Below are 116,071 nucleotides of genomic sequence, written 5' to 3'. Positions count from 1 at the left end.
TTGGTGGTCAAAAAGGGTTCATTGAGGACTAAATACATGTAGGAATACATATACTAGTGGTATAAACGTAATAATTCCAATTATCTAAGAAACACGGTTATTTTAACCAGGTGGCCGTCTTGCCCCATACGAGTGGCACTCTTGCCCCATAGCCCAAAAAACAACGTCTTTTTGGACCCTTTTTAAAACGCTTCAAAAACTGTTTTGTTTGCACTTTTTTCAAGCGAAACTCATTTATAAGTGAGGAAATAGATGTAAAATGGTTATGAGATTTAAATCGGCTTTTGAAAAACACGTTTTAGTGAGTTATAACTTGAATTGCTTAAGGTGGCACACTTGCCCCAAGTTCCGCTACTGTCCAGCCTATCAGGTGCCTGAAAACTTTTGTCCTTGTTGATTTTTTTTAAATAGAAAAATAACCTTTAAGTAGGTATGACATATTTTCAATGACGTTCGTAGTTGTTATTTTATTAATTTAATTAATCAAATAATACGTTTCATCCATTTTTTGTATTTCTAACACGTGAGCTCAGTATCACTCGAACCATCGTCAAATGTGCGCCGTGTATGTGCTGCTTAACATCTGCAGATCCAAATCGTGTGCCGTACACGGCGCTGTCAAACGGAGATGTGTGTGTATGTGTGGCACGATACCACCACTACACACGCACATTACCAAAAACACATGTTATTCGCGCATACTCGATACCGCGAAATCGCGTCAGCCCCGTCGCAGCCAACCAGCCAGTTCTGAGGGTCAAAGGCAAGCGAGAGGGTTAGTCGTCTACTGCACTAGACGTGACCGTGTCCGGGACCAACGGGAGCAAACAAGGCCGAGGTTCAAAACAGAAAACAGTGCGTCGCGGGCAGTGCACAACATTAGCCCAGACCCGGCAGTGTGTATCTTATCAATCAGCCTTCCAACACGGTAAGGATGGGTATGGTATGGCCTCCGTTGGAAAAAAAAACAATGTGCAAATGTGCCTCAGGTGTAATCTTATCATACCTCGCGAAAGGGGGTGGGATTAAAATGTCCCAGATTACGTCCCTTCGTGGGCTGTGTTGTCTTGCTGAGTTCAATTGTGCTCGTTCTAGCGAAATATCTTTGCCCAGGTTGACCCGGAGCTGTCGCCACAGCCTATTGTGATTTGGTGCTTTTTTTACCTTTTTGCTGAAATCTTACCCATTTTTCCGTTCATTGTCACAGTTGCACCCTCGCTCCGTCACGAAGTGTCTCCACGACGCCCCCCGATAAGTTCGTCTTCGTCCGAAGCAGAAGGCTGTAATAATTATCCTTCCATCCGCACTTCCAACCCCACGGAGGAAGGCTTCCACCAAAGTGGCAACAACAATAGAGCACCCCCACAGCCTCACAAAAGCATCATCGAGAGGGTGATATTCTCCCCTCACTCTTTCCTGCTGGGGCGAAGGCGGAAAGAAAGCGCAGAACGCAAAACAATCATCTTGAGCGCGTTATCGATTGGGCGATGATGTGAGACGGGTCGAGCGAAGGACCCCGGGCGTTTGATGAAATCCCCTCGTTCGCCTGTGTAGTGTAGTGTGCTTGACGCTGGTGGCTGGACGAACGATTGCCTGCGCCCCTCGTAAGGTGGCACACTTTTGCACGCGAGCGAACCCTCATCCGGAGGCTGCGGAACAAAAGGATTTCCAGATACACACACACCCTGGACGGCAAGGATGAACCCGCGCATCGTCATCATCGGGGCCGGTGCGGCCGGTGTGGCCGCTGCGACGCGGCTCATCGAGCGGGGCTACAAGAATCTGAAGATACTCGAGGCGGAAAATCGCATCGGGGGCCGCATCCACACCGTACCGTTCGGGGCGAACGTTGTTGACCTGGGCGCACAATGGTGAGTGTGTGTGTGGGGGGAGGTTTTTTTTGTTGTTGTTATTGCTGTTGTTGTGCCACCCCGTTCCGTTTCCCGAGATGAAGGTCACTAAATAATCGATTCCCCGTCGGTATAATTTATTTATTATCCACGGTACGGCGGGGTGGTTCTGTTCACCTTTTCTTTTCCTTATTAGTAATGGATGTTTTTCTCCCGCTTTTTTTGCCCTCCCAGGTGCCACGGTGAGAAGGGAAACGTGTGCTACGAGCTCGGCTCGAAGTACAACGTGTTCGACTCGAACAGTGCCCGGTACGAGCGGTTCGTGCTGACGCGCTCGAACGGCGAACAGATACCGAAGGAGCGGAGCGAAAAGCTGCTCGGCCTGATCTGGTCCATCCTGGAGACGCACAAGCACGAGCTGACCGGGTACCGCGGCTCGCTCGGATCGTTCATCATGGGCAAGTTCCGCGCGCTGCTCGAGACGCCCGAGTACGCGGACGTGAACGACGAGACGGCGTACCAGGTGCTGGAGTTTTTCCACAAGTTCGAAAACTCGATCGAAGCGTCGGACAGCTGGTTCGACACGTCCGGGCCGGGCTACCTGCACTACTGGGAGTGCGATGGGGATTTGCTGCTGAACTGGCGCGACAAGGGCTACCGGACGGTGCTGGAAATTTTGATGGTAGGAGGGCAAGCTTGATCGATTCTTCGAGGCATTTAATACAAGATTTGCTTGTTTTTGTTGTAGAAACGCCATCCACTCCCGACTGCAGCGGAGGCAATCAATCTGGAGGACTACACGCACTTCAACAAAACGGTCGCCAACATTAACTGGACCGCCGGGCCGGACAGCTTGGTGTCGGTGCGCTGTACCGACAACAGCGTGTACGATGCGGACCACGTGATCTGCACGATTTCGCTGGGCGTGCTGAAGGAACGCTACCAGTCGCTGTTCACGCCCGACCTGCCCCCGATCAAGCGGAACGCCATCCAGGGGCTGACGATCGGCACGGTGAACAAGCTGTTCCTGGAGTTCGAGAAGCCGTTCTGGGCGGCCGGGTGGCAGGGCCTGAGCCTGATCTGGAACCAGGCCGACCTGGAGGAGGTGCGCAAAATGCCGGACAGCTGGATGGAGGACGTGTTCGGGTTTTACATCGTGGACTATCAGCCGAACGTGCTGTGCGGTTGGATTTCGGGCAAGAATGCGCGCCGCATGGAGCGGGCGAGCGATGAGGAGGTCCGCCGCGCGTGTATGTTTCTGCTGCGCAAGTTTATGAAGGGCTGTACCGTGCCGGAACCGGTCCGGTTTCAGCGTACCAGCTGGTACTCGAATCCGAACTTCCGCGGCTCGTACACGTTCCGGTCGATGACGACGGATCTGCTGAACACGTCCGCATCGCATCTGGCCATCCCGCTGACCAACTCGTGCGGCATGCCGGTGGTACAGTTTGCCGGCGAGGCGACGCACGATCACTACTACTCGACCGTGCACGGTGCGGTGGAGACGGGATGGCGCGAGGCCAGCCGTTTGATCGATCTTTACGATAGGTAAGTTGGAGGGTGGATGTTTTTGGTTGGTCACTGTTTTTTTTTCTTACTTCGAATGCTATTGGAAAAGTCTCGAAAGAAACAGATGGGTCTTTTGAACGGTTTTGGGCTTAGTAACGGAAGGAAAACGGTTTTTTTCTCCCTTTGAAACAGTTCCTTAACAAAAAAACTTTTTTTTTGTTTTATTTGGATTGAGCAAATTCTTACATAACTACAAAATTAGGCTCGTAGAATCTAGAAAAAAAAAAAATTTATTTTAAAATGTGCATGTTTTACTACTAAATCGTTAAAATTGTATTATTAACTAATGCAGTACAACTTTGTTGATTGTTGTGTGTTTAACCTTTCGAAACACTTCATTGTTTACAGATTACAAAACCAAATAACAGTTAACAACACCCTTTCAAACAAACACACAAGCAATCGCATGTGGTTTTTACTCGGTTTTCCTTAAATCTCCTTTTTGATTTGTTTTGTTTATTTCTTTTCTCCGTTTCGTTTCGTTTCTTTTCTTCCCATTCTGCAGGAAGGCTCATCTGTAAGCACGATGATGCAGCCGGAATTGCCCTCCCCATACACCACGAACGAACAGTTAACCAAACCACACACCCACCCACACACAGATAAGACACAATACACCGTTTTTTCTCTCGCCTAGATATAGATTTTTTATTTTCCACTTTAATATTTCGCTTTGCGTTTTGCAAATATGCTCAATTAGCGTTTACGTTTACTGCTTCAAAAGTAAGTTTGCATGCTGACCTGATTACATTGACACATCTTATCGTAATCGGTTTCTTTCTCGCCTCTTCCTCCGCCGACAGGCTGATACCACCGTTCAACCACGGGCCGAAGGCGTACGTGGACGTGCTGATCCTTGGCGCCGGCATTGCCGGGCTGGGTGCCGCCAGGCAGCTGCGCAACTCGGGCAAAAGCTTCGCCATCCTCGAGGCACAGTCCGTGCCGGGCGGGCGCATCAGCACGAAGGCGCTGAAAAAGCATCACACCAGCGGCAAGGGCGGCCACTGTCAGCTGGTGGAAGCGGGCGCCCAGTGGCTGCACGGCCGGCAGAACGAGCTGCACGAGATGGCGAAGCGCAACGGGCTGCTGCGCGAGGAAACGTCCGAGGAGGGGTTGGGCGAGTTTCTGCGCGACGACGGCTTCCGGATAGACGACCAGCTGGTGAAGCGGGTCGACTTCATCGTGGGCCAGATACTGGAGCAGTGCGAAGAGTTTGCGGCCCGGGCGGCGGGCCCCGAGCGGGACGGCACGGCGGCGTATCCGGCCTCGCTGGAGGCTTTTCTGCGCGACCAGTTCCGCAAGCGGACGGAGAAGGACTTTAGCGCGGAGCAGAGGGTGCTGGCGCAGCAGCTGCTCGACTGGCACTGCCGGTTTCAGATCATCGACAACTCGTGCCTGCACGTGTCGGACATTTCGGCCAAGCTGTGGGGCAGCTACTCGTTCAATGGGGAAAGCTGCCAGGCGCACATCAACATGCGGTACGGCTTTCAGGCCCTGGTGAGCTGCCTGATCGAGGAGATCGGCGCGGAGAAGATCGTGTACAACAAGGCGATCTGCGAGATACGCTGGCTGGACGGGCGGGGCAAGGTGATCGTCAAGTGTACGGATGGGACGATCTACTGCTGCCAGCACCTGATCGTGACGTTCTCGCTGGGCGTGCTGAAGGACACGATGGACCAACTGTTTCAGCCGAACCTGCCGGCCAGCTACAGCCGATCGATACGGAGCATCGGGTACGGGACGATCGACAAAATCTTCCTCCAGTTCGAGGAACCGTGGTGGGGCAAAGCGGAAGGCATTCAGCTGGTGTGGCGGGACGAGCTGCGCAAGGATTCGCACTGGACGCGGTTCATCTCGGGGTTCGATGTGCTCAGCCCGGGCCCGCCCAATACGCTGCTGGGCTGGATCGGCAGCTACGGCGCGCTCGAGATGGAGGCACTGAACGACGAGCAGATCGTGAGCGATTGTGTGTTCATTTTGGAGAAGTTTACCAAGAAGAAAGTACCTAAACCTGTCAATTATTACTGGTAAGTAATAACTCAATGAATTTTCTTATAGCGAATTGTTTATAAGCGAACGTTTCCGCTCTTTTCGCAGCACTAGATGGAATTCCAACCGCTACATCCGTGGGTCGTACAGCTACACCTCGGTCAACTGTGACCACGAGCAGAACTTTATGTCTAACCTGACGGAAACGCTCGTATGCAATCAGTACGACAAGTTGGGAGAGGAATCGCGCAAAAAGACCCAGTGCCAGCCACAGTCCACGCCAACACGCGCTGGAAGCACGGGCACGTCGACGAGCACCACAAGTGGCCACAGCACGAGCAGCAGCAACAGCAGCAACACACTGACCAACGTCCAGCCAAGCTCAACGCAACGGGGCAGCAACACACCGACCAAGGTAACGACGGTTCAGATGGCAGCCGATTCTCTAGCAACCACTGCGTCGAACAGCTCGCCTTCGGCCCCGGCCGGTACGCCAGCGAAAACGAAACCGCCGGTCGCGGGAAGCGCCAACGTGAGTGTAAAGCCGAGTGCAACCATACATTTCGCCGGGGAAGCTTGCCACGAACGCTACTTCTCGACCGTTCACGGCGCGTACCTGTCGGGGATGGAGCAGGCCAAGAAGATACTGTTGCTTGACCAGCAACAGTAGTGTAGCCAGTTAGCACTTCCTAATAATGCGACGCAATCATATACAATCGGTGAAACGGAATCAAAAACCAATCGAGATGGGGTCGATCAAAACAGTAGAGAAGAGGAGAGCAATGTAGCAAAACTAAGCAGACAAAAAACAACTCTATTTAGGTTTTAGGTTTCGTGTCAGACACAAACCGGGATGATAATTTAGTCAGTAAGCGGAGGTAGCAAAGCAATGCCATTTATGCATCCAACTCCCAAACAAAACTGGGAACTGCAATGGGAAGCAGTTGTAGCAATTCTTAAGTAGGAAGAAACAATGTTTAAGAAAAAAAGGAACACGCAAAATGCGTTGATCTATTTAGCTTCTATCGTAGAGCGAGTAGGACGAAAGTATATTAAAGGGCAGGTAGGACAAGCTAGGCAAATTGTGAGTAGGGTCATCATATCGTTCAGTGCCGTGTATCTTCCATAGAGCAATAGTTCTAATGTACGTTCTTCCATTTTTTTTTAGTTTGTTTTTAATTACAAGATTCTCCTTTCATGTACTGTTCAAACACATATACATTGATTTATCTTCCTAACATAATTAAATTCATCAGAAGAATGAAGCAAACTATTGTGGAGCTCGGCTTCACTACAGGTGTGCATCGTAAACAATTCTAATACTTTGTTTTCTGTTTTTTTAGAGCTAGAAACTAGAAAGAGATAAACAATTCGCATCCTGAAAATGTGGCGTATTTCTATCGGTACAACGGAAAGAAATGATGGACTGTAAATTGCAGCAATTACTTTACATTTGTTGAACCAGATAAACAAACACGAAGCAGACTGCACGCTGTGTGGTGGAATTAACATTTGCCAATCATACATCAGAAAAGTCGATCTCAGGTACGTACTTGGATTAATTTTATTTCTTTTTTAATACTTAGCGTCACTAATGCTAATAATTTTATTTTGTAGTTTGATTTTTTAAATTTTTTATTCCCATGCCCACTTAAATTATTTATTTTAATTGTGTACAGTCTGTTCCCGAGTTACGCGGTTTCTGGGTTCCGACGAATCCGTGTAACTCAAATAACTGCGTAAGTCGAATATCACGTTTTTTGACTAAAATAATATTGATTGCTCGGAGTTTTTGATCTAAATTAGTGCTTTTATACACTTTATCATATGCATTTTTCATAATTCGTGCAGAAAATTCTAATATTTCTGGCTTTTAAGCGATTTCAATTTGTTAGCAAAAATGCAATTTATTCCGAACTTGAAGCAAATTGTACTGATTTGACATTGAATCTGTCAAATTTAGAAATCCGCGTTTCACCGAATCCGCGTAAGTCGAGAACCGTGTAACTCTTGTAAATCTTGTAAAATCGTGTAAATGCTGTATTAATTAGGCAAGCATGTTTTAAGCACAATTTTCTGTTTACCTAACATTGTGACACTAATAAACATATATTTTAATAATTTTGCTGCTCTCGTGATACAGTCGTTAACTCGTGCCACTTAACAACATGCCCGTTATGGGTTCAAGCCCCGAATGAACCGTGCCTCTCCCATACGTAGGACTGACTATCCTGCTATGAGCAATCAATAAGTCACTGAAAGCCAAGCCCACTACTAGTACAGGCAGGCCTTGACCGACAACGGTTATTGCGTCAAAGAAGAAGAATAATAAGAAGAAAATTATACAATTTTTGTAATTTATTAAAATATTGCAAAGTCACCTTTCGAATGTAGTTGATCACCCCTGTAGCTGTCAGAAACAATCATATTTGGGTAGCAGTTTCTGCTGAGGAAACAATAAAAAATACAATACGCATTTTTACAAAGCAATTAATAAAAATAACACAATTTTTTAAAAGAACTTAGTTGTCGATAGATCGACATGTCGTCGCATAAAGTACATTTTGTAAAATGTATTTTTCATGTAAACGTTCACGGTCATGACCACCGATGCGCACACCGTGCCTAACACACGGTGCATCGCATATAAGCCAGGTTCGTCGTTTGAAAACAAGTCATTTTTTTGAATCGAGCCGAGCTGAACGGTCACGGACAACACGTGCAGTGTGTAAGGTGCGTAGAACGGATGTGTGTGTGGATAAAAAAAAGCTGGGAAAAGAACAGAAACCGTGAATGAGTGGACAACAACAACAACAGATGCAGTGAATTAAATTCTGATTCTGTTCCGCTTGTGATGCAAGCTGTTAAGATGGTTAAAACATATTCGTGGTATTGTTGGTGCAAAGTGAAACGTGTCTGTTGAATTGATGCTGATCTCTTGATAGTGTAAATGTGATCATGGATATATAAAGAACAACGTGATTTATGTACGACATGACAACACATTGAATTCACGTGTGACTGTTATTACAAATCAAAACGATGGATCGTGTGTAGTAGAATCACTGTTAATTAATTTATTCTTTATTCAATGTTTAATTTTTAAAAGAAAACAAGTGACGATGTGGTAGAACAATTGCTGCCAACAAAACAATAGTGACATTGATGATGAAAAATGATGAAAAGTGTGGTGACAATTGTTTGAAATCGTGCTTTCATTAGTTTCAATCAAGTGTGATACATAACGACGCGTATTGTAGGGACGATGATTCTGTAGCAGTAATCATCGAAGTAATTTGCATGTTTGTTTCTTTCTTTGCTTAACAAGCCTTGATTGATTGGTGGAAAAATCCGGTGAAATTAGCGTGCAGCTTGAAGATTCGAAGAAGATGCAAATCAAAGATTCATAGCGTGATAATCAGTCTCGCAAGCTCAGGACAGGTTCGTTGGGAATCGGTAGCCAAATGAGCTGCTTCAACCGAGCGAGGCAAACCTGTTTAAGATAACGGGAAGGGAAACAGGGACAAACCACACGATCGTCAAGTTAACCATTATCTTTTTTTGTGTGTGTATGTGCATGAGTGTGTGTGTGCGTGTGTGTGCTTGTGCCCTTCCTATCACCTGTCGAATCAAGCGACTCAATTCGGAGTACCATTTGACCACACAAGTTGATGATCCAGCTTCCTCCCGTCCCGTGTGATGTTTGCCTCTTTCTCAACAAAAATCATGCTAATAGTACTTGAAACAGTTTTTTCACGTATGACAACTGTACAAATAGCTTTTTTGTCTTATCAGTGGTTGACTTTCTTAAAAAAAAGCAAATGATAAACGGCTCCCACCCCAGCAGGTGTAGCGTTACTGTCCTTCTTCAGCATTGAAGTCTCTCTCTCTCTCTCGCTTTTGCGCTCGATCCGCAGCGGCTGGTGTCGCCTTAGGCGAAAAAAGTTGCTGCAGGCACTTGTAAGTGAGAGCGAATTTCGTTAAAGAATAATGGAACCCATCTCACCTCATGTTAAATACAAAAAGCCCACACAATCTCACCAAAAAAGCGGCCGAACCAAAGGATTGCCCAGGCGATCGAGCAATCCCGAAACATCAGCCCAGTATCGTCTTGAGGTACGGGGGAGGGTTCGAAGGAGTCGCAGAGGCTCACACACACACACTCACACACACACACAGCATCACGCGAATGGTCATGGGAAAAGGAAAGTAATCGATACATTCCTTCTCTTCGTTTGCTTCGCGCGTCGCTTTCTAAACGAAGAGAAAGATAGTACGGAAAAGATCTGCTATAGAGCCAGATGGCCAGAGAGAGAGAGAGAGAGAAAGAGACAAGCACTGTCGAAAGTGGCTGTGGAATTCTATACGAAGGAAAGGGGCAAAATTTAACCTGTAGATGGTCAAGCCTTGGTCCTGCGGCACTGCGATTCCATTTCGGTTGCGGTTGCTTTTTCCATTTCGCCAAGCGCACGTGTCGTCTTGTCCGTGCGCCAGCGACACCTCCGTGCGGGCTTCCGCGTTCGTGGGCATAGTGATGCTTTTGTTTGAGTGTCATTTTTATTGAGAGATTCCAAAAGTAAGCTTAGAATGAATTAATTTAGAGCATGATTATTTCAACACAAGCACGAACTCTTTCGAAATTACTTTTCTTAAACTACTGCAGCAGCATCAATTTTTGGTCCCTCGTATTCAGCTGCGAAAGTGTGAGAGAGCAAACGGCTTAATTTGTTATGCCCGTTTAACAGCCGGAAATATAACTATTCAAAATTCTATCGATTAGGAAAGTGGATCGATGCACCACGAGGCTGCTCCGTCCATAACTTAGCATTCCGATCGATCGTCCGGCAATTAAAAGGTGGAGCTGCTTGTTGTGTGTTTGCTGCACGTCTTTTATGGCACACGATTAGTGTAATATTATGCATCGAGTGGGGGGGGGGAGCCTGGCGAGGGGATGGGATCCATCATCGCCCAGCGCAGGAGAAAGTGTTTTTGCTGAAGGGCTGAAGGGATGGCAATAAATCGATCGTCCAAAAAAGATACAGATCGATACAGAATTCATTAGCATTAGGTTTAGCGCTCCCCCACTGCTCTCGGGGTTGCAGCAGTATGATGGTCCGTTTTGTTTTAATTTCTTTCAATTTCACTCGGGGTGCTACAGTGCAAAGAAACTTTAATCAAAACGTACTCTACTGTAGTCTTTTTGCTTTAATCCTCTCACTTTTTTTCTCCTTTTGTGCCTGTTCCCGTCCAGTGCAAACGATAATTCCGCAGTGACAAACAGTGAAGAACACATACAGTAGAAGCAGAGGCGAAAAAAAGCTATACCCTGCGGGACAATCACGGCCCCAACCATCGTCCGATCATCATCATCATCAGCATCCAAGCAGGCAATAATAATCGCAGATAATGGTTGCATAATTTTAGCATTAAATTCGTAACCGCAACCATAACAATAAAACAAAAAATCACTGAACGCCAAACAAAGCTTCGCGCGAAGAACGTTGAAGAAGAACGGAAAAGCCAGCTTGAAAAAAAGAACAAATACTTGAAGCAATAATACAAAAATTTGCAACACCGCATGTGAAACTACAGCGGTGTGTGCCGGATTCAATGGATTTGTGCCCGGGCCGGCCAACACCAGTGGGGCTGGAGCGTCACGGCGCAGCAAAGCGGGGCGAACCGATCGCCCAACGCGTCCAGTGATCTTGTGACTGTGCTGTGTGATTTTCTCCGGTGTCACCGTAATTTCCCGTCGGTTTTCCACTGCGCAAGGATGATGTCATTGCGTGCCGTTTGCGTGATACTATAATCGGATCATAGTTTGTGTGCTGTGTGCGTGTGTGTGTTTAAGTGTTTTGCGTTGAGTTCGATAACATTTCGGTGCATCGAAAAGGTGCTAAAAATTCACAAAAAAAAGAAAGCCAAACAAATTGATATTCCCGTGTGTACGTGTGGTTTTCTTTGGAGTGACTTTTTAAAGGCAACGGGATGGAAAACGAGTCCTGCTACGGTGGCGGCGACATTGCGGGGGCCATTTTCGGCACACTGCTCGCCGTGATCCTGGTCGGGGTGCTGCTATGGTGGCTCTACAAGAAAAACTACATCCTGAAGCGATTAGGTAAGTGGTTTAATTGATAATTGTATCAATTCTGGGACAAATCAATCAAACCATTAAGCAGTGTTTCTTGATTTTTGAAAGTTTTTAACAATATTTTATGGCATCATGTGATAACACAAATCAAAGCCATAACTTCGAAATATAGTAAAAATTCTCAAAAAAAAATTAAACTAAACGTCATAACTTTCCTTAAGTTGATGTTGATGAAAATCTATCAGAAAAAGGTATTGCGTGACGCTAGAATGCACCCGCCGCTGTCTGCAATTCCTCTGAGGCAAATATTGCCATTCATCAAACCTCACACACACACAACCGGGTTGCATCAGTGCTTCCGGGCGCGTCATTATCACGCGGAGACTTCGAGCGGGAAATTATGAAACTAATTTTCCAATCATTCCCGCGCACGCAACGCCACCGACTGAGGGGAGGTGCGTATGTCACTTCAGCGCCCGACGGAGAGGGAGCTTTATTATTTTAGTGTCAATCTGTTTCACTTTCCAGCCCCAATCCAGCGCGCCCGGCAGCGGAAGTGCATCGGGGGCTCTTTGCATAGCTGGCCTGGGCGATAGAAAAGAGGGAGAAGAAACTTCAGAGCACGCCGGGTGATTAGGTCAATCAAGCGTGGAAAAGGTTACCTCGCTCCACGCTGCCTCCCCTCGCCACCACTCCTGGCCCATTGCACGGTACGGCAGGATGTTACATGCGTCGCATGCAAATGACACAAGTGCACATAGTCCGATCGGGTCCCGTCGGTGCTTGCCACGCGGTAATCGCACCGGATTGTGCAACGGTTGGGGTTTGGCTCGCACCGTGTCCCCGATGCTCCCGTTGCCGAAGCGGAGAAGCGCTTTGCTTTCTCTCCTAGCTGGGCTGGCTGGCGGCGATTACCCGGGTTTGGTTTCCATTTCTGGCCAGGTGAACTATGTACGCCCACCGGCTTCCTGGCTCGTGTAGTGGAATGCGATTGATCGGGCCCTCATTCCGTATCATCATTTGCATACGAATCATAATGTTTATCCGATGGCTGCTCAGCGCTGCAACGGACCAACAGAGCGTGGTTTCATCGAGGAAGGGAGTCCGTTTGAATGGGGGATCGTTTTTGTGGTGCCCCCCTTTTGTTTACCATATTTATTTATGGTCGAATGTTTTGGGATGTCCATCAGAATAGGAAACAGCGGCAGATTGGCGCGGGCGTACGATGGGCTAAATATTGAACGTGGTTTGATTTCGTATTTCAAGCGCTGACCAAGCATTGGCGTCTTAATAGGAACACACAAACGTTGATGTTCCTGATATTTAAATATTAAGCCGATTAAAAGTTTGTAAAAGTAGTTAGTATTGATTCGATTAAAAGTAAAAGTAGAAACTTCGAGATTGAAAAACAAAAAATTAAAACCTTTAGCTGTATTTGCGAGTGGTTTATATTAGCTGAATCTGCAATACGGCCGGGCCGTCCCATACTGAGCAATAACTATATTAGCTAATTCAAACATTGTTTAGGATTTCTGAGGTTTTTTATTGAAACATTGGTTGCATTAAATCATCGTGGAGGATTAGAACTAAATCTACTTTGGAAGAAGAGTAAAATGTCAGTAATAAACAGTTATAGTAAGGAAAGTTACCAATTTAACCCTTAACGTCGTTATTCGATGTAGATATTGCGGCCCGCGAATTGATGTTTGGCTTAACAAGCAGGCCACTGAACAAAAAAGTTTGACACGTCTGGTTTAAACCAACATTAGGTAGGTTCATGTATAGCATATATTAGTGAAGTACAGAATAACAAGTATTGGGACCCTTTCCCTTTGAAGCTCGTAGGCTGAAATTGCAGCCTGTCAGCTGTTTGCATTGTATAGCAGTTTTCGAGCAGCTATCTAAGTGGGTATAATATACAGGTGGGCTTATCCCAAGGTGTATGAATTTAGAAGGCTGATTTTTATCGCTTCTGCTTCTGAATGAAGATTGTAAGAGTGTTTTGAGTATTCGTCAAACCTCAAGGAAGCTTGTTTGAACAAAAGTTTTCACCCATCCTGTCAAAAAGTGATGTTCAAAATTGGTTATAAAAAAATGCTATGAGACCACCTGGACTACATACACTTTGATTCCAGATTCGATCACCTGATTTCTTTAATGCCCCTTGGGATAAATATAAACAAAACCGTGTTTTCGAGCAGGTACTCGAATCTAATTCTAGCTTTTAGGCTAAAATTTTCTAGACTGAAAATCGCAGGCTAGTTTTTGTGTGGTTTTGTATGGATTGTTTACATGATTTCAGCCTCCAACTGTCAAACTCCATACAAAAAACTAACTAGAATCGTGAAGGCCCCCATTGTTGGACATATAATAAAAATAAAATTTAATTTTCGATCAGCATACACTGTGAGAAGTTCAGGTTATTAGCAGACATTGAACATATGTTTTCAAAGAGCCCAGTATTTTCAAAGACATGGAAACAAAGCCGGGTTTCATTGAATATTGCAAAAATGGAAAGTGAGAGATGTAAAAAATATTGAATTTAATAAATATGTTGAGTGCTTCAAAACGTAATAAGCCAAATAAAATATCTCAAATAATGATAATTTTGAAAAAGAAGATCCAAAAATGTAAATATTGATCATTTCTAAAGCCTTTATCGTCTTTTTAAACTCAAGGCGTATAATCTAGATGCATTTTCATAAGGATTCTAGTGTTTGCTAGTATCAAAACAACACATTTTAGCCGTTATCCGCAAGCCCCAACATTATACAACTCTAATGCATTGCCGCTTCCGTCCGTAATAAAAACGATCAACAGGAACAACAAAACTAAAAACAAATCAATCGTATGTTTGATTTCCCACTGATTATGTTGCACCCTTCCGAAATCGGTACCGGTAGCGTACGGCATCGGCTTGAATAAAGCGCCCAGTGTGTCTGGGAGGGAGCTCGCTCCAAAAGAGGAAAGGAAGCAAAATCACTTTCCACCGGAGCCCGCGTGTAACACGGCTGCGCGCTGTGTCTGTAACATGGCGTAGGCGCGCACCCAACAAACCATGTCCGGTGTGTGTGTGTGTGTGTGTGTGTGTGCAAGTATGAGGGGGCACGGAAAGCAGTACGCGCAATTTTTAATTCCAATGTTTTTGAGAAAGAGAGATTGGCACGCACTCCGGAACTGAGGCTATTAGGCGAGACGCGCGTAGTGTACCGCAGTTTTTTAAATGACATCCACGACACGGTAAACAGAGGGTCAGGTGGGCAAGCTAAGTACATCCCTCCAGTTGTAGGAAGTGTTGTCGGCGGCAGCAGCGACTCCCATCGATCATCAGCCAGCTTGTCGTGCGTGACGACACCGGTCGCCTCGGTGATTGCTACAGCAAATGCATACGCGCATCTCCCACGGAGCAGCGCTGAAAGTGTGTGGTCGCGACGAGCAGTTGATGATTGGACTAATCGTCGGATGTGTATTGGTTCAGGTTGGGATTTGGTTTGAAAATGTGGTGCAATTTGTGGGCTTTATATAATCGACCCTATCACTCACAAAATACAGCCACCACGGTTTGCATCTTGATGGTGGTGCGCTTGAAATTTCCGCTTGCATCTTGACACGTGTTTGGCAGGTGAGATGAGAAGGGTTTTTTTCTTCATCTCGATAAGCGGGTCCTACGAAGACCACCAGCATTTATTAACAAAAAAAAAAAACCGGACACAAAACAAGATAATAGAGAAGAATGAAACGACCAAAAGCGGGATGTTGTATCGATGAAGAAGCCTCCAATGCACGGCATTACCCAATCGAGCGCTTTCCCTTCCCAATGCTGTGTGCACTATTCCCGTACGGAACGGGTTGATTGTGCGTCCAACCAAAAACACAAAAAAAAAAACAGCTGAAGGATGGACAACAGTTCTCTCAGCAGCTCTACGCACCCACCCGTCACCTGTTGAAGGGCAACGGGCCTAGGAGCGGTCGGAGATCTCGCCCACCGATATCGATCGCGAGCTGTCGATAACCTTCCGGTTTCGATCCAGTTTGGAACGGCATCGAACAGGAGGGGCCAGGGTTTGGGAATAAATACTTCACGCCTCATTTCTATCAAGCGGTACGCATCTACGCGTGACCCGCTGCTTGAACCTGTGTGTTTCGTGGCCAATCAACGCAACGCAACGCCAAGTGCACGCTCCAGATAGGCATCAGGGGGAAGGTAAATATCACGGTGGGTACCACTTCCTGCTTGTTGGTACACAAAAACCATACAGCGCCAGGCGAGCGACATGACCTGATCACGCCAGATCCGTCGAGAAAGTTTTGATAATTGGGAATTGGGAGGAGGGAGCTCCAGAAAGTTTACAGTTTTGGGGATATCTCTGAGGGAGATGTAGACTTTAGCCGGGAACTGCTTGAAGGAAATGTCTTTGACAGACGCTTTTAGAGATATATTGGATGTTTCTGACACTTCGTCAAGCTTAACTTGATATTGGACAAAAGATATACATCTACTTCAGACATACTTCAGGATACCAGTTTCACACACGGGAAGGTTCGCAACGATGCCTAAAACTGCCTAAAACGGATTTCTTCCTTTCACGACATCAGGTCCCAATCCACTCAACAAACAATCTCCCGATGCTTATCATATGCTACGATAGAAAAGTGCAAAAAAAAGATATCTAGTGACGCCCTCGAGCCTCACTGGATATGGCTGGAACTTGTCTACTCCAAACTCTGCCAACATTAGGGCATCGATCGTGGTGTGCGAGCGCGGGTGCGCTTGTGCTTGCGCTATTTTCTCAATCTAAGATCTCTTATCGGCCCATCCGCGGTCTGCGTCTGTTGATGTTGTTGTTGTGCCAGGCTGCAACCTGAAAAACAAGTTTCCTGTTCTTCAGTGACAGGAAACTTGCCAAACGGCACTCACACACATGGATGCATACATTCACACAGGTGCCTCACCACGGGTAACTTGTTTTCTTCCAAACTCTGGAAGCGATCCAGAGTTCGTGGGGCAAACTCCAGCGTTTGGTATCAGGATTTGGTTTCCTTTTTTTAATATTCGGCTCCGTCTCGAGAAGACACGGTGGAATCTATTGCTGGCGAATATGCAAATTTTACTCCCCGAAAAATTTACCAGCGGACAAGAATCGGTAGAACTGATACGAGGTTTTCTCATCATTATTTACATTGTAGTCAGGTTTGCAAACTCGCGAGAGAAAACATACTTCTTACGCAATCAGTGTACGCAACCTGTCTGCGCTTTGGAAGTTGTTTTGCTCTGTTTTTTTTTGCACTACTTCCGGTGACGTGATCTCCCTCCCCGTGTTTGTGTGTGTGTGTGTGTGTGTGTTGATCTATCGATCATCTTGTGCCTAACCCTGTCTGAAGGGAAACACCCGCGAGGCATGCACTCGAGCAAAACACGATTGGGTAACTTCAAAGTTTGCAACTTTCTCGAAATGAATGTTGAGATGCAGATTGATTACTTTCGAGCGACAGCAACTAGTTGGTTTAGGATTAGTTCGGTAAATTGAGCCATTATCAAAACCGCTGAATTTGGTTTTGTAACAGATGAAGGCAAAGATGAGGGCAACGATTTTTTGTTGTTGTAAGAGATGAAGGCAAAAGTAATTATTATTTTAGAACATTTTTGGGTCGTTAGCAGAGCGATAATGTCTCAGAATAATAGCAAAGAGCTCTTCTAAACTAAATTTCTACAAGAACTTTGTGAAATTCTTAGAAAATCAAATAAAATGGCCGTCAAATAGCGAGTTTTGTACTCATTCCTATACTTTAAACAAACTCCATTAAATGAGTAAAGTTTATTACAACTGCAATAAAACTTATTCACTGATTTACCATCCGGTTGTCGTTGCTAAAAGCTTCAACCTCATGCCACTCGACAACTTCCGTTGCCGGAGTGTGAACCGCGAGGGTGCGGTTGACGATCGTCGACCGTGCTTTCGTCGCAGATCGGTCAGCGACCGCAGGCCACAGGCCGAAACCCGAAGACACCAACCACACATTGTTTTGGAGGTGACCATTTCTTCCCCGGGCACGGCGGATCAAGTGTAAAGAGATAAACATTCCAACGATCCTCTCGGACCCCGTCGCGTTGCTTGCGTGCCGCAGGCCGCGCGGACAACTATGCGATGCCGCTTCAAAGTTGGCTATTTTCTATTGGCCCATTCGACCCAGCGGCACGAGACGGCAAGTCCCTGATCTGCCATGCAGATCGCTCTCTCTCTCTCCCTCTCTCTCTCTCTAGCCTCAAAACATCAACCGGTGATGGGAGTGCGCGCGCGAGCGCACGCCCGTTGCCAAAGCGACAAAGTGGATGATTTTTATATCACTTTTCACAAACGAAACGGCGCTTCGTGTGCCACCCTCCGGACCAACCATGGTGTTGGTGGTGGTGAGCTTTCCGAAAACAAACTGGTTTTGTGGCATTTTGCGTTCTTGCGTCCGCCGATCACCCCCCCGGGGTCGTCGAAGCATTGGAGTAAGCGCTAAAGAAAAGAGGTTGGAAAAGAATTTTTATCATTATACACACCTTCGCCATTTGCCAGTCTTTCAGCGTCAGCGCGCACCGTTTTAGGGCGAGCGGGCAGGGCAGCACGAATAGCTTGGTCCGCTCGTACGACACGTATGCTGTTAGAAAGCGTCCGGTGGCTCTGGGTACACCTCTGACATTCGCTCAGAATATCAACGGCCGGCCAGCCAGGTTCATAGTTGGATCTATCTCCGTTGCCGAACTGTTTCATTTGCATCTTTGATATATATTTTACAGATTCAGACCTAGGAAAGATGATGCCTAGAACCGGCACACGATCGAGTTAGATCTTGGGCGAACTATAATAATAATTATTTTTAAGCCTATTTTGAGGCATTCACACCATCATTATGTTAGAATTTATTGGCATCTAGCCAGGCCTTGGTCAGAGCTGAGAAGCGAAAAGAGCATAAAAATATTCTTGATACTAAAGCGTATGGTCTCGTCTAATTGGCATAGAATCTTGATTAGATATTGACAGATTGGATAAGGTGCTTCAGATTTGATCGTAAAGATCTGTGAAGCATCAAGCACTGCATTAGTTCGAAGAGTTTATATTCCTTAGGATTACATCAGCAGGAGATCCGCAAATGTTTAAACTTCAATATTGGATCTCTGATATTGGAGCTATACAAAACTAATTACAAAAGCTCCTTCAGAACAGAGTTAGTTATCCAAAAAAGAATAACCATAAGATCATCCTGTTCTAAAACATTTCTCTCAGTTTAGTCTTAATGTCACATTCGACACGCTGTAAAATCTATAAACTAGACTGGAGATACATGATGATGTCCAAGAAAAGAAGTAACAAATTGAAGCTACACTGACTAACCAAATGTATTATACTTTAAACTTAAGATTTGAGGTTCTCCAGTATTTGAAACCAAAACCTATTGGATGATTGGAATTGAAAGGAGATATAGGTAAGAAGACGTTTCATAGTTATTGACATCGTCTTGAGAATGCCATTGTCAAAATTAATGCCCATGGACTCTAAATAGTATTGTAAGCTTCTGCCTATAATCTGGCTGCCTTTTTTTCATAATTACTGACTCTTCTTGCGCAGCCTGCTCCAAGTGGCATGTCTGACGAAAGCGCTAAACGCTGACGCGTAACAAACCAATCGTCTGGACGTAGGTGAAAGCCTCAATCACGCTTCACGTTATGATTGAATGATTCTGTAACGGGTCGTGTGCCTTCCCGATGCTGTAACGGGGATTACACTGCACAAGCATAAGAATGTATTTTCGGTTTATCATATTTCCTATTGGGCAGAATTCATTACACATCGATTGCACACTACACCGGAACCAGTTTTTGCTTTGTAGCGTTCTTTGCTAGCGAGTGAGCGTGGGTTGAAAGTGCACCACTGGGTTGCCGTAGTGCATTTGGCATAGTTATGTAACCCAGTTTGTTTTGTGTCGTTGTTGCTCCGGTGCTGGGCTACAACAAACCCTTTCCATTCATGTTTTCCATTTCAACGGAGCACTACGATTGTGCAAACGGCACATCATACAGAACGGCAGCACATATGTGTGCAATGCTGCAAGCTAGTCCGTGGATACAGCAGTGTGTATGTTCTGGCTGTTGCGATGTTGCGATCTCCGCGTATTTGTTTTTGTTTTGTGCTCGTACGATGATCATTAAGACGGCATACTTCGAGCGGAGCGCTGGTGATTTAGCGGAGCAAAACTGGGAGACCTTGTTGGTGTAGTGGGCCTTCCCCAGATTGCCAACTGTTCGCATGATGGTTGTACCATACATTTCGCTCCAAGACCCCTTCGACACACACACACACACAGATGGAAGTTTGACGCCAGAGCTATCGCGATCTCTTCCGATCGCGTTCTTCCACGTATCCGATTAGTTCGCCGGGCCACAACCGCGCGCACCACCAGCGTAATGTGAGCGCTCACGCAAGCTTCGGCACAATGCAACGGACTGTTTTGCAACGGCCGCGATGACGACGACGACGACACGGACGACAACGATTATAGATGGTCATGGATCGCCTCTGCTACATCCACTACCACCCCCCGCGTATCGACAAACGCCGCAGTCAAATGGCGCGCGCGAGCACGCGTTTGAGTGTTGCGCTAATAAGTCAGCGTGGTAGGTAAGACTACCCCGGCCGTACATGGGCCTGAGACATTCCTTTTTTTATACCTAAGCTTCTACTACCGTGTGGCATGTGTGCGGAAATATCATCTGGTGAGGGAATGATGATGGTGTTCCAGTGCACGCTGCTCGTTCGATTTTTCCCCCAGCACGTGTAAGCGATTTATTCCCAATGTTCAATGCGCTCTCAATACGGTCGGTTGCAGGGGAGGGTTTTAAATCGACTCTCCTCCCATCCACACTCCGCAGTACGCTCGATCTAATCTCTCGAACTGCATCTATCTAAGTGGGAATTTTATTTCGAACAGATTTCTCAGCTCAGGATGGAAGAAGGCTTTTGCCGAAAGAGGTTGGCCCACACAATTATCTCCAATTTCCGTTCCTCTTACTTTTTCTGTGTGTTAAATTGACTTGTGTGTGTGGCAACGTGTGTTGGTTGATCTATTTTTGTATATTTATTTCGGAGGAAAAAAAGGGAAAATTCTTCTCCAGCCCCACACGCGCACAATGCACACGGAGGTACTAACGGTGCATTGCTGGGAACGCATTCCATCGGTCAGCTAGTTGTAATTGTTTGTAATTATACGCGCCTAGAACGGTGTACGGCAGTATCTATACAAAAATGAAGTCTAACAGTATCGAGGAGTTCGTGTGGGCTTGCCAAATGTTTCCCTGTACAACTCGGACCCGATAGTCTGAGGCAAAGTTTGAGCCTAGTCGAATCGATATGTGTATACGGGCTGTCTTAATTAGGAGCTGCGGTAATGGGTACCCGATACCATTTTTAGCACGACCAAACTGGGGTTGTACTTGATTTCTCTCCATGACGCACTTGCAACCACAGCACAGAATAATCGAAACTGTTACACACATTTTGGCACACCTTCCTTCTAGGTCTTCACACCACCATTAGCAAACGATGCGTCTTTAATTATGTAAAATATGTTGTGATACAAGTACTATACTAACTGAGACTTTAAGGACTGGAGTGCGTACTGATCTTTGAGTTTAACCTACTACACATGTTATGTGGAACAGTGTCAATGTATATGTATTTATTATTAATTATTCGCACCTCAATTGTATCCAAATGGACTCAGACGAAGAACGTCAAATGATGCTGAGGTGAAATGTAGAACAGAAGGATATAGCACAGGAAATATTAATCCTCAACGATACAAGCGCTAAGTTATAGGTGAGAGTCTTTAATCCTTAAAGTTGTGTCGAGAGCTATTCATAATTTGACAGTTAAGAACTATGTCTCGTATCTCAAGATCGAGGTGAAGTACGAGCAAGTCCCCAGTTACATAAATCTATGTCATCAAGTGGTGTAATTTTAATAAATTCTTTTTTTCCTTGTGGTGATAGCTGCAATCAACATCTTACTAGTATATCCAGATAGACACTTTAATACATTTGCTGCCAATTTCGATGCAAAATTAGGTCAATCGAAAGTCGTTGAGAAAAATTACCCCTAAACTCGACAACTCTTGCTGTCTAGCAAACGAAAAGTGCTACACTTGTAAGTACTTCAAACCATTGACCCTTTCCCTGCAAGATCGCGCGTGTGTGCAGCTTCTCCTTTAAAAATTGGGCTAGCTTTCTCTCCGGAAATCGCGCAAGATCCAGAAGACGTGCGCGCGAAGTGTCCGGATTTAATTGACCGTAGCCGACGGTACCGGTTCTAGCTTAGGGTACCGTACTTTCTCTCTTCCCTCGTGCTACCACTTCTCGGGCAGGGCGCGTGAGTACTAATATCGATTGCCCTTGTGTAATGGGGCGATCGATCGAATGCCGATTCGTAATTGAGCCCAACGGGTTGCCTTAGGTGTGAGTGCGCCAAACAGAGCCGTCCCGGTTACGTGTCAGAAATTATCGAAATTAAACGCACAGTTCTACAGCGATCGAGGTGAAGAAAATCGCTTGAATAATTGCGTTCGAATTAAACGTTCTGCTCAGTTCTGATGTTCCACGATGTGCCTCTAACTTTTATTTGGGTGGCGAATTTAGCGACCAGCACAAACTTGCACTTCAAATCGCGAACGCCCGAACAAGGGCCACCCAAACGTGGCGGCCGTTTTTGTTGCCTTCCACGATAAGAGGAAGCTACACACTTGTGCTTGTTTGTGGGTTAGTTTATTGTTTGCCCCATTCCATAACGCACCCAGACACCCAGAAAGGTCTGTCTTATGTCATTGTTTAGATTCCAACCACCCACTCACCCTCGCAAACACAAAAAAAAACATGGCCAATGAATATTTGGGACGGCTGTGCGAAGTATTTCCACCGCGCTCGTAGGTAGGTAAGCGTAAAAAAAAGAAATTCCTGCCTAACGTTGTGCTTCGCCCGGATGTGCAAACCAACCAGTGACGATGATGGTTCATTCTTTCGATGGTTATGCTTTTGTTACATTCCTTCGTGCCGTGGTGTAACGCCACAATGCCAACCATATCCTTATTTGGCAGCTGAATAGCTTGGCAGCAGACCGGACGGTAAGCAGGCACGACGACGGGCCCGTAACGGTACAAGGTATTGTGTGAATTTTTAAGGTTAAATAACCTTTCCTTAAATCAAACCAATCCTATAAGGAGGACCTCAAACAGGTGCTGAAAGAAAGTACGGCTCATCGTGCTGTTCTAACCAACTTGTCCTGCACAGGTTTCGAATATATGCAAATGTGCGCCGCATGCCCGGTCGCGAAAACCGATCGTCTGGTGAGAAAATCAAACAACATTAGACAAACAGTGACGGAGGCTTCGAAATTCGAAACCAGTTTGCTAAAAATAACAACAGCTCTACTAAATTCTCAGCTTTTCAGGCTGGGTGGCTGGAGTCGTGCGGCTCGCTCGGGTCAGATTTTTTTATGACGCGGACGCGGGTTTTGACGATCGTGAAGTGAGGGCAACAAAAAAAAAACACACATACACTAAAGGTTAGCATCATAACAGTGCAGCATTCAGGAGATTCACGCCGTTCGATTGACCTTCGCCCAACTAAGGACAAGTGATCGTCATTCGTGAGCGGAGCATGATCAGGCTTCTTTACAAATGGAGATAGGTTGCGGAGTTGTTATTTGGTTTGGGATAGGTATTGATCGCTACATTTATAGTGTAACTGGTGCAGGTGTTTTAGCAGTCGATGCGAAGGTTAGCTTAATACTTAATGGTGGTGTAGTGTTTCTCTTACTAGGCTCATTTGGAGCGGACTAAATGTTGCGAATGGTTGACATGACAAGGTTTGTCGTTGCTAAAAAATGAAAGACTTCAACAAACGAATCGAAGCAGGAATTTGCTTTTTTTACATTGAAAATTGAAATTTTACACTTATTTTAAACGAATAAAACTTTCTAAAAAAAAAACGATGAAAAACTCGACGACAATTATTTCTGAATCATAAACTAAACAAAGCACTTAATAATCCAAACAATCAATTAACCTCCACCACTGTTCGCAGTAAGCAACAAAAAAGGCCACTGAACGAAGGAAAGCAGTCGAAGCGTAATTGTTGTTTGTTGTGCTTTGGGATTTTGGCTCCCGAAAAAAAACCAAAACAAAAAAAAGCCAATGCTCACTCATCTCACCGAAACCTCTTTGGAGGCACTTGTTGTTTCGCGCCCACAACCATTCAGGTCATTCGTTCGTGTGCGTTTTTTTCTTTACTCTATTTTCTCGTCCCACTCGGAACGAAGTCTAGAGAATCGGGAAGTGTGGCCTGTACAATACAATCGGCATGTGCGACCGGCTGACCAAGATAGAAGAAGAAAAAATACAGTACCCAGACGGTGTATCTGGAGCAGCGCAATAAATTACGGTGATATTGAAATTCCACGTGAAAAGCCGCACCAACCCGAGCCTGCCACTGATAATATGCCGGGAGACGGTGGTGAAGTACGTTTGTAAAAGGTGCATTAGGTCGTCGCCTGGCACCTGGGATGTGGTTTCGGCTTCTAGCACACACCGCCGCCGCCGCCGTCGGTGACCTCGATAGTAAATAATAAAAATTGTAATAGTGGTAGAAACGGGAATCGATCTCAATTGGATAGCAGCAAGAGGATGGAAAAACAGGGATCAAAAATACGAACCACAACCTGACGAGTGACGTGTGGAGCACCTTCATTCGTGCATTCATACGAGGAGTGATGTTGGATTATTTTTCTTTGAAATGTGGCTCTTTTTAAACGAATTTTTATTTCGTTTTTATTTTATTGCTAGCTTTCATATAATTTTCTTTTCAAAATTAACAATATATAGCACCTTTTGACAGCTATTAGGGTTGGCTTTAAATGAGCGTTCAAAGAGAATGATTATTATTATGAATATCACTGCCTTTTTCTCATTACTTAACTCTCACTGTTTCCTTTTTTAAATGTGATTTCACAATCTCATCTTAGAATCGTCCTGTGTAGCCGGTCTAGCCAAGAAGACAATAGCCAATCGTCTCGGGATTGTTTCCCCCCTCACCAATCATGCATCTTATCGGCCTCTTTTTTATGCCCACTAAGCACTATTTAATTGCGCAGAGCGATCGAGCCCGCGCGCCTTTATATGTTTTCCCATTACGAGCCCATCCTCAACTGGGTCCGGGCTCGGTGTGTGCTGTGTGTTGCCAACCCGTGGTGTGTACAATTGTGTACAATGTTACCGATGTTCCTCCCAATGTTACAATGTTACAGTGAGCAAGATACGGCTGGAAGATGTCAGTGCATGATCATTAACGCAGCTCGTGCCTGTGCTCCAGTCCTTCTTCCACACGATTCCACACCCACCGAACGCAAGCGCATTTTGTTTCCTCTGCTTTCCACCCCCCCCCCCCCCCCGTTCCACAACCAGTACCGCATTCCACAGCATTTCGGTGTCTCCAGGAACCGTCAGACGGACCTGACCTCTCGTTTCGCTAATGTGACGAAAGAAAGCTGAGGCTCCTCGAGGAGTTTGGCCCCGCGATTGGCATCGGCTCTCGTCTCGCTGTGTGATATATTTTAACAGCCCGATTTGCATAAACAGGCACAAGGGAAGGGAAAGGGTAGCTCACGGCGCTCGGTGAGCCATTTGGAGATTGATTTAGTGAAAATGTGACAGGCGTTGGTGGGGATCGTTTCTCACTCGCTCTCGCTCTCCCTCTATTCCTGGGGCAACGTGTTTCCAGACAAATCAAATAAATAAAGGAGAGGAGAAATTACGCAGCAGCAATCTGAAGATGAACTCCTATCTGCGAGATGACGACGGGATTAGTGAGTCGCATTTCACTTTCAACGGGTGTGAGCGTGTGTACTGGATGCTACTCGATTGCTCAATCAACGCCCTCTCGCGTTCCTGGCTTGTGATCGTTTATCTTCGAACGAAAGCAAAAGCTCTCCAGCCGAAGGGCGGACGGGGCGATTCCGGTCGGTCTCGGGCCGCTGCCGTGGGAAAGGAAACAAATGAAGCAAATTTGTTATGAATGAAGGTATATAAAAAATCCACCACCACCAGCGCCAAGATGTCATCGGAATGGAATGTAACCATAACGAAACTCCCCCCACAGGGCAAACGTTTCGGCCACAGACAGGCTTGAGGCCTATTGCCAGCATGCGCATATCTAAGTATCAATAAAACTCCCTCCTCAAAAAAAAAACCGGAAACCGGTGTTCCCGTGGCCGTGCGTAGCTGTTGCGGTAAAAATTTACATCTTTCCCATATCTTGAGGCGATTCGATTGTATGATGTGGAATGCTCTTCATATCTATCTGTGTGTCCCGGTTTTTTTTCTTTCGATCGTGTGCCCGCGGCCGTTACCAAACCCTCCACGAATCGGTCGCTTCGGACCTGTCGGACTGAAGGGCTGGTTATGACGTGCGAGCAAAAGTGTGAAACGGTTTGCTTTTCTTTGCCAACCGAAAACAAACCATTCCTGACCACTTTTTCCTCCGCCGGGTGGAGGACGAGGGCCAGGGCCGTACGATAGTAAACAACTTCCATTGACAGACCGGGAAGGACCCGTTGATGGTAGGGAAATGGTTCACTTTCGTTTCAACCTTGTTTTTTTTTACAGCATCACCCAGAAAGGGATATTTTATTTGTGTTTATTTAAAAACGCGGAGGAACGGTCCCTTAAAAAGCAGGGATGGGCTGCTTGTCCGACAGTAAAAAGAATTGTGTGTGCATTGTTGATACTTTTCTTTTTCACTTCTTGGTGCTGCTGATGCTGCTGCTGCTGCTGGTTCAACACAAGTAGCACCGTTTGCCTCACTTAACACTCAGCGCGTTTGAAGCAAAACCCTTCTGCCACGGTGCGCGCGCGCAAACTTTTCCTTTCACTTGCGGGAATCAACCCGATCTCGCTTTGCATAACTCGCTCCATCCCTGTTTCCCCGGTGCCCAGGACGTCCAAGCATCGAAGTGCCGGTCATCGGTGGCGGTGCCAACCTTTCGTCATAGACAAATTATTGGGCACACAGTGCGAAAGCGTGCGTGGTCCGGGCCCGGGCGCGCAATAATTCAGCGTGCACGACGCAATCGATCATACGCGCCCGGCAATCGATGACGATTTTGGAGGGCATAATATATCGCTCTTGCTCTCTCTAACACACACACACACATCCCATCTTGCACACGGTTTAATGCGGGGCACGCTTTTGTGGCACGAGCATACACTCCCGCCCGACAAATTGGGCCAAATCGAAGCGAGCAGGCTTATGCGTCTCTCTGGGCAATTGCGCGGGAGGCGGCTGTTTCATCGGGGACGCACATGCTGATTAAGTAATTGTAAATCCACCCCGGGGGCTCACCCAGAAAAGAGAAGAAAAAAAAACAGAATGAAACTGTACGCGGAGGTTTTCATTTGCCATGCAATTCCCGGCCCCACACACATGTGCCGGGTTAGCGTGGTGCGGTCGGAACCATACATGGTCATAGGCTCGAGAACACGACCCGAGACACACGTAGGCCCACAAGAATGGAGGAAAAGAACACTCACCTTCATCCCGCCTCTCTCTGTCCCTTCTTTTGTTGCACCGATCGGATGAGACGCTGATGATGGGCCCCGATTGACGCTTTGACAATCAGTGCGCGCGAGAACACTCCTTTCCTGCCAGCACTCGAAACGAAAACGTGGGTTCGTGGCTTCACGCGCGCTCAAATCGTCGGTACATTAGCTCTGCGCGCTTCATCTGCTGCCCGCCGACCACAGAACACGGCAAGCGGCGAGCGGGACAGATAAATTCGTTAATAATCGATTAAGGGTCCTTCTTCTTTCATTTCCTTCATTTCCACCTGACCTGGAGCGTGTGTGTGTGTGTGTGTTTGAATGTGTGCTTGTATGTACCACACAGAGCGACCGGTGTGGCTAATCAAAGTAAATGATTTCAATTTGCTATGCTTCTCCTCGCGTGCACACACACACACCGAAAGCCCTTTTGGTTGTTGAAAGAGACGCTGCGATTAATCGAAGGTAGAGAACCATTAGCAGAGGTAGAATCATCTTCACTCTGTCTCGATTACATCAATAAGTGCGGGCGTAAGGGCGTAAGTAGTGTGCGCATGTGTTTGTGTGTATGTGTTGAAACGATAGTTTTAAAGTTCCTGTAACCACGCACAATTAGATTCTGTGTAGGACTGCACCCAGCACGAAGGTGGTGTGTGGCATCAGCATACGAAGTCTGGTGTGTTTTGTGTTTCCTCCCCGTGGTTGTTGGCTGCGATTGTGAGCGGTTTCGATGACAAATCACGATCGAGACGAATGTCATTTGATGATCCCCGCCGGGGGGGATGCTGTTGATGAAATGTGGTGGCTTCAACAGCCGAACGGAACCTAGAGGGCTGCAGAATAGTAATAGGCAAACATGTTAATTAAGGCTCCACACCTTTACGAATTGATGACTAAATGGTGACGCGGTTAATGTAGTTCCTTTTAAAAACAACGCATCTTGGGAAAGAACAGTTGTGACCTAGAAAACTGTTGCTGGTGTTTTTTTATTTGTGTAGGGTTAACGGAAAGACAGGAAAGACAAGGTTCTAGAATGATCGACGACTTCCCTCACAGATATTAGAACGGAACCTAGGCCTAGAATTGGTTCTTAGAATCGCTAATGGACAGTATCTAGAGTTATTTACAATTGAGTGTCATCCAGTAGAAGATCTCAAGATATTTACTTCGTATTTGAGCCTTCTGTTATTATCATAATATTCGCTGAACATAACTAATGGTTCACAAGTAAATTAGTCTCTTGCTTGTCAATGCAATCCAAGAAGTGGCGTTTTCAACTAGACTTTTGATCATAATACTAGTCAGTGCAGCTGATTCCCTTACTCTGGAAGTCTTGGGGCTCATTTCAATATTCTGGACGACTTGTGGATACTTATGAGAGATTCAAGTTTGGTAAATCTTTTTATGATTCGTTGCTCTCTTCTGATAGACAAGTATATTTTTTGCAATCAGGGACCAGAAGGACCTTGAGGATATTTTGGACGTTATTGAGAACCTGTTGGGCCTTATGGAATTCAGAAATTATAAGACCAATTCTTAAGATTGTCTGAGTGCTAGACTGTAGTCAAAGTTGTTCACAATTGAGCCTAAGATAGCCTTGGGCTCTATTTCAATATTTTGGATTACCTATATTCAATATGAGAGCTCCCGAGACTGGGACTATTATCTGGATATGTCTATTCAATTATCTGGGACAAGTATGTTGATCTGTCATTGTCTGATGACTTGTAGTGATCCTAGAAATTTAAGGTCTACTTGTTTTTACTTGATCTACTAATGATACCAATGTCTTACCAAGTATTGCTTCTTTCACAATTCTACTAACATAATGAAACTGCCCTGTTATTCCTCTGTTATTACACAAATAAGATTCTTTTGAATTTCCTAGTACCTCGAAATGTCTAACATTATTCTCTGTCTATCTCTCTCTTCCAGGTAAGATTTGAAACACTTCTTCAACTAAGCGACCGCTGTGCATCAGTTTGGTGGGAACCGAACCAGAAAAATTCCTACAATTTCAAGTGAGAACACAATCGACATCCTAAATGTATACTCTACCCCCTTGGCAGCGCATCTGTGCACCATTCGAGAGTATGAAAAATGACACTAACTACACGCCGACTGCACGCGCATCACACACGACATTCCAAACGACGAATCCCACATTCCCACCGCTTGCGATCGATTAATCAACACTCGGTGCCGGGCAGTGTCGACGACCGTTGTATCGCAACATAAGTTATCGCTACACGGGGCTGGCGCTGATGGTGGAATTTTCGTTTGTCAATCGTGCCCGAGCCCGAGAGATCGCTTCGTGCACTTTTGTGTAGCTCGGCTGGGGCGTGCAAACATTTCACGGTCTGCGGGAAAGCGAGCGACAAGAAAGAATAATTTCTTCATTAGCACATACCGATGACCTTGTACGGGATGGTCGCGTAGAAGCCGGCTGCAAGCCCAGCTGAAAAGAACACTAAGCGGCAGAGCACGGTTGGTCTCGAACTTTGCCTCGAACTCAAACCTCAAAGATAATAGGAAGCCTGAGAGTGGAGTAGGGGACTGTAGGGAACTTCTACGATCGACACTGTAAAAGAAAGATCATTATTCGCTGCGAAGCCCGAGATGCTGCGCGGCTGAAACATCAAACACCGAGCTTGATTGATCGCTCCCCGATGACGGAGCGCACCATTCTTCCCATCGGGCGAAGTCGGGAGCAAAACCAACACTAGCGGGGGCTATCTGCGTAAAGGTCACACACCTGAATTCTTGCGGCTTGCGCTGCGTAGAACAAAAACGCTGCCCCGTTTTTCTCGCCATTGCGATGGTGGTAGTGCTGGTGATGATCTTATCCTTTGCAGCGTAAGAAAGGGAGCTGCCATGTCATCTGTCAGACACTGCTGGCCCGTCACACGCATGACCCTCACCCCACCCGGGTAACGAACGTTTGCCCCTTGGCAGGTTGAGTGAGTGTGCCCCAAGACGTGTAGCGCAGGCGCGTGTTGATTACAAGACGCGAGTAGAAGGAACGTACCGCGAGCGGGGGCCAATGCATTACATTCAGTTTACACTCCACCCTTTCTTGCGCGCGCGTCTGTGTGTGTTTGTGTACAAGCACGCTTTTGTTTTCGTTCGCCAAGAAAATCCATCTCCAGTGCTGGGGCACTCCCTCAGCGTCCAGACATTACTCAAGCACGGGGAGGAGTTCCATCGCCCTCTCTCGGGCACGGTCTGAAGATGATAAACACTTTCTATTTGTCTATCGACTGTTAGACATTGGTACAACAATTGGCTCTCTTTGTGGGTGTTGGTTTTCTTCCCATTTAATGCTTGTCTGCTTGTTTCCTTCTGTTTGTCGCTTTCGGTCGTTGAGCTGTTGCATCGATTGAGTTTGATTGATCGAATAGTTGGCTGCCAACTTTTTGCAACTAAAGACAATTTCATCTTGAATGTGATCGAAAAAAAAAACCTGCAAAAGCTTGATCATAGAGCATCAGTATAACAGTTATAGTAATAACGCATACGTCATACGCCATGGTCATATTAAGAGTCCTCTGTACATCGCACAACAATATCCATTAATTAAAAGCTCTTAAAAGAACATCTTGTAGTGATCAATGTGGACATTAACCCCTCACGAAAACGTTTTGAAATTGCCCGCTGGCCAGAATTGACCCCGTGGCAAGAGGCGTGAACCGTGCAAGGACATTACACGGGTGTACTACATCAAGGTGAGAACGGAGAGCATTACACGTGCGCATTATTGATCGTCAGTTGAAGTGTTTTGCTACATCTTCAAGCTCCCGTCGAAGATTCACGCGTGCGCGCACTGGCAGCAGACCATAAAAACCTCCAGCAGCTGCCACTGCTGGGTACCTTTCGGATAACCTACAACGGACCGTGTACCGTGTAAGTGACGCAACGTGTGCTAAATGCATACGTACCACCAATGCCCGCGGGAATCGTGATCGTTGGTCGGCTGCAGTGCAGTGCTTTACAGTGCTCGGCTCATCTTCATCGCTTCCATCGGTGCCCGGCCGGCGAGTGAGGCGAACGATTACACACTTGACAGAAGTACAGCGTGTGGTGATCATCGCGCTCCGTTCGTCGGAGATCTTGGGCTCTTGATATCGTACGCCGCGTACCAAATGGACGACTCGAATAGGACCCAGCGATGCCGAGCGCTTGTGTGTGACAAAAAGGGAATGGTTATTGGTATTTTATTCAAAACAAATCTCGTTCTCTCGCGTGTAGATGTCACGGGCGCAAAGGCAAGGCAAGATTGGTTTTCCCTCCGTTCCCGAGTTAGTGCGCTTGGAAGGTTTTTGGAATATTATTAATTTTGATCTTTACGAAAACACGACACAGCGCATCATTCTAAGCGTCAGTTCGGGCGTTATATAAGTAAAAACATTTGACACACACACACACACACACATGTACAAGCGACAAACGAATTGTGCCGTAATTTATGGTATTTATCGTGGTGATCCGCACTGCTTAGCACCAGCCTCCCGGTAGGCCGACACACAGAAAGGGCAACCGTTCTGGCGTTCCGTCACAGCCGAGCCGAGCCTTTCTGCTGTTACTGCTGCTCATGAAAAGGGCACGGGGTATTCCCCGGGATAGCTGACAAAAAAAAACACAACAAGAAGTAGAGATAGAAAACACACACACTATCATAGGAGGATGACGGACTTTCCGATTCCGAATTACCCCCCAAATTCCCAACGCCACAGGTCAACGGCAGGTACACTTGAGCGCGGTTCGACACGACTGACTGAGCGGTTCGTGGGATGTGTGGGAATTTCTGCGCTGTAAATCGCTTCGTTTTACTGCACCGTCTGTTTGAATTCATGCTCGTGGTGCACAAGGACCTGGGGCAGGGAGGTTAAGCGCTCCGTGCCGTACCCAGGATGGCTTTCGCTTTCTTCAAAATGCTAATTTTTGTTATTGGGTTCACCGGCACAGTGCGGCAAACACGTGCAGGTACACACGCAACACCCGGGTACGCCAGGTATTAGCAAAATGACCACCGCAACCGCTCCAACAAGGGAAGGTGCGATCGTCCTGCAGGAGGAGATTAGCTCTCCCGGCCTCCCGTCGTCAGGGTAAATATCCGTCGCCAACCTCCTAATTGGTGGCTAGACGATCACGACAATAGACACTGGCAATAGAGATGAGAAACGGCAGGGATAAAAAAGGCACCACCGGTAGCTGCTGCGCGGTGGAGAAAAAATATGGTGGGCGAAAAAGTGGCGTACATAATTTTGCCGACATTTCGTGGCCGTGGCTTGACAGACAGCTGACGACTCGGGCCGTCGATCAATCTGTTTTTTTTTTTGCCGTGCGGGAGAAGGTTGTTACGTAAAAAAACAAAATCTATCGGTGAGCTCTGCCCCTGGGACAGGAATGAGTATTTGGCAATTTTGTTCCGACAGCTCAAGCATGCGCGTAAAAGCGGCTGAGGGTAATAGCGTGGAAAGGAAAATGATGCGCCTTACTAATTGAATGTGATTGATTGGCAGCAAATGTTAACGCGCAAACCACTTTGCAGCTTTTGTAAGGCATAAAAAAGGCATTTCGTTCTAAAGATTGTGGAATGAGCCAATAGTTTCGGTAGGCTTTTTACACTGTAAGCCAAAAACAACATAAAAGATAGAGCGATTTTTTCAAACGATCTCTCAACCCATGTCCACTAAACAGCGATCAATATTACGTGGATAGTCAAGGAGAAGATATAGGCAAAAACAGCATCATCAAACTGTCTCCGATCATCTTTCGCCATTTGTCCCGGCTACGGCGACACAGCAGCTCGCTTTCCTTTCGTTGCATCAGCCGAGCGTGCCCCTTTTACGTCGCAATTGCGCCATCACAACCACTATCGGATAGTGCATCTTCCCGTTGAGGCATAGAATGTGAGCGCAATAGTTTGCGCTACTGCGATCTTGTTTTTTTTTTGCTTCGCTCTCCTCCTTCAAGACACTGCTAGCGCCGTCCGCTTCTTTTGCATTTCTTCTCCATTCCTTTCCCTAAAAGTGCACGCGAAGGCAAAGGTTTGCGGTGGTTCGACAAGACACGAAGCTTACCCACCACAGTTGCTTGAACGAATGACATAAATAGTGTAACCTTCACGATGGGACGGTGCAAAAAGACGGCTTCTTGCAGATTGACCGCAACAGTGCGAGTGCACAACAAAAAAAAAACACAAATGTGGAACAGAAGAACAGTCTCCCCGCCTCTGACGCTGCACTGAAACGGGATGAGTTTAAGATGCTTCAACAGCTCGGAAACATGCGTTGCGGAAAAAGCAAAAGACGAACGATATCAAAGCAAAAAGGCACGTGAAATGAGTGCAAAACCAAACCGCACTCGGACTCGCACTGCCTTAATACGGAAAAAATAATTTACCCGATTGTAGAAGGGAGCAGAAGCGAAAGAAGGAGCCCCCTCGCGAGACAAGTGCAATCGAGCGCACTGAGGCAATTAAAACATTAGCTAATTGATGACGGAGCCCGGGATGTCCGGGACGCTGGCGGGAAGCAGTGCGTTCGATGAGAAGCGATTGGGGCCCCGCACGATCGCATTGATCAAGTTACAGGCGGGATGATGCTTCGACGCTTCTTCGAGAGCGGCAAACGGTGCTGAAAGTGCGACAAATCACACCACAAGCGCGGGACAGGGTGTGTAGTGTAGCACTCGTCACCGGAATGTGTCGGCAGAGGAGCAGTTTGAGCTGCCACCGTTTCAGCCGGGACCGCTGGGAAAGGGATTTCGTAATAAACCAGCTTCCCTCGGGGCCGGATGAGCTTATTGATTTCTAACGCAGTGTTTGCGAACAGGTGTGAGAAAAAAAAGCCAGCACCACGCTGCCGCCAGGGGAAAGAGGCAAAGAGATCGAATTACCGGCGTGTGTTAGTTGCACGCGTTATCGCCTTCACCGCGCAACGACGACATCATTCCGTTCGTCCGTCGTTTTCACTCAAACTTCATTCATAAAACCTTTCGCTCGGAGATTGCAATCGATTTCATCACGATCTTGCGCCTCTGCTTTATCTCTTTCTCTTCAATTAGTGTTTAATTGTTGTTTTTTTTTGCTTTTAATTTCTTTCGCTGTTGCTACCACGGCTAGCGCACTTCCAGGCAGAGTGCATCGGTCGATTGATGAACTGTTAGAGGCATTTTGTTTTCGCTCTCTTTTACGACGCTGTTTTACCATTGCTTTCCCAATCGCATCAAACTAGTGTTTCCTAATTGCTTACACGCTAATTGTTTGTGCTTGTGCAGAAGGTTCGCCTGACGTGTGAACGTCGTCGGGCACAATCGTGTGAACTTGATGCGGGATCTTTTTTCCAGTGTCGGGGTGAAAAATGCGATGCGATAAAGAGCAGTGCAGATGTCATGTAAACATTGCCGCTGAAATGGATATCAAGACACTGTAACGTGTTTGTAAAATGGTTTTAGAGTAGACGGAAATAGAAATATCAAAATGGTTATTTTTGATCAATAATATCAAAATTTCATATTGCAACGAAAGACTTGCATTCAAGCGACGAACCTCCGGTTTACACTTTTAATTGAAAAAAATGTCTTTTTGTTAACATTTACTGTTGCTTTCGTTTGCCTTGCGCTATGAGTCATGCGAATGGGTTTAAAAACCAACACCAAACAACCCCAAATGTAAGACCCGCTTTCGAACCGTCAAGCTCATTTTGCTTGCCACGTTCTAGAGAGCTTAGCTTTCCTCCGGCCGTCGTCTTACAAAATTCACCACGAGCAAGCGGCAGCACACCTCTGGAATGCAAAACACGCCGTTTAGCCGTGCGCGACAACGAACCGTTCAAGGTGAGCCAGCGCGGGGCACGGCCGGTCGTCTCCCAGCCGTCCCCGTATGCCGATGCCGAACCGGTAAAAGTGCGCAATTTTCAACCCCTCTCGTCCATTTCCACCAACTCTCTCTCTCTCTCGCTCTTAACCCGCGGGAGAGAAGTTTGGAGCGATCGGGGAGTGCGCGCGCACACAAGACATTGAACAGCAGGCTCCAGCACAGAGGCTTGCCTGCATGGCTGGGCTGCGCTGCAACGGCAATCACCTGACCCGTGCGCTGCAGGAAAGTGGTGCACGCTGGGCACGACCACCACCACCACCACCAAGCAGGCAAAAGAATGTCAGCAAGGCTCCCGGTGCCGTGGAGGCTTGCGTTCGACTTGCGGGTATATCCCCCACTGGGTTCGAGATCCATGCGCCCGATGAAGTTGATTAACATTTCCATGCAGTTTGCTGGGTGGAAAAACGAAACGTACTCTACAACCCCACGGCGAACACGCTCCGGCCCGAACAGTCCAGGGACGGTGGTTTTGAATGTGTGTGTGTGTGTGTGTGTTGTTGGGAGGATATGTATAAGTTTCCTTCTTTTTTCCTTTTCTTTCGAAAGCTTTAGCAACAATTTGAGCGGTGGCGGTGGGATTTGGCCCGCTAAACCGCGGCTTAGATCGCTGGTGCCAGATGTGCACAGAATAGTGGTGCAGCAAACAACCCGCCGCGGTATGAAAGTGAAAATACACATTAGGCAATTAGTGCCGGTGTTTAAAGGTTTCCTTTCTACTGTGACACACGGTGCGCATGATTTGCCATTGTAACTCAATTCCGCTGGGGTATTATATGGTGTGCAGAAAGAAACGATTATTGCTATTTTATTTCGAACAGATTAAATTATCATTAACCGAGCTGGTGAAACGTTTTTTTTTTGTTTACTTTCTGCGAGCCATGTGGAGTTAAATTTTATAGCCTGCACCGCAACGGCGAAAATGTGTGTTCGCACGCTCGCGCGCGATAATGTAAGCGCAATAATTTAGCTCGAAACATAGCATCCGCTTTAATTCTTCTAGCGCGCCTGCTACGACGATTGCATCGCTTTCCTCGATGGTCGATGTAACGTAAACTTGTTATCATTGCTTGCGGGCGCACGTTAGGCAACATCTCCCGACGCATCTCACAAGAAGTTGCCGCCCCGAATGAAGCTTCGCTCTAACCGGGCCGGGCAAAGATTTTATGCGCCATCCCCTGCCCTTATCTGGTTCGCCGCCACCTGTTCTGCAATGTCCATTGCAAACCAAAGTCCAGGATGATGGTGTGCAGCTTTTGCACCGTTAGGCAAATGGTGTGCGCCAAAGCGCTATCAAACAGGGTCGCAGGAAAATGGTTGGACAGGGCAAACAGAACGGATGTACAGTTAGCTGGCCGAACGTAAACAAGGAAATCACGCTGGTCCAGTGAATCTCACGATTAGATGATTGACAAAATCTGGGGCAGTTTGTTCAATGGAGTTCAAGCTTTATGATGACTTAAACGAAGAATTGAGAGTTGTGATCTGATTCTAATTCTGGGATTTAAAAAGGGCACTTCAAAAGATTAAAGGAGGCATAAGGCAGAATGTCTGTTTGCTGCTAAGTTCCAGAAGCTGACTAGACGGCATCATAAGCATAGGCATCTATATTCAATCATATGATCAAAGATCTCAAGCATATATCATTGGACCACATTGCTGAAATTCCAGCTGATCTAGATGTTGTTTTTATTTGCTCTAAGCAAAGCTCAGAATTTTAAATTCTTCAAATATCCGAAACTTGGACATCGAAGCAACTTTGGAGTTGCATCAAACTATTGATGTTCAGATAACGGTTTTCCTATCTGACAGAAACGAATTAAATGCATCAGCAACATCCCAATCTTCTCGATGTCATAACAAACACACACAAAAACCTCCAAAAGATTCCATTAAATTAAATACTACAACGGTTTATTTATGCCACCCCACCCGTTAATGTGCAGCCCCTTTCGTCATTAATCAACTCTAGCCGGCCGATTGGGACGATCGATTTCTTTTTTTTATCTCGCTCTCTATAACTGTTCGAGCAGGAAAGTTTGGTCTGGCGCGGTGGCGTGCTCGTTTCTTTTAATCGATCGAATACACAACGATCATTAGTGTCCGAAAACAAGCGACGGGGAGGATTCCCAACACTCCCACGGAAGATGACACCGGCGGAGGTGTCCAGCGATCTCCTCTTGGTCCACTTCGAGGGATTTTCGAAGCGATGTAATAGATGATCATATTAATGGTACACGATCGCAAACACAAACACACACACACACACACACAGAGAGCTTTGACCGAACGACAGCGCCCTGGGTGTCACTTTCAATTCTTCCCCGCCGAAAAAAACCCCATTCAACAATGGCCCCGCGAGGAGTGTGGGCTGCTCTGCAGGCTGAGGTAGTAAATTTCACCGACCTGTTCCAACAGCGCGCGCGTGAAGCTCTTAACAAACAAATAGCATTTAATCAGCGGGCTCTTCCGTTTCTCCCGTTTTACTCAGTTACCCGCTCTGTTCGATTGTGGTTATTGTCGCCCCACCCCCTTTATAAGATATAGGGATAAGTGGAAGCCCAGAAGTGAGACCACAACCGCTCTCGAGAAAGCAAACTAAACCGTTTGAAAACATCCGGAACAGCCCAGAGCGCGTAATGAAGCGTGATGATGTCATATTCAAAAGCGCGCGTGTCTCCAAAGTTTCTGGCACCAGCAGCTTCAGGCCTTTCTTCCCATCGCTCGCTTATCATGGTGGTAAAGATTTGACCAATTCCCTCCATCACGTGAAATTGTTTGATTTCGTGTTCGGCTGTGTGTGTGCATTTGTCACTTGGTTTCTCTTTTTGCATAGCTAAGCCGTTGTTTGCCCTCCTTCTGCCCGGCACTGCTCTGCCGCCCGCTGAATCGTTTGAAAACGGGAGAAATTTAACATCGATCACCCCCCATCGGTGGAGAGAGAGAGATTGCTGACCAGCAAGCAAACGGGCCACCAACCGAAACCGGTCATCCCATCCCCAAAAACCCACACCACCGGGCGGTTTGTGCGCACTAAGGGAAGCATCCCAAATATATATTTATATATATTGGAAATCAGGATGTTTCAGGTTGGCCGTTGTGTTGGCGGCGTTTGAGGGTTTGTTACTCCCTTTTCCTGCATTCGATGCACACCAGCGTGTGTGCGGTGGTGGCCGTGCTATATTTTGTGCCGCACCGCGCTCGCACCCACTGCCTTGCGGGGTGCATACGAAAGCAGTTCGTAGAGATGGGCGGTGAGCAGTTTGGCGAAACTGTGCCAAAACGTGAGCTGCTGACCATGAATTTTGAGTTTAATCGGGCGAAGGTACGTACATCCGCATTTTTGAGGTGGTTGACAGGTTTATTGGTCGCCTTTCGCCTGTGGGGTTGAGTTGTTCGGTTTTTTTTTAAATTGCATTGTAGATGAAATGCATCATGCAATGATTTTTATTTGAACAGTTACAAATGAATTTCAATGAATGAATGAATTTAAAAAAAGAAACAGATTAGTATATTTTAATGTACGAGTTCCCCATCTCGACAATCTATGCTTACCACCGTTCTCCAGTTTCCTCTGAAGACTGTAGAAAAACGGCCTCAAACGACAGCCGGTTTCAAAAAACCATTCCCCACAAACGAGAAAAATCCGTACCGTTGTAACACCATAAGCTACACTTGTTAGTGCGTGTCGGCTCCACAAGCGACGAACCTCCTGCGACATGCGCACCGAAGGGCACGGGGCAAGAGAAAAACAACAAGCATCTTCTTCACTTTCCGCGTTCGCGTGTTACTGCCATCCCCCTAATGCGACGGGAGCACACCACAACACCAACCACTACTGGCGATGCAACTGGTTCGGGCTCCCCCGCCGTGGGGTGAATGATTTATTCCCGAACCGGGTTACCATTAAGTGGTATTTAGCATGTATTAAAAGCTCATGTTCATGGCCACCGTTCAAAAATGATGGTTTGCTAAGGGGGGAAAACCCCTGAAACTCGATTGGAATTCAGCAGCAACAGCAGCAGATTCGGTTGCGAAGGGGTTGCGAAGCAAGCGACATAATTCTTACTGCAACACAAAAGCGGGCAGTAACAAACAAGCAACACGAGAGGAAGAAAGCAATTGGGTTGGACTCGGTGGCCCGCATAAGAAAGACGCTGGGTTGCAAGCTAACATTGACATTCCCTGCGCTGGAAATGGAACTCGTTTTGCAATGTACGCGAAAGAACGAAGAAAACAGGCAAAATGCATATCCCAATGTGTGCAAGTGTGAGCCTTCGAAAATTAATCGTTGCACTGATCGTTGCAGCGGCTCCGGTCTTTAATCGGTCCTTCCTATACGCAAGGTCAGCACCATGGCGGCGATGGATCGCTCTGTTAATTTCTCCTTAATCGTGCGGGAATCGTTTTCGATTAATGGGACCCGCCCGAACCCGGACTCCAAACTCCAGGCAGGTGGCCCCCCATCGATCACGGGCTGCAGCCTGTTGTGTAGGTTGAACCAGTGTGTGCGTATGTGTGTGTACACGTTGAGCAATCTTCTTCTTCACGCGTTGTAGCCGAGAAATTTGAGTGCGCTCAGGCGTACGCGCGGAGCCTCGAGAAGAAGCGAAAGTGTCACCGACGAGGCACGCACGCTTTCTCGTGGGTAATCCGGCTCCGGCGATGCATTTCGCTTAGCACCTTGTCGCTAACTTTCAACACAAACCAAGCTGATCCTCCGTCCCTTCTGCGGTCTTCTTGAGCTTAAATAAAGGGCCACAGACACACACCCATTCTCCAGTACATCTGGTTTGTTCCGGCTGCTTAACGATTTCCCTGTGCGCGCGCGCACCTGTTGTTTTACCAGGAACCCCATCAAACACTGTTCCAACGCCGCTAACGTGTGGTTTGACAATTATCAGTCGCACCCCGTTGCATACAAACGCGCGCGCGACCGGTGCGGTCAAATGAAAGGATTGTTGTGTTGCCTGGGTTGCCTCATTTGCTGATCGCACCCTGCTAAATGGCATGCGGAAGGTGCAGATCAATGGCGTGCCAAGATCACGGATCACGGTTGACCTTCAGCCGTCCTGTTATGACGTGCGATACCCGTTGGAAGGAGGCAAGGGAGGGAGGTCGGACAACAACCGAGGACCGAGCAGAACCATTGCGATATCGAATGCCATACGGGAAACGGGTTTCTCGGTCGGGGTTCCTCCACGATAAATTCTCATCGGAGGGGCAAGAAGTGAGAAACAAACCGTCGCAAAAGAGTTTCCTTTTATGAGATTGTGTGGTGCAACACTCCCTCAGTGCCCCCAGGGTGTGGAAAGAATGTGCGAATGTAATTTTTTGGAGGCTTAGATTGGAATTAGTTCTGCCCGTCACGTCCGGATCGGTGAAAAGGGAACTGCAATCCATATTATTGTCGCTGCGTGTTTTGTTGTATGTTGTTTGGTTTTTGTTCGGCTTTTTAGTGAAGTTTTTTGCGGAGATGAGTGTTTAAAAAAGTCCATTTTTTTGTATCATCTCAAATATTTTAGGGTTTTGTGGTAAAGTCCTGGGAATGGGTTAGACACGCTGGCTGGACTGTAACTATTACCTCAAACCTACAGAACTGAAACTATCTGTTAGTTCTGGTTCTTTAGTTTACACTGAGTAATGTTCCAACCATCTTGAATTTTATCTCGTTTTTAGTGTGGCCTTTGTACCTACAATATGTATTTCATAAACCTAAGATACATCAGATTAGACAAAAAAGTATGTAGTTGTTCTACTGTTGTATATGATTCAAAGTTCATCCAAAGAACACAGTTGGGAGTGTCCAACAGCCTTGAAGTTTAAGCAACTTAGTTTTTTTCATGATTTTAAGATCTTCTCGCTTTTGAAGAGGTTCTCAAATCTGCAGAAGTTATCAATTGGATATCCCAACAACCCAGAATTACTGATTTTCCAAAGATCTTCAGAGCTCCAATGAAATCAAACCATGAAGACATCTCTCCTTCATGAGATCTTCTTTTCTGGAACTCATCCAGACATTTCCTAAAAGGCGCTAGAGGCAAAGTCCCTAAAATACTGTTTTTATGGACCACTGCAATGCCGCTGCCGTGATAATTCTTTCACTAAGCCCTGCTGAAAGCGAGAGTAGTGCCTTCGAGCGATCACACCTGATGCCTTTCAGTTTTTTTTTTCATAATCTCCCCAATAATCTCCCCCCTTTCGAACTCAAGTTCGTCGTGTAAATTAACCTAAGGGGTTAAAGCACTCGCACCCTTCTCCTCCCAAATGAGCCCAATAACATGTGATAAAAGCCTTTTTGAAGGGTGGCAACAAGCAGTGTGCAGTGCACAGATGAAGGGATGAAGGGAGCGTATAAAAATGGCTACGATGAGTTGCAGTTTCTCAGGGCTTCGGAACTTTGTGAAAAAGCCCCAGAGAGAGAGTAAGAGAGAGAGAGAGAGAGAGAGAGAGAGAGAGAGAGAGAGAGAGAGAGAGAGAGAGAGATGTCGGTTGCCATATGAAGCTGAAGTTGGATGTTCAAGAGATGTGTATGGCAGTAAGTGCCGCACGGAGGCTACAGGCTCATCGTAGCTCATAATTGAATAGGTTTGTGGCTGCTGCAAGCAAACTTAATTAGATTTCGTGTCGTTACCTAAGAAACGCCTCCCAAGATACAGCCCCCAGGGTTTGACACGATCGTCTAAAAACCGGGTTTGGCTCTACGCGCGGCTGTTTAGCTACAAAGCAACGCCCGTTCGATCATCAGCGGATCGGATCGTCGCCGTCGCGTTCGAAAAGATTGCAATCAGTGCGAAAGTCCCCGTTTTATTAGCACGCGCGCACAGAAGGGGGTTCGTGTTCCTGGAAGCTCTTGCTCGCCGGAAGATCTTCCCCTCTAATTGGAACACAGTAGAGAATTCAGGGGGGATTTTTAGTGTCCCTGAAAGGTTACTTTTTTATGGAACTCTTCAGCTCACAATCAAGGGAAGGTTATCGCTCGGGGGAGCTGTTTTTTGTTTGTGTGCGCAAGCAGCGATTAGGCCTTCAGCCCCTCCTTCACATCCGGTCGCAGTTGGGGTAGCACATATCGAGAGGGAAAGTTAGGATTACGCCCTGCAGCGAATTGGCGGGTCGTCTGGTTCGTAGAATTCCAAATGCCATAATGATCTTGTTGGGTTTTTATGTTTAGCAGTGCAAGAGGACCTGTTTTTTTTTTTCGCTGTCTGGTTATTTACTATTTCCTGAGCTTTAGCACAACAAAGGCACCATAATTTGTGTACACTTTTCAGACTCATTGTCAACTTAACGACAGCTCAGACATTCAGGCACAGTCAGCGGCAATTCCGCGCTCCGGATAAATAGTCATCAGAGCTAATAAAGGCCCCATTAGGCAGCTTAATATCGGCGTCATCGCGCCAGCCTGAAATGCACTTTATGTCAAGTGAACGGAACAAGTGTGCGGCTCCCCAACCTACCAACAATGACAAGTAGATTTCAAGCGGTCAGTGCTTGACATTACCGTGGACAGAAACGTCCGTGTGCTCTAGATCCGCAGCGCAGCACACAAACTAAAGCAAATTCCGCGATTCAACCGGTAATCCGGACGGTAATCTGGCGAATATTGTTTGTTTTGGAGGGACAAATTAGGTCATGCGCTTCACGCAGCTCATATCGAAACGGTTCATGGCCATGACCACGACCTACAAAAAGCGACGCCTCAGCCGCACAGACACACACACACACACTCGGGCAGTGATTAGACAGTGGTGCGGGCAATTAAACAAAAGTGTGCTTAACGTTCCGGAAACGGGACGGCCAATCTCGTTCACGTGTGCGCGCTGTTTTTGTTTGGTTTGGTAGTTTCCGCCATTCCTCCACAGCACCGCAACACACCCGTAATCCACATTCGTTGTGCAGACACAGTGGGGAGAGAAAATTAAATAACACACCCGCGCAGCCACAAAACAAACCAGATGCCAGAGAGTGTTCCTCGACCGAGTTGGTACTTTGGAACTGGGTCTGGATAATTTTATTTGCCCAAAACTCTGGACCATTTAAGTATGTGTGTGTGTGTGTGGATTTACTTCTTGTGGGGCACTTGCTTCACGTGGGAAGGGTGCTGCATGATTGAGGTGGTCGTTGCGGTGTATTAGAAAACAAGTACACTCGATCAAACTCGTCCCGGAGCAAGTGCTGGACAGCTTCAAGCATCTCTTACAGTTCGTTCGATAGAAACTGCGAAACGTTGCGAAATAGAAATGCGAAACCCGAGTGCGAATGGGAAAAGACAGGCAAGGAGTTTAAGGAACCGGGATCTCTGGACCGGGAACTGCCACGGCCGAAGAAAGGTGCTTTATTGCTTTATGATACGTCCCTCGGCTCGATGGCGGGACGAACGCGGGACAGCACACCCATCGATGCTCGACCTGATTGGCCGGCCCGACAGCCCCACCAGCTCGATATCGGATGGGTCGAACTCTCTAAACACACACCGAAACGGTGCTCTTTCGCTTCCAGACCCGCTCATTAAGCGGGCGGGTGGGACGTTTTGAGAAAAATAACTTTATGATTAATGCTCTCCCGCGCTCTTTGCCTTTTTCCACACCCTTTTCTAATACGGCCGACCATTCTGGAACCCGTCCGCCCGGGCACGTGCTTCTGGGTTTTCCTTTCCCCTTCAGATCGTTGCGAATGGCGAATGGTTGGAAATTGGAATTTACTCAACATATTATCGGCATTGACATTAAAACGATGGTCTCTTCTGTGTCTTCTCTTCGGCAAGGTAAGAGCGAACTGAAGCGCTGGCCCGCCGGCACCGACTTTCGCTCCGGTGAGAGGTGAAAGGTGGACGGGGACCGTTCGAACGAGAAAACGACGCCACTCCGGTGATCGATGCAAATCGTAGCAATGTCTTATTGTGGCGGCGGCGGCGTCGTAGCTGCTTTCACAAAACAAAAACCCGCCACAAAACATTGTCTGCGAAGCGCACCGATTAAAGCAAGTACACACACACACCAAACAGACGCACTGTCACGCGGGTGCGGCGAGAGTGAATGTTGCAATTTAAACATCCAATGGTGATTGGGAAATGAAAAGCGGTTCGTCGCTTTGATACTTTCTTCAATGGCATCTTTTTATTACTTCTTGCTTGATCAGAGCTTAAAAAATGAGGCATCAATTTGTATTAATTTAAACGGCAGCGAAAACTTAGATTTAAAAGAGCGGGTGACTAATTTTGAGTCTGATCAGTGGATGATTTTCCACTTCAGTAGCAGTAGTATGACAGTATCTGTTAGTGGAGCTTCTAGCAGTTCGTTGAACTGATCGTTGAGTAAATCATCAAAGTACTGAGCGAGAGGACCTCTGGTTACTAACCAGGCTGGTTACTGACAAGATCTCCATTCTTGTTGCGACAGCAGCTTACCTGAGATGTTTCAGTGGCCTGCTATCGTTTGGTAAAACTTTCGTGTTAGTCCGAACGCCTCTCTGCTTTGCTCGAGATTTTATTTTCCCATGCGTGTTGCTCTGGAGCAGTGAGCTCGTTTTTCTTCAAATCTGAGCCGTGTGTGCAGAGGAATGCATGCCCACGTACTATGCCGTTGCTGCATTGCTCGGTATGCATTGTTCTTACGGTCGGTCGCTTGGCTGCATTCCTCATCGAACCAACCAGATTTGGTGTTTATTATTTTTGTTTTTAGAGCATTCTACCTCTCGCTCGTAGTTTCGTATCTCGTAGACTTGTCTAATGCGGCTTTAAATGCCTGTTGGATAGAGTTGTCCCTAAGAGAGTCCGTGTTGAACCGAGGCTGCAATTCTACAACGTATCAATAAGCCAACCAAGTAGTCATTGGAATTGATATTGGCTCCTCGATAAGTTCTGGCATTTAACAGACCCGACTGTCTTTGGTGGCTAACACGTGGTCGATCTGGTTACTATCGATAACTTTGTTGACTGGTATTCCTCTAACTATTGTTTTTTCTTGAAAAAAGTTCTATTACCTCTTTCTTTCTTGCTCTTTAGAGACATTGAGGTACAACGCTATAATCGATTAAACCTAAAAAAACAGCTGAAGGACATATTAACAAATTCAACCAACTTCTTGATCACGTTATCTGTATTTCACGCGCTCGCAGGAAACTTAAGGGACCTTAAAGTCCTTGGGAAAAAGACCAATCTGACCAAAAGATCAATCAGTTTTATGTATCTTTGCTTCTTGCACTAAAAGGAACATAAAGTAGTGCAAATGGCACAACACTTAAGCTTTAGTAGCAGACCTAGGAATAAAAAAAAAACATATAAATTTAATCTAATGTTTATGAGCCATTCGGCGAAACCTATCGCCAACAAGAGCGGAAAGGGTTGCATTACAAAACAGGGGTTTTTTTTCCGTTTCGCTTACTCAATTAACGCCGCTGCTCTTAAATAACTCATCTATACCACGGCAATCCCACGCATTAAAGCCCCATTCCAGTTTTAAAAGGTGACCGGCGTATCGAACATCATCAGGTGCTTTTCCCTGTCTACCTAGCTCACCCACTCCCCGACCATCCCTCCTTTCAATAGATAAACGAGGATGATCGGCGTGGCTAACAGCAAAATGCTACCAGAAGCGGGGAGGAAAAACAAAACCACTCACCGCGTATCGCGTGAGCTTATTTCCTATGCCTGCTAGACCACCACCATCTCCTCCATCTCACCATGCTGTTGTTGTTGTTGTTACTGCCAGCCCGTAGCAGAGGCAGTAGCAGTTTGCAATAATCGATAAGTTAAGTGATTATGTACGGTCGCACGGACCCCCGGGCACAAACCATTTTCCGAAGTCCCCTGTTCCACTGCGCGCGCTCCCTCTCACATGCACAAAAATTGCATTGCATAAACGTGCGGCAGCAATCAGCTAAAAAACCTTTCGATTTCTCTCCCACCACGCTCCCTTCGATAAAAGCATAATCCATGTAATAGGGCCTCTTACTCAAGGGAGCCTCGGTGACTAGGGAAGGGGGAAGAAGGCTTTATCGTTCTCTAGTGGTGTGGTTGTTGTTTTTTTCCTCCCTTTTCCCGTGCTTTTGTTATTTAAGGTTCAGGTTCAACAAACTAATGCCGCGTGCGGGAGCGTTCTCCCACGCGGGCCCGGCAACCGCGCACGTTTGAAAGTGAATGGGAAGATCCGCTTATCCGCCCCGTGACTGACCTGGCGCAAGTTTGAACCCTGGGAAAGAGCAGAGAGGGGGGGGGGGAAGAGCACAAGAAAATGCACACTTTTCAAATGGAAAGCTTATTAGATATTCCCGGCAGCTCCCACCCACCCCCTTCGCAAAACGGAACCATTTCACCGAGTGACCTTGATCGTGCCCGGGATGGCGGATGCGCAAAGGCTTTTGGTTGGGTCAACGCGGTCGACTTTTGTTTTTGTTTCATCGGGGTACGTGAACCCCATCACTAACAAGGCCCAAATGAGCGGCAGGGGTGGAGGGGATCTCACAACAACGGCCCGGCAAACGAGAAAGAGAGCGTTTCTCAATCCAATTAAAAATCATTCTTCAGCGGAGTGTTTTGGGTTGGCCTTTCCTTCCCTGGTCTCCTTTTGGCAATGCGCGATGGAATTCCAGAAGTGAGAGTTTTTTTTTGGTCATTTAGTTTCGATTTCCAACCCGCTTGGGCGTTTTAGTGGGCTTCAATCCCCCCATTGGACGAAGGCACAAAACGGTAGGGACGTGAAATAAAATACGTTTACAAAAAAAAACAACAGGGTGACAATGACGGGAAGATGAACAACAAGTAGAAAACACCAAACAAAAGCTCCCCCTCTACCTCACGCCTTTGAATTCTCTCTTTCTCTCTCTCTCTCTCTCTCTTTCTCTGTCTCTCGGCACGTCGGCAAAACATGTTTTATGCATGCTGGAACGTGCGCGCCGAAACGAAATTACACGGGTTAGTGCACTTTCTTCCGCTGTGCGAGGCCAACGTTCCCCCCGGGGGCACACCCTTTGTGAAGGGGATGATAGAAGGGGCAAGCAGGGCAAGAAGCGGTGTGGAAGGGCATTCTATGCACCCGAGTACGCGACGAGTGTATGCAATCACGGTGCCGGCAAAAAGGTGTGTGTGACTCGTGCTGCGCCGCGCCACCGATCGATTTGGGCAGATTGCGCCGACTTGCGAGGCAAACGAAAGACTGCAAGCGACGAACGCACTGCACTCTCTGCATCCTGCGCCACGCCACACACCGCTCGGTGCGGTTCTATCTGCCTGTGGGCCAAGTGTGAAACGGTGCGAAACATTTAAATGCAACACAGACGAATGGTGGTGTCGTGAAAGAGAAACTGTACAACGATGACAAATAAACGCCTTTTGCTCTTCAATCAACCGGGCGGCGCGAACGAATTTCGATATGATCACACTACCTACCACACACACACACACACACAAAACGTTGCTAAGCATTGCTAAATCAAAAGGCGTGAGAAAGCCATACCAGCTGTCCCTCATAGTTGCAAAAATTAAACAAAACAAACAGGGGGGAGGGAAAACGAAAAGATTGAACTTTCCCATTGACCCCCAGGGACGTCCAAAAGCTCACCGCTCATAAATTGTCAAAGCGCGGCGACAACACCGGGCCGACCGACCACCGGCACCAATTAGCGCGTCGACCAGCAGTGCCGGCGGAATCGAACGGAAGAAATCAACCAGACAACAGCAAGCTGCCGCAATGTAAATCGTGACATATCGGACCTCGGTGGCGGTGATGCCGCTGAGAAGCCATCGAGATGCCGCCAGCATGAGAAGGGACTGGTGGTATTCCTCTTTTCTGCGCCATAAGCCTGCAGAAGCTCAGCCTACTGCTACTACTACACACATTGCGTGACGGAGTGCTGCTAATAAGTTTATCTTTGCGTCGATCTGCGCAGCTTTTGGCACGCTGTGCTTGAAACAACACAGCGTCGTTTCCTATCCATTGCATATGGATTCGGTTGGCCATTTTACATTGCCATTCGCAATTCGCAATGGTTTATGCGTGCGCACTTTCTCTTATGGTTTCAAACATTAAAATTAAACTTATTGCTTTCATAAATTACCTCGGCTCGCTGTAACGCACAGTATCTTTCGGGAGCGAATTATTCAAACAATTAAAAAGCCACTGCAACTGCCACCGCAGTGCATGAAAAAAATGCCGATCGCTACGTGAAAACCCCTCAACTGTCAACCCTCATCAGCCCAACATTCCTGCGCGTCAAGCAGCAGAGTTACCACGGGGAGACTATTTCTTTCCCATGAACCCATATGCCCGGTTGAGTTTGCAAAACAAGTTGCTATGGTATGTTGGTATCCTACCAACCAGCCAAATCAGCTGATCAAAACCACAGCCGAGGTAAAACCTGTCAAACAATATTATTGTGACCTGCCGTTGGTACAGAGTTCTCAACAAAACCGAGCACCCAACCGGAGAACGGTGCATAATAACTGGTCGGGCGGCTGCAGGGCACAATATTCAGCTCTATTTTATCACTCGCTCGTTTAGTAGCCTGAATCATAGGCTTACTTCCCCGCATCCATCGGCCGTTTTGGCGCGCACGATACGCCCAAGCCCCGGGGCCGGTGTAAGCAAACATCACCCAACGCCGTAGCCGTAGTGGGCCGGCAAAGTAAACGAAATGTACATATCAAGCAGGAGAGGATGAAGGAAAAAGCAAACCGGATCGCCGAAGCGTTTCTGAGCCGCCCTTGATCGTGCTCTTTTTCTTTCCCCTTGCCTCACCCCTTAAATAGGAGCGAGGCTGGATTGGGGTAAAGACAGTACCAGTGTGTCCGCGCGGGTGCCCACTGTGTGAAAACTAGGTTACGTGTGTGTGTGTGTGACTGCCTGTGAGTTGTAGCGTAAATTTTTATGACTTTTTCTTGAGGCACCCTTGTTGGCACTGCTGGTTGTTGACTGCTGGCTAAATGGAATCGTTTGCCGCAACTGGAAGGATTAAGCATGGGGTGGAACAAGAAATTCTTTCATTTGAAACCACTTTAGGGATTATTTCATCCTGCAGAAATGAAATTTATTATTTTTTATTTTCCAAATACTGAGATTTTGATTGTTTTGTTTCTTTTTTAATGAAAGCTGGTTAAAACTAATCCGCAAAACTAATTATGTTGCAGAGATAAATTGAATTTGTAGATTACTAAAACAAATATTAAGACCTTTACGTTCTTTTTATTTCGTGAAGTTAGTTGATACTTGTTTATCTTACTCGTACTGATCGTTAGCCAAGAGTGAAGAGATAAAGTAAATTTGCTATCACTAGGAATGTGCCTATAAGAAAAAGTCTCCAATAGGATGAATATAGGATAGGATTTGATAGGATTTTTACCTGTTTCTATAACAACTGCTTGAATCATGCAGCTCTTCGAGTTCGATCGATTTGACAGTTCTTCTTTGTCGCAAAAAAAAACGTTGTCGATCGTACTTTATTGTCTGTTACTGTTGATAAGTGTACTTCTTGCAAAAAAAGGATAGTTTGATATAAAGTGGGCTCCATCTATTCGAGATATGAACCCATGAAGGGTAGTTCAATGTTAAGTTGGGAAAAAACGAGACTGAATGGACAAAATCAACTGATCGTTGGTCAAATAAACGAAAGGAGAACCTGTCCCAAAGCTTACAAAATCCTTAATTATCTGTCAACAAGGCTGTGTTGCAAAACTCCTCCAATCTTATTAGTCTAAATAAAAAAAAATATAACAAAATGAGCTTCCGTTGGCAGAGAAAAACTACCAACGCACTTGTAGTTTAAAAGCTAACGGTGCATAACACATACAAAACACACACACAGTGGGCAAAAAACAAAAACACAGCATCAACTTTCCAGCATTCGTGACGCACGTGACAGAAACCAGCGACCGGCACCGTTTGGCACCGGAGCGGCCAGAGAAATTAGCAACAAACGGTTTCAACTGTTGCAATTTTCTCCTGCCCGTCGATCCACCACCGCCTTCTTGCCCGTTCATCATTAAGCGCCAAACCCACCTTTTTTTTTAAAGACGCACGTGCACACGTGCCCCATTCTCAATCTCGAGCGGACGCAACCGTTTTCCCGGTTCAGTTTTGCTGCCTGATTGGATTGTGCGTCCAAATGGTCGATTTTGCGATACGCAAATATACGCCGCACTTTCCGACAGTAAAATTAAATCGAGAGCGAACAGCCCGAAAGATCCACATAAAGATCGTTTCATTCACATTCGTTAGCACTCGTGTGGTGGTGCATTGGGCGACATTAACAAAAGACTTCAACGCTAGCACCGTTGCACGGTCAAAAATTGATAAATGGGTACAAATGACCAACAGCAAAACAGCGGGATCGTGATCGGGCAATAAAGAACGATATGGAGTCTCTCCCTCCGCTCGAGGCGTAATGCGTAATGTTTTTGTAGCATAAGCGCAACTCTCGTATGGCTTCGTTGGGGTCTGGTTAAACAATTTTCTAGTTTGCTCGCAATTACGGGCTCCTTCGGGGAACGAAACCATGATAAATTGAATTCTTCCCGCCGTGTGTGCTTTTTTTTTTTTGGAGTGCCCTTGTATGTATTCCACCCAACACAGGGGCTTTAATAATACAAATTAGTATCGTTGCAGCCGGAAACAACAATTCTCCCCCTTCGTTAAAGGGGTTTGCCCTTTGTTTTACTATAAAAAGGGCTTTCGGATACAAACCGATCGAAAGTGTTGAACCGAACCACATTCGAAAGAAATGGTTCAGGCTGAGCCCATTCCATCCCATTTGTTTCTATGCGGCTCCCCGTGAGCTGCAGCAGCAGCAACAGCTGTGGCATGCGGTGCGCGTTTCCGCATGATTATAGGATCAAGATACGCACAATTAGTAGCAGTTCTCGGCCGCAGTAGTGCAAGGTGAAACTAAAATTAAAACCTATTATTCCGGCCAAAACGGATCCCGAACCGTTGGAGGCTCCCTCCCGGTGCCGCTTAATGAGTGTAAAATCTGCTCCCCGGCAACACGTTGGGGTCTTTCCGCGGGCGATTTATTTTTTTTTTAATTTCATTTTCTGATTAGCACGGCACAGCGAAGAAAGTGACAGTGTGTCGGGGTGAGGTCGCCCGAAAAGCGGACAAGAAAACACTTTCACGCGACTGCTCGGTGTAAAACGAGAGCGAAAGTGTGGAGACGTTTGCTCTTTTAATTGTTGCAATTGCGATCAAGCTCATGCTTCACAACGTTGCACGTGCAATTGTGGATGCATTGGAGGGGCAGATGCGCATATTTACGGTTGGTTGACAATTCAATGCAAGCTACGTTTTATTAAGAAGTGATACAAAATGTTGAAATTATAAATTAAATTAAACTGTACCGAAGGAAGGTCTTTGCATCTTCATCCAGTAGATTCACAACAACCCAAACCTGTCCCAATCGTCTGGTTTAACCAAACCAAACCCAAAACCGAACAAAAAAGCAGCCAACAGCAACGAAATAAAGATAACAAAAAATAAAAACACTTTGAATTCCAAACATTGCATCTCTCGGTGGTACGCTCCCGGCTCTGGGGAACTGGTTTGACTTGACTTCGGACCGATCAGCAAGCGACGAACCCTCTCGTGGTTTGAAAATGCATCATCGGGATCGACCGTCGGGTACCGCAGGGGAGCAGGAGCAGCGCAGGTCGGATGTTTACATTATGCAGCCCCGACCCCGCGGTCACCTGCTAGCCAACCCTCCCGACAACCCCCGCGGGGGTTGTCATTCACACGCGTAAACGATTGTCATATTTCATGTTCTCTCTTCGATTGACTTTCGACCCGACATTACGGCGGGCTGACGGATAAGGTAGTTGGGTCGTTCGTTTTTTTTACTCTCCTTCTTCTCTCTCCTTGATTGCTCCTTCTTATTGGCTTCCCACACACACACACACACACACACCCTTGTCGCGATAATGATCGTGATCGTTCGCCATACCGACGGCTTCGACATCTTCACTGACAGTGTGCACTTACCGTTCGTTTTCCTCTCCTTTCGTGCTCTCTCTCTCTTCCTCCTTTATTTCCCTTTTTTCCGAGGACTAACAGGATTTATACCTTTTCCGCCCGCGTCCGTCCCTTTGCATTCCCAAAAGCCCAAAACAATGCGCTCGGTTCAACGCTACGGGCCGTACCCAAAAACGGGAAAAAGCAATTCAAAAGATTTGATCGTTACAGCAAGCGACGAACCCCCTTCGTCCGGGACAGTCGGAAGGATTCTCAGATGATGGAGGGACGGGGGGGGGGGGGATTATTTGTACGCCGGTGGCAGGATGTTGAAAACTGGAATCCTGTTGATTGACTCAATGCACACCCTGTGTGTGTGTTTGTATTTTAATATTTTACCCGGCCATGGAACGAAATATCGCCCTTGCAGGCCCGGCTGGTGCTGGTGGTGTGTGCGCACAGCCCGCGAAGAAGAATTCTGTCCTCACGCGCACGGCGTGTGACGGCAGCAGCAGCATCCTTTGCTGTCCACCCATGCGCAGCAGCATCCCAATCGGTGCGAAAGAACCTGAATATTCAAGGCACACACAAAAAAAACCCTCCGATCGCCGCTTTCCTGGCGTTCCTGGCGTGTATTCGATTCGGTATAATTTTCTTCTCATTGTTATTGGCGTTTTTTTTTTTCTTTCGTTCAAGACCCCTTGGGGGGGATGGAACAACTTGTTGTTTATTACGCCATTGTCAGGTTAAAATTGTATGCCTTTCTTATTTCGTGCGTGTGTGTACGGAGGGGCTTTTCTTTTTTGTGTGGCAAGTCCCTTCCTCTTGCGCTCTTTAAATTCATTATGCTTTTCAACTGTAGGGTTTGTTCCCTTGTGGTTGTTGTCTTCCACGGGGTTGATGTGCTTTCCACACTCATCGTCCTGTGTGTGTGTGTGTGTCAACCTGCCACGGAACGGTCGTTGCCTTATTCCCCCTGTTTTTTTTTGGCATCCAGCGAGGATTAATTTTTGTTTGCCAATTTTTCAACGACGCAAGATGGGCTCACCGCACGCAATGTGAAATGCCGTTTCCCGCACCGCACAGCAGGAGATAGGTTCTGCATTTTCGGCTACCGTTCCAGGGTGTATTTCTTTTAAACAAATTTCGCACTCATCACTCGCTTGGACGTATGCCATTTAAGCTGAACGGTTTGTGGAATTATTTCCACATCAAAAATCTATGCAAGTGTACGATTCCTTTTTTTGTTGCTCGGACAATTGATCGATCCTCTCACTCCAAGGAAGGATCATCGTACAGCAAAAAAAAAGGCGCAATGTAATGAGACACAAGGAAAGGCAAGAAAATGGGTCAGTACGATATCGCCACCCGATTCACTTGTTGCAATCAACGCAGCATCCACCATCCACCGTCCCGCTGCTGCTGCTACAGGAAGCATAAAACAATGGCCCAAGCAACGGAACCGGTCGTACTGGCATTACTGACCTCCCTCCCTCCCTCCCTCCCTCCCTTCCAATCCAATTCCCATCCGATCCGATGATCAATGGGGGTTAGGCGGTCCTCTGTATAGATGGATTGGTTGGCAGCAGCAGCAGCAGCAGCAGCAGCAGCAGCAACCCCCGGAACCGGTTTCGCTGGACCTTGGGGTGTGGACCCTCTGCTTCTGCACTGCAATCAGCTGCACACGCACCGGGACGACGACCAACGGCATAATTTGGCCAAACTCCCATTATTATTGCTATCATCTCGGCTCGGCCGGGTGCCCATGTGTGTGCCTGTGCTTTTTGTTTTTGCGACACGGTGCGTCCTAATTACCAATTTCCACCCCTTGAATTGAAGCCAGTGGTAGGATGGGGGAAGACGGGCCCTTTCAAAAGTGATTTCTCAATTTTTCAGTCAAGCCAAGTTGATTCTCAGAGCGGTTTTGGGGGTGCTCTTGGTGGTGGAGTTTTTCCTTCCCTGTTTTCCAAGAATTTATTTATGTCGTCAGGCATTTTATTTTTGCCAACTACAGTTAGCAAAACACAACGCAATCGGTTGTGTCTTGCTGCCCTACACATGGAGCTGACAAGCTTCTGCATTGGCAACGGGAGCCGTAAATCAATCCAACCGCTGCCCCCAAACCATCCCATCACCGGGCACAGCAAACCGGGTTCGATGCGCAATTTTCGTTACGGAGCAGAAGCGAACGGGGAAACGCGTGGTGGAAACACCTGAACAAAAAAAAACACAGTGTGTAGGGGGGGAGAGACATGTGGTGGAATGGTGGAAAGCTTTCGTTTATGCACAGCCTTACTTGAACTTGACCATCCATTTCGGTGCGCGCCCTCCCCGCCCCAACGGTCACCACATTGGGCAATGAACTTGAGTGCTTGAGGCTTCCTCCCTCCCTGCTTGGTACAGAGTGCGTAAAAAACAGGGAAATAAATGTTTTGCAAAGCTTTACAGGGCTGTTTATTTATTTATTTACTTACTGGCTAGGCTCATAAACGCTGTAGGGAGCTGTAAACACAAAACAACGGACACAAACCGGTGTCTCCCAAGACACACATGTTAAGCACGCGCAGTTTAAACTTTTGGCTGGTGTGCTGTGTTGGTTTTGCTTGTAAATCATGTAAATCATGTAATCGATGCTGTGGTCACCGATGGGACTATTCTGACTGATTCCTTTTTTATTTTTATTATTTATACAAAAAACAGTAAAAATGGCTTAAAATAGGAATTAAACATTATTCACAACAAATACTTGTGTGACCATGTGAGCAAAGTATCCTATCCACTGAAGCTGTGGTCATTGCAACACGAAAACTTTCATAAAAACTCAAATGTTAAATTCTTACACGAAAGAGGAACAATTTCTTCGCTAGAAATATCTTTAACTAATTACAAAACATTTGTTATTATAGTTACTGGAGCATAATTTTGTCGCTGCTATATGCTTTGCATATATGGGGAAAGCGGGGCAAAATGGTTCGGTGGGGAGAAATGGCCAATTGCATTATTGGCAAATAAATACGCTTAAAATGACTCCCGATGATTGGAACACATCAACTACAATGTTAGATGCACACTATGAATATTTCTTTGCCAAACATTTTAAAACAAACAAATAAATAAATTAAGAAAGAAAGTAATTAGTCAATACGATGTTATTTTCTAAAGGCCGGGGTTACATTTTCCATACTCGCTAGTGTAATTTCGATTTTCACTAACGCATCTGGCGGCGGCTGGTGGAAGCTTTTTTGGTCATCGAATTGAATCTCAATTTCAAGAAGTTTTTTACCGTATTTTGATGCGAAAATGTATTTCAACCATTTATTCAGCACAACATATTTATCGCTCAACAGTCAGCGTCCACCATCTGCGCTAGTGAAAAACTAAATTACACTAGCGAGTACGGACAATGTACCCCGGCCTTAACAATCCAACATTCATCAATGTTTTACGAGGAAAAAGTTACTAATTTACCATTATGTAAAGTTTTTAAAGTTAAATTTTGCAAAATACCGCGCTCGGGACAAAATGGTCATTCCAGCTTAGAGCCTAATGGTATATGTTATGCCTAATTTCATTTCATTTCATTTCATTTCATTTATTAATTTCAATATGTCTGCCTCCGGGGTTGAACATATAATTGCTTAAAACCTAGTTAGCCCTATTGGAACTAAACTAACTGTAACTTAACTAAACGAAGGGGAAATAGAAAAGGATGTAAGAGAATGGAAATCCATAGTGAAAGTAAAATAAGCAGCGGATAAGAAGAAAATATTTAAAACAAAAAAAAAAAAAAAGAAAAAAAAACAAAAGAAAAAAGAAATTAAGAATAAAAGAGACCTAATTAGAAAGAATAACAAAGAGCCGGAACATAAAATTAGAAATTAAAATCGCGGTAATGTTCATTGAATTGGCGCAAACAAATTAGCCACGGGTCGTTGAAGCCAAACGCTGTATTGCGGAAAGGTATTTCAAGAGCAGTCTGATTTCTTAAACACCTGGAAGGAACATACCAACTAAGTTGGGAAAGCAAGTCTGGAGCATCTATATTCCCTCGTAACAAATTGCTGATAAATGACACACATGCTTAGTTCGTCTAGATTCGAGGGTGTCGAGATTGAATGTTATGTTGTTATGTTTGTTATGTTATGACCGGAGCAAAATGATGAGGCTGAGGTGTAGGCAAAAGTCGCTACAATATATGTGTTTTGCATAAATAAAACTATGCTGTGTGTCTACTCCATCGGTATTACTGAAACATTACTGACAACAGGACGGTCCAATGGTACAGTCGTCAACTCGAACGACTGAATAACATGAACCTGTCATGGGTCATGAATAACCCGTCGTGGGTCATGAATAACCCGTCGTGGGTTCAAGCCTAGAATGGACCGTTCCCACGTAGCAAGGATTGACTATCCGGTTGCGTGGTAATGAATTATGTCTTGAAAGTCTGTGCAGTAGGACGCGTAGGACGTTACGCCAAATAGAAGAAGAATAATAATTACTAGCAACACATGAGTCTTTGGAGTATTCCAGGATTTTACTAAATCATTGTCAAAACACTTGCAATACAAAACTTAAACCTCTACCCTTACACTTCTACCTAGATGGTAAAGCTTAAACCAAAGCCCAATGTTGTGGCCAATTTTGTGCCTTTGGTTTGTTGTGTGATGGGATTGCGATTTTTAAATATCATTTTATTCATTTACATTTGTTGTTAATATGTCTTCTACTAGTTTTGTTTCGCGAATAAGACGTTGAAGCATCATATGCCGTCAAAGTATCAGTGTAAAGTGATTTACCCAATAAGATACAGAGCAAAAACCTTAACAGTGCCATTTTGCCCCGCTTTTCCCTATAACAGAAACTAAAATAGGTGACAAAATCTTATATTTTGATAATTTTGTCCGTTCCTTCTGCTGTCCATAATGTTTCGCTTGTTCTTAAAACTGATCTTTAACCAGAAAAACACATAAAATCATCCATTACTGTCCATAACCAAACCCTGGTGGAATACATTAATTCACACAAGTCAATAAAAACCAAAAAAAAAAGGGTCAATTTGTTGTGCTTCTAGACAACGCACGGCTAACAGTAGTCGATAGGGAGCACTCTTAAAGGAAGTAACGTGAACAAACAGAAAAGAAATCACATGCCAAACGGCGGTCAACCATACGGGACGACCCGCACCGGCACCACATTCGAATCGTGCCCCAAAGTGAAAGGGTTTCACCCTGCCCTCCCCATCCCGCCTTAAACCATCATTACAATCGAAGCGCGCCCGCGGTGGCGGTTTATGTGTCAAAGGGAATGTGTCACTCCGACAGGCAACAGACGACGAATCTGCGAATCTCCCAGGACAGCACACCGGTCGCCCCAGCCACTATAGACTATCGATCGACACTAATCTGGCTAAGCTTGCTGTGTGTGTGTGTTTTTTATGCTTTCGAACGAGAGCACGCACACATGGTTCGGCCTGTCTGCCCGATTGGTACTTCAATAAAATCTCGCCCGGGTAGCAAGGTTGGGTAGGAATTTTAAAATCAAATTAACCGAACGCTAAGCCGGGCGGAGGGGTAATTGATACGTTTGCGCGAGACCCTTAAATCCGCTTACTGGCACTGTGTAAGCTCTTCTAATCTCTCGTTCCCGTCCGTGCGACCAGTGAAACAATTGCTTTTAATTACAATCGATATTATGAAATAACGCGCCGGACTTTCAGTATTTAAAATGGTGTGAAAATGCCTCTTTCATAAGCATGGCCCGCAAGGGACTGGCACCAGCGCTCCCGAACGGTTCACGCTCTTTACCCCACCTGCTAACGAATCCGCTCCTTCCCTCCGATGAGATAATTGCGAAACAATTTGGAAAGGATTTTGTTTTTCTTCTGTCGCTTTGCTTAGTAGCCCTTGTCTCGCCTTGCCGCCTGCATCTATGCAATCAAAAGGCAAGGGCACAAGCGGCAGCCTCAGGGAAGAGAAAAAAGCTTAACCCGAGAGGCGCAAAATACGCCGAATCGTTTATCGTTTCCCGCTAATGGGTGTTAATTAGATTAGCGTGCGATATTTCCCTTAGCAGCAACACTAAGACCCGAACCTGACCCCTCCCCTTTCCTTCTCTCCAGATGCCAAACTCGTAGCGGATGACCCGGAGGCAGTGGCGAAGGGTGACTACGCGTTCGACAATCCCGCCTTCCGGACGGAGCAGCAGACGAACGGCAGCAGTGGCACCGCCACCACCGGCAACGGTATCCCGCCGCCCGGCGCCAAAACCGGCTCCTCGTCGTCCCCGCTCGATCCGAGCTGGTCCTCGAAGCAGAACACGATCGAAAAGCGCAAAACCGTCGACGACAGCTACGTGAATGTGAGTGTGGGGAAAACATTCCAATTGCCAATGCGGATTGTTTTTCTCTGACCGCCTTTTTTTCTTCTTCTTTTCTGCATGCTTCCACAGGTGACGGCACCACGGCTCGTGTCGCTGCGCGGTTCTGACTTTACCGGGCTCGGTGTCGAGGTGTACGGCGGGCTGAAGGAAGGCATCTTCGTGAAGAAAGTGATGCCCCAGGGACCGGCCGCTGGCATCGTAAGCACAGGTAGGGACAGCATCACACGCAACCCGTGACATCAGCAATTGCAGCCTCACGAAGAATGGAGAATTGAGTGCAGCGTTCGTGTGCCCCTTTTTTGCAGCCCTCAAGCTCCATTCATATTTTAGCGTATGTAGTTTGCAACAAACAGACAAACCCGATAAAAGGGGGGGGGCACAACAAGCGCAAAAAGCAAGCAACAAAATTCTACAAATATTTTCCCAATCTACTCGGGACACTCTAATGTTTGTCACGTTTTGGGGGCCATTGCGCGAAATGCGATATGCGCGCGTTCGACACGGCAAAAGACAACAAAACCCCGCGGCACGAGATGGAATGTTTAACTCCCCTCCGACGTCGTCGTCGGACAATATTAGTTCTACGGTTTGGTAACACCTCCCGCCCGGACTGGTGCGTTATCTTCCCTTTGGTCCCAAAACAACCCTTGGGACGGTGGTGGTGCTGACGTCATGGAAGAGTTGGTGCCTCGTCGTGCGTGGGTAATCTAAACCCTGGGATTGTTTTCCTCCGTGGCTTTTTGGGGTGCGCATTAAGTGGACAAAAATGTGATCTTGCCGCGGGGTACTTATGCAAGAGGTTTACAGCACAGCTGACAAACACAGTTCCATTAGTGTGTTTGTGGTGGATAGTGATTTGAATTAACCTGCTTCCTTTTTTTGTGAATGAAATAATGCAACTAAGTCCTCTCATATCGCTCGTTTTAAATACACTTTCAAACGCAGCAATTAAAGCGAACGACTATTGGGTCCCAAATACAGCTGTTTTGTGGTCTGTCCCTGTCCCACAATTTTGTTTATCTCAAATATCCACCCGTAACTAATTGCGCTTGGTTGGCCCTGTCGGCCGGCATTCATTTCGTTTCACCAAAAAACCCCGGCAAGTGCATTGCACGGTTCAATCAATCGCTTCTAATCCAATTTTGCCCTTCCCGGCAGGCGAGAGAGATCGGTTAATTCGATCGTTAAAGTGGTCATTGCGGTGTTGCGAAACCGGTCTAAAATGCTAAGAGTCGGTCGGTCGGTCAGACTCTCCCTCTTCCAGCAAAGCAGTTTGGTAAAAATGCTTACCCTCTGTGTGTGTGAAGTGTGGCTGAAACCGGTGGCTTTTGGGGTTTGCCGGTTTTGGCTCAAACCTCATGGACTGGTGACCTTCGAACCTGTGTGTTTATGTTGTGCGTGCCAGTCGGTTGCACGACTAACCAGGGTTTTGCGCAACATGAGTTCGAAGTAAACTAATAACGACGCAGCAGCAGTAAAAAACGCATAAATGAACTGTGGGACTTGACACGCTGGCTAGAAGAGATTACATTTTGGGGGGGTGGAATTGTACGGCAACTGCTCGCAGCAACTTGTTGTGAGAAAAGCTGTTTAAACGCAACTGTCAGTTGTGGGGTGTCATAAGCGATTTAATTTAGAAGAAGAAAAAAAAATTAAAATGCATTTTTAGGTTTGAAACCTTGGTCGCTGATTGTATGTGACCTGATTTGGCGCTAAAAATTAATTCGTTTTTTACCCCCATTCCATTTTAGGTGACAGAATAACGAGCATCACGATAGACTTCCGCCACATCGTGCAGGAGGACGCAATGACCATCCTCAGCTACGCCTCGCCCTACAACGTGCAGCTGGAGCTGGTGAGCGGCACGAAGCCGATCCTGCCGCAAACCCAGAGCCCGAAGCCGGGCCACCACCAGAGCCTCACGCATCCACTGTACCGTTCGAGCAGTCAGTCCGACCTGAACACGGTAAGCAGCGCTGCGCCAGCGCACAGAAACCCGCCTAAAGCTATGCAACCCGCAGCACACCAATGTTTGTTTACACACTTTCTCACACATTCCACAGATTGAGCGCAACTCCCGCAAGAAGCTGTTCCCGAGCGAAGATGCGTCCCCGCTCAAGATGGACATCCGGGCGGGCAGCCCCACCAACAATCAGCCCCTCGCCACCGTGCACAAGGAGAACGAGCGGGAGCCGAAGAAGCACTCCTTCAAGCAGCAGATGCGCGAGATGATTGAGGAAAAGTTCCAAACCAAGCAGCCGGCGGACGTGGAGCGGAAGGGTTCGAGCGGCAAGGGCGACGAGCTGGTAGGTGGTGGTGGTGGCAAGAAGACGGGCCACAAGTTTGGCATCCGTGTGTTTCCGCCCTCCGTGAACGATAAGCTGTTCGGCAGCAAAAGCCCCACCAAGATGCAGGCGGACAACGAAAACAACAGCAACATCGAGAAGAAAGAGTCGGAGGACAGCAGGAAGGAGGTGGAGGGCGAGATGCACCCACCGTCTCCGCCGCCGGTGGTAAAGAAGCGTACGAAGGCGGCCGGTGACCACCACGGTGGCAACAAGCCGGACGTGGTGGTGATGATGACGGGCCAGCCGGAGGGCGACGGTGGCGAGTTCCAGCGCCAGAACAGTCTCACCTCGAGCGGGATACGGCGGGATGCGGCCGGCATACCGCAGGAGATGCCCAGCTTCATGATGCAGGCGGCTAACGCCGCACGGGACAATCGCAAATCGACCGGCGGCACGCTGGACGATGGCAAGCGCAAGGGCAAGGCACCGCCCCGTCCACCGGTGGGCGAGTCCGAGCTGGACGAAAGCACCGTCACGGTCGACACGAACCTGAGCAGCATCGATGGCGGCAGCCGGACGATGCTGATGGCGGATGTGCCGGATGCGCGCGCTTCCACCGCCCTGCCGCGCATGAACTTCTCCGACAACTTTGCGGAGGAGGTGCTGAACTGCACGATCGACAGCATTAACGGGATCGAGCAGTTCGGGGAGACGGGCCCGAGCAACAGCTCGACGCCGAAGAGCGACCGGAAGCTGACGTCCTCGCTGACGGAGAGCGAGCTGGTGATGCGGTCGGAGGCGATCGATAATGGTGAGTTTTTGGTGGCAGGAAGGGACACGACTGTGAGCTCTGAACTAATGTTGGCTTCGTGTTACAGAATCCGACGTCGAGCAGGAGCAACACAGCCGTCGGCAGCAGCCACCACCGACGCCTCCGCGTCGCGATGGCAACAAAATCGAGCTGAACGCGGACGACATTACGGTGCATCGTAGCTCGCCGAGCCCCGCGCCGGACAGTAGCAGCAGCATGGAGCAGGAGGACGAACGGGACAGCGAACACGAGGAGGACGAGGGCAACCGGCGGACGGCGAGTTTGGGCGATCTGTCCAAGCTGGAAACGACTGGAAACGAGTCCAACTCGACCACCAGCAACACGCTCGAGCGTGCCCAAAGCCTCGAGATAACGGGCGACGTCGTAACGGTGGTGAACGGCAACACCGGCAACGGCATGGGAGAGCCAACCGTGGTCGACGCCGGGCGCAAGCGTAAAATCTCCACCGAAATGCTACTGGACGGTGGTGCGGTCACAAACGAACCGGGGCTTAACTCGCTGCAGCGGCACCGGCTGAAGGGTGCCTCGGCTTGGGGCAATCTGGAGGATGCGATCAACTCGGGCGAGCTCCTGCCGAACGGTGACAGCGCCCACGAGGTAACGGTCAAGCAGAACGGGTACACCGAACTCAACCAAGCGGTCATCGTGGCGGAAGCGCCGAAAAACCCACCAACCGAACCGCAGGAACCGCGGGAAGAGCACATCTCGCTGACGACGATCAGCATGCTGGTGGACCACCACCACCAGCAGGAACCGGACACGAACATACCGGACGATGTGAAGGTGTCCCGCTACCCGTTCGGCAGCCTGGAGCGCCCCAAATCGGACGTGCTGAAGAAGCTGCTCGGCCAGAAGGAGGAGCTGGAAAACACGCCGTCTGTGTTCATCTCTGCCGACGGGGGTGAGAGTGTGGTCAGCACGATCAAGATCGAAGCGGCGGGCGGTGAACCGATCAGCCTGACGCTGATCAATCCGGCGGACGGTGTGGACAATGGGCAGCCGTCGCCCGTGTTCACCAGCAGTGGCACGAACGGCGTTAGCAGCATCAACATTTCCTCCAACGAGCCCGCGTACAGCGTCCCGGCGGGACCGATCACACTGAACGGTGGTACGGGTGGTGGCGTGACGAAATTTTCCCTCACCGCGGACAACATCGTCACCATCACGACGGCAATGGAAGGCGCCGGCGGGTCGGAATCGCAACCCTCCTCCATCGTGATGATCGACGATGAAAAGCTCGACTTTAGCCTGCAAACGCTGGACGATTTCGATGATCCGCTGGACGACACACCGTCACCACCGCCGCCGCCACCCCTACCGCAGATGGAGTACGGCGGGGACGCGCTGAATGGGCAGGCGGATGATGCGCCGGTTGTGCCGCAGCCGGTCCCGAAAATGCCCCTCTCGAATGGAGTTGCCACAGAACCACCGCAACCGCCACAGCGCAACTCGATCGGCCTTGCTCGACGCGATAGCAATGGCCCCACTGCTGCTCCCCTCACAAATGGCGGCTTTGTCACGGAAATCACACTGAAGGCACCGGAACCGCCGACGGCTGCGGAGCGGGTGGTAGTGCCGGCACAGAACGGTACGACCGCACCCGCACCTCCCCCGGTTGTTGCCAGCAAACCCCCGATCGTGACGAAGAAACCACCCAAGCCGGACACGAAACCAACGGCCAACAGCAACGCCACCATGACGACACCGCCCTCCCGGATACCGGTCGAGCGGCGCATGTCGAGCGAGCATGCCGCCGGTGGTGGTTCACTGATCCCGCGCAACACCGAGATCAAGTTCAGCACGGCCACGTACGAATCGTCACCACCCTCCACCGTCACCACCACCTCAACCGGTGGTCCGAAAACGCCCCAGCGCGGCGTCGACCAGATACGCTCCACGTTCGAGCGGTCGAACTCGCGCACCGAAATTCCCGTGCTGATCCGGCGCACCTCGATCCCGTCGATCAATCTGTCCCCGTCGGCGGCGGCGACCGGCGGCTCGATGAGCAACCTCAGCACCAAAGTCAGTCCCTCCCGCATACCCGTGTTCAACTCGAACGGCTCGAAGAACGGTGGATCGCCCCCACCGGCCCAGAACGGGGCAGGTGGCCATCACTACAACGGCGGCGGGGGGCTGCTGTACCGAAGCAACAGCAACAGTTCCATCAAGAACAACAACAACAACAACAACAACAACAATCTGGTCAACAACAAGGTGTCGGTTAGCATCACCTCCATCAAGAACCAGTCGAAACATCCGAGCGGCAAATTCTGAGGTGCCGGAGGAGAAGCTCTTCTTCTTCTCCTCTGCTGAGGAATGATCCGATCCGTCCAGTTTGAATGAATGCGTCTGTGTGTGTGTGAATGTGCGAATGTGTGTTTGAATTTAGGAATTATTTGTTTGTAAACTTGATTACGGTAAATACCTGGCGTGGTGTGTGTGTTTGAATGAGGTTCAATCGAAGGAGTTTTTGGGAAGAATTTTTGTTGGTTTGTTTCGTTACCCGGACGACGCGACGACTCTCTCTCTCTCTCTCGCGCGACAGCAGCCTGCATTGGGAGCGGGCGGGCGCTCCGGACATCTTTACTAATCTTATGTTTGGCCATATTATCACGTATATATATATTCCTGTTATTATCATTTCCCTCACCCATCCCCGCGATCGGATTTTTTTTCTTCACGCTTAGGAGTTAGTGGATAGTTTTAGTCGGTTAAGTTTAGCAATTGTTAAGTGGGGGAGACCGCCAGGCAGGATAGAAACAGACGGAGAGGAGAATATTAAATCATCGTACCATTTTTTGAAATCCGCTCAACAACACTTGGTGTTTTGAGGGCGATCGCAAAAGGGAGCAAGGAGCGCGTAACATTTTGAGTGTATTTGCTAGTTTTGTTGTATGTATCTTTTAACAAAAGGGTCCGACACCGTGTCCCAATCACCCCATTCGGTGGTGTTTTTGGAACTTGGTTTGTTAAACTGTTGAAGTGACTTACCCATTATTTAAAATATAGGCTACAAACCCATCCGTTGAAAGGCATCGCCAGAGAGCTGATTCTTCACATTCCGGATTCTACCAGAATCTTGTTCGGGCGCAGCAGAGAGTAGGATAAAGCAAATAGAAGCAGAAAAACAGGTTATCATTAGTGGAATATGTTTAGCAATTTTACAATGCAGACTTACTTATCGTCTTTCTCTCTCTCTCTCTATACACCAACCAGTACGATTAGCGAGAAGAGAGGGTAAACCGAAGATGAATATTTCAACTGAAAATGCTCAATAATCAACACAGAAAAATGCTCTGAGAATGGAAAGCGTGAGCTTCCATGTGGGAAATGAAAGGGCATCGCATTGAAAAGACGATCAAATCTGGACCAAATCCCCCGTACGCAATGTGCCTTTCCCTCTCATCCCATTCCCATCATTACCACAGTTCGGTCCACTACCAATAATAATAATAATAATAGTAGTACACAGCAATATCTACTTTATATTTACATTAAGGTTTGATAATAGTGTTTAAAAAAAAGAAGGAACGTTAGTATTGCTTTTGTGCATATTTTTATTCGCAAACTGTTTCTGTTAAGAGGGCCACAAAGCCACAAGCAGCGCAGCTCGGTTCGCGCGACATTTATTGCAGGCAGGCAAAAACAAGCAATGTTTTCACATGTTAATAAAATAAAATAAATTTGTAACATAAAAAATGGTGTTTTCTTTTACAAAAGAAATTGAAACTGATTTTTTTTTTCGGCAATGGTAGCGCACGCAAGCAAAGCGAAATATTTTTTGGTTTTCGTTTGAGGCAATAATAACAATCAGCGGCGGGGACACGCAGGGCCACGTTGTCGGCTCGGGGAAACCCGAGCGCGCTCTCAAGGGTAAAGCGATCGCGCTGGCTCCGTCCGTGTCGTAAAACTTTTTATTACCTTACAGACAGACCACGCTGCACACAGCGAACGCAGGCGTGTACTAAAGGGCGCGAACGCCGATCGGCACAAGAATTGCCAGCCAATATGGGTAAGGACGGATAGCGAGAGAAAGGAAAACAATGCTCAGCATTCAGAAGATGGTGGCAAACAGATGTTTTTCTTTCTCTCTCTAAGGCTAACACACGAGAAAGGCAATATGTCCGGGCGCTCATAAATAATGCTTCGAAAAGCAAAACGCATATTATTACCACACACCATCGTGCCTATTGGGTATCGGGTCCCCGCGAAGCGGTCATGGAATTCCCAAGGATGTGGTTTGACGGACCCGGCAGTTCCAATCCAATAAAACAGCATGTTTTTTGTCGAAGGAAACTCTTTCATGGTTTCTTCATAGAGCAATAAAATCTGCATTGGCCTCAGCCGCGAATACGACCAACTGTGTTTAATTGCGAAGAAGTCCAACATTCAACAACTGCAAGAATTCACCAATCTCGAAAGATAAATGAATCTTCAAAAATTTCATGTTTCCATTAAAACTTATACATCTCCAGGGGTTTATGAAGCTTTAGGGATGTATGATTTTATAAATATTTTGATTTTGCACGATCCCACCTAACAACAACATACCCGTCGTGGATTCAAGCCTCGCATAGACCGTCTCCCCGTAGCAAAACAAACGATGCGGCTGCGTGGTGCTTGCAAAGAAGTCTTGAAAGTCTGTATAGGGCGGCATCAGTACGTAGGTTGTTACACCAAGAAGAAGAATAATGAAAAGCGTAAGCTCTATGAATCCTTGGTGATTAATGAATCCCTTGAGATTCATGAATTCTTAGAGTTTCGTGAATCTTTCGAGACATATAAATCTTGAAAATCTTGATTTTTTTCTAGATTCATGAGAGTTACGCAATTTATGAATCTTTGGAGCTTCACGAATCTATTGAGATTCATGAGTGTTACGAAATTCTAGAATCTTTGGAGATTCATGAATATTCTTTGCAACCGAAATTCAGATTCATTGAATCATTTAAAAGATTCATGGATCTGAATCAGAATTACCCAACACTAAACAGCACACGGAAACAGATCCCACACATTCTTACATTATCGCAAAAAGTTCATTTTATTCGATTTCGCTCATATATAAACGTCTCCACAGTTCGTTTGCAAGGTCACAACAATATGCCTTTTGAAGTCCACTTTGGATTTGTAAGATGTTCCAAAAAATATGTAAAATAAAAGTAGTAAAAACATTTAAAAAAAAACCTACGCTAACCTCACGTATATAATATGTAGGGGAATTTTGTCGATTCCTAATTCTGGAATGGCCACCTCTAAGCGCAGTCTACGAACATGTGTGTGTGTGTGTGTGTGTGTGTGTGTGTGTGTGTGTGTGTGTGTGTGTGTGTGTGGTGTGTGTGTGTGTGTGGTGTGTGTGTGTGTGTGTGTGTGTGTGTGTGTGTGTGTGTGTGTGTGTGTGTGTGTGAGCGGGATGTGCAACGATGAATGTAAGCTTCAAAAACAAATCTATCCAACTCGATAACGGTAAGAAAATGTAGAAACAATGCTTAGCAACTAACGTACATCTCTCGTTTCCCTGTTCTTTGTATTACCCTGAGATGAGCGGTAAACGATACACTACACATTACAAAATTCTGGCACAATTGCAGAGCTATTCTCCGTCTTTGTATCTTACTTACGAACAATAATAACTCTGGCTTAGAGCTTCGAATTACTTGTCAGCAATGTGTAGGGAGGGAGCGCGCGCGTGGAAGGAAGAACTGTATCGATTGAAAATAAAGCGCAAAAAAGTAAAAAAAAAAGTAAGAAACAGGGGGGGAGGGGGTGTTGGGGTGTGTTTAAAACTTAATGAAGGACACCCTCGCTCTCCTTCTGTTGCTTCCGCCTTTCAGGGTTGCAGATGAAATGGTAATTCTTCGCGTCTCTAATTAGTAGAGACGGATCGATAATAAAGAAAGATGAAACAGTAATTTAATGAATATATGAAAAAAATCATCTCTCTCTCTCTCTCTCTCTCTCTCTCTCTCTCTCTCTCTCTCTCTCTCTCTCTCTCTCTCTCTCTCTCTCTCTCTCTCTCTTTCTCTCTTTCGCTGACTCTCTATAGATAATAGAGGCGGCCTTCCAGCATATGGTGGGGCTGGTTATGGATGAACTGCGAAACCAGGAACGCGAGCTTGTGGGCGTACTGGCAGACGGCCGGTACGGCGACCGAACCGCACCAGTTGTAGTACAGATGGGTCTGCTTCGACGTGTACACCTGCAGCTGGTCCGGCTTGAGCCCGCTCTCGTCGAAGATCACGTTGTACGAGGTCGGGGACACCGTACCCTGGCGCACCGTTTGCGAGATAAGGAAGAAGTCGGTTCTACGAACAAAAACAAAGCCATTAACACACACACACACCTTTGGTACGCGACGCCTCAAGCACCTTACCTTTCCGGCAGCGTGACGATATCGTCCACCACCGTGCCGGGCGGCGGGTTGCGACCCCCGTCGAACAGGCGCGTGTTGATGCGCTTGTTCACCACGATCACCGACAGCTGCGACTTGAACTCGTTGTTCTCGTACACCCGCGTCAGCTTCTCCTTGATCGCGCGCACCTCGTGTTCGACCACGTGGCCGAGCTGACCGTCGCCGACGCCGTCGCGGTACACGAGGATGCGGCGGGGCAGCACGCCCTCGCCGAACTGCTCCTGGTACTTGCGCAGCGCCTTCACGATGTTGCTGGACAGGAAGCTGGACAGCTCCTCGCCCCGCTGGTGCCGCTCGATCACCGAGAAGTACTTCGGCTCGATGTGCTTGGCGGCGTACATCGTCGCGACCAGCGCACCGTACGAGAGCGACTTGTCGCTCGCGTCGTGACACACGTCGAACCCGACCACCATCACGCTGCTCAGCGGATTCTTCACGATCCACGGTATGCCGCCGAGCTTGCAGTTCAGCTGTATCATCACCTTGGTCGCGATCGTCAGCAGCGCGCGCAGGTTCTGATTCTTCGGCGTGATCGTGCGCGCCTTTATCACCTGGCACGGGAGCGGCCGGTCGACGCAGCACTTCTTCTTGATCGCCTTGTACCGGTCGGCCCGATCGTTCGGCACGATGCACATCACCAGCTGCGGATCCTTGTTCATCAGCTCGTTGATGGCGTTCGTGTAGGACGCGCCCGAGTCGTTCTGCAAATAGAGGCTATTGTGGCGGAGGGGAGAATAACATAGGCGTTACCCAAGCAATAAAGAGAATGAAGCGTGCAACTTACATCTGCGGCTGTGCCACCTTGAAGCCCATCCCGTTCGAGACCTGCATCATCGCACCGACAAAGTCCCGCGTCAGCTGCTCCGCCTTGCGCTCGCACACGATGAACCAGCGCTGCAGCGGCACCGTCTTGAACATGTGATTGTTGCGGAACGCCTGATTCCAGTCCGCTTCCGGGCCGGCCGGCACGCCGCCCCCGTCCGCCCGGAACATGATCGTCTCCTGCGCCAGCAGGCGGGCCGGCACCTCCACCAGGCGCCGGTCGAGCTCGGTCTTCCAGAACGTGAACACCTCCCGGCTGGCCGGCGTTTCCTGCAGCCGCTCGTTGAACCGCTGCAGCCGCTCGATGCGCTTGTCCGCCCCGATGCGCGTCTGGTCCGCGATGCTGCGCATCAGATTGAAGTCCCGCCGCATGTCGTCCGTGATGCCGGTCAGCCGGCACAGCTCCGGCACGAGCAGGATCGGGCCGCTCGCGCCCGACCGCAGCATGCGCTGGCTCGGCGTCGACACCAGCATGGGCTGCTTCGGGTCGCGGATCGTAATGTTGTACGCCTTGCGGTAGTACTCCATGAAGGTGATGTTTTCGCCCTCCCGGCTGGTGAACGACGACGACGGCGTGGTGTTAAAGTCGACGTCCGTCACCTTGTACGACTTCTGGTTGTACGTGCACATCACCTGCGAGCCGACGACCATCTTGACGAAGTTTTCCCGGAACGCGCCCGGCTGCCGCTGCATGTTCTGCAGCGTCTTGTACACCGTGTCCGTGCGCATCACCCGGTGCGTGATCTCCACGCACAGCAGCACGTCCTTCTCGTGCTGCCGGATCGACGTCACGTACCCGGGGAACAGCTCCAGCCCGTACTGGGGGATGGAGATTTTGGCCAGCGGGTCGAAGTAGTACCGATTGATCGGTAGCAGCTTCAGGCTGCCCATCGCCTGCCGGTGCATCAGGTTCAGTATGAGGAACGCCTTCTCCGACGTCATGTCGACCGTGCCGACGCGCCGTATGCGCAGCTTGTACAGCAGGTCGGTGCGCGGGTCCTTCACCTGCACCTCGACCTCGTCCTGCCGCAGCTTGTTGTACAGGAACAGCATCGTGCCGTCGAAGATGTACGGCCCGAACAGCGGGCCCTGGGTGCGGAGCAGCGCATGCACCACCCGCTGATCCTCCACCACCGGATCGAAGTCGATGCGGTACTGGAAGATGACGCTGTCCTCCTTGCGCGTCAGCCGGAAGTAGTTCGTCTTGAGCAGCAGCTTCGTGCCGAGCGTGCCCTGCTTGGACGGTGCGTTCGGCAGCCGGGTCACGACCACCTCCGGCACGTAGCGCGATCCGCGCATCGCACCCCGCCCCGACGGCCCATCGCCGGCCCCTGCTCCGCCACCGTTGCCGCCGCCGCGCTGTGCCACCGGCACGACGGATCTGGTGGATGGATCTCCATTTCCATTGCCGTTGCCGTTGCCATTGCCGTTACCGTTGCCACCATTTCCGCTAGCGCCTGCTGCTTCCTGGGGGCGGTCGGAAACGTACGGTGGGCGGGAGGGACCACCGCCCTGCTTCCAGTTCGGCTGCGCACCGCTGCCGCCGGGTCCGCCACGTGTTCCGCGACCGCGTCCACGATTGGGCTGGTCCATTCTGTTCGGATGCTACACCTTTAACGATAAAAAAAACGACACCGTTAATAGTGTGAGTGCAAACAATTCAAAATGTATGAACGGATCATTAAAGTGTAAAGCAAAACTCTAAACCTACAAAATTCGAAATGAAACGTCGCTTTCTGTTTTAACGCTTTTCTGCAGAATCAGCATTTCAATGCAGACTCACTCAAAGACAGGAAGTGGCGAGTGTATCTTCATGGCAGAAATGCTTATTTTTGTGAAGCTTCTTTCCTGCAGAAGGCAGGACGACGTTCTCGATAACGGATAAAAGATGGCGCGGGTCTTTCTCAACCACACTGAGGAGTGGGGTCTTCGTCGGTGGGAAAAGCGATCTGCTCCACCAGGCGAAAGGAAGTGGGGAAGCCAGAATATCGCCGGATCATATTACCCACTCGAAATTGTTCTCCCCAAGGCCCAAAGCCTCGCACAGCTTCAATGTTCTCCGCCCGCAACAGCACCCACACCAAGGATCGGGAAAATGCTGATAAGAAAAATAAAACAGCGTACCCTAACTCCACATACAGCACCACCACTAACCCATACACACCACTTCAAAGCCGGCAACGTCCGGCAACAGAACGTGCTCAAACACGCGTTGTGTATGTGTGTGCGCGAGCGCGCCTGAACGCACAAAGAATCGAATTTCGTCCACACAAAAAAGGGAGCCATTTTCTACGAAAGCCAAACACTGCTGCGCATTGGCTAGCCGTGTAGATCCCGGTAATGTAGATCGCAAATGGGCTTGCCTGATGAAATACGGCAGAAGACACGGCGGACTCTCCAAGGCGAACCACCACCACCATCACGTCGCCCGCCGCGCATCAAACATTGCTCCATGTCTAAAACAGCTTTCTGCATGTTCAGCAAAACCATTTCTGCTGATCTGTTCGGGTGCGTTCCTCCACCCTCTACGTGCCTGTCTACGTACCTTTTCCGCCCGATATTTGCACCGTTAGCTGACGATCACTGCACTCCAGGAAATCCTCTTGATTGCAGAACGTAAGTAAAACTGAATGAAAACTAAGGATTATCGGGGATGCTTTCTTCGTTTGCACAATACACACGTTTTCTCTTCTTTGGGCTCTCGTATCACACGCGTTGATATTGCCGCATGGCATACGGGGGTGGTCGCACGTCCGCTTCCTACAGCTCAATGAACGATTCTGAGGAAAACATTTCAATGCGGGCTGTCGCTGGTTGTCCTGAACACTTTGGAATGATCGTGTTTTGGCAAACCTCCCCAATCGACGCATTTTTTTTGACAGCAGACGCTTGAAACGTCTTACCACGGGACAGTGTTCTCCGTCCATTAGAATCTGTCCTATAGCTGAGCAAAGTTTTGTAGATGAAATATATCAAACATTTTGTAATTTGTATTCACTCGAAATTTATCTACAGTGTTATCTTTACACTACACCCATTTAAATATGTGTTTACATATTTTTTTAAATTCCAAATAACCATATCTGAGGAGTCATTTGTTAAATCCCAGATAACCATTGTGGAAGTGTGCGCTACCGGACTTCTATCTTTTGCTTTCGCTCCTGCGGGCTTTTGGGCGTGCCTGAGGAAAAATCAAAATTGTTTGTTTCTGAAGTATGCGTTTTCAAACTGACACCTGCAGCGGTTGTCAAATTCCATACCTTTTTCAAAAAAACGCCCCAAATAGCCAGAATTGCTTAAGCAGCTCATTTTGGCACGCTAAAGATCGCTGCTCTAATTCGCCTTTTGCAGTAGATAAACAGCATCAAAGTTCTATGTGGGTCTTTCAAACAGCGCCTAAGCAGCTTCCTTATGCCACGATGCCAGGTATTATTTTTCTTTGTGTTTTATTTTCAAGCAAGCGTCATCGATAAAATAAACAACAAGATTTGTTTCGTTTAAACACATATGTATATTTTTAAATCCTTTGTATTGATGAATTACACAAAATTTTACACAATTTACTGATAATTCACAATCACTTCACTCAATATTCATTCTTCAATTAACGTATCTAACTTGTGCAGCAGCAATGAGATTATTGCCGGCGTACGTCTTTGACACTTTGACAAGAGCCACCTTGAACCGATGTCATGCATTAAAAGCTATAAAGTTCCACCAAGTTCGGTACCCTTTCTTAACAAGCCTTCAAGTTCCACCATGAACCCTACACATAGTGCTAATCAGCCGCAAAGTTCCAAAGAGTACCATGTGCCTGTTAAAAAGCTCCATAGTTTCGCAAAGTACCGCTTCATCTCTTAATCAGCCCCAAAGTACGACATGGGAACGATTTTTCGTTAATCAGCCCTAAATCAGCTATAAAGTACGAGCTGGCTATTTGGGGCCACTGGGACCTGAGCGCCACAGATTAAGGCTTAAACGGCTGGATAATCCAATATCCATATAAAAAACGAAAGTTCCATTGCTTCACTGGTTTGCTCAATAGATGGCGTTTTATAACTCATTATTATAAAGTTTTCCTTTTCTTACAGTCTTTTTCGCCTAACTTTATCAAATCGTGGCCTATATACCCTTCAAACATTCCGAGCAAAAATCTATATGAATGGTCGTGTGGTCAGATACGTGGATTTCAACACCAACGATCATTACTCAAATGTCACTTTCTCTAGTTTTGATGATTCTCTATGATGATACTATTTCTAGCGATGCATAACTTCAATGCGAAATCATACAACAGTACAAAGGGAAGGAGAAAGCTCTCAAAGTGAAGAAAGCTCTGTTGTATGAGTATCCCATCAACAGATGGCGCCAACAGCTTTTTTTGCTGCTTTTAGAATACATGAGTCGTTTGCCGTCTGCTAAACGAAGTATATTTATAATTCGTTTAGATTGATAGCTTGAGCCGTTTTGAACCCGTTTAGTAGTATTTAAGTGTAGTTGTGGCACTTGAGAGAGCATTAAAAAAAATCTAGCGCCATCTGTTGGTGGTTTACCCACCGATAAACCGACGTGACACTTCGAACAAAATGAGCTTCAAAAGTTGTCTCCTTATTTCAAATGAAAATACGTTAAACACTAGCGCCATCTCTATAATGATTCGCTTACTACACTGACACAGAGAAGAAACTGCTTAATCCCCTTTTTGTTTTTCTTCGCAAATTCTTATGCGTATTGTTTTATGTAGTTCTCACATGTTTTGGATTGATTTAGAAGCTTATAAAATGATTTTCCTGGGTGTTTTGTCCAATAATTCTCACAAAATCGTGCCTCACACTTCCTTCGCAATTTGTATTTAGAAAAGTTGTTTACATCGAAGCAGCAGTGAACAGAGCTTACTTTGACAGAAGTGTTCGCCTCACTGGTAAAGAACTGAGAGTACAGTACCACCGACAAACCGACATGACACTTCGAACAAAATGAGCTTCAAAAGTTGTCTCCTTATTTCAAATGAAAATACGTTAAACACTAGCGCCATCTCTATAATGATTCGCTTACTACACTGACACAGAGAAGAAACTGCTAAACCCCCTTTTTGTTTTTCTTCGCAAATTCCAATGCGTATTGTTTTATGTACTTCTCACATCTTTTGCATTGATTTGGAAACTTATAAAATGATTTTCCTGGGTGTTTTGTCCAATAATTCTCACAAAATCTTGCCTCACACTTCCTTCGCCATTTGTATTTAGAAAAGTTGTTTACATCGAAGCAGCAGGGAACAGAGCTTACTTTGACAGAAGTGTTCGCCTCACTGGTAAATGACAGTACTTTCGTGTGGGACACTTTTGTAACGCCAGTGTCATGTCGGTTTGTCGGTGACAGTACTTTCGTGAGGGACACTTTTGTAACACCAGTGTCACGTCGGTTTGTCGGTGGTACCACTCCTCGCTTTTATAACTTTTCCATTCTTTCCGTGAAAAGCTATACTAGTCAATAAAGCTGTCAAATCCTGGGGAAATAGAGCGTAATTGTTAGTGTAATTTTAGTTTTAAACATTTTGCAAAGTTTTTTTCAAAATTTTAAATCCACCGAAAAAGCAATAAGACGTTACCCACAATGGACGACACCGTGAGCCAACCGTTACGAAACGGTGTTTCCGTTGCTATCCCGGCTGCGTAGCTGTACCCCATACAGTGGTATTGCAACCAACTCACCTCATGACATTTGCTTGCGTATTCTTTCTCGCTAGAGTGAGCGAGCTAGCTATACTACTGACGTCACGCTATTTGCAGGAGGAACACAACACCACCACGGGGTACGACTGCGGAACATGCGTTTTATCACGTTCTAGCGAACTTTTTCCTCACTTCTCTAGCAATCCGTGACTGTGTAAGTTGTGCGTAGAGCAATACTGTGGCAAAACCCCTCCACTGCAAGTGTGAAAATCTTTTCAATCACTCCCAGAAAAATCGTATTCGTGCGCTTCAAATCTTCATCCATCTTTCGGATTCACCGAGTAAGTATGGCGTTGCGTTGTTTTGGGACCAAAATTTTCATCGCGAGCGGGCCAAAATCCGTCCATTTTCGTCACAATTCCTTTCCGTTGAGATTAGCAGCAGCACCCTGCCAGATGGTGTTGGTGGTAGTGGTGAATGGCAGACGTGGTAGGTCTCACGTCTTACTCTTGCCAACGAATCACCCCTACGCTGGCTCCTGCTCCTGCACGTACGAGCAGGCTGAAAATTTTGCATTGTGGCCTATCATCATCCATCCATTACCCCGCCCCCTGGCTGGTTAGCTGCCTTGTTGCTACTGCTACTGTGTGCAGCCTGGTGGTGGTGATGGTCCTCTCTGCGCCTACTTGCGTAATGAAAAAATACGGCCCCGATTTCGGAAACCCGTTCCAAGGGACACGGAATTGGGTATTGAAACGTAGCCGAACCCTTCGCCTGTAGAGAATCGTTCCCATGCGAACCTTTTCCGTTCACCCCGCGATGGTGATAAGGGAGGCTTTTTTTTTGTTCGAACTCCAATCGCCATATTTTTACCCCCGTCCCCCCCGTCCCCCCATCGGTCTGTGGATACTAATACATCGGCAGATTTTGCACCGTGGCGAACTTGTTCTGCTGCAGGTCATGTTTTTTTTCTCTTCGACGAGATCCAGACCAATAATCCTTTCGCTGATTAAGGGGCTAAAAATTAGTTCGTTACAATGGAATGGACAAAAAATGACTACGTGACACTTTACATAATGTAGAAAAAAAAAAAAAATGGGGGAGAAACGCGTCCAAATTATCTTGTAATTTAATTTTGGTTCCCCTTTTTTACCTTCTCTCTCTCCCTCTCTCTTTTATGTTCTTTTTTCTACAGACATATTACGTTTTCATATTACCGTGTGTGCTTGTCGGGGACACAACCACTTTCCGGACGCACGTAGTTGTGAAAAATTCTTAGCCAAAGCTGCTCCAGTTGGCAGGTTTGTTCAACCGACGTCGGGCACCGCGCACACCCTTCACCCCCGTGTCTCGTGGAAGTGTGACGAAGCTGCTGAAGTTTCGGTCCCCCCAACTGTACCCCCGTACCCTCACACACCGTCGGCAGCACATTTTGTGTCCACTGATTAACACGAGCAAGGATCGCCTGGAGCGGCGCCTATCGTTTTATATGACTTTAGAAAGCGTACAAGGTAAGTGCAATTTGTAAATATTTTTTTAGTTCTTTTTCATGCTAAACATGTGTGTATGCCTTTGATGCCACGACGGCATCATGTGGGAATGTGTTTAAAAGAAATTTCCAATCAAAGGTTTTAACCATGTTGCTCCCTCAATGTCTCTGTTAGTATATATTATTAATGATTTATTTGTTTTATTTTTTGTGTTTTGTTTCCTTTCTACAGAAACACCAGCACTCAAAGAGGCACCGCTTTCTCCCATATTAAGGAGTTCCAGTGGTACGACGTGCATGATTTCTCATAGAAGCAGTAAAAGTCATAGGTACGTGCCATTTTTGTGTTTCTATACAAACCACACACACACATACACCACCACGGAAGGAAGAAAGAGAAAGAGCACGCGTTCTCATTCCAAACACATTCTCTCTTTCTCTCCTTTTTTTCGCCCCCCTCCGCGCACTGCCCCGGCAGGACTTCAAAATATTCTAGCAATAGACACCGGAAATTACAACCGTTCAGAGAAACGTGAAAACACTCTGCGCGACATCCTCTAGGCATCTGTAAAAAATTAATTTAAAAATTGTGTTATTAAGAACCATCTACTTGTACTTCTGCTACTACTAAAATTTGCGCCAAAAAAAAAAAAACAAAAAATTAAAAAAAGAGGACAACCAGCACACACCGTGTCTCGCTCGTGTACCGCTGAGATCAATCGCGTATGCTAAAAGCAGCGGTTTTTGGCGGTCCCGGTGGCACCACAGACTGTGTTAGGAACGGTGTGAATGACAGACGGTGAGAGAGACAGAGTGGCAGGAAAAAGGTGATTATTGCGGTCGCATTTATATAAATCTAACACACCAAACCTAAACACCACTGTCCCTGTCGTGCACTGAAGACGTGAAAACCGACAGCGAAATCTGCGGTGCAATAACGACAAAAATTTAAATTTTTGAAAAGATAACGGAGTGTACCGCATTTCTGGCTAAGTTGAAACGCTCTGCTACCAGTAATACGCATTGTCAGTAGAAGTCATTTGTGAAGTGGAACTAAAAAAGCTGCTTCAATTCCCTTCAAAAAGAACGGGTCACGTGGTCGAGGGCAATAATTCCCGAATCTAAATCAATCCTTCCTGAAGCTTAGACTTTTTAGTTTTTGAGTTTGAGTTTGAGTTTACTTATTTGTTTTGAGCATTTCCTTTCTTGCCTTCCCGAACGAATCCCTCCCCACTACTAACGTTTATGTTGTTTGTGCGAGTAGCTAGCGCTAATTAATTATTATTGTTTTGTTATTTCATTTTATTTTTTGTTTCCTTTCGTATGGCATTATAATACCCGTGTGCCCATCATGGCGATCGCGTGTTGACGAACGAATACGCCCCTCCCCCCTGCAGCGTGTTTAGAATCAAAGCCCCACCCGGAAAGTAGCGAAAAGCTCCCGAGAGTACAGTTTTTGGAAGTCTGTAGCCGCGCGTTTGAAAAAGGACTGTGACTGATCGTTGAACAAAATAGTCTCAATCAAGAACGAACCCCCGGCGTGAGTTCGAGAGTGTTGAAAAAATCCTCTTTAATCCGGTGCGAATCCCGAAGCCGCTAATTTTCAAACATCCGACCACCCCGGCCACCACCAAACAACAAAAAATTCTACAAATGCTTTTGCTAGCAACCACCGCCAGCATTCGATTGGAACGTGAAAACGCCGCCATTGACGCCAATACCGACGTGTTGCTGGTGCAGCAGTGCCGACGCACAACCACCACCACGACGACCGTCATCCGTCCGATCAGCAACGATCGTCGCAAAGAAGCACAGATGAATTTGGCCAGCCAGGAGCAACAGTGGTTTCGCTAAGGTGTGTGTGAGCGTGTAAGCCCTCCCCGAACATCGTAGAACCATTCTCGCCAAGACGACGACGACGACGATTCGCGATCCAACGCCACACCGCATGTTGTCACGTGTTTGCCTTTTGCGCGCGTTCCCGAGGAAGAAGCTTCTTTGCCTATGAAGTAGGAAAGAGAGGAGGGTTGATGAACCACTGCTGCGAAGCTGTGTGTGCAAACCCGGAAGTGCTGCTGGTCCATGTGCTTGAAGCAACATTCACTTGTTGTGCCAGGGAAAACACGCATATCCAACACGAGGATATCCGCCGCTGTCGCTAACTGTGAGGAAATCATCGCTCCTTTGTCGTGCTCGCGTCCAAAACTGAGTGGCTAAGGTAAGCGATTTTTTTTGTTGTTGTTGGTAGCAGTGCTGTAAAATGTTATGAGAATCACGTGATAATCACACCCGAAAACAATGAACATATCTGTGGAAGTTTGAGGTTCATTGCTGGTACTCAATGAAAGTGAGTCATGGCATGCCGAACGCGACGTGCGAGTGCTAGCGTCAATCCCGATACTCTGACTGACAAGCTGACCTTAATGCCGTCGCAGGCATAATCATGATTTTTTCTGGCTCTAAAAAGTGCTGCCAAATGCCATCGTTTTAGTCACCGGCACTCAAGACTGAAACGAAGTTCAAGTCAAATTCACTTTTGCAAAATGTCACTGACATAGTCATGACAAATTCCGGCTGAAACAAAACTATGTCAGCGTCACTAGCTCTACTGTTATGATCAGATGTGAGACTCAAACAGTTGTTGCGACTATCACATACTTGGTGAATTTTTGTTTACCACCCAACTCTTGGTCACTCACTCGGTCACGACATTTTCTGTCGGTGATAATCACAACATTCTTGAAATATACTTGGCGTGTGGTCCCAACAAAATGCGCATACTGTCTCGCTCTATCTGGTTTGATGGTCTGTCGAGTCGAGCAGAGCGAGAAAATATGGTCATTTTGTTGCTTGGGACCATACACACGCACCGCTTATCTCCCATGACTATCGTGATAATCACTGACAGAAAATTTAGCGGCCAAGTGACTCACCAAGAGTTGATTGCGCAAAATGTCACCAAGCATGTGATGGTCGCAACAACTGTTTGAGTCTCATGTCTGATCATCACAGTAGAGCTAGTGACGCTGACATGATTTTGATTCAGTCAGAATTTGTCATGACTATGACATTTTGCAGAAGTAACCACAGTAAAAAAAAGTCATGACAAAATGACTGATCTAGCGAAGGTCGCGATGTAATGGTCACATTAATCGTTTTGAGTATCGCCTCTGCTCATCACAATTGAGTACGTGACGCGCTGGCATGAATTTTGTTTCAGTCAGATTTTTTTTATGACATTGACAGTGACATTTTCGCACTGCTTGGTTGGTGCAAGTTAATAATTTAAATTTAATTCTTTATTTTGTTTGCCTTTCTGCAGCTGTCTAGCGTTCTGTGAAGAACTGCGTGTCAAAAAAGAGTTTTCGTTGACTTCATCTCTATCTTGCCTGTTGGTCGATACAAGAAGCAAAAATGGCTACCGTGAACGTGAATCGCAATGTGACCGACATCTTCTACCGGTACAAGATGCCCCGCATCAACGCGAAGGTAGAGGGTAAGGGAAACGGCATCAAGACGGTGATCGTGAACATGGCCGATGTGGCGCGCGCGATCGGCCGCCCGGCAACCTACCCGACGAAGTACTTTGGCTGCGAGCTGGGAGCTCAAACGCAATTTGACCATAAGGTAAGCGACATTGTGTGGCTTGTTGCATGAGTTTCACATTAATTAACGCAATTCATATGATTGGCAGAACGAACGCTTCATTGTGAACGGTTCGCACGATGCGGCCAAGCTGCAGGACCTGCTCGACGGGTTCATCCGCAAGTTTGTGCTGTGCCCGGAGTGCGACAACCCGGAGACGGATCTGATCGTCTCGTCCAAGAAGGGTACGATCTCGCAGGGCTGCAAGGCGTGCGGCTTCCACGGGCCGCTCGAGGTGAACCACAAGGTGAACACGTTCATCATCAAGAACCCGCCGAACGTGAACCCGGCCAGCCAGGGCGCGTCCCTGACCGAGGGCAAGCGCAGCAAGCGCACCAAGAAGGGCGAGAACGGCGACGACTCGACGGCCGGGCTGAACACCACGGCGAACGGCGGTGGTGAGAACGGCACCAACGGCGAGCAGAACGGCGACGCCGACTCGCCGAACGGGTCGATTGCGGGCGGCGACGTGGACGACGTGAGCTGGACGGTCGACACGTCCGAGGAGGCGGTGCGGGCCCGCATGCAGGATCTGACCGACGGCGCGAAGAACATGACCGTGTCGGACGACTTCGACAAGACGGAGAAGGAGCGGATGGACATCTTCTACGAGCTGGTGAAGCGCAAGCGGGACGCGAACGAGCTGGACAACGTGCAGGTGCACAAGGAGCTGGTGACCGAGGCGAGCCGGCTCGACATCCAGTCGAAGGCGACGCTCGTGCTGGTGGAGCTGCTGTTCACCGCCAACATCACGCAGGAGGCGCGCAAGTACCGCAACCTGCTGCTGCGCTTCACGCACGAGGACAAGAAGGCGCAGAAGTACTTCATCGGCGGGCTGGAGCAGACGATCTCGCTGCACGCGGACAAGCTGATGGACAAGGTGCCCGGGCTGCTGAAGCTGTTCTACGACAGCGACGTGCTGGACGAGAAGGTCATCCTCGACTGGTCGCAGAAGGTGAGCAAGAAGTACGTCTCGAAGGAGATCGCGGCCCAGATCCACGAGCGCGCCAAACCCTTCGTCCAGTGGCTGCAGGAGGCGGAGGAGGAGGAATCGTCCGAGGAGGACGACGATTCGGAGGTCGAGATCGAGTACGACGACCGGGCGAAGGTGGACTCGCTGCGCAAGGAGCCGGCCAAACCGGACCCGAAGAAGCTGGCCCGCGCCTCGCTCGAGGAGGATGACGAGGATGGCGATGATCTGAACATTGATGATATCTAAGGGACAGACTAGCGCGATTTCCCCCACTCTTCGGTCGGTTGCACATCTCCCTTTCTCTCTCTCGCTGCGCCTGCTTCTTTGCTTTACCGGTGCGTGCGAGTGTGTGTTGGTGGACCGGAAGGTGTTTTTTCGCCTTTCCTTCCTCACACACATCACCGTCGCCGTATGCATTGTTTGCTTGAATCACGCGTTTATCAAAGAATTTTAATATAAGTTTTTCACCCTTTCTTTGGGTCTCGTTCGTTGTTGGTATGAACATATCTAAACGACGGTTTGAAATACTTTTTCGCTTTTTCATGATTTTAGAATCATCGCTAGAGGGGCATGATGTTTTGTTTTATTCCCTACTCTCATGCAGTGTTTATGTTTTTTATTTCTTTCTTTTGGTTTTCATCGCTTTATCCATCCATTTATCCCGCCAGCCCGCGGTTTAGTTAGTGCAGGTGGGGTGTGTGTTGGCGCAATGCTGGCGATTATCGATAAAAAGGAAACAAACAACGCATGTAACACATGTCGATTCAAAAACAGCAAAAGCAAACGCGCGTTACACGTTAAGACTTCATGCAACACATTTTTTTCTCTCCTGTGTGTGTGTCTCATCATCTTTCCTACGTTTAGAGCGCAATAAAAGCAAATGAAAAAAAAATCCCACTCTGTTCTCTGTAATGAATCTGAGCGAGAAGTGAGAAATGAGCTGTTTGAGCAATTATTCATTACACCCCCTCCTAACGCGCGCGCTAAAGGTGTACCAGCGGTAAGGCTAACTTTGTTCTATCGCAAACATATTATCCACCACCTCCCCACCCAGTCCAGCCCGTGTACACGATTAGCATCTCCCAACACCCGTATCATAGCTGCTAACTGGAGAGGGCAGTCAGTATCTTATCGCGTACAACACAGCCGCACGATCACTTGTCCGATCACTTGTTTGTTCGCTTGAGTGGCTGACTGACTGGCTGGGCGAGCTTTTCTTGGGGTGGAAAGAGTGTGTGTGTGTGTGTGTGTGTTTGCACCCGGATTCCCGGAGAAGAAGATGACACGGGAAGAGTTCAACTTTGCGACGAGTGACACTGCGGCTGGGTCGTCGTACAGTGGCCCCGAATGGCGACGCCAGCTCGATGGCGAACGGGAAACGGTGAGCAATAGTCGCCGCCCTCCCAGCCAAAAGCCGCCAGGGGTGGGCTGCAGTGCGCTGTGCGTGGGAGTATTGGTCGCCGTGGTGGTGATCATCGTGCTGCTGTGCATCAGCCTGATCGTGGTGTACGAGAACGAAGGTCAAGTGGTCGCGAAAGTCGACCTGTACGATGTCGAGCTGCCGGCAGGTGAATGACACGATGATGTAATTTATTACACTGCACTTTTCTTTAATTATTTATTTTGGCTTCTGTTTTTCCACCACAGAGCAAACCGTTTGGTTCGAGGCGAATCTGGCCGAACTGCGCAATGCCTTCCGCGTGGTGGACGAGAACAAGAAGCGTGCGAAAAACGTCGTCCTGTTCATTGCGCTGGACAGTGCGGCAGCTGCGCCGGCCGATCCGCGACCCGTCTGGGAATCGTTTCCCCATCTGGCCTTGCTGCGCCCCACGAGCCCGGACGGTGCCGGCGCCTCCGTCTCATTCAATCCGACCGCCATGTTTTGTGGCATTGAGCCACGCCACCGACATACGGTTGGGTTTGATTCGGCCGTTTCACCTTCGGACGATTGCAACGAGCCGCCAAACAGCACGCACCGTGCGGCCTCGATCTTGCAGTGGGCCCAAGCCGTCGGCCGTCTGACCGGGGTGGTAACGAACGGGGAGCTAGTGCAACCCACGCCCGCGGCCCTGTACGCGCACACACCCAACTCGAGCTGGCTGTACGCGGGCCCGGATGGGCAGCAGTGCCCCGACGTACGCACGCAGCTACTGTACGGTGAGACGGGTCGCGCGTTGAACGTGATTGCCGGCACGCTGCCCTGTCCGGAAGAGTTTTGCCGCGAAGCGTTCGAGTCGGCGTGGGAGGGGGAGCGGCTGGACGCGGACACAAGCTACAAGCTGGCCACCGAACTGAAGGAGCTGCTCGATCCGGCCCTGGACGAGCGCGAGTATGCGCTGGGCCTGTTCGAACGGCAAACGCTGGCCCAACCGAACGCTTTCCACGATCTGACCGTCGGTGCGTTGCACGTGCTGGACCGGCCGGAAGGCTTCGTGCTGGTGGCGATTGCCGATCCGAGCGTGCCCATCGGGGCGGCCGAAGTGGATGCTGCTGTAAAGGCGACATTACGGAAGCTTGGGTGAGTGTGTTTTTCTTTCTGTTCGAGCTCGAACTGCTGAAAATTTGGTTTCTCTTTTTACAGCGCCGTGCTCGATGATAGTTTGATCGTCGTGGTACGCTCCGATGCACGGGAGGGCGATGCGGCGTTCGCAACCGTACATGCCACCGGCCCAATGTCACACCTGTTGCATCGCGTGCACGATCAGACGTTTCTGGCGCACTTCATCTCGTACGCGGCACGCATCGGCCGGTTCCGGGATGCGGATTTGACGAACTTTATCCTCCAAATGGTGTAAAATAGGGTTGGAATGGGAATATTGCAAGGGAATTACAATCTTTTTTTTAACGAAAATGCAAACAAGTTGCATGGGCTATCGTTAAAAGGCCAACTTGAGTGTAGAAAACGTAAGAAATAATTAATAAACGTCATTTCCTGTACCATTTTGACGGATATTGATGAAAGTTGTTAACAGTTTAAGGTCCCATAAGTGGGTTGATGTCATGTTTTTATAAATTGCGTACATTCCAATCCTGGAACTAATCCTGAAGCTATTTCAGCCATAGAAATGGTCTCAAATCATCCTTTAATTTGGATCCTGCCTCAATCTAAACCGCGGCGAAGGTACCGATCAGGATCATATCAAGAACCAGGAGCTGGAGGGTTTTTTTAGGTTCTAAATATTGTCATGTGTCTTTCCAGGTCGTTGAACTGTTTTGAACCTGTTCCGACTGCGACTAGTGTTGGTCCGATTCCGACTCCATCAAATTCCGAACCACTGAGTCGCGGAGTCATTCGGAGTCGGAGTGACCCAAAGTCGTCCGGAGTCGTCCGGAGTCATTAGGAGTCGTCCGGAGTCATTAGGAGTCGTCCGGAGTCATTAGGAGTCGTCCGGAGTCATTAGGAGTCGTCCGGAGTTATTCGGAGTCATCAAAATCGTCGGAGTCGTACGGAATCGACCAAAGTCGGAATCATTTAGAGTCGTCCAGAATCGATTGGGGTCGACCGGAATCGGCCAGAGTCAACAGGAACCGTTCTGATCAGGCATTTCATTTCGTTGTGTTTTTTGTCTTCCATTTTGCGCGTGCACTTCGTATACATCCCTTTGTTTTGAATGCCGACTCCGGCCAGACGACTCCGGAGGACTCTGACTCCGACTGAGAGTGACTCCGGGTGACTCCGAACGACTTCGGACGATTCCGGAAAATTCCGAACGACTCCGGATAATGCAGGGCGGACCTACCTTCCGGAGTTGGTTCCAAAATTATCGCAATCGGAATGAAGTCGACTCCGGATTTGTAGCGACTTTACCCATCACTAGCATGCACAGCAAAAAGCTTAGCAAAGACACACGTTCTCGTTCAATCGTTCAACCCCTTTGCAGAAGCTAAAGCACCAACAACAACAACAACAACATTGCTGGAGAGCTTTTTTGACGTTTTGCCAAGTTATGAAATAGTGACAGCGCGTCCCTTTTCGGGAGGGAGGGAGAGAGAAGGCAGGGCAGGACAGGGCGAAGGTTTACGACACACCTGTGGACGGGTAAGAAAGGCAGCGAGCAGCGGCGGCAACGGAGTGGAACAACGCACGGTCAGACAACACATACGCCTCAAATTTCGCGTCGTCATTTCTGTCCGGCAGGTAGGTGGAGCGCTCGTTCGTTGGTTTGTTTGGTCCGGAGGGGACAGAGGCTTTTTCCGTGCGAGTGTGGACCAATTCACAACGGTTGGCCACAGGGGGGGGGGGGGGGGGGGGGGGGGAGCGATGTCTCCGCCATGGAAAACGGCGCACGTGCACGCGTGCAACCTTCGGCGCACAAATCCGGTTGTTTTTCCTTCAGTTTCACACGGTCCCAGGCGCTAAGTGGACGGACTGTTATCAGGCGGGGACAGTCTCCGGCATAATACCAGTCGGCGAAGCGATAACACTGCTCACGGATGTGCTATTATCGCAAAACAACAAAACATTCACATATTCCTTCGCTCTTTGACGAGGGGAGATTATGTAAGCGCAAAGGCGACCCGATCCGAACCGCAAATTCCGTGTGTGGAGCTGGCAGCGGGACAGTCGCGGCACGGCACTGAGCGGAATCTGGGGCAACGGTAGAGGGGGGGGCTACATTTAATCGAAAGTCGTCGGGCTATTGATTCATTCACACGCTCCTCACACAGTCACAACACAAACGTCTGGGCTGGCTGGCGGAGGCCGCGCACAGATCGCGTGCGTGATTTATTTACCATTTTAATTGACTCCTGTTGACCTTTTTTCTCCGTTTTCCCTTTCTCGCGTTCTAGACAAGTGTGTGTGTGTGTGCGTTTGGTGTTCCTCCAGCAGTGTGAAAATGAACCAGCAGTAGCGCCCCAGGTGTGAAAACAACAGCGGTACAGCGGGTTGAAGCTACCAACAAAACGTGTGCCTGTGTGTTTGTGCGCTACCCTTGCGGGGAAAGAACTTTGCCCCCGCCCATCCCGGTCAAAAGTTTCCGGTACAAGAAGCAAACGGAAAACCGTCCCAACGCCGCCAGAGGATGGTGGAGGAAAAGCTAAACACGCGCGGCTGCGTCTTCTCGCTGCTCTACTCGGTCGGCTCGTTCGCGCTGGCTTGCGCAAGCCTGTCCACGCTCGACCCGAGTGACCGCATTACGGTCCAGAAAGGTGCGCTGCTTATCAGCTTAGGGTTCGTGTACTTTGTCGCCCTTACCGAGTTTCTCAACCAGCTGCTGCTGCGGACGACCATCGGGCACAGCTTCGTCAAGCGGTACCGGTTACGCGTGTCGGACGTGCTGGACATCACGAACAAGTACGTATGCGCGGTTGCTCAAAGCACAACACTCAACATTGTTTTGTTATCTCTAATTCCTGTCCTAATCCTTTCGCTTTCCTCGGCAGGCTCGTGTCCGCCGTGCAGGCCGCCTTTTCCTGCATCGCCGGGCTGTTCGTGTGCCGCTGGTCGTGCCCGCGCAACTTTCTGCACGCTTCGCACTTCCTGTCCGAATCGTACGCCTGGTTTGCGGCCTCGTACTTCTTCTACGACCTGTGGTCGATGTACAAAATCTATGCGGCCGAGGCGGCCCTCAAGCTAAAGGTTAAGCTGGGCCTGCAGTCGTCGGCCGCCGGGGACAACAACAATCAGGGCGGGGGAAGAAATGGCACCGCCAAGGGGGACGATGCGGCCGGAAACGGTGGGATGGAGAAGGCGGCCACACTGCAGGCGCTGGAGGACATTCCGAGCGTGGCGCAAGGGACACTGTCGTTCGTGACGCCCTGCAAACTGGGCATCCCGAGCTTTGCCAAGTACCTGGCGTCGCATCCGTTGATGGTGTTCCACCATCTGTTCATTGGCTCGTACGGACTGGTCGTTATATCGGTAAGGAAAGCGGCGTCACACGTGTTTAAATATGCAAAAGGAGTGGATTTAATTCTAATCCCATTCCTCTCTCTCTCTGTAATTGCTTTTCAGTATCTTCGAGGCGGGCTGGGAGATTGCGTGTTTAGCTTCATGTTCATGATGGAGCTGTCCACACCGTTCGTGTCATTCCGTAGCATTCTCAGCGTGATGGGATTGAAACAGTCGAAGCTGTACGTCATCAATGGGCTGGTGATGCTGGTCACGTTCTTCTGGTGTCGCGTCTTTCTAATGCCGTACGTGTGCTACTACTACAGTCAGGTAGTGAACAAACCATTCCTAGAGGTGAGTTTGATCGGAATATATTGAGGAATATTGGATCCGGGTCTTACGAATTTCTTTCTTTGTGCGCTCTTCCCCTAGGCTGTGTGGAACTTACCGTGGGGATGTAAGGTGAGCATTTTGGCACTGTTTTTGCCACAGCTCTACTGGTTCCGGTTGATGGTTCGAGGTGCAATGAAGGTATGTACCGCCACGACGCTAGTAGTGATGGGTAAAGTTGATAAAAATCGCGAGTCGACTTCGATCCGACTCCGATAAATTCGGAACCGACTCCGACTCCTAGCTCCGACCAGCATTATTCGGAGTCGTTCAGAGTCGTCCAGACACGTCCGGAGTCATCCTGACCCATCCAGAATCGAAGTCGCCCAGAGTCGTTGTCGTCTGGAGTCGTCCGGACTCCCAAAAACTCCAAACGACTCCAAACGACTCCAAACGACTCCGAACGACACCGAACGATTCCGGGCGACTCCGAACGACTCAAGATGACTCCGACTCCCAACGACTCCGGCCGACTGTGGACGACTCCGGCCAACTCCAGATGACTCCGACTCCGCAGGACTCCGGTCGTCTTCGGACGACTCAGGATGACTCTGGATGACTCCGACTCCGCAGGACTCCGGTCGTCTTCGGACGACTCAGGATGACTCTGGATGACTCCGACTCCGCAGGACTCCGTTCGCCTTCGGACGACTCCCAACGACTCCGGTCGGCTTGGGACGACTCCGGACGACTCAGGACGACTCCGGACGACTCCGGACGATTCTGGACGACTCAGGATGACTCTGACTCCCAACGACTCCGGCCGACTCCGGGCGGCACCAAAAGACTCCGGAGGACTCCAGACGACTCCGAACCACTCTGGTTCGGACGATTCTGAACGACTTTGGACGACTCTGAACGACCCCGGGCGGACTACGGACGGAACTAATGGTCCGGATTTTGTCGGAGTCGGAATTGAACTAACAATAGCCGACTAGCTACCTCTAAAATCATTTCTAAAAAAATCCTACACATCGTTTTATCCTCCTTTTAGGTTTTCTTCCCACCGAAAAACAAGCGCAACACAACGATCGCGGCAAACTCGTGCGCCAACGAAGAGGAGGCGTCCGCCAACGGTGGACCGATCAAAGCCTCACAATCCAAAGATAGCGAAATACGATCCTTAATGTAAACTGGAGCAGGGTTACACACCGAGGATAGGTGCAGGGTGTGTGTGGATACCGCAGACGACAGCTTAAGCACCAGTGTGTTTGTGTGCTAGCGCTTGGTGTGCTTTTGTGGGGATAGACCGACCGATCGACCGACCGACCAGGCGGATGAGGGCATATATTTTGGGACGAAGGGCATCGACATCTTTAGCAACGTGTTAATGGATAAGTGTTATTTTGTGTGTAATTGGAATATGCATCGGCCAGACATCCAGATGTAAATTGGTTACAAACGTTTTGGAGGTTCGATTTCAACGTGCAGCGGAATGGAAGCGAGGAGCAGCCCGGTGGTGTAGGGAGAGCGTGCAAACAAAGGAGAATCAGGTGTTTTCCAAGGCCAGGGATAGTAACTTACACCCACTTCCATCTTGATACAGGCTACAGAACAAAGTAGAAACGTGTGCTGCTGCTTAGTTTACTAGTCATAGTAGTTGCGTTTTTGTTTTTAATTCGTTTTTTTTACACCCAGCAACTGTAAACGAATCAAACCCCCCTTCACCCAGTAAACAAATCAAGTGCAGGGATTGAGATGTATTCCTTCCTTAGTTTCTTCCAAAAAAAGGGTTTCTTGCCAGTCGATCCCAGCCCTGTACCTCCACAAAATGCGCGATTACCTTAAAGTAATGTTAGTATGATAGTTTTTTTTGTTGTTGATGTGAAAGCCGTTAAGTTATAGTTACTACAGTTGAGCATGGAAACCAAAACCAAACGTAGGATTAGCCGAAAACCATACCCATCCCACTGACCTACACCCACACACACAAACACAATCAGGAACATATTAAACCCCTGTTACCATCCCCAGTATCCGTTAGAGGGGCATTCCACGGAACGGAAGCGCACTGCATTATTACTTATATATATACAGCGAACAACGTCTCTTGAACGGCGCGCGCTAGATGATAGACTTTTTTGTGCATTTTTTTCTACAAAACAAACAAACAAAAGCATAGCGACAAAACACCCACACACACACACACATATTATAGCGCACAATGTTTTTGGTGCGACTAGTTTACAAACGGAAAAATAGGAAAAGAGTACGATATACACAGATTACATATTCTACTCCCGCCTCCTCCTCCTCCTCCTCCTACTACCCCTCTCCCTATCCCTTCGAAAGGAGTGCATAGTTTTATGTATGGTAGCGCAGATTTAGTGAGAAGAGTGCGCAAAAGGGCGAACTGAAACTGTAGAAGGATTTAGTGAAGGAAGCGCAAAACGGGCATCAAAAGCTGAACGAGGATGAGTGAAACGATCAAACAGAAAACAGAAAACAGAAAATATTCATATAACTAATCAATGGAGCTTTCATATTAGTGTGATGTTTACCAATGTTATTTGTACACGGCGCGAACAGAAGCGGTAGTAATCGGCAAGGTAGCGGAATAAAGCAGCAGCAGAAAACACACCCATTACCATATGAAAGGACGACAGATAAAATAAGGGGGAAATTAAATCAAAATTTAGCTGAATGATGCTAGGACACACACACAGACTGACCTGTGGGGTAGTTTTGGGGTACACACACAGACACGCATTGGCTTACACAAGTTCGGACATCTTCACTCATTAACACACTGGCTGAGTAGGATTTAGTAGAATTTGAGCGTAGGGGGTGTAGCCGGGAGCATTTCGCTTTCGAAAGGAACGCCGACGGGGCGGCATTTGTTGGCGAACAACCGGTTCGGTGGAGATCGGGGCCGCGCAAGGTGAGAGGATTGACTTTGAAACAATCGCGTGTTTTTGTAATGTTGCACTTTGTCGAAGCGAAACGGTTTTTGGCACACCTTTATTCCACACAGGAACGAGCGGCAAAGTGGCGAGAAGCGCACGCCTTGCGCCGAGAATCACGGACGGAAAGGACGGTGTTGGTGTGTTTGTGTATCGATTTACATAAAATAATATAATGTGTACTGGAATTTTGTAGCTCTTTTTTCTGTCTGTGCAAGGGAATTTACTAGTTATGGGAGCTCAGAATTCGACTTACTCGATTCCGATTCCGTTTTCGAAATCAGTTCCGGATCCGATTCCGATGTCGATTTCTGAACCGATTCCGGAGGCATGTGCGAAGTTGAATCTGGAACCGATTCTGATTCTGCAGTCGACTCCGAATCAGAATCGGCTCTGGAATCGGAATTGACCAGGGAATCACAATATGCTCCGGAAATGGAATCAAAATGACTCCAGAATTGGAATTAGATCTTGAATTGAAATTAGAAGTTTCAGAAGCGAAATCAGTCCGGGAATCTCCTTCAAAATGGATCGTTTACAAGTAAATTTGCATTCTTTGCGGCTATTAATACGTCGCGCCATTGGACCCATACGCCTATTCTAATGGAGATGCTGAAATCGTCTCTGATTTCGAAGCCGATTCTGATTTCGGAGCCATTTTCAACTCCGGAGTCAATTCCGATTCCGGACCCGTTTCCGATTCCGGAACCGATTTCGGAGCCAATTCCTATGTCATCACTAGAATGTAGCTTCTCGGGTTTGCTATTTTTATTCTGAAACGTATTGTTTGAAAGCAATTTCGAATGAAAAAAAAAGCTCTTCCCTTCACGAGAGCGAAATTTTCCTCAAATCATTAGGATTTTTTTGAATTTACAATAATGTAGTGTACCTTTTTTGCACGCTACTGTACGTGAGCGATGGTGCGTGAGTATTCAACCCGACAGTGTAAGTGAAACGTCATCCAACGAGGAGGGCGCGCACACATGGTCAGCAAACCTTCGTCTCCCTTGCGGTGCCGCTCTAGTTTCCTGCGAGCACACAGCGAAGGCGATTGCCCGTGCAAGAACGTACCAACCAATACTCGCCAGCCCTTTCCGGAACGCTTCCGGAACGAACGTGCGTAACAATTGTGTGTGTGTGTGTGTGCGCGCGCGAGGGGTAAGGAGTTTGTGTTCCGTTGCGGTTCGGCGTTACAAGGGGACCGTCTCTCCGCACCGGTACAACGACACTCTCACACACACACACACAGGCCGCAGTGCAAAAGCGGAGGGGGGCTTGATGACCCCGACAGCTTCTACTCCCTGATTGTTTGGTAACATCCAAGTGTGCTGTGTGTGCGGGAAGTGGATTGCGAAAATTGGCCGTGCCGTGCGGTGTGAGTGTGTTCCAGGCAGGCCGCACCGTACTTTCTTGTGGCCTGTGGTGCGGAAAAGCGAATTTGTCGTCGCAAGTCGTGTTTGCTAAAACAGTCGCCTGCCGTTGCGGCATAAGGTGGTGTGCAGCCTTCCCCCTGCTCAGGGTGGTTCCGGACGGTGCAGATGTGAGCTCGTGATAGGAATAGTGCATTTGTGTGCGGATTCAAGTGATCGGGAAGAGAAAAATAAACAAGGCTTACAGGGAGCAATACTTTTCCATCCACCCAATCCACCAAACGTTAGTGGCGGAATTTGCTTGCAAAAAAGCGACAGTGAGAGGAAAAAAACCGACCAAAGGTAGCAGCAGCAGCAGCAGCAGCAGGAAGCAGCTATGAATCGGATGGTAATTTTTTGTTTTGGTTTTTACACATCCTTCCCAAGCAGTGTCATCGTCACATATCCCCTTCCGCCCTGTCTGGGTGTAGCGCCTTTCAACGCTGCTGTCAGTTTCAGCAGCTCATGACCGGCAAGTTTTCGGGAGGTTCCGGGAGCATGCAAAAAACAGAGGCAGACAACATCCCTCCTTGCCAGTATTAATCCCGTGTATCCTGTACGTTAGCGATTATAAAAACATGCAATCGGGGCGGAAGAAAACAGAGCCCCCGGCTGGAGGAATAGAAAAGGCATAACATAACCAACAACATAAAAAAGAGGAGGGGGGCGAGACGACGAATGTCATATTTTGACAGAACAACATGCTGCTGTAGGGTGGGGGACGATCGGAGGGACAAAATTCGTGGACAGATTGGGCCGGTATGTTCGCAGCCCATCCGTGTTCGCTATCCTGGAATGTCCTTGGTGAATTATTGGTCCTTTTCGGGTAAATTGTACATAGCGCATTAGGAAAAGGACCTTTACATGAGGATGGGTGTGGCTTTTATGGTATCGATTTGAGGGGAGGACGATTGGAATAGGGACTCTCCCGGCCACCAAGACGGATTAAGTAGGAGGAAAGTGGACACAATAAGCAGCTCTTATTTCTCGCAAGCAGTAGGATTTATGTTGATGATTAGTGCAAAGACGCACCCAAGTAGGGATAGATTAACGATAGGAACATTTAACTTTGTTTTAATGCCGCATGCTGAAAAAACCAGGAATGTGTAGATAAATAGACCCGAAAACTATTTTTTTTTGTAAAATAAGGACACTTTTAAGCCAAATCTGGCAACGAAAAGAAGTTAAAAAAGGGAATGTTTTCTCGTGTGCCGCTCGCGCCAACACCACCACCACCACCATCACAATCATCACAACGTGCTTGAAAACACGTGGAGCCGACAGTAAACAGGTTGCGCAGCATGCCATGCCATGTGGTTTTTGTTGCCTTGCTTTTGGTACACATTTTGGGGTGGTTTTTTCCTCTTCCCCTTCGTTCTTCTTTTTTCGGTGGTGAATGGCAATGCCGGCAGCGGCTAAATCGCATCGATCGCCATGTGGTGGGAAGATCAGGGTCTGGTTTGATCATTTTTTGGACCGTAATTTGGGATATTTGGTCGCTCTGTGTGTGATAATTTTGTTTTTTTATTGCTTCTGTAATGTTATCTTTGGCCAATGGTTCACTTAAAAATATTGTATTTTAAAGTAAATGCTATTTTTTTATAATTTTATGAAACTTCCTTCTTTTAAATCCATAAATAAATCCCTTTGTAGCGTTTTTACTATTATCTAAACGTTTAATTTTTGCACATAAAAACTGAATATTTTTGGGATACTCTCTCGAACTCAAAATTTCAACTCAAAACACATTTTGTACATTCGAATACTATTAGTAAATTGAATCTTCGGATAATATATCGTATATTTAATTAACCATGTAACCGAGTTAGCCTGTGATAAGATTGCATCGTCCTCGGAAATTCCTCGGAGAATTACAATGGGGAAAACGCGGGAACAATTAATTATTTAATGAGCAATGTGCTGCTGCACAATAGTCTTTCGTTAGCGAAATTTTACTTATTTCCCATTTAAACGGCTTTTAATGTCCTTCCGTTGTCGCTGATAAGTAATAATTTAAACTTGTTCCCCCCCCCCCCCATTTCGTTGGGCTGTTTTGCAGGCTTTGAAGAAATCCTCCTACGGCATGGAGGAAGACGACGATGACGAGGAGGAGGAAGCCGACGAGAAGGTTGGCGGCGGTCGCGGCGGCGGCGGCGGCGGCGATTCAACCGATTCCGACTTTGACGACGACGAAGATCCGGACGAGATTGAAGTACCAGGTAAATATATACTTAAAGCCAACCCGTGCCAGTAGAATCCCGTGCGCGCGGAGTCGCCAGTAAATGGCTGCCATGACTGGGAGGTTTTGCTGACTGCAAATGCTTGCCGAGCGGAGGATGGTAATGGTAATGATCTGCTTTTTGTTCGCGATTTCCGCACATCGCGGAAGGATGCTGAAGCCGCGTAGTGGCGAGTAAATAATATTCAAGATTTTCGGACCCGATCAGGAGGCAGCAGCATTTGACATGAAGGAGATAAAAGGCCTTGGTCGGACCAAAGAGGCAACCAACCGATCCAGCAGCAGCATTTAATTGTGTATGTACATCCCGTGGTGAAACGGGGTTGTTGCTTTGCTGGATGCAGGCACAGGGCACTGGCTGAGGAGCGTAAAAGCAGGCCCGGGGATGTTGGAAGATACAAATCTCAAATCAGCTCGCTAATACGAGCTAATAACTAACCCGGTCCGACCTGCGAACCAGCGAAGCCCCCCCGGGGGACCGAGTTGGAGGTCTTGCGGATTTGTCCTGGGCTGCCCAGTGCATATGATGCAGTCATGCAGCTGAACAGCCACATCCGCCCGTTCGCCTGCTGTAGACGGCGCGGACTTGACCGGTTCAACGTTTTGGGCCTCCCAAATTATCTCCTTCAGCCCACACGTTCTTATGTATATATTATTATCCACCAGAACGCACCCACACACACACATACAAACAAGCAGTCATAGGAGAATCGATTCAATTTTGCACTGCGCCTCCCCTTCCAAACCTTCCATCTCCAAATCCATGCAGGACATCGTCAAGTAGGGGACCGCGACCCATCCGATGCTGTCCGAAACCCCCCATTGCCGCCGCGCTGGTTGCTGTGGCGGATCGGTTTGGCGAATTTCTCACGAACAACAAAAACCCCTTTCCATCCCTCACACACACACGCACACAGGTCGGAGGGCGACGATGAAGACGACGTTCCAAGAAACTGGAAGGGTTCGTCGCCACCGCGACCTGTGCGGGAGCGTCTTCGCAACAAACAACCCGAACGCGAATGCCGAACAACCCCTTTCGGTGAAAGATTCCCGTCCCGTCCCGTCCCGTCGTTGTCCTGTGTACCCAACCCCCTTTCTAAACTTTCCTACCACCCTCTCACCCTGTTCTTTGCATAATGTAGGCATCAATTTCTTGCTTTAAAGTTTCCCGTAGTGCGCGCTGTCTCTCTCACTCTCTCTCCGTCCCACGCTCATGCCTAGAGGAGGGGGTGGCCACCACCACAACGACCCTCCGTTTTCCCCCGGTAGGTTAGGCTGCTTGTCGTTTTGCTAGAAGAAGCAGCAGCAGCAGTTTGAGCAGAATGAGGTTGGGAAGGGTGAGATTAGTAAGGGGTAAGGAGAAAGTTTCCCTCATTCCAACTCCCTTCCTACAATCTCTCCCTCCCCCTTTGCTTAGGCTATGGAGGAATTGTGTTCGCGATTCTAGCACCACCCACTGGGCGTCCGCCCGCCCGTCCCACCCATCTACCCACAAACCCGCTGGATCGTCCTGTGTGTCGACCGTTTTCCGTTCAAAACGATGATTGAGTCCTGCGTGTGTTTCCGCGGACCATCATCCCTGTGGTGGGTGGGTTTGGGTGGGGTAAGCAATAACGCTGCCGCTAAGACGTGAAGCATCCCACCTCCTCCCACCCGCCCCCGTTCTAATTGTGGCTCTATGACTCGCGCGCTGATGTTTGTGTGCTTCTGTGTGTGTTTGTTTGTTTGTGTGTGTGTGCGCGCCACATTCTGGCTCTAACGGCTCGGTCGGTAAAGGGTTGGTTCGTTATTTGTGCGTTCGTCAGTTGAATTATTAGCTCGCATGTGTCAGGACGCGCGCGCGAAAGGCTCTCCCGGGTTCGTCGTTTACCATCGCACCGCACCGAGTTTTGCATCTCTCGCTCTCTCTCTCGCTCTCTGTCACACTCTCTCCCCCGCGTCCGTTTTGGCTTTTGACCGACCGAGCCTAAATTTATCGATCTGCTGTTCCGTGCTGTTTGTTTGCTCCGCGCTGTTTCGGGGCAGTTTCGGGGGCAGAGCAAGAAGACGCTGCTAGCAAGACGCTGAACCAGGGAAGGTCGAAAGCGGTTGACAACCACAGCCACCAAGGTATTCGCGATGTCGGTTTCCGGTTTGTGTGTGCCAATGTTACCTTTAATTCCTGTTTCAAAATATTCGTTATTTCATTTGCTGTTTTGTTTTTGTTGTTTTCTAATACCAAATGTCTTTGCTTTTTCCTCTTTTTCTTCAGGCGGCGGCAAAGATCTGGCCACGGTTGCTACGCTGACGAAAAAGTACAAAACGGAAGCGGCAGGCACATCGACCGTCGCGGGCACCGGACTCGGCATGATGGCAGCAACCGGCATTAGCAGCAAAAGCGATGCAAAGCAGCAGCAGCAGCAGCAACCCGGTCAGAAGGTGCAGCCAGCGCCGCCGGTTCTGAACAAGCTGGCCGGCGGTAACTTTATCATTAAGCAACCCTCCAAAGATTCGATAGCGGGCGTGATGAAGGCGAGCGGCGGTGGTTTGATCGCGGGCAACAGCAACCGCACGGCAAGCGCCATCGGCACCGCCATGAAGCCAACGGGTGGCTCGCGGTTGACCGGACCGGTCGGTACCGGCACGGGGGGCAGTGGTGAGTAGTGTAATCGTTCACAGAATCTTAGTATATTAAGGGGGGGTTGCCTGTTGTGTGCCGGCGGCACAAGGGCGGAAAAGAAAGGCGGCTCATTGAAGTGACGTCACTAGAGCGCGTTAATAAGACCGCTCTTGCTCTACCAACCACGGGGTCAAATTTCCCGCCAAAAGAAAAGCATTTTGTAGCAGGAAAGACTCAACATCCTTACCTGTTTTACTGCATTAGGCTTTTTTTTGGCGTTTGGAAATGTTGCCCAGGGTTGCCGCGATGTCTTAGGTTGGTTGGTGCTTGAAGAAGATGCACTAGCCATGCTCTTTTCAACGCCTCCCTTACTTGCTCCTCGCTAACTTGCCCTTTTGTCTTTTGTCTCTTGTTCTCTTCCTCCCGCACCACCCGGTTCCATGTTCCTTATCAAATATCTTCCACCCTTTCTCCGCTTCCGCACGCCGCCGCGCCGTTTGTCTGGAATCTGGATGCGCGGAAATAACGCGCCAACCGGACATCGAATGTCTTGTACACGCTGCTGCTTGCTTGTGTGCGTGTGTTGGTGTGTTGGTACATAAATCCTAATCACCTTCTTCGCCCGCACTTTACGCGATGCATCCTTCCCCATCCCACCTCTGCTTCCGTTGCATAAATTATTTGTGTCCTGCGCTGCTTCGGTGCAACTTGGGGATGTTTCCCTCATCCCTCACAACCATTCCTCTTCCACCTCTGTCCGATAATTTCGTATGAAATTATTTACTTCCGCGGTCCGATTTTCCGCCATCGATCTTGTGTGTCCGTGTGTGTGTGTTCGTGTGTCGATGCAGCGTCGGCGACAGTTGCCGCTGCTGCTACTGCACCGTGTCCATCTTCGTCGACGAGCGGTGGAAACCGTTGGGTTGGGTTGGGTGGCGAAGGTCCCAGCGGTAGCAGCAAACCGATCGGGAAGGCAACGGCTGCTGGAGCAGCGATGATGACGACGGCGACGACAACAGCAGCAGCACCGCCGATCACCGGCACGGTACCCCCGGGAGCGACCAGCATACTGGGCGGGCTGGGCAGCTACTATCCGCCCGGCATTGCCACTCTGCTGGCGCAGAGTAAGTTACCGCCGCCACCGGCCACCGGCAGCGCCCGTTTGCGGCAGTAGTGCGGCGGCGGCGGCAGCAGCCAAATGGTTCTGCTTTTTTTCTTTTCCTGAGCTGTGTTTTTTGCGTTTGATGTCGATTTTTGGTTTCTTTTCATTCCTTCCCTTTTTGGTAAGGTAATAGATATTTTACATTGATTTGTTGTTATCGTTTTCCTCCTGAATCGCATGTAGTTAGTGTCAATCATTGCAATATCTTCTGTTGGTTAGTTGCATGCTTTGGCAGAAATCAGTTTATTTGGTTACTAATTTCTTCATTTTGAATTTGAGACGTTTATAAGGTTATTTTATCAACTAGAAAACACAATTGTTGTCGGTCAGGTCAGTCAAAGAGGGTTACTTTTGTACCACTTGTGGACTTGGCTTTTAGTGACTTATTGGTTTTCCCCTCACAGCAGGGCAGTCAAAGTCCTACACGAATGTAGACACGGTCCGTTCAGGGCTTGAACTCATTACGGTTATGTTGTTAAGTCGTTCGAGTTGATGACTGTACCACCAGACATGCCCAATGGTTGAGATATATTGGGGAAATATAAGCTGCGGTTTTCTATGGTGCTATGGGAATATTGATACAACCAGATTGGATACTATCGATCAAAATCGTTCCACTCCAAAATACATAATTATGCAAATTGATTAAAAATTAATTTATCCCGTATAGTGACAAAAAATTCAAATAATTTGACAGATTTGAAACACACTCGTGCCTCTGTAATGGATAATTTGTGTAATTGAATTCCAATTGTTGCTGATGGAGCTTACTAATCGGTCCGCTGGGGCAAGGGGAAATAGACGTCAGCTTCTATGTGCTTGTGCAGATGTTAATCTCTGCGAATGTCTCTGGTACATAATTAGATGGAATTGTGATTGGCTTCTAGTTGCGTTTCGCTTCACCCAATGTGTTCCTGGTTCGGAGCATATTTATTGCATATAAGACATTTGTAGTACATTGGCATGGCGGGTTTCCTTTGTTGGATCATTTCTATAGTTGTGTTTGGCTATGTCTTAAGCCATTCAGTCCATTTCTATTCGTCTCTGGAGGACCTATTTACTTACTCGGTTTCGTCTCGTTTGTGTTTCCAGCCATATATTATTTTCGTATTTATGATTGATGTTTATATTGTTAAGTTATTTAGATTATAATTAATTATCCTTTTTTATTAGTCTTATGCTGCTACTTATAATTGAATAATTAAACTTCTTTAACGTGCTTTTCTTTCTCGCCCTCTGCTATCCTCAGTGGAAATGTCCGGCCTCGGAGGGTACGGTGGCAACTCATCGATAGGCGGCGGCGTTAGCAGCGGTGCGATCGGCTCCGACAGCGTGAATAAAATTATGACAAACCAGCTAATGCTGCAAAACCTGCAGGCGATGCTGGTGGCCAATCCACACTACCTTACCAGCGGTATACCGACGCAACTGCTCTCGCAAATGGTGATGGCAGATCCTAGCAAGGTACTTTTAATAGAATTAAAGCTGAGTTTATTATAAAAAAACTCGAACTCGTCACTTGTGTGGAAAATATTAATTTCAACCGTTTTTTGCCAGCTACAACTCAACCAAATGCCCGAAGAGGAGGAAGCGGAAGATGAAGAGATGGGTGTGGCGGAAACGTACGCCGAATATTGGCCGGCAAAGCGTAAGTAGGAATAATCAAATTTTGTGCTAATTTATTTTTAATGTTTTTTTTTCTCTCTCATTCCTTATTTTCACAGTAAAAATAGGCAAAAAGCATCCGGACCCGGTAGTGGAAACGGCCTCCCTATCATCGGTCGAACCGAGTGACGTCTACTATCAGCTGTCGATTCCGCCCGAAACGATCAACGGTGGGTTGCTGAGCGCCCTTCAGCTCGAGTCGATAACGTACGCGAGCCAGGCACACGCCCACCTACTGCCGGACGGGACGAGGGCCGGGTTCCTGATCGGGGACGGAGCGGGTGTCGGTAAGGGTCGTACAATCGCCGGCATCATCTACGAGAACTATCTGAAGGGGCGCAAAAAGTCGATCTGGATATCGGTGTCGAACGATCTGCGGTACGATGCGGAGCGCGATTTGCGCGACATTGGAGCCGGCAAGATTGAGGTGCTTGCCCTTAACAAGGTAATTTTGGACGCTGACAAAAAAGTATTTCCTTAATCTGTGATTACTAATTGGACTGTATTTTTCCCTCTCCCACAGCTCAAGTACGCCAAAATCAACTCCACGGTCAACCACAACGTGAAGAAGGGCGTCATCTTTGGCACGTACTCGGCCCTGATCGGAGAGTCGCAGAGCACGGCTGGGAAGTACAAGTCGCGGCTGAAGCAGCTGCTGCAGTGGTGCGGGCCCGACTTTGACGGTGTGATCGTTTTCGACGAGTGCCACAAGGCGAAGAACCTTTGCCCGGTGGGCTCGAGCAAGCCGACGAAAACGGGCCTGACCGCGCTGGAGCTGCAGAACAAGCTGCCAAAGGCGCGGGTCGTGTACGCGTCCGCCACCGGCGCATCGGAGCCCCGGAACATGGCGTACATGGTGCGGTTGGGCATCTGGGGCCAGGGGACACCGTTTCCGTCCTTTAACGATTTTATACAGGCGGTAGAGAAGCGGTAAGTGCTGATTTGATTGTGGGGATTGATTTTTTTAATTTTTCACTCATTGACGGTTGATTGGATTTTTCCCCACAGTGGCGTTGGAGCGATGGAGATCGTTGCGATGGACATGAAGCAGCGAGGCATGTACATTGCGCGCCAGCTAAGCTTCCACGGGGTGACGTTCAAGATCGAGGAGGTGCCGCTGACGAAGGACTTTAAGCAGGTGTACGATGCGTCAGTGGAGCTGGTAATTATTGCGTTTATTTTGCAAACTTTTCCAACAATTAACAGATTCCCCCCCCCAATTTCTTTTCCTCCGCAGTGGGTGGAAGCGATGCAAAAGTTTACCGAAGCGGCAGAACTGATCGATGCCGAGAGCCGCATGAAGAAGACGATGTGGGGCCAGTTCTGGTCGGCGCATCAGCGCTTCTTCAAGTATCTCTGCATCGCCTCGAAGGTGAACCACGCGGTGAAGGTTGCGCGGGAAGCGATCAAGTATGGCAAGTGTGTGGTGATCGGTTTGCAGTCGACCGGTGAGGCTCGCACGTTGGAGCAGCTCGAGCGGGACGATGGCGAGCTGAGCGATTTCGTGTCGACGGCAAAGGGTGTGTTGCAGTCGCTGGTGGAGAAACACTTCCCCGCACCGGACCGGAGTCGGATCAATCGGTTGCTGGGGCTGGCCGATGGTCGCACACAGCTTGACAGTATACTGCAAGATATTGCCCGCAGCAAGGCGACGGCACCCGCGTCCGGAGGAACGGCTCTCGGGGATGCGAAGCGAAAGCGAGCCGGAGCCTCCGGCAAGACAGCGGGCGTGCCAAAGACCAAGCGCTCGAGAAACAACGGTTCGTCGGACGATGAAGGTTCGTCGTCGGATGCATCGTCGACCGCCTCATCGCCCCGTCGCTCCAACGAATCCGACTTCCAGCCGTCCGACAGCGAGCCGGAGGAAAGCGACAACGACCACTACGACAGTGCGGCGAGCCAGAGCGACGAGTACAATCCGTTCTTCACCGGGTCGGGCAGCGACGACGACGATCCGTGGGTGAGCAGCAAAACGAAGTCATCCTCCTCCTCGAGCAAGGTGAAGTCGAAAGGCAAGAGCAAACCACCGGCGACAACGGCGGCAGCGACTGTTTCGTCCGCCGCAGCGCTAGCGCTGGGCACGGGGCGGAAGAAACCGATCAGCACGCAGGACAAAATACAGGCCCATCTGACGAAGAAGCAGACCGACACGAAACCGACCACCATCCAGTCGAGCAATGGCTTCTCGATCCAGCTGGCGGGTGGTCCACCGCCGAAGGACGCGATCGAGCGGGCCTGCCAGATGAAGGACGAGCTGCTGGCGAAGATTGAACGGTTGGGCGACCGGCTGCCGGCCAACACGCTCGACCAGCTGATCGACGAGCTCGGTGGGCCGGAAAATGTGGCCGAAATGACTGGCCGGAAGGGGCGCGTCGTGCAGAACGACGACGGTTCGATACAGTACGAGTCGCGGTCGGAGCAGGACGTGCCGCTCGAGACGCTCAACATTACCGAGAAGCAGCGGTTCATGGACGGGTCGAAGGATGTGGCCATCATCTCGGAGGCGGCCTCGAGCGGCATCTCGCTGCAGAGCGACCGGCGGGTGCGGAACCAGCGGCGGCGCGTCCACATCACGCTCGAGCTGCCGTGGTCGGCCGACCGAGCCATCCAGCAGTTCGGCCGTACGCACCGATCCAACCAGGTCAATGCACCCGAGTACATGTTCCTTATCTCCGATCTGGCCGGCGAGCGGCGGTTCGCCTCGACCGTGGCTAAGCGGCTGGAATCGCTCGGTGCGCTTACGCACGGTGACCGGCGGGCGACGGAAACGCGCGACCTGTCCCAGTTCAACATCGACAACAAGTACGGCCGGACGGCGCTCGAGTCGGTGATGAAGACGATCATGGGGTACGAGTCGCCGATCGTGCCACCGCCCGCCGACTATCGGGGCGACTTTTTCAAGGACGTGGCGGGGGCGCTCGTGGGCGTCGGGCTGATCGTGAACAGCGAGCAGATGCCGGGCGTGCTGAGCCTCGACAAGGACTACAACAACATCTCCAAGTTCCTGAACCGCATCCTCGGCATGCCGGTCGAGCTGCAGAACCGGCTGTTCAAGTACTTTACCGACACGCTGGAGGCTACGATCGAGCAGGCGAAAAAGCGGGGCCGGTTCGATCTCGGCATCTTGGGTGCGTATGACCCAGCCACTAACCCTGCCCTAGCAGATGAATAATGGTGTCGATTTGTCTCGTTCTACAGATCTTGGTGCAGCGGGAGAGAACGTCACGCGCATCAAGCTGATTCGGTTCGCGCGCAAGCACGCGACCGGAATTGCGCCAACCGAGCTGCACGTGGTAAAGGTGGAGCGTGGCATGATTTGGCAGGAAGCGATCGACAAGTAAGGGCGCAAACTTTGTAAAACACTTTTTAGTTGCAACGATTAGTGATGAGAGTTTTGGAATCGGACCTACTCGATTCCTATTCCGTGTTTGGAATCCATTCCGGAATCATTTCTGAATCTGGAATCGATTCTGATTTCGGAAACAATTACGATTCCGGAAACGATTCCGATTCCAGAACCGATTCCGATTCCGGATCCGATTCCAAAGCCTATTCCGTAGCCGATTCCGGAGTAGACTCTTAATCCGGAATCGATTCCAGATTCATTCCGATTCCGGAACCGACTCCGATTACGGAATCGATTTTGATTCCGGTTCCGATTCCGATTTCAGAAACCTATACCAATTCCATTTTGGGAACCAATACCGATTCCGATTTCGGAACCGATGCCGATTATGATTTCGAAGCCAATTCCGGACCCGATTCCGGAACCTATTCTGGAGCTGATTCCGGAGCTGATTCCGGAATCGATTCCGGAAACTGATTCCTGATACTATACGGAAGCGATTCTAGAAAATTTTAGACCTAGCCTGAATCGACTCCGACGAAAACTTCATTTTTCCCATCACTAGCAACGATCGATTATAAATATTTGTGTTAACCTTCTCTCATTATTTGTAGGTGGTCCGAGCTTGGTGGTGAAAAGGAAGGCTTCTACATCTCGCAGCATCCGCGCAACGGCAAGTACAACGTGGTGCTGGCGATCGAGATCGAAAATCCGGCCAAGAAGAAGGCACTAACGGCCGGCGGGGGGGCCAGCGAGTTGAAGGGCAAGAAGGAAGCGATCCTGTTCCAGATCTACCACCCGAACACGGGCCTCCAGTTTAAGCACGAGACGCTGGCCGAGCTGGAGAAGAAGTACAAGAAGGTGCTCAGCACCGAGGCGGAACCGCACTGGACGCAGCTGTACGATGCGTCGATAAACACCTGCTCGCACAGCTACTGGAAGGGCCAGTGCCGGAACGTGTCGCTCGGTCACGAATGCGAGGTAATGTGGTTAATGTGGCTCCAAACACTCTCGGTGAACGTTTATTAAACCGTTTTCTTTACACCATTACAGATTGGTTTGCGGCGACGTACGTACAGTGTGCTGTCCGGCTCGGTACTCGCGGTCTGGGCGCGGGTCGAGAACAGTCTGGCCGCCCGCATCGGCAACCAGTCCCGGCTGCAGGTGATTCGCCTGAAGACGAAGGAAGGCGTCAAGATTGTCGGTACGCTCATTCCAAAGAACTGCGTCGAGCAGCTGGTCAAAGATCTGGCCAGCGATTCGGAGAAGGTGGACGAGGTGATCTTTGACGAACAGTAGAGCAGGAGGTCCCGATTTAGGTAGGGTTTGGCCGCATCCCGGTAGATGTTCTTTTTGTTGTTATTTGACAAAACTTCACAACCCTCCACGATATGCGAGAGGAAAATGTTCCTACACCAACGGCACGACTATTGTATAGGCGGTTCGCGCGGTACTGATTATGGGGTTCGATTGAACCCGAGCCGATTAGAAGATTTTCCTTACAATTAAGAACGTTTATCGGACGGCCTCCCGACCAGCTTATTCATCACCCCCCCCCCCCCTCTCTGGAAAGCTGTGACGTGCGATGCTGTACGTCTTTAAACGAGAACGCAAGACCCCTGTCGTGATAAAGGAAGCCCGATCGCAAAGAACGGCACTCAAACGATAGAGAGAAAGATGCTTAGTCACGATAGCGTGTTTTATTCCTCCCGGTAGCACTTATCGGTTTAGCTTTTTGTTTGTTTATTTTGTTTCGTCCTTAGAGAGACTGTCCTTCGAAGAAGAACCCATGTTTGTTGTAAAGTTTGTGTACAAATTATCTCTTAGTTAACGGATCCATCCCCCCCCCCCCCCCCCCCCCCTCACGCCGATACTTTTAACATACAAACCCCCCGAGAGTCAGCGTCGTGTGCGTGTCGAAGGCGTTGCGGTGTTTCGTTTTAGTTTCGGGGACGTTTCTTCCGCCGGGACTGCCGCCGCGCGCACCCGTGTTTGGCGTGTTTTGCTTTAATACTTTAACGTACGTCACGCCCACTTCCCCACCCCTTTCCTTCGTCACTTCTAGGGAGCGTGGGTAGAGCGAGATTTCTCCCGTCATTTCGGAAGGATAGCAAAATAAACAGGATTTAGAGAAGTCATACATACAACCCGGAAGCGTTTTGCGACTTGGCTTAGGGAAAGAAAGAGATGGGAAGGGAAACGTGTGTTGTGAGTGTTTCTAAACGAAGTAAAATTTAATAGAGACAAGTAAATGGTAGATAAAACAAAACAATAATGTCGGTCAACAATTGCTGCGCGTTGCGTTGCAGACTAGAAAAGGTGTCCAGTTTTTAGCCCGATCGTCTGCAAAAACCGCTCGACGTGGTGGTGGGTGTTGGTGTATGTTGTCATGTTGGTTTGTCATACAGTAGAATAATATCCTCATCCGTGCCGTTCGCTTTGCGGGCCTTGTCTAATGCTTGATACGGAATGTAGCATACCCCTGAGAAACATAAAAAATTAAAATACTTAAAACCCTCCTACAAACCCGCTCTCCTGCTTTACTTACTGTCTTTGCAGGCAGGATTGCGGTACATAAATTTTTGCAGCTTTTTATTATACCCGCACAGCACTATGTAGTGTCCCATGTAGCTCGGAGTAATGCTTAGGCAGGAGCTGCAAAGGAAGCAACGCTTTAGTTACTTTTCCCGCATACCATCTAGCAGGCCTTGCGCTTACCGTATTTCGCAAGGCAGCTTGTTGAACTTGCACAGATCGCAGTACAGCAGGGAGGCACTGATGAGCAGTATGATGTTGCCGTACGTGCCGAGATGGTCGATCAGGAAGCGATAGTTGACGGTGCACTGCCGCACATCGACCCCGTTCTGCTCGGCGTAGCGGAATTTGTTATTTACCCTCAGCATATCCTACGATGTTGGGAAAGATAAGCAACGCACTGTAGCGTACGCAGCCACACATATTGAGAAAAGCAGCTTACCAGCGTGTAGGATTTGTAGTAATCGTTTACGCGATGGTTCGGGTTCGCACCGATCGTTTTCGTGAGGTACCGGTGCGGGACATTGAAGTCCTTCAACACGTAACACAAATCAATTGTCCATGTGCTGAAATGAGGCATTTAAGTGTAAAAAACTGTCAACACACACACACGCACACAAAGGGGCTAGCTGTGTGACCTACCTTTTGCCAAACTGACCCTCGTCGCACATCTGCTGAAACTGGGACAGAAAGGTTTGCCGCTGCCGACGGTCCAGTACCATTAAAATGCATGCCAGCCCGCAGTCCCAGTCGTACCGTTGCGTAAAATGCACAATCGGATTTTCGAGAATGTCCGGAATGTAGCTCGGTATGTCTGGAAAGTGATAGAAAGTGATAGTGAAGGCCACCTGCCATGGGAATCGAAACCGTTCGTGGATATACGGCCGTTACCTTCCATCGTGGAGCGCACTATCAAACTGGCTGGGAGGCTTATCTGGCTTGTGTCCCGTCAGCGGTAACGTTGCTCACCTGTAGTACTGTGGCCGCGATAAAGGTTGGCCCTGGGGGAGGATTGAGGAGACAGCGAGTTCGATAAGCGAGAAGGGCTGTTGTTATCGCGCGATATCGATATCGAAATCGGGCTCGTGGTGTCGAATTTCACATCCTAACACTACTGGCGCATCAATATCTCTCACACATACCTGAGGAAGGTGTTCGAAGACGCTGGTCGCTGGTAAGTTGGTGGTTTGCCAGCTTGGCAGTGCGTGTGCATTATGGTTGCGTGAATGCGTAACGATTACATTGGAACAATTGCAGCTAATGGAACATGACTTTTGTTTGGTTTTTCTCTGGCTAGCAGCTGGCGGGAGCAATGAATCACCAATATGGGTGATTCTAGTTGGATTCTGTTTGTTTTCATCCACTGTCAACATTCACCATTAGAAAGCTGTCAAAGTTCGGCTTTTCCGCTGAAAGGCCCTTCGGGACTGCTCGAACGAAACCCGCTGCGCAAATTCGAGCAGTTTTCTGCGTACCCGCTGCGCAGATTCGAGCAGTTTTCTGCGTAGTTTTTTGCGTCGTTTTGTGTCAAAAAATACGCAAAAAACAGCGCTGGACTTCAGCCGAAACTACCCGCTGCGCAAAGCGACGGAAGAAATCAAGGCGTTCGGAGAATTTTATCATGCCTTCCTTTTCTCTCCAACGGCAAATTTGTCGAGCAGCTCGTCGAGCTGCCCGTCCCTGGCTCCGCCTCATTCCCCTCGCCTGAGCGCGCTGCCGAAGGTTTGGATGTGTTGGTGCATCAGACGTCCAATCGCTGTCAGCCGTCGTCCGTGCTTTTTCCCTCCATAGCGCCATCTCTTTCTCGCGTGTGGTCAATGCTCGCGAGCTGTTGTGGCGCCTAAAAATGCCGTTAACAAACATTGCGGCAATGTAGTTGCATTTTCACAAATCAAACCAAAAAAGGGCAATGAGTTCAAACGCTGCCATGTAAAAATGACCAAGGAATCGCTAGTTTACGCAGGAGGGTTTGCTGTGCAACGCGCAGAACCCTAATTCGCATTAGCACGTTCAGCCCGGCGCTAATTTTCATCAACTTTTCTTTCCGCCGGCATCTAGAACGCAAGTTGATTGTAAAACCAGTATGCTGGAAAGTTCACTGGCAGTCCCTGGGGCCTGCCATCGAACTGAACGTGCAAAGCATTAAGCGTAACTTTGTTACACTAAGCTTTTGCTTTCGTATGGTTTAGATTACACAGATATGCTGAGCCGTCAGCGCATGGGTGTGTACGTGCGTGTGTATGCACTTTCGCCAAATGTGTTTTCTTCCGGAATATTATGATCCATCGGTCAAAACAGGAAGGTGTTTATGACAGTGGCGAAAGGACGAGTTGAGGTCCATGTAAATGGTAACTGATGACCGGGAGGAGGGGGTACTGGCACACAGCTGTTGGGAGATTGAACAGTATACTTAAATCGGCGGCGCGGGGGGGGTGGCCAAGGGACCCCTACGATCATCGGTCACAGGCCTTAAAATTGTTGCCGGCATGGGGGAGGGGGAGAGCTGTGCAAATAGTTCTCCAGCCACGGGGCCCCAACGACCATCTTTTCGGGGGCCTTTATCGCTAATACTCTGTCCACTTGTAGACATACGACATACTACAGACTAGAAATCTTCGTCGACCGCCTAGTCCGCCTACCGTTAGGTCCACCGCTGGTTCATGACGGTGTTTTTTTGTTGTGGAGGTGCATCCTTCCCCCTGCCTGCAGCGTATGCATCGGACAGGAGACAGTGTGGCAGTATGCAAGTTGCCCGCTGGATAGGAGCGATCCCGCGGCACCTCATTACTCACATCTGCATGCCCGTCGTGGGTTCTAACCGCGTATGAACCGTCCGCCGTAGCAAGGGGTTAGTCACCGGCTCCGGCTACGTGGTACTCAAGTCCTGAAAAGGCCGGCATGATCGCGTTGGCTATTACGCCAATAATAATAAAAAAAACTTAGCATAGCAGTCCACACCCGGGTAAGAGTTTGTTTTGACTTTGTTGCTGCCGGGCTACCGCTGTGACGCGACAAATGCACGGAATGCACTCGACCAAAACATGAACCTACCGATCCGAACCCATTCCAAGGCAGTGCCGGTCGCACGGCGTCATGATACCGACTCAAAACCAACAAGCCACCAGATTCTGGACGGACAGGTGCAGTATCATACGCGCACCGTAATAAACCAAACCAGAATTCTCTTATGTATGAATTCAATTCAAGTTTTGTTTCCACTTGCGTCCGCTAGCGGAATTGGAAAGAAATGTGTAACATATCACATGCACGTTTGCTTCGATCGTTTGTCTTTTTAATACCCCCAACAGCAGAACCGGTCGCAAAGATGGTGGTGCCAATTAAATGGTTGTATTGTCTCCTAGGTAGCGGTAATCGACCGGGCGGCGTACAGTGCGTTTTCTGAGAATGCATGGAGTGTGTAGACGCAGCCGGTGACAATGCACGCATCAGAATCAAACAGTTTTGGGGTTCCCGCACGCACACACACACACGCGCACGCACGCATGCACGCGCGTACCCGAGAACGCACCCCCGAACGCGCGTACACGCACGATCGATTTCCGCTACCTTATCGGTAGAATTGCTGGCTTAACTTGTATCGCATCCTCATCCAAAGCGCCGGGCGGGGTGGGGGATCGCGGCATGATAGAGTGAACGGTCACTTTCCCCGCGCTGTGTGCGTGTGTGTGTGTGTGTCGTGGCCCGAAAACTAGAGACAGATTTAGGCATATTTTTAAAAAAATATTTTATTGCCACTATACACCGTGCTACATGATGTTTAGAAGGTCGTTGAAGCATCAAACATGTTCAAATTAAAAAAATTAGATTAGTGTTAGACGTTCTCCTACGCTTGTTTTAAATAGGCTTCTTCACCCTCAATTGGCAGGGGCATCGAATGGTCTCATCAGCAGCGGCACGAAATAAAATAAACCATCAATACACCGATAACACTTTAAATCCCAAAATGAACCAGCTTCTCCCGCATCGTCAAGGTCACACACGAATAAATAAATGCTAACACCCACCAATTACAATACACAACCGCAATGTACATATACACCAACGCATACACACTGATTAGCTGACGGCGAAAGGCACGGGCTGAAGCGCAAGTATAAGGCAAGGCAGGGAGGGGAAGGGAGTTAGAGGAAGAGGAGGAGGAAGGAATGGGCGCCAATATTTTTGAATTTTTTGGCCGTTTTTTTTTTGCTCCACCGTCTGAAATAGTTCATCCATTTCTTCAACAGATGGCGCTCGTTCCGCACCTAAAAACTGCAATAAATACGCTGGCTATCGTAGTTTCGGCTGAAGTCCAGCGCTGTTTTTTGCGTATTTTTTGACACAAAACGACGCAAAAAACTACGCAGAAAACTGCTCGAATTTGCGCAGCGGGACGATAGCCAGCGTATTTATTGCAGTTTTTAGGTGCGGAACGAGCGCCATCTGTTGAAGAAATGGATGAACTATTTCAGACGGTGGAGCAAAAAAAAAACGGCCAAAAAATTCAAAAATATTGGCGCCCATTCCTTCCTCCTCCTCTTCCTCTAACTCCCTTCCCCTCCCTGCCTTGCCTTATACTTGCGCTTCAGCCCGTGCCTTTCGCCGTCAGCTAATCAGTGTGTATGCGTTGGTGTATATGTACATTGCGGTTGTGTATTGTAATTGGTGGGTGTTAGCATTTATTTATTCGTGTGTGACCTTGACGATGCGGGAGAAGCTGGTTCATTTTGGGATTTAAAGTGTTATCGGTGTATTGATGGTTTATTTTATTTCGTGCCGCTGCTGATGAGACCATTCGATGCCCCTGCCAATTGAGGGTGAAGAAGCCTATTTAAAACAAGCGTAGGAGAACGTCTAACACTAATCTAATTTTTTTTAATTTGAACATGTTTGATGCTTCAACGACCTTCTAAACATCATGTAGCACGGTGTATAGTGGCAATAAAATATTTTTTTAAAAATATGCCTAAATCTGTCTCTAGTTTTCGGGCCACGACACACACACACACACGCACACAGCGCGGGGAAAGTGACCGTTCACTCTATCATGCCGCGATCCCCCACCCCGCCCGGCGCTTTGGATGAGGATGCGATACAAGTTAAGCCAGCAATTCTACCGATAAGGTAGCGGAAATCGATCGTGCGTGTACGCGCGTTCGGGGGTGCGTTCTCGGGTACGCGCGTGCATGCGTGCGTGCGCGTGTGTGTGTGTGCGTGCGGGAACCCCAAAACTGTTTGATTCTGATGCGTGCATTGTCACCGGCTGCGTCTACACACTCCATGCATTCTCAGAAAACGCACTGTACGCCGCCCGGTCGATTACCGCTACCTAGGAGACAATACAACCATTTAATTGGCACCACCATCTTTGCGACCGGTTCTGCTGTTGGGGGTATTAAAAAGACAAACGATCGAAGCAAACGTGCATGTGATATGTTACACATTTCTTTCCAATTCCGCTAGCGGACGCAAGTGGAAACAAAACTTGAATTGAATTCATACATAAGAGAATTCTGGTTTGGTTTATTACGGTGCGCGTATGATACTGCACCTGTCCGTCCAGAATCTGGTGGCTTGTTGGTTTTGAGTCGGTATCATGACGCCGTGCGACCGGCACTGCCTTGGAATGGGTTCGGATCGGTAGGTTCATGTTTTGGTCGAGTGCATTCCGTGCATTTGTCGCGTCACAGCGGTAGCCCGGCAGCAACAAAGTCAAAACAAACTCTTACCCGGGTGTGGACTGCTATGCTAAGTTTTTTTTATTATTATTGGCGTAATAGCCAACGCGATCATGCCGGCCTTTTCAGGACTTGAGTACCACGTAGCCGGAGCCGGTGACTAACCCCTTGCTACGGCGGACGGTTCATACGCGGTTAGAACCCACGACGGGCATGCAGATGTGAGTAATGAGGTGCCGCGGGATCGCTCCTATCCAGCGGGCAACTTGCATACTGCCACACTGTCTCCTGTCCGATGCATACGCTGCAGGCAGGGGGAAGGATGCACCTCCACAACAAAAAAACACCGTCATGAACCAGCGGTGGACCTAACGGTAGGCGGACTAGGCGGTCGACGAAGATTTCTAGTCTGTAGTATGTCGTATGTCTACAAGTGGACAGAGTATTAGCGATAAAGGCCCCCGAAAAGATGGTCGTTGGGGCCCCGTGGCTGGAGAACTATTTGCACAGCTCTCCCCCTCCCCCATGCCGGCAACAATTTTAAGGCCTGTGACCGATGATCGTAGGGGTCCCTTGGCCACCCCCCCCGCGCCGCCGATTTAAGTATACTGTTCAATCTCCCAACAGCTGTGTGCCAGTACCCCCTCCTCCCGGTCATCAGTTACCATTTACATGGACCTCAACTCGTCCTTTCGCCACTGTCATAAACACCTTCCTGTTTTGACCGATGGATCATAATATTCCGGAAGAAAACACATTTGGCGAAAGTGCATACACACGCACGTACACACCCATGCGCTGACGGCTCAGCATATCTGTGTAATCTAAACCATACGAAAGCAAAAGCTTAGTGTAACAAAGTTACGCTTAATGCTTTGCACGTTCAGTTCGATGGCAGGCCCCAGGGACTGCCAGTGAACTTTCCAGCATACTGGTTTTACAATCAACTTGCGTTCTAGATGCCGGCGGAAAGAAAAGTTGATGAAAATTAGCGCCGGGCTGAACGTGCTAATGCGAATTAGGGTTCTGCGCGTTGCACAGCAAACCCTCCTGCGTAAACTAGCGATTCCTTGGTCATTTTTACATGGCAGCGTTTGAACTCATTGCCCTTTTTTGGTTTGATTTGTGAAAATGCAACTACATTGCCGCAATGTTTGTTAACGGCATTTTTAGGCGCCACAACAGCTCGCGAGCATTGACCACACGCGAGAAAGAGATGGCGCTATGGAGGGAAAAAGCACGGACGACGGCTGACAGCGATTGGACGTCTGATGCACCAACACATCCAAACCTTCGGCAGCGCGCTCAGGCGAGGGGAATGAGGCGGAGCCAGGGACGGGCAGCTCGACGAGCTGCTCGACAAATTTGCCGTTGGAGAGAAAAGGAAGGCATGATAAAATTCTCCGAACGCCTTGATTTCTTCCGTCGCTTTGCGCAGCGGGACGATAGCCAGCGTATTTATTGCAGTTTTTAGGGGCGGAACGAGCGCCATCTGTTGAAGGAATGGATGAACTATTTCAGACGGCGGAGCAAAAAAAAACGGTAAAAAAATTCAAAAATTTTGGCGCCCATTCTTCCTCCTCTTCCTCTCACTTCCTTTCCCCACCTTGCCTTGCCTTACTTGCGCTTCAGCCCGTGCCTTCCGCCGCCAGCTGATTGGGTGTTGTGGTGTATGCGTTGATTCATATATATGCATTGCGGTTGTGTATTGTAATTGGTGGGTGTTAGCATTTATTTATTCGTGTGTGACCTTGACGATGCGGGAGGAGAAGCTGGTTCATTTTGGGATTTAAAGTGTTATAGGTGTATTGATGGTTTATTTTATTTCGTGCCGCTGCTGATGAGACCATTCGATGCCCCTGCCAATTGAGGGTGAAGAAGCCTATTTAAAACAAGCGTAGGAGAACGTCTAACACTAATCTAATTTTTTTTAATTTGAACATGTTTGATGCTTCAACGACCTTCTAAACATCATGTAGCACGGTGTATAGTGGCAATAAAATATTTTTTTAAAAATATGCCTAAATCTGTCTCTAGTTTTCGGGCCACGACACACACACACACACGCACACAGCGCGGGGAAAGTGACCGTTCACTCTATCATGCCGCGATCCCCCACCCCGCCCGGCGCTTTGGATGAGGATGCGATACAAGTTAAGCCAGCAATTCTACCGATAAGGTAGCGGAAATCGATCGTGCGTGTACGCGCGTTCGGGGGTGCGTTCTCGGGTACGCGCGTGCATGCGTGCGTGCGCGTGTGTGTGTGTGCGTGCGGGAACCCCAAAACTGTTTGATTCTGATGCGTGCATTGTCACCGGCTGCGTCTACACACTCCATGCATTCTCAGAAAACGCACTGTACGCCGCCCGGTCGATTACCGCTACCTAGGAGACAATACAACCATTTAATTGGCACCACCATCTTTGCGACCGGTTCTGCTGTTGGGGGTATTAAAAAGACAAACGATCGAAGCAAACGTGCATGTGATATGTTACACATTTCTTTCCAATTCCGCTAGCGGACGCAAGTGGAAACAAAACTTGAATTGAATTCATACATAAGAGAATTCTGGTTTGGTTTATTACGGTGCGCGTATGATACTGCACCTGTCCGTCCAGAATCTGGTGGCTTGTTGGTTTTGAGTCGGTATCATGACGCCGTGCGACCGGCACTGCCTTGGAATGGGTTCGGATCGGTAGGTTCATGTTTTGGTCGAGTGCATTCCGTGCATTTGTCGCGTCACAGCGGTAGCCCGGCAGCAACAAAGTCAAAACAAACTCTTACCCGGGTGTGGACTGCTATGCTAAGTTTTTTTTATTATTATTGGCGTAATAGCCAACGCGATCATGCCGGCCTTTTCAGGACTTGAGTACCACGTAGCCGGAGCCGGTGACTAACCCCTTGCTACGGCGGACGGTTCATACGCGGTTAGAACCCACGACGGGCATGCAGATGTGAGTAATGAGGTGCCGCGGGATCGCTCCTATCCAGCGGGCAACTTGCATACTGCCACACTGTCTCCTGTCCGATGCATACGCTGCAGGCAGGGGGAAGGATGCACCTCCACAACAAAAAAACACCGTCATGAACCAGCGGTGGACCTAACGGTAGGCGGACTAGGCGGTCGACGAAGATTTCTAGTCTGTAGTATGTCGTATGTCTACAAGTGGACAGAGTATTAGCGATAAAGGCCCCCGAAAAGATGGTCGTTGGGGCCCCGTGGCTGGAGAACTATTTGCACAGCTCTCCCCCTCCCCCATGCCGGCAACAATTTTAAGGCCTGTGACCGATGATCGTAGGGGTCCCTTGGCCACCCCCCCCGCGCCGCCGATTTAAGTATACTGTTCAATCTCCCAACAGCTGTGTGCCAGTACCCCCTCCTCCCGGTCATCAGTTACCATTTACATGGACCTCAACTCGTCCTTTCGCCACTGTCATAAACACCTTCCTGTTTTGACCGATGGATCATAATATTCCGGAAGAAAACACATTTGGCGAAAGTGCATACACACGCACGTACACACCCATGCGCTGACGGCTCAGCATATCTGTGTAATCTAAACCATACGAAAGCAAAAGCTTAGTGTAACAAAGTTACGCTTAATGCTTTGCACGTTCAGTTCGATGGCAGGCCCCAGGGACTGCCAGTGAACTTTCCAGCATACTGGTTTTACAATCAACTTGCGTTCTAGATGCCGGCGGAAAGAAAAGTTGATGAAAATTAGCGCCGGGCTGAACGTGCTAATGCGAATTAGGGTTCTGCGCGTTGCACAGCAAACCCTCCTGCGTAAACTAGCGATTCCTTGGTCATTTTTACATGGCAGCGTTTGAACTCATTGCCCTTTTTTGGTTTGATTTGTGAAAATGCAACTACATTGCCGCAATGTTTGTTAACGGCATTTTTAGGCGCCACAACAGCTCGCGAGCATTGACCACACGCGAGAAAGAGATGGCGCTATGGAGGGAAAAAGCACGGACGACGGCTGACAGCGATTGGACGTCTGATGCACCAACACATCCAAACCTTCGGCAGCGCGCTCAGGCGAGGGGAATGAGGCGGAGCCAGGGACGGGCAGCTCGACGAGCTGCTCGACAAATTTGCCGTTGGAGAGAAAAGGAAGGCATGATAAAATTCTCCGAACGCCTTGATTTCTTCCGTCGCTTTGCGCAGCGGGGTAGTTTCGGCTGAAGTCCAGCGCTGTTTTTTCCCGCTGCGCAAATTCGAGCAGTTTTCTGCGTAGTTTTTTGCGTCGTTTTGTGTCAAAAAATACGCAAAAAACAGCGCTGGACTTCAGCCGAAACTACGATAGCCAGCGTATTTATTGCAGTTTTTAGGTGCGGAACGAGCGCCATCTGTTGAAGAAATGGATGAACTATTTCAGACGGTGGAGCAAAAAAAAAACGGCCAAAAAATTCAAAAATATTGGCGCCCATTCCTTCCTCCTCCTCTTCCTCTAACTCCCTTCCCCTCCCTGCCTTGCCTTATACTTGCGCTTCAGCCCGTGCCTTTCGCCGTCAGCTAATCAGTGTGTATGCGTTGGTGTATATGTACATTGCGGTTGTGTATTGTAATTGGTGGGTGTTAGCATTTATTTATTCGTGTGTGACCTTGACGATGCGGGAGAAGCTGGTTCATTTTGGGATTTAAAGTGTTATCGGTGTATTGATGGTTTATTTTATTTCGTGCCGCTGCTGATGAGACCATTCGATGCCCCTGCCAATTGAGGGTGAAGAAGCCTATTTAAAACAAGCGTAGGAGAACGTCTAACACTAATCTAATTTTTTTTAATTTGAACATGTTTGATGCTTCAACGACCTTCTAAACATCATGTAGCACGGTGTATAGTGGCAATAAAATATTTTTTTAAAAATATGCCTAAATCTGTCTCTAGTTTTCGGGCCACGACACACACACACACACGCACACAGCGCGGGGAAAGTGACCGTTCACTCTCTCATGCCGCGATCCCCCTCCCCGCCCGGCGCTTTGGATGAGGATGCGATACAAGTTAAGCCAGCAATTCTACCGATAAGGTAGCGGAAATCGATCGTGCGTGTACGCGCGTTCGGGGGTGCGTTCTCGGGTACGCGCGTGCATGCGTGCGTGCGCGTGTGTGTGTGTGCGTGCGGGAACCCCAAAACTGTTTGATTCTGATGCGTGCATTGTCACCGGCTGCGTCTACACACTCCATGCATTCTCAGAAAACGCACTGTACGCCGCCCGGTCGATTACCGCTACCTAGGAGACAATACAACCATTTAATTGGCACCACCATCTTTGCGACCGGTTCTGCTGTTGGGGGTATTAAAAAGACAAACGATCGAAGCAAACGTGCATGTGATATGTTACACATTTCTTTCCAATTCCGCTAGCGGACGCAAGTGGAAACAAAACTTGAATTGAATTCATACAAAAGAGAATTCTGGTTTGGTTTATTACGGTGCGCGTATGATACTGCACCTGTCCATCCAGAATCTGGTGGCTTGTTGGTTTTGAGTCGGTATCATGACGCCGTGCGACCGGCACTGCCTTGGAATGGGTTCGGATCGGTAGGTTCATGTTTTGGTCGAGTGCATTCCGTGCATTTGTCGCGTCACAGCGGTAGCCCGGCAGCAACAAAGTCAAGACAAACTCTTACCCGGGTGTGGACTGCTATGCTAAGTTCTTTTTATTATTATTGGCGTAATAGCCAACGCGATCATGCCGGCCTTTTCAGGACTTGAGTACCGCGTAGCCGGATAGTCACCCCTTGCTACGGCGGACGGTTCATACGCGGTTAGAACCCACGACGGGCATGCAGATGTGCGGAATGATGGCGGTGTTGCGGGCCCGCTCCTATCCAGCGTGCAACTTGC

The 116,071-nt window shown here is 48.3% G+C and overlaps 9 protein-coding genes across 16 annotated transcripts; 7 read left to right on the top strand and 2 right to left on the bottom strand.

The window, feature by feature from the left end:
* Window positions 1-550: 550 nt before the first annotated feature.
* On the top strand, window positions 551-4,316 carry LOC121598244 (spermine oxidase-like). Its single transcript, XM_041924807.1, has 6 exons — window positions 551-928; window positions 1,208-1,871; window positions 2,085-2,532; window positions 2,599-3,398; window positions 3,925-4,142; window positions 4,223-4,316. The coding sequence occupies exons 2-5, from the start codon at window positions 1,699-1,701 to the stop codon at window positions 3,938-3,940; spliced, it is 1,437 nt and encodes a 478-aa protein (XP_041780741.1). The 5' UTR covers window positions 551-928; window positions 1,208-1,698; the 3' UTR covers window positions 3,941-4,142; window positions 4,223-4,316.
* On the top strand, window positions 3,946-6,078 carry LOC121599004 (spermine oxidase-like). The gene is made up of 3 exons (XM_041926427.1): window positions 3,946-3,989; window positions 4,223-5,446; window positions 5,517-6,078. The coding sequence occupies exons 1-3, from the start codon at window positions 3,946-3,948 to the stop codon at window positions 6,076-6,078; spliced, it is 1,830 nt and encodes a 609-aa protein (XP_041782361.1).
* Window positions 6,079-6,083: 5 nt separating this feature from the next.
* Window positions 6,084-65,129, top strand: LOC121598243. 4 transcript variants are annotated; one of them, XM_041924806.1, is made up of 7 exons: window positions 6,084-6,953; window positions 10,660-11,526; window positions 58,064-58,302; window positions 58,393-58,531; window positions 60,075-60,289; window positions 60,387-61,422; window positions 61,490-65,129. In XM_041924806.1, the coding sequence occupies exons 2-7, from the start codon at window positions 11,397-11,399 to the stop codon at window positions 63,715-63,717; spliced, it is 3,987 nt and encodes a 1,328-aa protein (XP_041780740.1). In that variant the 5' UTR covers window positions 6,084-6,953; window positions 10,660-11,396; the 3' UTR covers window positions 63,718-65,129. The 4 variants fall into 4 exon arrangements, with proteins under 4 accessions (XP_041780740.1, XP_041780736.1, XP_041780739.1 ...); XM_041924802.1 differs by lacking the exon at window positions 6,084-6,953 and adding an exon at window positions 8,078-8,141; XM_041924805.1 differs by lacking the exon at window positions 6,084-6,953 and adding an exon at window positions 8,099-8,136.
* A 1,334-nt stretch (window positions 65,130-66,463) lies between these two features.
* LOC121599557 (protein aubergine-like) lies at window positions 66,464-71,528 on the bottom strand. Its single transcript, XM_041927434.1, has 5 exons — window positions 71,359-71,528; window positions 71,223-71,303; window positions 68,640-70,288; window positions 67,817-68,569; window positions 66,464-67,748 (listed from the first exon to the last, which is right to left on the bottom strand). The coding sequence occupies exons 3-5, from the start codon at window positions 70,268-70,270 to the stop codon at window positions 67,484-67,486; spliced, it is 2,649 nt and encodes an 882-aa protein (XP_041783368.1). The 5' UTR covers window positions 70,271-70,288; window positions 71,223-71,303; window positions 71,359-71,528; the 3' UTR covers window positions 66,464-67,483.
* A 3,004-nt stretch (window positions 71,529-74,532) lies between these two features.
* LOC121598768 (eukaryotic translation initiation factor 5) lies at window positions 74,533-80,983 on the top strand. 2 transcript variants are annotated; one of them, XM_041926041.1, is made up of 7 exons: window positions 74,533-74,690; window positions 75,545-75,860; window positions 76,071-76,167; window positions 76,317-76,665; window positions 77,236-78,056; window positions 79,161-79,465; window positions 79,533-80,983. In XM_041926041.1, the coding sequence occupies exons 6-7, from the start codon at window positions 79,253-79,255 to the stop codon at window positions 80,700-80,702; spliced, it is 1,383 nt and encodes a 460-aa protein (XP_041781975.1). In that variant the 5' UTR covers window positions 74,533-74,690; window positions 75,545-75,860; window positions 76,071-76,167; window positions 76,317-76,665; window positions 77,236-78,056; window positions 79,161-79,252; the 3' UTR covers window positions 80,703-80,983. The 2 variants fall into 2 exon arrangements, with proteins under 2 accessions (XP_041781975.1, XP_041781976.1); XM_041926042.1 differs by lacking the exon at window positions 76,317-76,665.
* A 333-nt stretch (window positions 80,984-81,316) lies between these two features.
* LOC121598769 (membrane-bound alkaline phosphatase-like) lies at window positions 81,317-83,402 on the top strand. Its single transcript, XM_041926043.1, has 3 exons — window positions 81,317-82,024; window positions 82,104-82,974; window positions 83,038-83,402. The coding sequence occupies exons 1-3, from the start codon at window positions 81,736-81,738 to the stop codon at window positions 83,249-83,251; spliced, it is 1,374 nt and encodes a 457-aa protein (XP_041781977.1). The 5' UTR covers window positions 81,317-81,735; the 3' UTR covers window positions 83,252-83,402.
* A 1,023-nt stretch (window positions 83,403-84,425) lies between these two features.
* Window positions 84,426-89,770, top strand: LOC121600694 (ceramide synthase). 4 transcript variants are annotated; one of them, XM_041929551.1, is made up of 6 exons: window positions 84,426-84,594; window positions 85,248-85,752; window positions 85,842-86,319; window positions 86,413-86,643; window positions 86,722-86,820; window positions 87,674-89,770. In XM_041929551.1, the coding sequence occupies exons 2-6, from the start codon at window positions 85,481-85,483 to the stop codon at window positions 87,809-87,811; spliced, it is 1,218 nt and encodes a 405-aa protein (XP_041785485.1). In that variant the 5' UTR covers window positions 84,426-84,594; window positions 85,248-85,480; the 3' UTR covers window positions 87,812-89,770. The 4 variants fall into 4 exon arrangements, with proteins under 4 accessions (XP_041785485.1, XP_041785488.1, XP_041785486.1 ...); XM_041929554.1 differs by having other exon boundaries at window positions 84,592-84,678; XM_041929552.1 differs by lacking the exon at window positions 84,426-84,594 and adding an exon at window positions 84,742-84,957.
* Window positions 89,771-90,544: 774 nt separating this feature from the next.
* Window positions 90,545-104,149, top strand: LOC121600693 (protein strawberry notch). Its single transcript, XM_041929550.1, has 13 exons — window positions 90,545-91,340; window positions 93,051-93,210; window positions 95,482-95,865; window positions 96,681-96,953; window positions 98,241-98,455; window positions 98,549-98,639; window positions 98,716-99,101; window positions 99,180-99,586; window positions 99,665-99,818; window positions 99,894-101,784; window positions 101,855-101,993; window positions 102,617-102,983; window positions 103,056-104,149. Exons 1-13 carry the CDS (start codon window positions 91,329-91,331, stop codon window positions 103,299-103,301), a joined length of 4,725 nt encoding a protein of 1,574 aa, XP_041785484.1. The 5' UTR covers window positions 90,545-91,328; the 3' UTR covers window positions 103,302-104,149.
* Window positions 104,150-104,211: 62 nt separating this feature from the next.
* On the bottom strand, window positions 104,212-105,926 carry LOC121600695 (protein GUCD1). The gene is made up of 7 exons (XM_041929555.1): window positions 105,680-105,926; window positions 105,429-105,538; window positions 105,180-105,351; window positions 104,980-105,103; window positions 104,721-104,908; window positions 104,551-104,657; window positions 104,212-104,484 (listed from the first exon to the last, which is right to left on the bottom strand). The coding sequence occupies exons 2-7, from the start codon at window positions 105,433-105,435 to the stop codon at window positions 104,390-104,392; spliced, it is 693 nt and encodes a 230-aa protein (XP_041785489.1). The 5' UTR covers window positions 105,436-105,538; window positions 105,680-105,926; the 3' UTR covers window positions 104,212-104,389.
* Between the last annotated feature and the right edge of the window lie 10,145 nt (window positions 105,927-116,071).

Source organism: Anopheles merus, chromosome 3L (genome assembly GCF_017562075.2).
Source record: "Anopheles merus strain MAF chromosome 3L, AmerM5.1, whole genome shotgun sequence".
Lineage (NCBI taxonomy): Eukaryota > Metazoa > Arthropoda > Insecta > Diptera > Culicidae > Anopheles > Anopheles merus.
This window is presented reverse-complemented; position numbering and strand designations above follow the sequence as displayed.

Coding starts and splice junctions, on each gene's coding strand:
- LOC121598244 (XM_041924807.1), top strand. CDS start 1,699: ATGAACCCGCGCATCGTCATCATCGGGGCCGGTGCGGCCGGTGTGGCC. Junction 1,872..2,084: donor GTTGACCTGGGCGCACAATG/GTGAGTGTGTGT, acceptor TTGCCCTCCCAG/GTGCCACGGTGAGAAGGGAA. Junction 2,533..2,598: donor CGGTGCTGGAAATTTTGATG/GTAGGAGGGCAA, acceptor TTTTTGTTGTAG/AAACGCCATCCACTCCCGAC.
- LOC121599004 (XM_041926427.1), top strand. CDS start 3,946: ATGATGCAGCCGGAATTGCCCTCCCCATACACCACGAACGAACA. Junction 3,990..4,222: donor CCATACACCACGAACGAACA/GTTAACCAAACC, acceptor CTCCGCCGACAG/GCTGATACCACCGTTCAACC. Junction 5,447..5,516: donor AAACCTGTCAATTATTACTG/GTAAGTAATAAC, acceptor CTCTTTTCGCAG/CACTAGATGGAATTCCAACC.
- LOC121598243 (XM_041924806.1), top strand. CDS start 11,397: ATGGAAAACGAGTCCTGCTACGGTGGCGGCGACATTGCGGGGGCCATT. Junction 58,532..60,074: donor CGCTGGCATCGTAAGCACAG/GTAGGGACAGCA, acceptor ATTCCATTTTAG/GTGACAGAATAACGAGCATC. Junction 60,290..60,386: donor GTCAGTCCGACCTGAACACG/GTAAGCAGCGCT, acceptor CACATTCCACAG/ATTGAGCGCAACTCCCGCAA.
- LOC121599557 (XM_041927434.1), bottom strand. CDS start 70,270: ATGGACCAGCCCAATCGTGGACGCGGTCGCGGAACACGTGGCGGACCC. Junction 68,570..68,639: donor AAGGTGGCACAGCCGCAGAT/GTAAGTTGCACG, acceptor CCGCCACAATAG/CCTCTATTTGCAGAACGACT. Junction 67,749..67,816: donor ATCGTCACGCTGCCGGAAAG/GTAAGGTGCTTG, acceptor TTTTGTTCGTAG/AACCGACTTCTTCCTTATCT.
- LOC121598768 (XM_041926042.1), top strand. CDS start 79,253: ATGGCTACCGTGAACGTGAATCGCAATGTGACCGACATCTTCTACCGG. Junction 79,466..79,532: donor AAACGCAATTTGACCATAAG/GTAAGCGACATT, acceptor TATGATTGGCAG/AACGAACGCTTCATTGTGAA.
- LOC121598769 (XM_041926043.1), top strand. CDS start 81,736: ATGACACGGGAAGAGTTCAACTTTGCGACGAGTGACACTGCGGCTGGG. Junction 82,025..82,103: donor CGATGTCGAGCTGCCGGCAG/GTGAATGACACG, acceptor TTTCCACCACAG/AGCAAACCGTTTGGTTCGAG. Junction 82,975..83,037: donor GCGACATTACGGAAGCTTGG/GTGAGTGTGTTT, acceptor CTCTTTTTACAG/CGCCGTGCTCGATGATAGTT.
- LOC121600694 (XM_041929551.1), top strand. CDS start 85,481: ATGGTGGAGGAAAAGCTAAACACGCGCGGCTGCGTCTTCTCGCTGCTC. Junction 85,753..85,841: donor GTGCTGGACATCACGAACAA/GTACGTATGCGC, acceptor TTTCCTCGGCAG/GCTCGTGTCCGCCGTGCAGG. Junction 86,320..86,412: donor ACGGACTGGTCGTTATATCG/GTAAGGAAAGCG, acceptor ATTGCTTTTCAG/TATCTTCGAGGCGGGCTGGG.
- LOC121600693 (XM_041929550.1), top strand. Junction 95,866..96,680: donor TACCGGCACGGGGGGCAGTG/GTGAGTAGTGTA, acceptor GTGTCGATGCAG/CGTCGGCGACAGTTGCCGCT. Junction 99,819..99,893: donor ACGATGCGTCAGTGGAGCTG/GTAATTATTGCG, acceptor TTTCCTCCGCAG/TGGGTGGAAGCGATGCAAAA.
- LOC121600695 (XM_041929555.1), bottom strand. Junction 105,104..105,179: donor GAGGGTCAGTTTGGCAAAAG/GTAGGTCACACA, acceptor GCCTCATTTCAG/CACATGGACAATTGATTTGT. Junction 104,658..104,720: donor AAGCTGCCTTGCGAAATACG/GTAAGCGCAAGG, acceptor CTTCCTTTGCAG/CTCCTGCCTAAGCATTACTC.